Below are 144,179 nucleotides of genomic sequence, written 5' to 3'. Positions count from 1 at the left end.
GACAACTTCATGTCTTGCGTTTAAAAATCTTTCAGTTCTTACTAAAATGCTAGTATATTAACAGTTATGCAACTCTCATCACAATAAAATTTTAAAACATTTCCATCACCCAAAAAAGAAACCTCAAACTCGCTAGCAGTCATCCCCCATTCTCCTTCTCTCCATTATTTGGCAATCACTAGTCTACTTTTTGTCTGTAAAGATTTGCCTATTTGGGATTTTGGACATTTCATATAAATGCAATCATACAACATGTATTCTTTTGTGACTGGCTTTTTAGCATAATGTTTCCGAGGTTCATTCATATTGTAGAATGTATCAGTACTTCATTTCTCAGATAATAGTCTATTATATGAGCAAACTATTCACTCATTAGTTTATGGACATTTGGGTTGTTTCCATTTTTTTTTTCTGTTATGAATAATGCTGCTATGAATATTCATGTGCAAATTTTTGTGTGGATATATGTTTTCATTTTTCAGGCAAATATCCCACAGAAGCATTGCTGGGTTTTAGGGTAACTCTTTTATTTCTCTTATTTAAGTTTCTGAGGATCTTCCAGGTTGTTTCCAAAATGGCTTCACCATTTTACAATCCCAATAGCAATGTATGAGGAGTCCAATTTCTCCACCTCCTCTCCAACACCTGCTATTGTCTATCTTATTATTGCTCTCCTAGTGGGTATAAAGTGGTATTTCATAGTTTTGATTTTCATTTCCCTAATGACTAATGACTTTGAGCATATTTTCATGTGTTTATTGACCTACTGTATATCCTCTTAAGAAAACTATCTATTCAAACTTAGTGTCTGTCTTTTAATTGTGTTTTTGTCTGTTTATTATTGAGTTTCAAGGGTTCTTTACATAACCTAGATACAAGTCCCTTATCAGCTATATGACTTGCAAATATTTTTCCCCAATATGTGGGTTGTTCTTTTTCCCAACTTGAGCCATTTCACAATGTTGTTAACAAAATTAACATAACATTAGGCTGTGTTAATAACATTATATAATCCAGAACAAAATGTATCTCTTCTCTGCTAGTCTGGCCACTCTGGAATGTCAAAATCAGTTCAGAGAACCACAGTGTAGAAGGCATCCGCCCCCCCCAAAAAAAGAGGTGAAATCTTTCAGGGTTAAATAAGGATCTGAAAACCTTTCCATACCTCTTATGAGGAACAGAACAGGGAGCAGAGTATACTTATCAGAGAATATGGATTCTCCAGTTACTAGAGAATTCTCATGTACTCCTCTGGAAAACAAAAGTAAAATAAATGGATGCCAAAAAAGAGAGATACTATTTTGGGCTCTATGTCATGAAGAAATTACAACAGTCACACAAAGCCAAATATTTAATAAATAGTAAACTGATGAATGAAGAAATGAATTAGAACTACCCCAAAGTAGAATAAGCTGTTTCAACAAGGACGAGATTTCCATTAATAAAATGTTCAAGAAAGTAAAAGGCCATGTGCTGCTCTTGTAGGAAAAACATTGCCTGCATTTGTAACAGACTGGATGAGATAACCTCCAGAATCTCTTCTAAGTCTGATTCTATCACTTTAAAAACCAGGATATGGTAAGCTATTGATGGAAATTAAAATTTTTTAATTAATTTTTAATTAGTAATATACTTGCAATGTGAGGTGCAAAGGGAATATAAGGAAACTGTATCCCAGCCACCCAGTATCTTTCTCCAGAGGTAACCCCTGTTATTGTTCTCATCCAGGGATATTCTATGTTTATAAAAGTATTTATGAAAAAGTATTTTTGACAAATGGTACCTTGTTACACATAATGTTTTGCATCTTGCATATTTCACTTAAAATTTTTGTTGCAAATTGTAGATTATATCAGTACATAAAGACCAATTTTATTCTTATTAAGGGCTGCATAGTATCCCATAGTATAGAACTGCTACAATTTATTCAACTTGACCCCTATTAATCAATAGTTATGTTGTTTTCTATATTTTTCTATTAAAAACAATGTTACAGTTGATAACCATATGCATTCCTTATTTTGCACTTGCAAAAATAATTGTCTTTAGGATCAATCACTGGAATCAAAAAGGTTTGCATTTTTGCTTTTGATAGATTGCCACATTGCTTTCAACTGGAGTTGGGTCAATTTATCTTTTCACCAAAAATGTTTGAGAATATTTATTTCCCCTCACTACAACCCCTAACTCGACACAGTGTCATCAGTTTTTATCTTGGCCAATATGATGAGTGAAAAATAGTAACTGTCAATTTTTACATCTCATTCTAAATGAGGTTGAGTTTCTTTTAATGTTACAGCCACATGTATAATTAAAATATATATCCTTAGCTAGTTTGTTACTGTGTTATTAGCTTTTTTCTTAGTGATTAATTTGAGCTTTTTATGTATTAAGAAAATTAGCCATTTGTCTATGAGTTGCAAATTTTCTCCCAGATTCTAATTATATTTTGACTTTGTTTGTTTTACCTTTATGAGTTATTTTTTAAAATATATTTTTATTGATTTCAGAGAGGAAGGGAGAAGGAGAGAGAAATAGAAACATCAATAATGAGAATCATTGATCACCTGCCTCCTGTACATCCCCTACTGGGGATCAAGCCCACAACCCAGGCATGTGCCCTGACCTGAAATCAAACCATAACCTCTTAGTTCATGGGCTGACACTCAACAATGGAGCCACAGAGACTGGGCATGAGTTTGTGTGTTTTTTTTTTTTTTAATTTTATGTACCTGAATTAAATGTCAATATTTTCTTTTATGTTTTTTGAGATTTATTATAACTTAGAAAGACCTTCCCTATTCTAGAATCATATTTAAAATTATCCTATGTATGTTATGATATTGTTTTTTACATTTAAATCTTTGCACCCTCTGCCTTGGCTGGTGTAGCCCAGTTTATTGGAGTGTTGTCTTATATGTCAAAAGGTGGCAGGTTCAATCCCACCATAAGATATGTACAGGAGGCGGCCAATTCATGTTTCCCTCTCTCCCCCTCTCTCTTCCTCCCTAAATTCAATTCAAATAAATAAATAAATATTTGTACCCTCTGGAATTTATTTTAAGTGGAAGTAGGGATTCAAGTGTTTTGTGTTGGTTTTTTTTCCAAATGGTTACTTAATATGTTTTATTTAATATCAGGTAATAGGTAAATTTAATAATGCTGAGTATAATGCTCACAAATTATCACAGTGTCTACAAGAATAGAAAATACATAGTGGTAGAATAATAGCAATAATAAAAATAATAATAACAATAATAATAACTATAGTTGCATGGTGTTTACTATGTGCCAAACACCGTTCTAAGCATTTTACACAAATGCTACTGGATAATTACCTCTATTCCTAAGAATTGGCCAGATTCACTAACATGATTGATGCTAGAAGCCAGATCCTTCCTACACTCCAGGATGACCTGAATAAAAACAAAGAGAATGATATTCTCAACATTACAGTGGAGTTGGGGAGAGTTCAGAGAATTAAAATAATTTATTAATTTAGGCAAATGAATAACTAGTATTTCCATTGTTATTTGTTGAAGACAAGGCTTTGCAATAGGAAAATGGGATAAAGACTGGATCTGATCACTCAGGGTACCATAATTATAATTTGCATGTTCCAGGCATCACAGATATTCGGTCAGTACAGACCAGAACAACAGGATGAGCTGGCTTTATTCTCATGGCCATACATATATTCTGATTGGCTAATGACAGGACTATCTTAGTTGGTAATATTTCAAATAGCACCATAGTGTCAGATGTTGTGCAATTTTTTTTTTTTATTATTGATTTCAGAGAGGAAGGAAAAGGGAGAGATAGAAACATCAATGATGAGAGAGAATTATTGATTAGCTACCTCCTGCACGCTCCCTATTGGGGATCAGCCTACAACCTGGGCATATGCCCTTGACTGGAATCCAAGCCGGGACCCTTCAGTCTGTGGGCTGACTCTCTATCCACTGAGCCAAACTGGCTAGGGCAGCCTTGGGCAAACTACGGCCCGTGGGCCGGATCCGGCTGTTCTATCTGGTTCTCTTGCTCTCCCCTCCACTCCTTTACTTTGAATTTATATTAGTTCACACAAACACTCCATCCATGCTTTTGTTCCGGCCCTCCGGTCCAGTTTAAGAACCCATTGTGGCCCTCGAGTCAAAAAGTTTGCCCACCCCTGGGCTAGGGCGTGGTAATTCTTTACAGGCATTAAAAGTGCTCTAATATCTCCCTGTACATTTTCTTCATAGCATTTGCTATAATTATATACTTTTATATAATTAAACTAGAGGCCCAGTGCATGAAATTCATGCACTTGGGGGGTTACCTCAGACCAACCTGTGCCCTCTTGCAGTCCAGGAGCCCTCAGGGGATGTCCGACATGAGGCCCACTCCCCACATTAGCACTGCCGCGGAGCCAGGAGAGGCTCCTGCCACCACTGCTGTGCTTGCCAGCCGTGAGTCTGGCTATTGGCTGAGCAGCGCTTTCCCTGTGGGAGCGCACTGACCACCAGGGGGTAGCTCCTGCATTGAGCATCTGCCCCCTGGTGGTCAATGTGCATCATAGCGACCAGTCATTCTTCTGTTCAGTCAATTGGCATATTAGCCCTTCATTATATAGTACTAGAGGCCCATGCATGAAATTTGTGCACGGGAGGGGGAGAGTCCCCTCAGCCCAGCATGCACCCGCTCCAATCCAGGACCCCTCAGGGGATGTCTGACTGTCAGTTGTTTTTTTTTACACACACAAAAAAACCTTCCCACTCACAATCCTGGATCACTGGCTTGTAACCGCTCACCTGCCTGCCTGCCTGATGGCCCCTAACTGTCCCCCCGCCAGCCTGATCACCCCTAACCACCTCTGCCTGCTGGCCTGATCACCCCTCATTGCCCCCACCCCCTGCCAGCCTGATCACCCCTAACTGCCTCTGCCTGGCAGCCTGATTGCCAACTGTCCCTCCCACCGGCCTGGTTGCCCCTAACTGCCCCCCTCTGCCAGCTGGGTCACCCCTAACTGCCCCCCTGCTGGCCTGGTCGTCCCACGCAGCCTGCTGCTCAGTCATTTGGTCATCCCTCACTAACCCCCCTGCCGACCTGGTCTCCCCATGCAGCCTGTTCGGTTGTCCGTTTGGTTCTTTCAGTGGCTTAGGCTTTTATATATATAGATTGTCTTTCTGCTAGATTAGAGTGTAAATTCCCTGAAAGCTGGACCACATCTGTTTTGTTCAACATTTTAACTCAGTATCTAGCACTTAATAGGTGTTCATTAAATATTTGTAAAGTGCATAACTTAATAAATAGTTTTAGAAGCAAACAGATCTACTTCTTAATTCTTTTTCTACCTCTTCCTACCTGTGTGGCCTTAGATATGTTCCATAGTTCTCTATAATTTAGCTTCCTCACCTGTGAATGAACACAATTAAACTAAATAATACATTATTATCACCATCATATTGATTTTTTTATTATAAATCCAGGTCCTCTCAGCCCTAGAAAATCTACTTGCAAAGTGTAGTTCACACACACACTCATATTTGAAAAGCCAATTCTGAGATTCCATATCTGAATATTTCCTTTAATCCTGTGACTCAAACTCGGGTATCCAAAATCTACCAAGCACAGAGTCAGAAGAGATTAAGGGACCAATTATTTCTCTTACATGTGTTCTGATTTTTCCTGAGGTGTTTTGTCTGAGACTTTTAAAACCATGGTGACAGACAAATACTGTGTATAATAAAGAGGCAGAGCACCTGTCAAGCAAGTATGAACAATTTAACCAACAAACTGATGTACCTTCTTCCCTGAGGGTTTATAACCCAATAGTCTGTAAAACGAAATGAGCAATTCATGGGATATAATCTTGCATCTGCTCTTTCAATGCCCTAAGATTTATCATGCTGATTTGACAGACAGTTTACTTCTTTTTTTTTTTTAAATATATTTTATTAATTTTTTACAGAGAGGAAGAGAGAGGAGAGGGATAGAGAGCTAGAAATATTGATGAGAGAGAAACATCAATCAGCTGCCTCCTGCACACCTCCTACTGGGGATGTGCCCGCAACCATACGTGCCCTTGACCGGAATCGAACCTGGGACCTTTCAGTCTGCAGGCCGACGCTCTATCCACTGAGCCAAACCGGTTTCGGCGACAGTTTACTTCTATTATGAACTTGATGCCATCCTAATGTGAGTTAAAATCTACATAGAACATACATACTCTGTGATGATAATTTATCAGTAAACTTTAAAATGTCTTTGAATAAAGCTATAAAATATATTTTTGAGAAAATGCTTGAGGGAAATCATAAAACAATTGATCTGCTGGTATCTCTCCAGCTTGTCGTCACTATCTAGACCACTGTCTCACAGAGTTGTGCACATTAAAAGAGTAGTTTTCAAGTTTCCAACCAAAATGCCTTTTTTAAAAAACATATTTTTATTGATTTCAGAGAGGAAGGGAGATAGAAACATCAATGATAAGAGAGAATCATTGATCAGCTGCCTCCTGTACACCCCCAACTGGGGATCAAGCCCACAACCTGGGTATGTGCCCTGACTGTGAATCAAACCATGACCTCCTGGTTCATAGGTTGATGCTCAAAATGCATTTTTGAAAGTTAATCAGAAAATATATATTTTTAAAAAACTGTTGTTATCTGACTCACTTGAATGTCTTCATGCACTGCTTCAGTCCAAGAAGTTTCTTCCTACATTTTCTGATTAAACTTTATTTGTTCAATCATTCAATACATATTTATTGTGTGGGCATTTCTATTAAGAACTAATCCAGGCCCAGCTGGTGTGGTTCAGTGGTTATGGTTCGATTCTTAGTCAGGGCACATATCAGGTTGCAGACTCATTCCCCAATAAGGGGTGTGCAGGAGGCAGCTGATCAATGATTCTCTCTCATCATTGATGCTTCTATCCCCCTCTCCCTCTCTCTTCCTCTCTCTTAAATAAATGAAAACATAATTTAAAAAAAAAGAAGAAGAAAGAGAGAACTATTCCACGAACTGAGGATTTGATGAATAAGACATGGTCCTGAAACCAAGAATAAAAGGCCCCAGAAGCTCAAATACCTGCCGGTGCAAAAGCCAAATTCATGAAGCCAGTGCTGGTGGGAAGGAAAGAGGTTTATTCAAATGCCAGTGACTTAAGAAGATGGAAGACTCCTTTCTCAAAAATCCGTCTTAACACCTCAGTGTAAGGAGAGAGAAAATAGAACAAAGAGATCAAGGGAAGAAGGTTGGTGGAATTTCTGGTGACATGCAGTCCTTGCTCTTGCTCATTCTTTCTGTTCTGATGTTATTTTTCAACATGTGTCAACCAGACCTCTGCAGTTTAACTTCCAATGTTAGTCTTGCTTTAATAAGTTGTTAAACTATAATGATAAATTGACCAGAGATGACAGAATACATAATTTTGGGGGGAAAAATGGAAGACAGACATGTCCCGAGCCTTGTCCTGGAACAAAAAGAAAGAACAGCTGAGGGTCATGGGGGAGTGTTTGTTGGCAAGTTAAGGAAAGCTATACTCCAGGAGAAGGTGGGGGACTGCTGGACGGGGTTCCCATTACTGGGCAGCCCCCACTGCGGCTGGGTTCCCTCCCAGAGCCACCAGCTCAGACACAGAGACCGCGCCATCTTGAAGGGGAAAGTGGACGTTATCAGAAGACTGAAAATCTACAACTGTGGCACCCACCAAACAGCTATGAACCACAGAGCACCAGTCCCCAATTGGCACAAACATGCGGATTCAGAGGAGCTCTACACTCCACCACGGAAAGGTCAGATATCGCCTGGGATAAGGAGAGAGAGAACTACATAACCAGATATCTGGAGAAGAGAGACCATGGGGAGACAAAGAAACAGACCGCATATGAAAGAAAAGCAGGCATCACCAGAAAAGGAAGTAAACAAAATGGAGGTAAGCAACCTGTCAGAGAAAGAATTCAGAGAAATGGTCATAACGTGGCTGAAAAAAATGGACGACAAATTCGAAAATATGAGTAAGAACCAAGATGAAATGAAGAAGAACCAAGAAGAAATGAAAAATGACATTGCTGCTGTAAAGAACTCAATAGAAAGCATCAAGAGTAGACTAGAAGAAGCAGAGGACCGCATAAGTGAGATAGAAGACAAGGTGGGAAAAAATACCCAAGTAGAGCAGCTTCTAGAAAAAAAGAATTAAAAAGTAAGAGGAGAGCCTAAGGGAACTTTGGGACAATATGAAACAAAACAATATCTGCATAATAGGGGTTCCGGAAGGAAAGGAAACTGAGCAAGCAATAGAAAACCTCTTTGAAGAAATAATGACAGAAAACTTCCCTGATATAGGGAAGAAAAAAACCCACACAAATCCAAGAAACTCACAGACTCCCAAGCAAAATGAACCCCAAAAGACCAACGCCAAGGCACATTATAATTAAATTGGCAAACACCAACGACAAAGTAAGAATCTTAAAAATGGCAAGAGAGAGACAGAAAGTTACCTAAAAAGGAACCCCCATCAGACTAGCAACTGATTTCTCAACAGAAACTCATCAGGCCAGAAGGGAATGGAATGAAATATACAAAGTCATGCAAAGGAAGGGTCTGAATCCAAGAATACTGTACCCAGCAAGGCTATCAATCAAAATTGAAGGTGAAATCAGGAACTTCACAGACAAAAAACGACTAAGGGTATTTATTACCACCAAACCAGCGGTAAAAGAAATGCTAAAGGGTCTGCTGTAAAAAAAAGAAATAGGAAGTGAAGAAGGAACACAGGGGTAAAGAATAAAAATGGCCACAAATAAGTACCTATCAATAATAACTTTAAATGTAAATGGATTAAATGCCCCAATCAAAACATAGGGTAATGGATTGGATAAGTAAACAAGACCTATATATTTGCTGTCTACAAGAAACCCACCTCAGAAAAAAAGATGCACACAGACTGAGGGTGAAGGGATGGAAAAAAGTTTTTCAGGTGAATGGAAATAAAAAAAAAGGTGGGGTAGCAATACTTATATCTGACAAATTAGATCTCAAAGTGAAGGACATAACAAGAGATAAGGAAGGCCACTTCATAATACTAAAGGGAGCAATCCAACAACAAGAAATAACTCTGGTAAACATATACGCACCCAATACAGGAGCACCCAAATACATAAAAAATCACCTGGAGGATATCAAGGGAGAGATTGACAGCAATACAATCATAGTAGAAGACTTTAGTACCCCACTATCACTATTGGACAAATCCTCTAAACAAAAAATCAACAAAGAAACATCAATCCTAAATGACTCACTAGACCAGATGGAGTTAATTGACATCTTCAGAACATTTCACCCCAAAGCCACAGAATATACATTCTTCTCAAGTGCACATGGGTCATTTTCAAAGATAGACCATATGTTGGGTCATAGTCAAAGTCTCTTCAAATTCAAGAAGATAGAAATCATATCAAGCATCTTCTCAGATCACATTGCCATAAAACTGGAAATCAACTACAATAAAAACAATCCAAAAAAATCAAACACATGGAGACTAAACAGCATGCTATTAAACAATGACTGGTTTACCAGAGAGATCAAGGAAGAAATAAAAAACATCATGGCAACAAATGACAATGAAAACACAACAATCCAAAATCTATGGGACACAGCGAAAAAAGTCTTGAGAGGGAAGTTCATAGCTCTACAAGCCTACTGCAAAAAACAAGAAACAGGGGTAATAAATTACCTAACCCTACAACTCAAAGAGTTAGAAAGAGAGCAACAAGAAAAGCCCAGTGTAAGCAGAAGGAAGGAAATAATAAAGATTGGAGTGAAGATAAACGACATAGAGACCAAAGAAACAATACAAAGATCAACAAAACCAAGAGCTGGTTCTTTGAAAGGATAAACAAGATTGATGAACCTCTAGCCAGGCTCACCAAGAAGCAAAGAGAGAGGACCCAGATAAATAAAATCAGAAATGAAAGAGGTGAAATAACAACAGATCCCGCCAAAATACAAAGGATTGTTAAAAAATACTACGAACAACTCTATTCTAACAAACTGGACAACCTGGAGGAAATGGACATATTCCTAGAAAAATATAACCTTCCAAAACTCAATCAGGAAGAATCTAAACATCTCAATAGGCCAGTAACTATGGAAGAAATTGAAGCAGTCATTAAAAAGCTCCTGGCACTGAGGCCTAACGGTCCACTAGAGGAAATCCAAAAAAAATAGGCCTGAGGACCAGAAAAACAAATTTGCAAAAGAGGTAGGATGAGTTTGAAGTCTTATTATTGGATTAAAGGATCTTACAATCAGCTTGTATCCTATATGGCACTGGTGGAAGTGTCAATTGTCCAAACTTTTGGAAAACCATTTTGATAATGTGTATCAATAGCCTTAAAAATTCCCATACAGGAGAGAGAAAAATGGCGGCGGAATAGACAGACGTGTTCCGAGCCTTGTCCCGGAGCAGAAAGAAAGAACAGCTGAGGGTCGCACAAGGAGTGTTTGTTGGCTGGTTGGGAGACAGCTGAATTCCAGAAGGAGGTGGGGGACTGCTAAACGGGGTTCCCCTGACCTGGCAGCACCAACTGCGGCTGGGTTCCCTCCCGGAGCTGCGGGCTTGGACGCGGAGTCTGCGCCATCTTGATCCGGAAAGTAGAGCTTATCGGAAGCCTGAGAATCTACAACTGCGGCACCCAAGGAACGACTGTGAGCCCCAGAACAACGCTCCCCAATTGGCGCAAACACACGGGTTCAGAGGAGCTCTACACTCCACCACGGAAAGGTCAGATTTTGCCTGGGATAAGGTGAGGTCTCTGGTCCCGGCGGGAGAGAGGAACGCGCGTTTTGCGGGAGCTGGAGGACCAGGGAAGTCTGTGCCTAGAAAAATCCGTGGCTGTAGGGGCTGGCGTGATCTGTGATTGTGGAAAGGGGTCCTCAGAGCTGCTAAGAGAAGGGCACTCTAAAAAGCAACCCATTTTGATCTGAAGTGCAGGGACACCCTAAGAATTTCAGGCAGTCCAGACTTACACGCAGTCCCTGCGTTCCCTGGGTGCCTGGGCTTACGCGCAGTCCCAGAGTTCGCACAACTGGGCTTTTTCCTCTTGAAATTCTTGCTTCTGATTACTAAGCCCAATACATAGGATCACCCAGTTGGGGACACCCTGGGAGACTGCAGGGGAAAGTTGTTTTTCTGGAACCTGGGGATCGGAGCAGGGAGTGACCATCGGAGAGTCAGCTCTGAGGCAGCCCACTCCCACAAACCGGTAGTGAGTGCCACAGGGAAAGAAGGCTCTAACACTGCCTAGAGAGGCCATAGATAGGCCAGGAAGTCAATCCAGAAACACTGCCACCCAGGGGCTGAATCACAAATTGACTCTTGTGTAATCAAAAATAAAGGAATACGAGAAATTAAGACACACCGCCTGCTTAAAATCAGGACTGGCTTACAACACTGAAGAGCAGTGGATCGCAGGGAACTGCAATACTGTCTGGACTGAGAAACAGGCGTGCCAAACAGAAAAACAGAGGAAGTGAATGACCTTCACTACTTCACATTTTATTTTTACCTTTTATTTTTTTATTTTTTTATTTTTATTTTTATTTTTTTTATTTTCATTTTTTGCATCTTTTAATCAAGAAACTTTTTTTTTCTTTTTTCATCATTTGATTTTACCTTTTTAATTATTACATTTTTATTTTCAATCCGTATTATTACTACTGCTATTTTATCTTTTTTTTTTTTTTAAAGTGTCATTTTATTTTCTCTTCATTTTATTTTGGGATTAGGGTTCTACATTCTATTTTTATCTTTCCTTTAGCATCGTTTTACTCTATCTCAACTCTACCTTTAGGCCATCACTCTCTTCCTAACCTCCCCCTTTTCAGTGTCCTGTTTATCTTACCCTTTTACTGCTTTAGATTTTCCCTATTCTTTCTGTTTACCCCTTGTTAAAATTTCACCCTACTTACATATCTAATCTCCAATCCCCTGCTCCAAGTCCACATACACCTCTCCCTTCGCTGTCTGAGCTATCCATAAACTTGTCCTTCTCTCTGTCCTTTTGTTGTTGTTTGCTTGAATGTAGATTATATCGAATTTCTATGCTTTTTTGTGAGATTGTTTTGCTTATTCTTCTTTTGTTTATTTTTTTTGTTTGTTTTGTGCTTCAGCTTTCCCTTGCCTCACTCCATATTAGTTGGTGTTGTAGTTTGTACTAATCCCCAGGCACTTGTTGCTGGCATTTGCTGGGATTAGTGATTGTTCTATTGGAGTTTTATCCCCAATATATATAGTCTGTTCCCCTTTCTCTCTTAGTCACTTTCTTGTCTCTCTTACATTTTTTTTCTTTACTTTCCCTTTTCCCAATTTCATTTTCACACTCCTTTTTTCTTTTTTTCTTTCTTTCTTTCTTTTTTCCTCTTCTTCTTTCTCTCCTATCACCTAATTTGCCTTTCTCTGGTGGTCACCTTTATTGGAGGTTATTAATATCGTGAATACATTCCTGTTCAGTGCCTTGTGAGTTGTACCTGGTAGTGCTGTATTTGGTGCCTTTAAATCAACCCAGGAGAGAGAGAACTACATAACCAGACACCCAGAGAAGAGAGACCATGGGGAGACAAAGAAGCAGCCCGCATATGAAAGAAAAGCAGGCATCACCAGAAAAGGAAGTAAACGAAATGGAGGCAAGCAACCTTCCAGAAAAAGAATTCAGAGAAATGGTCATAAGGTGGCTGAAAAGAATGGAAGACAAATTCGACAATATGAGCAAGAACCAAGAGGAAATGAAAAAGAACCAAGAAGAAATGAAAAATGACATCGCTGCTGTAAAGAACTCAAGAGAAAGCATCAAGAGTAGACTAGAAGAAGCAGAGGACCGCATCAGTGAGCTAGAAGACAAGATGGAAAAAAATACCCAAGTAGAGCAACTTCTAGAAAAAAAAATTAAAAGGCAGGAGGAGAGTCTAAGGGAACTTTGGGACAACACGAAACAAAACAACATCCGCATAATAGGGGTTCCAGAAGGAAAGGAAGCTGAGCAAGCAATAGAAAACCTCTTTGAAGAAATAATGACAGAAAATTTCCCTGATATAGGGAAGAAACAACCCACAAAAATCCAAGAAGCTCACAGAGTCCCAAGCAAAATGAACCCCAAAAGACCGACACCAAGGCACATTATAATTAAATTGGCAAACACCAACGACAAAGTAAGAATCTTGAAAGCAGCAAGAGAGAGACAGAAAGTTACATACAAAGGAACCCCCATCAGACTAGCAACTGATTTCTCAACAGAAACTCATCAGGCCAGAAGGGAATGGAATGAAATATACAAAGTCATGCAAAGAAAGGGTCTGAATCCAAGAATACTGTACCCAGCAAGGCTGTCAATCAAAATTGAAGGTGAAATCAGGAGCTTCACAGACAAAAAAGGACTAAGGGAATTTATTACCACCAAACCAGCAATGCAAGAAATGCTAAAGGGTCTGCTGTAAAAAAAGAAAGAAAGAAAGAAAGAAAGAAAGAAAGAAAGAAAGAAAGAAAGAAAGAAAGAAAGAAAGAGGAAGCGAAGAAGTAACACAGGGGTAAAGAATAGGAATGGCGACAAATAAGTACCTATCAATAATAATTTTAAATGTAAATGGATTAAATGCCCCAATCAAAAGACATAGGGTAACGGATTGGATAAGAAAACACGACCCATATATCTGCTGTCTACAAGAAACCCACCTCAGAAAAAAAGACGCACACAGACTGAGGGTGAAGGGATGGAAAAAGGTTTTCCAGGCAAATGGAACTGAAAAAAAAGCTGGGGTAGCAATACTTATTTCTGACAAATTAGATCTCAAACTGAAGGACATAACAAGAGATAAGGAAGGCCATTTCATAATACTAAAGGGAGCAATCCAACAAGAAGAAATAACTCTGGTAAACATATATGCACCCAATACAGGAGCACCCAAATACATAAAAAAACTCCTGGAGGATATCAAGGGAGAGATTGACAGCAATACAATCATAGTAGGAGACTTTAATACCCCACTATCACCATTGGACAAATCCTCTAAACAAAACATCAGCAAAGAAACATCAATCCTAAATGACTCACTAGACCAGATGGAATTAATTGACATCTTCAGAACATTTCACCCCAAAGCCACAGAATATACATTCTTCTCAAGTGCACATGGGTCATTTTCAAAGATAGACCATATGTTGGGACATAGGCAAAGTCTCTTCAAATTCAAGAAGATAGAAATCATATCAAGCATCTTCTCAGATCACATTGCCATAAAACTGGAAATCAACTACAATAAAAACAACCCAAAGAAATCAAACACATGGAGACTAAACAGCATGCTATTAAACCATGACTGGGTTACCAGAGAGATCAAGGAAGAAATAAAAAACATCATGACAACAAATGACAATGAAAACACTACAATCCAAAATCTATGGGACACAGCGAAAGCAGTCTTGAGAGGGAAGTTCATAGCTCTACAAGCCTACTGCAAAAAACAAGAAACAGGGGTAATAAATTACCTAACCGAACAACTCAAAGAGTTAGAAAAAGAGCAACAAGAAAAGCCCAGTGTAAGCAGAAGGAAGGAAATAATAAAGATCAGAGCACAGATAAATGACATAGAGACCAAAGAAACAATACAAAGATCAACAAAACCAAGAGCTGGTTCTTTGAAAGGATAAACAAGATTGATGAACCTCTAGCCAGGCTCACCAAGAAGCAAAGAGAGAGGACCCAAATAAACAAGATCAGAAATGAAATAGGTGAAATAACAACAGATCCCGCCGAAATACAAAGGATTGTTAAAAAATACTATGAACAACTCTATTCCAACAAACTGGACAACCTGGAGGAAATGGACATATTCCTAGAAAAATATAACCTTCCAAAACTTAATCAGGAAGAATCTAAACATCTCAATAGGCCAGTAACTATGGAAGAAATTGAAGAAGTCATCAAAGAGCTTCCGGCAAACAAAAGCCCGGGGCCAGACGGCTTCACAGGAGAGTTTTACCAAACATTCAAGGAAGAACTAAAACCTATCCTCCTCAGACTATTCCAAAAAATTCAAGAGAAAGGAACACTTCCAAGCTCCTTCTGTGAAGCCAGCATCACCCTAATACCAAAACCAGATAAAGACAACACAATGAAGGAGAATTACAGGCCAATATCCTTCATGAACGTAGATGCCAAAATCCTCAACAAAATTCTAGCAAATCGGATCCAGCAGTACATCCGAAAGATCATACACCATGACCAAGTAGGGTTTATCCCAGGAATGCAAGGATGGTTCAATATCCGCAAATCAATAAATGTGATACATCACATAAACAAATTGAGAGATAAAAATCACATAGTCATATTAATTGATGCAGAAAAAGCATTTGACAAAATCCAACACCCTTTCTTGATAAAAACTCTCAACAAGGTGGGAATAGAAGGATCATACCTCAACATAATAAAAGCTATATATGATAAACCCACAGATAACATCATACTCAATGGGCAAAAACTAAAACCATTTCCCCTAAGAACAGGAACAAGACAGGGATGCCCACTCTCACCACTCCTGTTTGACATAGTACTGGAAATATTAGCCACTGCAATTAGACAAGAAGAAGAAATAAAAGGCATCCAAATTGGAAAAGAAGAAGTAAAGCTGTCCCTATTTGCAGATGACATGATATTGTACATAAAAAACCCGAAAGACTCCATCAAAAAACTAACAGACTTAATAAATGAATTCGGCAATGTAGCAGGATACAAAATTAACACCAAGAAATCTATGGCATTTCTATACACCAACAGTGAACTTACAGAAAGAGAGACTAAAAAAGCAATCCCATTTTCCATCGCACCAAAAAAATTAAGATACTTAGGAATAAACCTAACCAAGGAGGTAAAAGACCTATATGCGGAAAACTACAGGACACTGAAAAAAGAGATAGAGGAAGATGTAAACAGATGGAAGAACAAACCATGTTCATGGATTGGTAGAATCAACATCATTAAAATGTCCATACTACCCAAAGCAATCTATAGATTCAATGCACTCCCCATTAAAATACCAACGGCATATTTCACAGACCTAGAAAGAACTCTCCAAAAATTCATCTGGAATAAAAAAAGACCCCGAATAGCCACAGCAATCCTGAGAAAGAAGAATAAAGTAGGAGGGATCTCAATACCAGATTTCAAGCTGTATTACAAAGCCACTGTCCTCAAAACAGCCTGGTACTGGCACAAGAACAGACATATAGATCAATGGAACAGAATAGAGAATCCAGATATCGACCCAAACCAATATGCGCATTTAATATTTGACAAAGGAGGCATGAGCATACAATGGAGTCAAGACAGTCTCTTCAATAAATGGTGTTGGGAAAATTGAACAGATACATGCAAAAAAATGAAACTAGATCACCAACTTACACCATACACAAAAATAAACTCAAAATGGGTACAGGACTTAAATATAAGACGGGAAACCATAAAAATACTGGAGGAATCCACAGGCAGCAAAATCTCAGACATATGCCAAAAGAACTTTTTCACTGATACTGCCCCTAGGGCAATGGAAGCCAAAGAGAAAATAAACAAATGGGACTACATCAAAATAAAAAGCTTTTTCACAGCAAAAGAAACCATCAACAAAACAACAAGAAACCCCACTGTATGGGAGAACATATTTGCAAATGTTATCACTGATAAAGGTTTAATCTCCAACATCTACAGGCAGCTTATACAACTTAATAAAAGGAAGATAAATGATCCAATAAAAAAATGGGCAACAGACCTAAATAGAATCTTTTCGAAAGAAGACAGAAGGAAGGCCAAGAGACACATGAAAACATGCTCAAAGTCACTAATTATCCGAGAGATGCAAATCAAAACGACAATGCGATACCATCTCACACCTGTCAGAATGGCTATCATCAACAAATCAACAAACGACAAGTGTTGGCGAGGATGCGGAGAAAAAGGAACCCTCATGCACTGCTGGTGGGAATGCAGACTGGTGCAGCCACTGTGGAGAACAGTATGGAGTTTCCTCAAAAAACTGAAAATGGAACTCCCATTTGACCCTGTAATCCCACTCCTGGGAATATATCCTAAGAAACTAGAAACACCAATCAGAAAGGATATATGCACCCCTATGTTCATAGCAGCACAATTTACCATAGCTAAGATTTGGAAACAGCCTAAGTGCCCGTCAGCAGATGACTGGATCAGAAAACTATGGTACATCTACAGAATGGAATACTATGCTGCCATAAAAAAGAAGGAATTACTACCATTTGTAGGCACCTGGATGGAATTAGAGAACATTATGCTAAGTGAAATAAGCCAGTCAATGAAAGAAAAATACCACATGATCTCACTCATTTGGGGATAATGAAAAACATTATAAACTGATGAACAAAAAGATAGATTCAGAGGCAGTAAAGCATCAAACAGACAGTCAAATTACAGCAGTAAGGTTAGGGAGAGGTGGGGGAAATAAGAGATCAACTGAAGGAGCTATATGCATGTAAATAAGAGTAACCAACAGATGCAAAACATTGGGGGGTGAGGCATGTATGGGAGTGGGGTGGGGGGGGGCAATGGTAAGATGTGTACACATATAATACCTTAATAAAAATAAAATAAAATAAAATAAAATAATAAAAATAAAAAAAATAAAAAGCTCCTGGCAAACAAAATCCCTGGTCTGGATGGCTTCACAGGGGAGTTTTACCAAACGTTCAAGGAAAAACTAAAACCTATCCTCCTCAGACTATTCCAAAAAATTCAAGAGGAAGGAACACTTCCAAGCTCCTTCTATGAAGCCAGCATCACCCTAATACCAAAACCAGATAAAGACAACACAATGAAGGAGAATTACAGGCCAATATCCTTCATGAACGTAGATGCCAAAATCCTCAACAAAATTCTAGCAAATCGGATCCAGCAGTACATCCGAAAGATCATACACCATGACCAAGTAGGATTTATCCCAGGAATGCAAGGATGGTACAATATCCACAAATCAATAAACGTGATACATCACTTAAACAAATTAATTGAGAGATAAAAATCACATAGTCATATTAATTGATGCAGAAAAAGCATTTGACAAAATCCAACACCCTTTCTTGATAAAAACTCTCAACAAGTTGGGAATAGAAGGATCATACCTCAACATAATAAAAGCTATATATGATAAACCCACAGATAACATCATACTCAATGGGCAAAAACTAAAACCATTTCCCCTAAGAACAGGAACAAGACAGGGATGCCCACTCTCACCACTCCTGTTTGACATAGTACTGGAAGTATAAGCCATTGCAATGAGACAAGAAGAAGAAATAAAAGCATCCAAATTGGAAAAGAAGAAGTAAAGCTGTCCTTATTTGCAGATGACATGATATTGTACATAAAAACCCTGAAAGACTCCATCAAAAAACTAATAGACTAATAAATGAATTCGGCAATGTAGCAAGATACAAAATTAATGCCAAGAAATCTATGGCATTTCTTTACACCAATAGTGAACTTATAGAAAGAGAGATTAAAAAAGCAATCCCATTTACCATCGCACCAAAAAAATTAAGATACCTAGGAATAAACTTAACTAAGGAGGTAAAAGACCTATACATGGAAAACTACAGGACACTGAAAAAAGAGATAGAGGAAGACATAAACAGATGAAAGAACATACCATGTTTATGGATTGGAAGAATCAACATCATTAAAATGTCCATACTGGAGAAACCAAGATGGCAGGATAGGTAAACACCTAAACTGCTGCCTGGCACAACAATTTCAAAACTACAACTAAAAGACAGAACGGACACCATCCAGAACCACAGGAAAGCTGGCTGAGTGAAAATTCTACAACTAGAAGGAAAGAGAAAAGCTCACAGAGAATTGGAGGTACAGCAAAGGGTCTTTGTGCGCACAGAGAGGAAGGGCGGTTGAGAGCCTGGCTGACTTTCTCTGGCGGAAGGGGGAAGGAAGCCGCCGACCGCACTGAACCCCAGTTCTGACTGCACTGAACCCCAGTTCCGGGCGAGCCCCTGGGGACCCATGCTCTTACAGGGGGAGTCTGGACTATCGGGCGGAGACTCGAGAGCCGGGGAAGGCGGAGGACTGAAAGTGCGCGTGCGCCAGTGCGCACAAAGGCTGTGGAGGTTGCCACAGGCTTTCCCTAGTGGAAGGGAGTCAGAGGTTCCTGACTGCACTGGGCCCCAGTTCTGACTGCAGTGAACCCCAGTTCCAGGCGAGCCCCTGGGGACCCACGCTCTTGTGGGGGGAGTCTGGACTCTCGGGCGGAGACTCGGGAGCCGGGAAGGCAGAGGTCTGAAGGCACGCACGTGCTCGCAAGGGCAAGGCTGACGGGAAGCCAAGACTGAGACTCCACCCCATCCAAGCTGAGCACAGAGGCTATTGCAATTTGGCAAGTCTAATCCTATAAGGCTGTCTCCAGCACCGAACTTCTCCCAGCATAGACACAGCTGATCCTTACAGCCAACTGGCCTGGAGGTCAATTCTTCCCAGTGATACCAACAACAATAAAGACTTAATTACAACAAGGCTGTACACACAGTCCACAAAGGGGTGCACCAAGAGTGTCCACCTCAGGTTAACTGGGGAGGCAGACCCACTGGGCCATATTGGAAACCTAGCACACAAATCTACCTTACCAACTCAGGGAAGCAGTGAAAATGCGGCGTCAAAAATCAGATCACAAACGAAAGAAATGGAGGAAAACAAACGACTGGATATAGAATTCAAAACCACGGTTATAAGGCCTTTAAGAATATCCTAGAAAAGGCTGATAAATATAACGAGACCCTCAAAGATATGAAAAAGGACCAACTAGAAATTAAACATACACTGACTGAAATAAAAAATATTATACAGAGACCCAAAAACAGACAAGAGGAACACAAAAATCAAGTCAAAGAATTGAAATACAAAGAAGCAAAAAACACTCAACCGAAAAAGCAAAAAGCAAAAAAAAAAATCCAAAAAGTTGAAGATAGTGTAAGAAGACTCTGGGACAACTTCAAGCGTACCAACATCAGAATTATGGGGCTGCCAGAAGAAGAGAGAGAGCAAGATACTGAAAACCTATTTGAAGAAATAATGACCGAAAACTTCCCCCACCTGGTGAAAGAAATAGACTTACAAGTCCAGGAAGCGCACAGAACCCCAAACAAAAGGAATCCAAAGAGGACCACACCAAGACACATCATAATTAAAATGCCAAGAGCAAAAGACAAAGAGAGAATATTAAAAGCAGCAAGAGAAAAACAGTTAATTACCTACAAGGGAGCACCCATACGACTGTCAGCTGATTTCTCAACAGAAACTATGCAGGCCAGACGGGAGTGGCAAGAAATTTTCAATGTGATGAATAGCAAGAACCTACAACCAAGATTACTCTACCCAGCAAAGCTATCATTCAGAATTGAAGGGCAGATAAAGAGTTTCACAGACAAGAAAAAGCTAAAGGAGTTCATCACCACCAAACCAGTGTTATATGAAATGCTGAAAGGTATTCTTAAAGAAGAGGAAGAAGAAAAAAGTAAAGATAAAAATTGTGAACAACAAATACATATCTATCAACAAGTGAACCTAAAAATCAAGTGAATTAAAAACCTGAGGGACAGAATAATCTGGTGAATATAATAGAATCAGGGGCATAGAAAGGGAGTGGACTGATAATTCTCAGGGGGAAAGGGGTTTGGGGGGTTCATGAAGAGACTGGACAAAAATCATACACCTATGGATGAGGACAGTGGGGAGGAGGTAAGGGCAGAAGGTGGGGTGGGAAATGGGTGGAGGGGAGATATGGGAAGAAAAAGGAGAAATAATTGTAATAATCTGAATAAAGATTTATTTAAAAAAAAATGTCCATACTACCCAAAGCAATCTATAGATTCAATGCACTCCCCATTAAAATACCAATGGCATATTTCACAGACCTAGAAAGAACTCTCCAAAAATTCATCTGGAATAAAAAAAGACCCCGAATAGCCACAGCAATCCTGAGAAAGAAGAACAAAGTAGGTGCGATCTCAATACCAGATTTCAAGCTGTACTACAAAGCCACTGTTCTCAAAACAGCCTAGTACTGGCACAAGAATAGACATATAGACCAATGGAATAGAATATAGAATCCAGATATCGACCCAAACCACTATGCCCAATTAATATTTAACAAAGGAGGCATGAACATACAATGGAGTCAAGACAGTCTCTTCAATAAATGGTGTTGGGAAAATTGGACAGATACATGCAAAAAAATGAAACTAGATCACCAACTTACACCATACACAAAAATAAACTCAAAATGGATACAGGACTTAAATATAAGACGGGAAACCATAAAAATACTAGAGGAATCCACAGGCAGCAAATCTCAGACATATGCCGAAAGAACTTCTTCACTGATACTGCTCCTAGGGCAATGGAAGCTAAAGAGAAAATAAACAAATGGGACTACATCAAAATAAAAAGCTTTTTCACAGCAAAAGAAACCATCAACAAAACAACAAGAGAGAACGTATGAGAGAACATATTTGCAAGTGTTATCACTGATAAAGGTTTAATCCCAACATCTACAGGCAACTTATACAACTTAATAAAAGGAAGATAAATGATCCAATAAAAAAATGGGCAACAGACCTAAATAGAATCTTTTCGAAAGAAGACAGAAGGAAGGCCAAGAGATACATGAAAACATGCTCAAAGTCACTAATTATCTGAGAGATGCAAATAAAAACAACAATGCAGTACCGTCTCACACCTGTTAGAATGGCTATCATCAACAAATCATCAAATAACAAGTGCTGGTGAGGATGCGGAGAAAAAGGAACCCTCGTGCACTGCTGGTGGGAATGCAGACTGGTGCAGCCACTGTGGAGAGCAGTATGGAGTTTCCTCAAAAAACTAAAAATGGATCTCCCATTTGACCCAGTAATCCCACTCCTAGGAATATATCCTAAGAAACTAGAAACACCAATCAGAAAGGATATATGCACCCCTATGTTCAAAGCAGCACAATTTACAATAGCTAAGATTTGGAAACAGCCTAAGTGCCCGTCAGCAGATGCCTGGATCAGAAAACTATGGTACATCTACACAATGGAATACTACACTGCCTTAAAAAAGAAGGAATTCTTACCATTTGCAGCAACATGGATAGAACTGGAGAGCATTATGCTAAGTGAAATAAGCCAGTCAATGAAAGAAAAATACCGCATGATCTCACTCTTTTGTGGATAATAAAGAACATTATAAACTGATGAACAAAAAGATAGATACAGAGGCAATAAAGTATCAAACAAACTGTCAAAATACAGCTGGAATGTTAGGGAGGGGTGCGGGAGATAAGAGATCAACCAAAGGACTTGTATGCATGCATATAAGCATAACCAATGGGTGCAAAACATTGGGAGGGTGAGGGCATGTATGGGAGTGGGGTGGAGGAGAGCAATGGTAAGATATACACATATAACACCTTAATAAAAAAAATGGAAAATAAATAAAATCAATAAAAACGTAAAAAAAAGAATACATAATTTTGATCACTAGATTGGTCATATTAAATCATGGTTACAAGAGCAACAAACTGGCCTTAACATTTATGAAGATTAACATGATAGTTTTGTTATAAATTCTTTTCAAAGCTTATTTTATAGTACATTCTTATTTTAGTTCTATTCTATGGCTAGTCAGATTAATATAAGTAGTATAGCATATTCACTTCCCATTATAGTCCCTTCCTTTAAGAGGTTTATAATCTAATGAAGAAGATAGATGGGAAAATTCAGTGATAATAGTAGAGGTATTATTCTAACAAGTTTTTAAGTATTCATATGAGTCACTCTTAAATTTTCAATTTGATTCATTTATCATTTACCCCTTTATTTGATGTCTCCTATATATTCAAATCACTAAAAGGATACACTAGGAGCTCTATTAGAAGAAAGAATCAGTACTTCAGACCTCAGGGAAGCCTCTATACTTAACATCTATGTCTTAGTAACTCTTATGTGTCTATTTCTAGTCCAGATCTTCTTGCTCACTTCCAGATTCTTTTATTCAACAATGTACTGGACATCTTCATATAGCAGTCCAGAGGCTCATCAGCTGTGCAGGTTCCCAATGGAATTATCATTCACCCTAAGTGTGTTTATAGTATGGTTAATGGCTCCATATTCTGGTTAATGGCCCCAACACATGTTTCATTAACCAGAAACTTGGAATGGGACTTGGATTTTCATTCTCCTTAATTCACCACTGCTACTACCTTAATTCTTGTCCTCATTATCTCTAATCTAGACAACCATAAGAGTCTCCTCAGGTGGTCTCCCTGACTGCAGTCAACCCCTCCTCTAACTTAGCGATTTTCTACTGGTGTGCCACAAGAACTTTTAAAACATGCAATACCTGATTATTTAGTTAGGGACACTGACCTCTTTCCCCTTAGGTCAGGGATGGAGAACATCTGGCCCCATGGAACATATAAGGCCCACAAAATCATTTGGTTTTGCCCTGCCAAGGCATTAGGGGTTATTGGCAGAAAAAAAGGTTACCCATCCCTGTCTTAGATTGTCAAGAAAAATAATGTCAAGAAAAATAATGACAACAATAATAGCTGTCCAGTGTGAATGAATCAAAATTATACCTATTTTTGTTAGATTGGTAAAGAACATATATTTTGTTTTTTGTTAATCCACTGATTTTTAGGGAGAGTGGAAGAGAGATGGAAAGACAGAGAGAAGCATCGATTTGAGAGAAACACATAGATTGGTTAACTCCTGCATGAACACTGATCAGGGCCCAGGCAAGGGAGGAGCCTGCAACCAAGGTGCGTGCCCTTGACCGGAATTGAACCTGGGACCCTTTGGTCCATAAGCTGATGCTCTATCCACTGAGCCAAACTGACTAGGGCAAAGAAAATATAATTTGGTGTGCTGTAGAATTTTAGTAATTAGTTCTTGTATGTCCTAAGATGAAAAAGATTGAAAATCGTTGCTCTAACCCATTCTCTTCATTGCTACTGATGTAATGGCTCCAAATGCATATGTTATCATGCCCTCCAGTATCCCAAACCTTTAAATGATTCCCAATTCCATAAGATAAAGTCCAAGTCCCTTCATGATATAGCATCTATTGGCCATACCAGGGATTGAGCCCTCAACCCGGGTATGTGCCCTGACAAGGAATTGCACCAGTAACCTATTGGTGCGTGGGTCAACACTCAACCCCTGAGCAACACTGGCAGGCCTATCCTTCACTTCTTAACATATGTTAGTGGCTCCACGTTTTTCTTAAGATAAAGATCAGAATCTTTAGCACAGCCTTTACCACTCTCAAGACCCCTAGCCTTATCTTGAGTTTAGGCTCCATCCTCCTCTCTCTAATCCTGCCAAACTAACTATATTCAGTCCTTGTATCTTACCATTGACACACAGGGGATTTTAGATTATCTGCTGAAGGAAATAAAGTCAGTAAAGATATTTGATCAGGTGGTTACCATGATGCATAATTTCCTCTCTGAAATCAATAAAAATATATATAAAAATATATCTTAAAAGGAAGATGTCCAGATATAATGATTGAGTGTATGCATCCTGCATGGTCAGCCAGAAAATTAGTCAATAATGCAGGTGTGACTTGTGTGATTATGGTGCCCTGAAAAGAGGTAGGAAGAGATATGAGACATTTCAGAGAAAAAAAAAAATCTACAGGACTGTGTGCCTGGCTAGTTATGAAGAATAAAGGAAAAAATAAACCACATGAGACTGGTTCCCCTAATGGGAGGGAACAACTGGAATGAGGTGTTGGTTTAGACAATGAGTCAAGTTGAAGGAGAGCTGACTGAAGGACATGTTCCTAGGGAGGCACAGGCTGTGTAGTATACAGATCTGGGAGCATCCACTGAGCACAGAGGATGAGCAAAGGCTTAAGTGGATCCACTCTTTAGGGAAGACTGGAAAGGGAAGAGCCAGAAGGTCTAAAGTGAGCCTGAAGAAGTGCCTGGAGTAGAGGAAACAGATATGCTATCGAAGAGCTGGGCAGGGTCTGGAATGTGTGGTGTCTTATAAATCAGAACAGAGGAGGTTTCAAGAAGGAGCAGGTGGCCGGTGATATCAAATGGAGGTCATAGAAAGTCATGGAAAACAAAGACCAAGAGAGGGCTTTGAATTTGGTAAAACGTAATATTATTCTTGACTTTTGAGAGCATCTCTTTAGAAGAGCAAAAACCACAGAAGAGAATGCTAAGAAATAGGTTCATATTGCCCCCTAAAAACAAAAAAGAAGTTTCATGACCAGTTTAATTTACATATTTTTGAAAAGTTAGAAAGGGAAGCCACTGTTCACTCACTGGACATCCTGAAATACCTCTTTGTGTTCAAGAATAGGCTGCCAGATTTTGTAAGTAGAAACCAAAGACCACATGAAACAATTCTCTTAAAACCTCCAGGGTTGGGAAAGCTGTGAAAAATCCCAGTATGAAATGTTTTCAGAAGCTTTCCCCATTTTCCATTCCTGCTTAGTTAGTAGAATATTTGCAGCCAGTTGTTTTTCTCAAATAATGTCTGCATTCTGACATTGCAACATGCAAAAAGGCAGCTGGCTGCTTCCTGTTTGTGTTTTGCTCTTAAAGTCACTGAAACCTGAAATAGCCCAACTCTGCAGCCACATCTTCATAAGCTTATTAAGGTTTTAGAAAACATCTAAACTCTGATTTATTCATTCCAAACCTCTGTATAAACTATTCATCAGAAATACCCACCTCCTAGTTTTCACTCAAGGAAATGAAGTAGCTATAACCAAAAGCTCTTTTAAAAATTCCCTTTAATTCATCTTTTAGTGATTTCCATGTGTACCAAACATTATGCTAGCTTCTGATAAATGAGTTCGCCCTCAGAAGAATTTACACTTCAGTGGGGAATAACGGAATAGTGTGTGCTCTTTTTCTCTCACGGGAAAGGTCTGAATTCCAAACAGAGCAGATATGAAGATGTGTTAAGAGTCCCAGCTCAGCTTGTCACAGGAGAGTGAGTGAGTGAGGAGATGCTCAGCTTGTCACAGGAGAGTGAGTGAGTGAGGAGATGCCACTGGTTTCCTATTTCCTGCAGAGCATTGCTTTTCTCTGAAAATCACTTTGTCTTTACAATTGGCAGTTGGGGTGTGGACCAGAGTGGAGAGCCAGGGGCTCTGTAAAGATAAAAATTATTTCACCTGAATAGGGGCATGGCTTGTACTTCATTCTTTTCATTTTGGAGTGAACGTTAATGACCTTTCTCTACTGTTTCCTGGGAACTAATTACAATTTGCTCTAACCTACTGTAAAATTGTAAAATGAAGATTAGTAGAGGGAGTAGAGAGATTAGAATGACTTTATCTAAATGAGAAAATGCATTCCTGCTTTCAAATGAAAGAACTCCGCTCAGTTACAGCAATGACTTTATGTTCTCTACCTTCTGAAGGGAAATTTCAGGCTCAGGAAATCTGACAAATCAAGGAAACATTACTTCAACATATTTGATGTTTTCAATGACAAGTTCAAAAGGTCACCAGGAAATTAGTTCGGAATCTGAATTTACTGTGCATGTCACTTTATAAAATAATATTTAGAGGGGGTCATTTTGAGGTATCTATATTGTTTTTCTCTGACAGTTTCTTTTCCTCCTCAAACTATGAATCGGGCTATTCTTATTGAATATCAATGATCATAATGATACCATGGCAAATTTGTAACTTTATGCTTTGGTATTGGTAATGTTTTGTTTTGTTTTAAATATATTTTTATTGATTTCAGAGAGGAAGGGAAAGGGAGAGAGAGAAACATCAATGATGAGAAAACATCATTGATCTACTGCCTCCTGCACACCCCACACTGGAGATGGAGCCCGCAACCTGGGCATGTGTCCTGACTGGGAATTGAACCGTGACCTCCTGGTTTATAGGTCGACACTCAACCACTGAGCCATGCTGGCTGGGCAGTAATATTTTTTTAAAGTTAAATTTCATTCATCCACTATACATTTTAAATTTATTAGCATCATGTATCTTTATGCCTCTAAATTCTCTTATTTTTCTGCTCTCAATTAGGAGGCATTGTTCAAGCCAACAGCATTTATTTATTTATTTATTTATTTATTTATTTATTTATTTATATAAATTAACCCATTTATTATAGGCTAGCAATGTTTCAAACTGTGGAGCTTCTGTTGTCTTTCAATTCCTTCAGTCTTCTAATGGCAGATTTTAGTGTGACAGCAGAAGAGGTGCTGTAGGTCCAGTACCACCAGCTACTGTTTTCATGACGGAACCACAGTGCCAGATCCCCACAGCTCGTCTATTCATCTTGGTTTTGCCACAGAAGGAGCAAGTGTACTTGACATGCTGGCTGATTTCAATTTTCTTCACCATTTACATGAGGGAGGTGCCATAACGGGTCCTGTATTTACAGACATTTCAGACCTTCTAGGTGCATTTAGCCATGTCCCTGCAAACTGGATCGGACCAGCCAACAGCTTTTAGAGGTCAATAGCAGGAAAAGAAATGATGTCCTACCTCCTTGGTAGAAGAATGCTTAAAAATTCAAGGTACATTAGGAATTTCCCTAAAATGAAATATTGGGTTCATCTGTGGCTACCTTGCTTTTACTTACATCCTGTTAGTTTAAAAACAGATCAACCTTATTGTTTTCTAACTGTTCCATGCTTGTTTATTGAGCCAGATAGATCAGGTGCTAATGAGAAAGGTCAATTCAAGAACTTACTGACTTATAAGTTCAGCCTCTATAGTGAGAGTCTGAGCTTCATGAAGGCAAGAATTATTTTAAATGTTCTCTGAATTTTTTCCTCTCCTGAGTAATCAGCAGGGAATCAGTACTTAAAAGAATACCTAGGGTCATAGAATTGGGGAGGTAAGAGGAACCTCATACACCATCAAGGGCAGTGCTGTTCAATAGAAATATAACAAGATCCACAATGAGAATAACAAGTAATTCTAAGTTTTCCAATTTTCACATTTCAAAAAGCAAATAAAAGTGGCATTAGAGAGAAACCAAGATGGCGGCATAGGTAAGCACCTAAACTGCTGCCTCCCACAACAATTTCAAAACTACAACTAAAAGACAGAACGGACATCATTCAGAACCACAGGAAGGCTGGCTGAGTGGAAATTCTACAACTAGAAGGAAAGAGGAAAGCTCACGGAGAATCAGAGGAGTGGCAAAAGGCTGAGGTACAGAGACGCGTGCAGAGAGGAAGGGCGGCTAAGTCCCTGGCTGACTTTCTCTGGCGGGAGGGGGAAGGAAGCCCCCGACTGCACTGAACCCCAGTTCTGACTGCACTGAAACCCAGTTCCGGGTGAAACCCCGTGGACCCAGGCTCATACAGGGGGAGTCTGGACTGTCAGGTAGAGAGAAAGGCACACGGAGACTAGGAGACCCGGGGGAGCCGTGGCAGGTCTGGAGGTGTGCGTGTGCGCACACACGAGTGCTCGCAGAGAAAGCTGAATGCGGAGGTTGCCTCAGGCATTCCCTAGCAGAAGGGAGTTGGAAGCTCCTGACTGTACTGAACCCTAGTTCTGACTGCACTGAACCCCAGTTCTGGGCTAGCCCCTGGAGACCCACGCTCTTACAGGGGAAATCTGGACTGTCAGGCAGAAACTCAGGGGAGTCGCAGAAGGCGGAGGTCTGGGGGCGCGCGCACAAGGGCAGGGCTGACAGGAAGCCAAGACTGTCTGCTCTGCCCTGAGACTCTGCCCCATCCAAGCTGAGCACAGAGGCTTTTGCAATTTTGCAAGTCTAATCCTATAAGGCTGTCTCTAGCACCGAACTTCTCCCAGCGTAGACACAGCTGATCCTCACAGCCAACTGGCCTGGAGGTCTATTCCTCCCAGTGATACCAACAACAATCAAGACTTAACTACAACAAGGCTATACACACAGTCCATAAAGGGATGCACCAAGAGTGTCCACCTCAGGTTAACTGGGGAGGCCGACCCACTGGGCCCTATAGGACACCTAGCACACAAAGCTACCCTACCAACTCAGGGAAACAATGAAAATGCGGAGGCAAAGAAACAGATCACAAATGAAAGAAATGGAGGAAAACAAACGACTGGATATAGAATTCAAAACCACGGTTATAAAGCTTTTCAAGAATATCCTAGAAAAGGCTGATAAATTTAGGGAGACCCTCGAGGATATGAAAAAGGACCAACTAGAAATTAAACATACACTGACTGAAATAAAAAATATTTACAGAGACCCAACAGCAGACTAGAGGAACGCAAGAATCAAGTCAAAGATTTGAAAAACAAAGAAGCAAAAAACACTCAACTGGAAAAGCAAAAAGAAAAAAAAATCCAAAAAGTTGAAGATAGCCAAAACCGGTTTGGCTCAGTGGATAGAGCGTCGGCCTGCGGACTGAAGGGTCCCGGGTTCGATTCCGGTCAAGGGCATGTACATTGGTTGCGGGCACATCCCCGGTGGGAGGTGTGCAGGAGGCAGCTGATCGATGTTTCTCTCTCATCGATGTTTCTAGCTCTCTATCCCTCTCCCTTCCTCTCTGTAAAATATCAATAAAATATATTTAAAAAAAAAAAAAAAAAGTTGAAGATAGTGTAAGAAGCCTCTGGGACAACTTCAGGCATACCAACATCAGAATTCTGGGGGTGCCAGAAGAAGACAGAGAGCAAGATACTGAAAACCTATTTGAAGAAATAATGACTGAAAACTTCCCCTACCTGGTGAAAGAAATAGACTTACAAGTCCAAGAAGCACACAGAACCCCAAATAAGAGGAATCCAAAGAGGACCACACCAAGACACATCATAATTAAAATGCCAAGGGCAAAAGACAAAGAGAGAATATTAAAAGCAGCAAGAGAAAAACAGTTAATTACCAACATTGGAGCACCCATACGATTGTCAGCTGATTTCTCAACAGAAACTATGCAGGCCAGATGGAGTGGCAAGAAATATTCAAAGTGATGAAAAGCAGGAACCTATAACCAAGATTACTCTACCCAGAAAAGTTATCATTCAGAATGGAAGGTCAGATAAAGAGCTTCACAGATAAGAAAAAGCTAAAGGAGTTCATCACCACCAAACCAGTATTATATGAAATGCTGAAAGGTATTTTTGAAGAAGGAGAAGAAGAAGAAGAAGAAGAAGAAGAAGAAGAAGAAGAAGAAGAAGAAGAAGAAGAAGAAGAAGAAGAAGGTAAAGAGAAAAATTGTGAACAACAAATACATATCTATCAACAAGTGAACCTAAAAATCAAGTGAATTAAAAATCTGAGGAACAAAATAAACTGGTGAATATAATAGAATTAGGGGCATAGAAAGGGAGTGGACTGATAATTCTCAGGGGGAAAGGGTATGGGGGTGCAGGAAGAGACTGGACAAATATCGTACACCTATGGATGAGGACAGTGGGGGGAGGTAAGGGCAAAGGGTGGGGTAGGAACCAGGTGGAGGGGAGCTATGGGGGGGAAAAGGAGAAACAATTGTAATAATCGGAACAATAAAGATTTATTAAATTTAAAAAAAGTGGCATTAATTTTGATAACATATTTTATCCAAGCCAATAGATCCAAAATATTATCATTTCAATATATATTCAATAGCAATTATGAGTAAGATATTTTACATTATTATTTATACTAAATATTCAAAATTCAGCACCTATTTTGTACCTACAACCCCTCTCAGTTTAAGCTGGCCATATTTCAAATGCTCCATAGTCACATGTGGCTAGTGGATTTCATAGTGGACAGTATAGGTCTAGAGTCTAACCCCTGCACTTTACAGATGAGAAAACAGAGATTCAGAGAGGTGAAGTGACTGGCCAACTGATGAGATGAAAAACACTAGAGAGAAGGAGATTGCATAACATGAAATCACAGGGTTTCCCTACCGGGAAAGTTGTGATGACTTTTCTTACTTACTAAGCCCATGTAACACCTCTCTTTTCTCCTTCACCTTCAGATACCTTGACCCAGAAGTCTAGGTAATGATGATGATGTCTCTGCCTTCAAGTATAGGCAAGCAACTTGTTCCTAGGAACTGACTGTATTTGCTCTCCTCCACCCACAGATAAGTCAGGATCACTTTTTTCAATGATCAGCTTGCCCTGACCATTTACCAGATATGCATTCTTTGATATACTAATTGCATGTGTTGACTATAACCCACAAACAGGGAGGATGGGAAGTCCCTGGGTAATGCCGGTGGTCTTGATCCAGCATTTAGAAGGGTTCAGCAATCTGGAGAAGGCACTGTGCGTAAATTAAATAAGAGTCCAGAGACGAAACAATTTTGAAAGGCAGTTGGGTGTCAGAGGAAACTTAGCTAAAGGAACTAAGTTCTCGTGGTCTCAGGACCCCTTGCTTTTTATTAACACAATTTGTCCTAAGGCGAGGTAGATATACACATCAAAGGGTAGGGTTTCCTATACAGAGTTCATTGTCAGAATGGGGAATTGCCTTCAGCTGTTCAGGTGTTTGGCCAACAGGAGGCAATAACGTGTAGATTAAGATGCCCTTAGCTGTTCCCAGATGATTCAGCCCTGCTGACATGCTAGAATTGGCTTCTGGCACCTGGGGGTACAGTAGCTTGGACAGAGGATGTGGGGTACTTACCTGTACCCTGGGGAAGGTGGAGAGGCTTCCAAGAAAAGGCCCAGCCAGTGATGCTCAATGGTTGAGAATCAACCTATGAACCAGGAGGTCATGGTTCTATTCCTAATCAGGGCACATGCCTGGGTTGTGGGCTTGATCCCCAGTAGGGGGCATGCAGGAGGCAGCTGATCAATGATTCCTCTCATCATTGATGTTTCTATCGCTCTCTCTCTCTCTCTCTCTCTCTCTCTCTCTGAAATCAATAAAAAATATATTTTAAAAAAATAAAAGAAAAGAAGGGAACACTAAGGGGAGAAAATAGTAGCTAAAAAGCATACTAAAGTAAAATAAGGCTTTTTTCTTTTTTTTACTTGCAAGGGAAAAGAACTTATACATGATGCAGCCATTGTGGAAAGCAGTATAGAGTTACTTCAAAAAATTAAAAAGGGGTCCCTGGTTCTGGTCAGCTGGGGGTGGGGTTGAGGGTGGGGGATCCGCTCGTCAGACCGGCTAAAGATGTCCATTTGCTTACCAATGTCGGTGGTTTGGGCTTGTTATTTCTACGGGGTCCTTTGACAGGTGGTTACTCACCCTGCCGGACACTCGGCTGTCCGCCCAACAGATAGCTGTGGGGACCAAGCGATGTGGGTACAGGGTTCCTTTTATGCTAAGTACTGAATTTTTAAGAATTGTTTGATTGGTAGAGGCTTTTTTAGATTTGGATGTGGTAGCGTCGTGGGTAAGACAGCAGGCTTTGATGTTAGAGCTCTGATTCAAATCCTGCCTGGACCGCTGGCTCAGTGGGGTTGTGGGGGAGACATTCACCGGAGCCTGTTCCCCCTTTAAGATGGGATGGGAGCTCTTCCCTGGAGCCCAGGCCCTCAGAGGCCAGCAATGACTCAGCGTGCGGCCGTCCCTGGAAGGCAGGGACCTGATGGGTTCATTAAAAGACACTGGGATGAAGCAGAAATTCAGTGTTGGAATGAGCATCCTCTTACCTGGCCCCCTCCCAGCAGGTTCACCTTAAACCCGTTCTTCCGGCCACGTATCCCGCTGAAGAGCTCCCGTGAAGGACCCTTTCCTGGGAGTTTTTCCTAAACTACCGTTTAGTGCTTTTGAATGTGTATGAACAGTTCACTCATTTAGAAAACGATCGACTCCACCACCGCACGGCCAATCACTGTTAGTGCCATGATGCTGTCGCGTCTGGCATTTCTCTAAATTGTGTTTGTTTGTTCTACAACATTGGTGTCCTGCTGTATGTGTGGTTTTCTATCCAGCTCTTTCCACTTACCATCCTTTTTTGTATCATTAAATATTTTTGAGGACGTGAAAAAAAATTAAAAATGAAACTGATGACCCAGCCATTCCACTTCTGGGAGTTTATCCGAAAAAACCTGAAACACTAATTCAAAAGAATACATGCACCCCTATGTTCACTGAGGTGGTATTTACAATAGCCAAGATTTAGAAGCAGCCCAAGTGTCCACCAGTAGGTGAGTGGATAAAAATCTGTGGTACATTTACACAGTGGAATACTATTCTGCTGTAAAATGGAAATCTTACCCTTTGCAACAGCATGGATGGACCTGGAGAGCATTATGCTAAAAGAAATAATCTAGTCAGAGAAAGACAAGTACCATATGATTCCACTCATGTACAATCTAATAAAGAAAATGAACTAACAAGTAAAATAGAGACAGACTCAGAGAGCAGGCCTACAGCTGTCGTGGGAGGAGGGCAGCTGGATAGGGGAGATGGAGGAATAGAGGGAAAAAAGAATCTAAAAGAGAGAAAAAACTCATGGACACAGACACAGTGTGGTGATTGCTGGGGGGAGGAGAGGAAGAGGGAGCTGCAGAAGGGAATAGGGGGGATAAATGGTGATGAAAGGAGACTTGACTTGAGGTAGTGAACACACAGTACAGTGTACAGAGGATGTGTTGTAGAATTGTGCACCTGAAACCTGTATAATTTGGTTAACCAGTGTCACCCCAATAAATTCAATAAAAATGGCGGGGGGAGGGGGGAAGCCCTGCCCAGGTAGCTTAGTTGGTGAGAGCATCTTCCCAATATGACAAGATTGCAAGCTCAATCCCTCGTCAGGGCACTTACAGGAATCATCCAATGGGGTGCATGGATGGTTGGAACAACAAATCAATCATTCTCTCTCTCTCTCTCTCTCTCTCTCTCTCTCTCTCTCTCTCTCTGTCAATCAATAAAAATACAATATCAAAATATAATTATAGTATACTGTGGGACTCAGCTGTATGTGGTCCAAATGATTGATGTAAGCACTTTATGATGCTTTGACCATAACTGTGATGTCACTCTATTGCAGCAGATCACAATTTGGGCTGCACATTGGAACCATGTAGGAAACCTTTTATAAAAACACTGTTGCCTTCTTTTCAACCCAGACATTTTGATTTAAGTGGTTTGGGATACAGCCTGGGTATTGACAATTTTAAAGACCCCCCAGGTGATTCCAGTGTGCTCCATTAGGTGGATGGGAGTGGGGAGGTGTGGACGAAAGGAGCCACATGCTAACCTGACAAGCTCAGGGGAGGCCTGCGTGGCAGTCTTGCAAACTCAGAGACCTAAAATAACCACAAAAGATGGTTTGAAAATTAAATATTTAACTACAAACAGGTTATAGTGGGTAGTCATGTCCTAGGCCGATATTTTCCCTGACAAAGATCAACTTAGATCTTTACTGAGCCATTTGCCTTTTTGCCTCTAAGATAACATATCTGTGAGATGTCTGGGTAATTTGTAACTTCCTTTTTACCCCGGACCCCTCAGGGCACAACAAATGGCACCGGGACATTCCCTCATTGTTATTGTTATCAAGTTAATTGTCAACTGTTAATTACGTTAAAGTATCCTGTATCCATCTCTGTAAAAGGAGCACATGTCCATCATTTCACTTTTTACCCTATCCCAGAGGTTTCCCCGCTTTGCTTTATCCCACTTCCCTAATCTATCACCAATGAATTTCATGTAACTCACCTACATCCCTTTCCTTTGATTGCAATGTATAAATACAGATGTAACCCTCCATTCTCCGGAGCATTATCTCAATTCATTGAGGTTCTGCTTCCCAGCATAGTCGACAGTTTGGCTCAAATAAACTCACAAAAATTCTTTACAGGTTTCAATGTTTTTTTTTTCGTTAACAGAGGAAATGCGGGGAGCCAGTGCCTGGTCCAGGACAGCTCAATTATAATATGCATAGTAGGTATTCCTACAATCCCATATCAAAAGTTAAGTATAGATAGAATCCAACCCTACCTTTGTATAACTCAGCTGCACTCTCTAACAACTCATCTTAGCCCTCTCAGAGCCTGCCTTCACTGATATTTTGATTATCATAGATTTCTTGCAAAATTTTGATTTTTAAAACATTGCATTAAAATGTTATTTATTTTGACAACTGACTTTTTGGGGAACCCCTGTAAATCTGTGCCTGAAGTGAGTGCCTCACTGCCTAACGCTAATTAATTCCAGTCCTTGTAGGATTTAAAATTGAAAAGCTAAGAAATTATTGAATAAACATATTACTTAAAAAAAAAAAAAAAGATAGGACTACCAGGGGAAACTGTTAAAGGAATTAGAAGTTCTTACATCTTGGAAACAGGACTCAAGGTAGGGGGTGGGTAAAGCAGGGGACCACATTTTTGTTGCTATAAGCCTTGACATGTTATTTGACTTTTGAAACTGAATAGTTTTATTAAAGTATGCATTACTTTAACAAAAAAAATTACTTTAATAAAAAAATGACAGTGTGTCAGTCAATTATTTCTGTGGGCCACAGGCTGGCTGATTTTAGACCCGCCTTGCATTTGACAGAGAAGGAAACAGGCACAGAGATGTGAAGTGGTTTCCTGCCGTCCATGGTAGAACCTAAACCAGCACAGATAAACATTCCTGGTCTGCTTGCTTTCCGCCCTAACAAACTTTCTTCTTCAGCCAGGAACACCACACCAACACAGCTCTCCATCCTCCCTCACACCACTTCTACTCCAGCTCCTCTGCCTGAGGCGGGGACCCTTTAAAGACCTTGGAGATCCTGGGCATTGTGCTCTTAAAGGGGGCCCATCCCACACCCTATGAAACGGTCAAAATGCAACAGCAACTCCATTTTTTAAAATAAATTTCCTTTTTGAATTACTTGGCTTTGGGTTGAAGATGATTTCTCAGCAATAATTTTAGATTCTTTGCAACTCCTGCAGAGTGAAAAAACCTACCCCATTAATTGTTTTGAAAGCTATGAAATATTTGTCTCTGTTACATTAAATAATTTACTAACTAGACACAATGTACATTTTATAGAAATTTCAATTAAACAAATTTTTAATTTTGCAGGTTTTCTTATTTTAGAAAATCATACTTTTCTTTCCAATTCATTGTTCCTCAGATCACAGATCCTCAGCATCAAATAGATGGAGTCCCCCTGTAGATCTAGTCCTTCTGCGGATCGGGTCCTCCTGGGGACCAGGCACAGGAAGACCAGAAACCCTACAGTAACCTTCTCCTGGTCTCTGTCTTAGGGACTTCAGCTTCATCCCCCGACCTGGTTAGATGTTCTGTTTCCAATCCTTTAATGACATACCACACAAGTAACTTCCTTAAGGACCTGGTCTCTGCTGCCTCTTCATTGCCAGCTGTTACTGCCCCCTGTGGCACCCTGCCTGAATGGCATTTACTTCTGTTAAAATCTCAGGCTTTGTCTTGCCTGCATGTCTGTGTATGTGTAGTTTCTGCTGTTTGAAATGTACTCCCTCCTCTCCAGCTTTTGCTTCCTCAATCCAATTTTATTTATAGAACAAATCATTTTTCTTACTTTTAAAATATGGGTTTCCTTAGCTAATTTCTCTGTTATAGTACTTACATTAAAATATTGCTGTTTGTATTTCTTGGCATGTCTATCTTGTCTAATAATGCCAGCAAGGCAAGAATTATATTATAGCCCCAGCTCCTAGCGAAGTACTTGGCCCATAGACAGTACGTAATAAATTTGGTTGAATGAATGTCTGGAAAAGTACAATTGATATTGCAACTACCAATCAGCTCCAGCAACTGGCTTTTTCTGTCCACAGCATATCACAATTTCATTGCAACAGAAACAAAAACTGAGCGTGGAGTAAAAGCCCTTTATTTTGCCATTCTCTAGTTATGTGACTATAGACATCCCAAACCTTAGTGTTCTTGCCATTTCTATAAAACTAAGATGATATCACCCTGGCCTATATTACAGAGGTGCCCAGAAAATCAAACGATTCTTTGCGTGAATGCCGTCTGTAAACTCTCAAGCGCTCCACCAATCCAAGGCCCTGTAATGACCAAGTTGGTCATGTGGTCTCTGTTAGCGATGACAGCAGCGGGGGCTCACCCAGGCCCCTCAGCATGCTGTACTTGCATCTTTCCCTGGGCGGGCGGGGCAGCCCTCCTTTATGTGAGGGTGTGAGGGACAGGGCAGAGGAAAACTAGAAACCCTGAAAAGCACATCTCTCATTCCGGGCTAATGAAGAACTCACTTATAGGAGTAATACCTCCAAAGAAACAAAACTTATTTCTATAGATAGCAGATATATAAGCTGCAAAAAGAGATTAAAAATTAAGTTTCCAGTTTGAACAGAGGTATCATCGTTACTTAAGGGGGATAAAAGCACAAAACTGGTCACTGGCAGAACGCTGAACTAGTGTCAGCCACACTGCCCATAGGTGAGGAGACCTGTGCAACCCCGCTGCCTGTCCCCATCCGCAGGCTTCCCGATCCTCAGCTGTAAAACAGATTGTCTTGGGTAAGCCCCCGTTTCCTTCCAGCTTGTCAGTTCCACAATCCCAAAGGACCTGAGACCTAACAGTCCTGCCCAGGATTGCCTAAATTTCCCCAGGAACTAGCAGAGCATAAAGTGGTTTCATGTCTAGTTGAGAAATATAAACATGGGTCTGTTTAAGTGGCCAGAAAAACACATCACTCTGACACAGAAAGAAGACAGAGGGTGAGGAATCAGTGAGTGTAAATTGTCAAACCCAAACTGATTTTCCAATTCGAGGGTAGAAGCCAAGCTGTTTTGAGAAAGTTACATAATGGCTTGCCATTCACTCACTCTCTGGCTTTTGCTCTGTTACAGTGACTGCCTCTCCTAGACCACCTGGAAGGGAATGTGAAGAGCCCTGACTTGTACTTGAGGCTCTGTTGCCAAACCCTTCCATAACCCTAGGTAAGTCATTTAACCCCTCAAGGCCTCAGTTTCTTCTATTATAAAATGGTTGAGTTGAACACTGAATACATTTATTAATAAATTAGGTGAAAAGCGGGACAGAAATTAACAGCAGCAGTAAAGTATGCTCTGCAACATGTCACCAGGATGTAATTTTTATTCATCATTGAACAAACATTTATTTATTGTGTTAGGCGTAACACTAGGTGCTGTAGATAAGGCAGACATATACCCCTGCCTTCTTGGAGCTTAAATTCCTATCAGGATAATCCTATCTAATAAAAGAGTAATATGCAAATTAACCATCATTCCGCTACACACACAAGCCACGCCCACAAGCCAATCAGGAGCGAGTATGCAAATTAACCCAACAAAGATGGCTGCAGCCACGGAGAGAGCAGGAGGGAGGCTTGGGTTTCCCCGGCGATGGAGGAAGCCAAGCTTTCCGCACACCCTGGCCGCCCCAGGTCTCCACTTAAGGCTACAAAGTTTCAATTATAGAAGATAAATAAATCCCAACAGAAATGGCTGCCACCAAGGAGTGAGCAGAAGGCTTGGCTCCGCTCCAGACTACAAAGTTTCAATTGTAGAAGATAAATAAATCCCAGATACCAGGGCCTCCGCTTGGGTCGCCGGGGGGCGTGGCCGGCCTGCAAACCATCACAGGCCCCTCACCCAGGCTGCCCCACACCTCAAGGGAACCCCCACCCTGATCCGGGACACCCTTCAGGGTAAACCAGCTGGCCCCCACCCATGCACCAGGCCTTTATCCTATCTAATAAAAGAGTAATATGCAGATTGACCATCACTCCAACACACAAGATGGCTGCCCCCATGTGGTCAAAGATCCTCCCCCCATGTGGACACAAGATGGCTGCCACAAGATGGCCAGCAGGGGAGGGCAGTTGGGAGGAACCAGACCTGCAAGGGAGGGCAATTGGGGGCAATCAAGCCTGCAGGGGAGGGCAGTTAGGGGTGACCAGGCTGGCAGAGGAGGGAAGTTGGGGGCAAACAGGCTGGCAGGGGAACTGTTAGACATCAATCAGGCTGGCAGGGGAGTGGTTAGGGGGTGGTCAGGCTGGCAGGCAGAAGCGGTTAGGGGCAATCAGGAGGGCAGGCAGGCGAGCAGTTGGGCGCCAGCAGTCCTGGATTGTGAGAGGGATGTCCAACTGCCCGTTTAGGCCCGATCCCAGGGGTCCCAGATTGGAGAGGGTGCAGGCTGGGTTGAGGGACACCCCCCCCCCCAGCTGTGCATGAATATCATGCACCAGGCCTCTAGTAACAAATAAACAAATAAATGAAACATATGGGCTGACAGATGGTGATGAGTGCTGTGAAGGAAAAGGGCAGGGAAGGGACCTAGGAGTCCAGGCCTGGGTGCAGTTTGGTGCTGCAATGCCTGATGGAGGAGAAAGAACGAGCCAGGGTTGTCAGGGAGCAGAGCTTTCTGGCAGAGAGAGCAGTAAGCACCAAGGAAGCTGGGAACCATAGGAGCACTGGTATGGCTGTGGGCTAGGCAGAGAGTAGAGGAAATGGGGTCACAGACTCAACAGGGGACAGACTATGGCGCTTCGTAGGAGTTTGGTTTTTACTCAGTGCGAGAGAGGCGGAATTGGAGGATTTTGAGAGAGGAATGGCTACACCAACTTGTGTTTGGAAACAACACTCTGGTGCTGTGTGGAGAACAGACTCCAGGGAGATAGAAACTACAGTAGCCAGGACACTGGAGAGGTTGGCACAATAGGGCAGGATGATGGCGCTGGGATCAGGGTGGCAGCAGTGCAGGTGGGGCGAGGGTCAGGTTCTATGTACTTACAAGAGCCAACTGAATTTGTTAATGCAGTAGATGCAGGACTGAGAGAAAGAGAGGAGACGAGAACAACTTCAAGTTTTTTGGTCGAGTAACTGGACGGAAGGGGTTGACATTGACTGAAATGGGGAAGACCACAGGGAGAGGAGGGTTAAAAAGGAAGATTAGGAGTTTATGAAATTTGAGGTGTTTGATATACAAATAGAAATGCTGGAAAAGCAGTTGGGTATACAGTACTGGAGTTCAAAAAAGAGTAACTGAGAATTAGAAATATACATTTGGGAGTTCCTCTGTATATTTTACTTAGCATACATAGTTCCTCTGTGTCCATCAACAAATGAATAAATAAACAAAATGTGGCATGCTCATACACAGAATATTATTCAGCCATAAAAAGGAATGAAGGTCTAGTAAATGGATGAATGTTGAAAATGTTACGCTAAGTAAAATAAGTGAGGCACAAAAGGCCAAATGTTGTATGATTCATTTTTTATGAAACATCTAGAATGGATGTCAAATCCATAGAGACAGAAAGTAGATTAGAAGTTACCAGGGGTTAAATGTTGAAGAGAATGGAGAGTTATTGCTTCATGGTTACAGTTTCTGTTTGGGTTAATAAAAGTTACGGAAAAAGATAATGGTAATGGTTGTACAACATTGTGGATATAATTAATGTCACTGAATTGAATGGTTAACATGGCAAATATGGTTATATATATTTATCACAATTTAATTAGGGAAAATAGTTTATACTTTTGAAATATACACTGAGTGGCCAGATTATTATGATCTCTGAATGCATAATAATCTGGCCACTCAGTGTATATCTTATATAATAAAAGGCTAATATGCAAATTGTCCCCTCGACCAGGAGTTTGACCAGCAGACAGGCCGGCCAACCGCCCACGTCCCCTCCCCCTGGCCATGCGTTCAGAGATCATAATAATCTGACCACTCAGTGTATAATTACTGGAAAGTATTATTAAGTAAAAAGGGTATTGCATGTGGTGATATCAGATAATTCAACATGATTATCACACATATACTTTTTTTCTTTACTGAAGAGTCTCAGCCAACAGGAGATATGCCAGGCTCTCACCCGGTAAGGAGGTAGAGGGAATAAAAAGATGCATGAATCGCCAAAACCGGTTTGGCTCAGTGGATAGAGCGTCGGCCTGCGGACTAAAGGGTCCCAGGTTCGATTCCGGTCAAGGGCACGTACCTTGGTTGCGGGCACATCCCCAGTAGGAGGTGTACAGGAGGCAGCTGATCGATGTTTCTCTCTCATCGATGTTTCTAACTCTCTATCCCTCTCCCTTCCTCTCTGTAAAATATCAATAAAATATATTTAAAAAAAAAAAAAAGATGCATGAATCATTACTGCCTTAGAGGTGCCTGTAGTTCAATGGCAGAGCAACAATGACAAATAAGGAACATTTATCCCAGGCTGACAAAATAAATCCTACTCTTGAGGCGTCAGTACTGTGAGATCATAGCAAGAAAAATGAGTAATCCTGAGTGCATGGTGAAGGGAACTTCAAAGAGGAGTGGGCCTTGTTGCTGAGCTTTGGAGGATGAGCAGGGTTTTCACTAGGTGAAGCAGCAGGGAACGCATAGTCTGGACGTGAGCGAAGGGTGGAGATGCCGAAGGTCCCAGAACAGTCAGATGTGAATACTGCATGAGTGGAGAGCAGTGTGGGATAGGTGGTAGGAGAGGCCCTGGGGTCCTGATCTTGGAGGGAGGGCCCTGAGTGCCACCACACTGAAGCGTCAAACTTAATTTGGTCGGTAATGGGATTTGGCTTGTGTTTTGAGATTTACTGTGAGCTTTTTGAAAGCAAAAACAAGGTCCATGTCTTAATCATGTCTGAATCCCCAGCACTTCATACAAAATCTAGAACACAACACAACACACACACAATGGATGGATGGATGGATACATGAAACATCCAATAGAAGCCTTACAAGTAAAAATGAGCACGTGATGCTTAATTGGATAGTTGAGCCTCAGGAGAGAAATAGTTGAAGAGGTGAGAAATATTTTAATAAACCTGGCATCCTTCACTTAAAAGGGGTTGCGGGGGGGGGGGGGGGGGAACCACACAGTATAGAGGAGATAGGAAGGCATCAAAGTTGGTAAGCACAATTGGGAAGATCCTGTGTCTATAGGTGGGATCAGGAATATTCATCTCTCCTAGGCCCAGGCAAGCTTCTTCTAGGGTTTTGCTCAGGGATAGCAGATGAACCAATGTCTTTGGGCCCATGGGGAAGGGTGGGAGAGGGTAACTTTCTTTGAAGCTTTTTCCTATCCTAACCTCAGGTTTACCCAAGGTAGCCATCCTTGTCTCCCTTTTGACTCACCTCCTTTCCTTTAACATTACACACAACCACTGCTACCCCACAGGCCCACAGGCCTGGGGAAAGAATTAGGCAGGGCAGAAATGTCATTTTATGTTATACAACTTCTCATTAATCTTATTATATTCTGACTGTTTTTTCTGGCATTTTGAAAGTTTGCATAGATTACTGTACTCTTTGAAGGCAAAGGACCAAGTACATGAAAAAAAAAAAAAAAAAGGTGGAAGGAGCTTTGCCCAAGAGGAAGAGTAGAAAATAATACACCTATAGTAATACTTAGTTAAATTTAACTGTTTACCCAGGGTTAACATTCAAACCTGCAAGGAATGTTTGTGAGTTTATTTGAGCCAAACTGTCAACAATTGACAGGAAGCAGGATCTCAACGAATTAAGATAATGCTCCAGAGAATGGCGATTTTTTTTTTTTACCTAGTTTTATCAATTCCCATCAAAGGAGGAAATGTAAGTGAAGGAGACGTTACATGAAATCCACTGGTGACAGATTAGGGAGATGGGAGAAAGTAAAGTAGGAGGGGTAACTCTGGGATTGGATAAAAAGTGAAATGATAGACACATACTTCTTTTACTAGACTCTTAGGTACTCTGGTTCTCTTATAAATACTTTTTACAGACACAGCACTTAAAGAGCTCACAGTTAATCAGAAAATCCGGATAAATAAATGAAATTAATAAAGCTTCAGTGGTAGCCGAGAGGAAGTACTTAACATCTGCGGTGTGGTCAGGTCAGTACTAGCTGAGATTCTAAGAGTGTGCCTAGTAGTAGATGAAGTCTCTACATCACATGTTAATTTAATTCCTGATTAAGGCAGAACTGATAAGACTGCTTTTTTTTTAATTTTTGGAAAAAAAAATATTTCAGAGAGGAACTGGGAGGGAGGGAGAGAAAGAAACCTCAATGATAAGAGAGAATCATTGATTGGCTGCCTTCTGCACACCCCACACTGAGGATTGAGCCCACAACCTGGGCATGTGCCCTAACTGGGAATCGAACCATGACCTCCTGGTTCAGAGGTTGATGCTCAACCACCGAACCACACCCAGCTGGGCAAGACTGCATTTTAAGACTTCCTTTGCATTGCTTTCTGGGCTGTCTGATTCATGTATTTTTTCTAGAATTGAAGACTCAGAGATTACATATGATAACTTCCAGATGGGGTAAGCCAATATTCTAAGAGTAAATTCATACATTTCTTAAGTGAAAAATGAAAAGCAGCATTCAAAATAGATCAAATATAAAACATCATCATGGACAAACTTTCTGAAAAGCTGGCACGTGGATCAAAATTTAATATATTATTAATGGTACCCCTGGGATTCCCAGTAAAGACTATTAGCAAAATGTATGAATATATATAAAGAAATGCAGCTACTAATTACTTTCAGATTAAAATCACATTAAGCCTTTAAGAGAATGACATACTAGTATATTTTCCATCCCAGAAAATATCGCTATTTATCAAAAAACAGGAAATAGCAGAGGACTGTGTATCCAGTTTCAGTAAACAAAAGATTTCCTGAAGCTAAACAGGAATGCTGATCAATGGCCTCATTTAACTCTACTGCCAGACAACCAGCCTAAGGCAAACCTGCCTTCTCTTATGACAAAACCTAAACTGTGACTCAAGAGCTAAATGATGATGGTAAATAAAACAGAGTTCACCATGATTTAGCAGAATATTTTAGTCTTCTGAGGGAACAGAACTAGCCTTACACAATATCACAAATCATAATTATTCAGAAGGTTTCTCCTTGGATCTTTGTTGATCACCCAGATTGCAGTAAGTACTCTAGAAAGAAAAGGCTCTCTACCTGAGGACGACCCACTCATCTGTCCACAGATTTTAAACAAAATGTAATTGCATTTGTTGCAGATATTTTAGTTTTGTTTAGGTGAAGAGAAATATGATTCATCTTTTTATAAAAAATAAAATAGGGGGGGACACAAAATTTTATTTAATACTGTATTTATTCAGCTTTGGTCTAAAGAAGGAAAGAATCCATGTAGGAAAGGAGAGAGATAAAAATGAGAGAATTAAAGCTAAAAAGGAGCCTATTCTCAATAATGCATTTAAGGAAAACTGTTTAACTTGAAAAGATTGAGTTGAGAAAGGAGCAAAAATGGGGAGCAAGGAAGGTGTTAGAGAAGAAATACTTGCATGCATGTACATCTCACAGGGAGGTACACATGGTAATTGGGTAAGGAGAGGATGAAACAAAAGTCTAGAAACAGTAATTAAACAGAAGATATGTAAATAATTAGGAAATAAATAGGTGTTAACTATAAATAAGTATGGATGAGTTCACTAGAATCATTCCATTTTAGTGGATCTAATTTCCTTCTATAACAGGATGATTAAATCAACACATCAGGGGAATACTTCCATTGATTTGGGATGTATCTGACCAACTCTCTCCTAGTACTTTTATGAATTAAAAGACAAAAATTTAAGTTGGATGTTGGCCACAGTAGATGGGTGGATACATAGTTGAATAACCATACCCAAAGCATATTCCTTAACAGATTAATGTCAATTCATTCATCCATTCTCCAATTAGAAACTCTTATTGAGTAATCACTATGTTAAGCCTTAGAGATACTAAGAAGACTAAGCTGTGGTCTCACAATCTATGAAAGAAGAAGCAGTTCTATCACAAATAACAGCTCAGCAACTATGAGAGTAATCAGCATTAGAGGAAAATCTTTAGTGAGAAGACACAGTGTTCTTTGCAAGCCTTATTTTATTCAACATTTTTACCAGTAATATATCTAAAGCCAGAAGGGACTTTATCACTTTTGTAGATGTCATAAAAAAACTTAATAAAGATAACTGTACATTGGTAGATAAAAGTAAGAAGTTGAATAAAATTGCAATGGTTGGAATGAATGCCTAAAGCCATGATGAATTAAATATAAATAAATTCAGTGATCTACATTTAGTTTAAAAACTATAACCATTAAATACAGGACCTGGAAGACCCAACTTGACAGCAGCTCATGTGAAAGGAACATGACTCTTAGTCAAACACAAAGTCGACATAAACTTAGCTTCAAAATGTAATGGACGAAAACACTAGGCTGTATTATCAAAGCAGTGTAGCCAAGCCAAGGAGCATTATGATACTACATTCTGTGGTGGCAAAAATGATTCTACAGTGTGACATATTAGAGAGGATTCCACAGGAGGCAACTAGGAGGAGTTTTTATATGAAACCCACTCATTTTATATTTTTAAAAATATGTAAGGAAATGGAGCTCTCATGTCTACAGAAAAGAAGATGTAACTGTTTTCTTTAATAATAAATATAATGGTTCAATGAAATCCCAGAGGATGAAATGAAAACAACTAACTTTTCTGTTGGGATTTATTCTTTGCAAAGAACTGTTTATACATTACTAGAGGCCCGGTGCACAGGCCTGCGGAGATTGGGCTGAAACCGGCAGTCCAATGCCACTTGCCGCTCCTGCTCATCCTGGTCCTGCTGAGCCTGCCACCGCTGCTCAGTAGGCTTGCTGCTGCTCTGTTGCGGTCTCAGGCTGCAGCAGCCAGCCATGAGCCCTGTGTCTAGCGCCCATCAGTCAGCTGAGCCGGCTACCACTGTGGGAGTGCAATGACCACCAGGGGGCAGCTCCTGCATTGAGCATCTGCCCTCTGGTGGTTAGTGCACGTCATAGTGACCAGTCGACCAGTTGAATGGTTGACAGGTCAACAGGTCGCTTAGGCTTTTATATATATAGATAATTTGGTTCTCATTATGACCCAGAGAGTTAGGCCATGGAGGCACAACCAATTGCTATTTTATAAGTTCAGAAAGAGGTTCAGAAAGGTTGGGGCTTGCCTAAAGTGAGCATGTTGGGATCCAAATTCCAGTTTTCTAACCCCAGACCTGTGCTTTTCACATAATACCATAACGTCCTTCCACCCAGAAGCACATTTCTTCTCAGTATAAGGAAAGCCTTTCTAATAATATGGGCCACAGAATTAAAAAACAGACTATCTCACAAATTAATGATCTCCCTTTCCCAGAAAAAGACAAATAAGGGCTGGAGGACTTTGTGTCAAGGACATTTTGGAGGTGATTTCTATTCATAGGTGCCAGAGGCTAAAGCAAACAACAGTTAACACTGGAAGGCAAATGGACTTTGATATTCAGCAGGGATGAATCCTGCTGTGATTGCAATGACTCCAGGTGATTTCCCCAACCTGATAATCTTTACATTGTATACCAAACTATACGTTTGATCTGCCTATATGCATTGCTAAAGGGCAAATGTGTGTTCAAGTAAATAAAAAGCAGACCAGGCCAGAAGAAGTGTGTGCCTCTTCAGGAAAGAGGTCTCCACCTGGCCCCCAATGCCTTCTAAATTCATATTTCTTGTATAGCGTTTTCATTTGTGTGTCAGCCCCTCCTTCAGATTCTGAACCTTAGCCGCGAAGGCTGTGGCACATAGGGGAGGTAGTTCCCTAAATCCACTCCAATAAATGTTTACCATGGGGAAAGGCAGGAAGGAGGGAGGAAAGGAAGGAAAGCAGGAAGGAAGGAAGGAAGGAAGGAAGGAAGGAAGGAAGGAAGGAAGGAAGGAAGGAAGGAAGGAAGGAAAAAAGGAAGGAAGGAAGGAAGTGTGAGAGGGAGGGAGAGAGGAAGGGAGGGAGGGAAGGATGGAGGAAAGAAAGAAGTAAAGAAGGTTGGTTTTAAAAGATTCAACTCATCCATGGAATCTGTTCATTCAGCCAAGATTCACTGACCTCTCACTATGTGGTACTAGATCCTGAAATAGTGATAAGCATACAAGACTTGAAAATAGAAACCTTTGCATTAAGTACTAGTTCACTCAATTATTATCTGTATGCCTTTATTAGTATAAATTTTCCCATATGTCAACTGAGGGTTATAAAATCCACCTCAGGAATTGTAAGGATTGGATGAGATAATATTTCTAAAGTACTAAGCACATAGTAGGAGCTCAATAAATATTAGTTATTTCCCCCCTTTAAGTATAAGAGGTACCTGAAGTTCTGAGAAAGTGGAGGGCAAGCAGAATACCTCTTGGTGTTCACGTGACTTAGCTGGTCTGATGGTGACCATGCTGGCTCAACTGTGTAAGAATATAATGGTGTTTTAATTCATAAACCTAGAGTACAACATGCCCTGAAACTTTATCTGAGCTTGAATTCTCAATCTCAGATTTATGTCTTTTCATTGATTTTTGTACATTGTTGAGCAAATTTTACTAGGTATCTTATTCTTAGACAGTATTGGAGGAAATGAGATATCTGTCAGTTGGATATTCTTTTTTTCTTAAGTATATATATTTTTATTGATTTCAGAGAGGAAGGGAGAAGAGAAAGATAGAAACATCAATGTTGAGAGAGAATCACTGATCAGCTGCCTCCTGCATGCCCCCTGCTGGGGATCAAGCCCACAACCCTGGCATGTGCCCTTGACCAGAACCAAATCCAGGACCCTTCAGTCTGCAGGCTGATGCTCTATCCACTGAGCCAAACCAGCTAGGGCAGTTGGATACTCTTATAAATAAAATGGACAGAGGGGGTTTGCTTTATAATGATTTATGCATCCAAAACATTATGCACCTAAACATGCTTATAATAAAAGAAAAATAAATCATTTGCTAAAAAATGATGAATTTTCCACTTAGTAGATTAATCAGTTGCACATTTCTGTTTTGAAAATCAAGATTCTTGGCTATATCTAGAGTGGCTTAGGATGTAATGTTTTGGATAATTTTGCCACCATCATGTTCTGGCCAGAAATAAGAAGACATCAGAGGACAATGGCTCAGCTGGTTATGTAAGACTTTGGGTTGATACATAAGCTCACCCAGCTATGGAAACCAAGTTTGAAAACAAAGACTTGTTCAGCCTTGCTGAGCTATTCTTCCAGAAATAAGACCAAGTGAAGGCTTTATTTTTTTTCCTGTTTTGCTTTAATATATAAATTAAACATTTGCCCAGTTCTCATTAACAAAAAATTAATTCTTATTGAATACAGCCTGGTTTACTTACATTCATCTCCTACTATGTACCCAGAAGGGTAAAAGATACCAAAGAAATATAAGTAAATGCTTAGATGTTTTCCCATGGTAAAATATATATATTCAATATATACAATACTTCATATATATTAAATAGCAATATAAAATATATTTGATGTTTAAAACAATAAACATTTACTCTGTACCTCACCTGTTATATAACATAGACACCTATATTTGCTTGAGAAACTATAGCCTGGTGGAAGTGGAGGGTGTCAGAAATAGACAAACTTGTAGTTAACAGTATAATGTAAGATGGTTTTTGTTAAAGTTTAGGACTAGAGGACTATACAGACACACACACTCACAGAAATTTTTAGCTTTCAGAAAAAAAACTGTCTTACTGAGTCAAGCAATAATCTCTCCAGATAGCTTAAAAACCATATAATGCAAAGTTTAACAAAAAATGTAAAATAGGAATTCACTTTCTAACACATTAAGAATCAAAACAACAATTCTCAACTTTTAAATACCTAGGAGTTACCTGGGAACATACTTCTTCAATCACAGACTCCAAAGTCTTAAAACTCCTTGAACAAACAATATAAATTCTTATAAAAATCTCTATGAAACCCAGCCAGCATGGTTCAGTGGTTGAACATCGACCTATGAACCAGGAGGTCACGATTTGATTCCCAGTCAGGGCACATGCCCAGGTTTTGGGCTCGATCCCCAGTGTGGGGCGTGCAGCAGGCAGCCAATTAATGATTCTCTCTTATCACTGATGTTTCTCTCTGTCTCTCTCTGTCTCTCTCTCTCTCCATTCCTCTCTGCAATCAATAAAAATATATTTAAAAAATTTTTTAAATCTTTATGAAATAACTGTTTTTTTAAAAATCAAAATAATTAGCCATGATCATTATCACATTTCCTCCTTTCATTTTATCTAGATGCTAACATTAACTGCAAAAGTGGTGAATTGGGATAATTTCTAAGAGAAACTTTCTGACAAGAGTATAATTTGGATGGTAGAATAGATTATTAAAAAAGAATTTTTTTTCTGGTATAATTAGGTTATGACTACATGGTATCAAAACAACCATTTGAGTGAGATAAGGTGATTCTACTTATTGAGCATTTCCTAAGGAGAATCTATTATGTGTATAACCCTATGGTAGATACTTGATATGGGTGGGGAAAGGAGATGAGGTGATTGCCTGAGTGAGGTCTAAGGCATTGAGGAACCTCAATCATTGCCTTAGAGAAAACACATAAAACAGATGCATAGGAAACAATAAATGTATGCTATAAACAGTAGGCACTGGATTAGTTTAACAGACCTTAATGTGCTCTGGATTGATCTAGGAAAAGAGCAAGAGTTAGAACCTGAAGAATAGAATTTGCATGGTTAGAGACAAGAGCAAAACAGTATTAGGAAAAGCACAGCACACTATTTTGTCTCCCAGGCTGCTAAGTGGCCAGGTTGAATTGAATTGCTGTTTTGGGGGCATGAAACCACAGCTTTACTTTTTCAACAGTAAAAACAAGTAAACAAAGGAGGAGAGAGAGAGAGAGGAGAATAAGATATAAAAAAATAATAAAGGGAAAAATAAATTTCCATATAGAAAGAAGAATTTCTGTAGGTAGGCAGACAAAACATTTCCTCACTGAATACCCCTGAGTTTATTTAAATTAATAATCAGAAGAAAATAGGAAACATTTATTGAACACATATCACATATCAGACACCATATTATTCCAAGCACTTACATGCTCTGAAAACACTGTGAGGTAGGAACTCTTTCCACCATATCATCAGGGTTCATAATAGCCCACGACCCTCTAAAACTAGAGATTTTAAGTCACAGATTAATTTCATTTAGGCATTTTTCAATGCTTCCTATTTTTGTGTATCAAAGAAGTTTACTTTAGCAAAATAGACCCGAATGGATGGTAGAAGCTACGTGAAGTGTGGTGTGGCTGACTGAGCTGCCTGGTACAGCTTATCCTAGAGGCACCGGGGGCAATAAAACTACGGTGATTGCACAGGTGGCAGCTGAGAGACAAGAGGGGCACAGGTGGTGGCTGCAGGAGCCCGGGATACAGGTGCAATGAGACCTTCCATGCTGTGTTGTCCTTTTGGTGTTCAGGGTTGGGGGAGGGAGTTTCTCTGAAGCCAAGTTTGATGTTTTGAGGCTGAGGAACACGTACTTGAATATGATGATAGTGACTTTGCTGAACTTGAGGACATCACAGAAGATGCTGTCACTAAATCTCCTCAATGGGTGATTACCACTGAAGATGATGAAGCAAAAGCAGCTATGGAGTTGGAAAGGTCAGATGAAAACCAAAGAGATTTTGAAGATGCAGATACCCAGGAGGGAGGTACTGAGAGTGAGTCATCTGACAATGAAGAACTTGAAGGTTATGAAGACAAATAGAAACTTCTAGAAAAATAAAGACCCAATAACAATTATTGATGTTCCTACACACCTCCAGAACAGTTGGGAGAATATTATCTAGAAACTAGAGGCCCAGTGCACGAATTCGTGCATGGGTAGGGTCCCTCGGCCTGGCCAGCAATTAGGGCCGATGGGGACCATCTTGCCCAGTCCCAATCGGGGCAATGGGGGCCAGCTGGCCAGGGAGGGATCATGGGAGGTTAGTTGGCCAGCTGGGGAGGGACTGCAGGAGGTTAGCTGGCCGGGGAGGGACCAGGGGAGGGCTCCAGGGCATGTCTGGCCCTCTTGCCCAGTCCCCATCAGCTGGACCCCAGCAGCAAGATAACTTACCAGTCGGAGCGTCTGCCCTCTGGTGGTCAGTGTGCGTCATAGTGACTGGTCAAGTGGTTGACCAAACGGTCAACCAATTGGTTGACCTATCGGTGGGACACTTAGCATATTACGCTTTAATTATATAGGCTTTTGATGGTGACTGGTGTGTTTCATTGGGAAGAATAAAAGCAGTCCCCTTGCTCAGGCCTGGTTTGACACTCAGAGCTTTCAGAGAGGAGCTTTGCCTTGGTAGAAGCATCAAGCACAGGAAAGCTGAACCAGGCGACTGAGTATATCTACACCCTGGGGCCTTATGGTTGCGTGTGCTGTGAAGGGATGCCTGTCAGCTCAGGCTCCTCAGGAGACAGGACTTACTGAATGTCCTGGCCCAGATGGTGATGCCCGTGAGTGATCAAGTGCAAACAAAAGTGATCATGAATGATGAGGCTCTTGGATACCTAAGTGCTTGCTGTTGGCACTCAGAAAGCCTTGGTAAGACTGTGGAATGAGACGGGGTGGGTATTGTGACAAACCTACATCTGGAGCAAAGTATGGATTGCCAGACTCCTTGGCCATACTGTCAGGTTGGAGAAGTCATAGGGAATGCCAGACACAAAGGTTCACTTGCAAACACACTATGCTGACCAGATTGAATCCATTCATTTTTCATATCAGTTCTTGGGTCCAAAAATTATGCAAGAGGAAGGTCAGCCTTTAAAATTACCTGACACAAAGAGGATTACTGTTTCCATTTCATGTGCCTGGCTCAGGCGACATTTACCCAAAGGATATGGGGGCTTTGCTACCTCTGATGAACATGGCGATGTATTCCAGTGACAAAGCCAAAAAGTTCTGACTCAACAGAGAAGGCAAATAAAAATCAGATAAGAACAGAGCACAAGTCTAAGAGAACATCTAGAAGCTGAAGCAAGTGCAAAGACAAGAAGTGGCACAGTCTCAGTGTGATAAGAAAAGAGCAGAGAAAGCAAATCATAGATGAGAAATAGCTCAGGCTGGAGGAAGATATCTTGAGTGAGGTGTGAGCAAAAGAAATTGGAAAAGAAGCAAATGAAAATGAAACAAATTGAGGTGGAAGCCATGTAAAGTCTCCCCAGAGATCTGAGTCCTGATGCCACATGTAAGCTCTAAATTCACAGGAAACGTATAAAAAAATAAAAAAAAAAAAAGGCCAGTCCATTTCTCATCTTAAAGTTCAAACACTCACCCTGGCCAGTGTCGCTCAGTGGTTAGAGTGCCAGTCCCCATACTGAAGGGTCATGGGTTCAATTCTTGGTCAAGGGCACATACCAGGGTTGTAGGTTTGATCCAGGCCCTGGTTGGGGCACATGCGGGAGGCAACCAGTCTGTGTCTCCTTTACATCAAAGTTTCTTTCTCTCTCTCTCTCTCTCTCTCTCTCTTTTCCCTTTGCTCCTTCCCTCCCACACTCTCTAAAAGTCAATGAAAAAAATATTCTCTGGTGAGGATTAACAACAACAAAAATTCAAACACTCCCAGTGACTGAGGAACCCTATTTCCTCATCTGCTATTTTTTGTTTGAAGTTATTGGAAGGACACTGTTTCAGTAATTTTCTTCCAGGTAATAAAATTATTTGGATTATTTTGTGAAAGAAATGATATATGAATTATGAGTAATCTTAAAATATTTTTTAAATTACAATATGAATCATCAGTGCTTTTAATGTTTAAAACTAGGCAGTTGAAATGGCTGGCTATAAAAATAACTCTAAACAAAGATTCCACAAATAACTGTTGGAATTGCACAATAAACATTGCTTAGTGTTTCTTTTTTTTTTTTAAAAAAGGCAAGAAAATAACTTTTTCACGAACAGTGTATTCAATCAGTTGAAATGTAAATTTGAAGAGTTACAATTAGAAAATTCCCATTGAATGTCCAATACAAACTTCACATATATATGCCCTATGTATACATTTTAAAATTACTACTACTGATAAGAAGCAAAGTATGTAAACTTATATTTCAGTCTCAGAGAAAGAGAAGTCAAATAATGTGGAACAGAGGAAACACAGAGAGCAATATCAGAAGAAAGCCACTTAAGAAATGAACAAGCAAGGCCAAACATAGTAAACTAGTGACCTAATGCAAAAATCTATCTATTGCAATCATGCATTTATGGTAATAGACCATATCTATCAGTAACAAGCTAAGTGGGTTCAGGGGTTATAGCTTCTATTACTTAAACTTCCCAGCAGTTAAACACACACACATGCACACACACAAACACACACACCACCACCAACAGATTTTTGCAGTGGAGTTTTTGGGTGACTCTTTTGGATAATATTAACAACTAGAGGCCCGGTGCACGAAATTCGTGCACGGGGGAGGGGGGTGTCCCTCAGTCCAGCCTGCACCCTCTCCAATCTGAGAACCCTCGAGGGATGTCCGACTGCCCGTTTAAGCCCGATCCAGTGGGATCGGGCTTAAACGGGCAGTGGGACATCCCTCTCACAATCCAGGACTGCTGGCTCCTAACTGCTCGCCTGCCTGCCTTTCTGATTGCTCCTAACCGCTTCTGCCTGCCAGCATGATCACCTCCTAACCACTCCCCTGCCAGCCTGTTTGCCCCTAACTGCCCTCCCCTGCAGGCCCGGTCCCCCCCAACTGCTCCCCCCTGTAGGCCTGGGTCCCCCCCCATCTGCCCTCCCCTGCAGGCCTGGTCACCCCTAACTGCCCTCCCCTGCAGGCCTGGGTCCCTCCCAACTGCCTTTCCCTGCAGGCCTGGTCGTCCCCAACTTCCCTCCTCTGCTGGCTTGGTCACCCCTAACTGCCCTCCCCTGCAGGCTTGATCACCCCCAACTGCCCTCCCTTGCAGGCCTGGTCCCTCCCAACTGCCTTCCCTTGCTGGCCATCTTGTGGTGGCCATCTTGTGTCCACATGGGGGCAGCCATCTTTTGTGTTGGAGTGATGGTCAATCTGCATATTACTCTTTTATTAGATGGGATAGAGGCCTGGTGCACAGGTGGGGGCCAGCTGGTTTGCCCTGAAGGGTGTCCCGGATCAGGGTGGGGGTTCCCTTGGGGTGTGGGGCGGCCTGGGCGAGGGGCTTGTGGTGGTTTGCAGGCCGGCCACGACCCCTGGCGACCCAAGCGGAGGCCCTGGTATCGGGTTTATTTATCTTCTACAATTGAAACTTTGTAACCTGGAGTGGAGCCAAGCCTTCTGCTTGCTCCGTGGCGGCAGCCATTTCTATTGGGATTTATGTATCTTCTATAATTGAAACTTTGTAGCCTTAAGCAGAGGCCTGTGCCGGCCAGGGTGTGTGGAAAGCTTGGCTTCCTCCATCGCTGGGAGCAACCCTAGCCTCCTGCTCTTTCCAGCTCTGTGGCTGCCGCCATTTCTGTTTGGGTTTATGTATCTTCTTTCATTGAAACTTTTTAGCCTTGAGTGGAGGCCTAGGCCAGCAAGGGCAGGTGGAAAGCTTGGCTTCCTCCATTGCCGGGGAAACCCAAGCCTCCCTCCTGCTCTCTGTGGCCGTAGCCATCTTGGTTGGGTTTATTTGCATATTTGCTCCTGATTGGCTGGTTGCCGTGGCTTGTGGGCGTGGCTTGTGGGTGTAGCGGAGTGATGGTTAATTTGCATATTACTCTTTTATTAGATAGGATTCCAAACATCTCTAATCTTTCCCCAAATTTACTAAGCAAAAATTAATGACTTAAGTGCCAATTCCACACTTGTTTTGTAATTACAAGTTTCCCACTAACATTAGCAAGAATGTCTTCTTGGAACATTGGTTTCCCCACATATATACCAAGCCAGTTGTTTCTTCATTGACTGAAGAGGTTCAAACTACCAATTTGCTTTAAAAGTTTATTAAATAGTCAGTTATGTGTGAATCACAGTTGTAGAAATTTTAAGTTGACACATGCATTAGACTAGTTTCCAATCACGTCTAACAATCAATAAATTTGGAATTCTATGAATTCAGTTATGCATTTCACATAGTTAATCATTGCAGTATTGATGTTAATACCATTTAAAATTACTGAACCGCATTTTAGATTCTATGACATGCTTTGCCATGCCTTATCTTATTAGGACCTTACGGAATTCATGAAACCCTGGAATCCATCCAGGTAAATCATCTGGCTTCGAATCCAGAGCTCTTTCTACAGCTAATAAATAAGGGTTATGAGAAGGCAAAGAAAACAGTGGACTCTCAGTTACTAATGGACAGATCTTCTAGTTTATAGTGAACTGGTCTTCTCCAGCTTGACTTTTGGAAGGGTCAGACCCACAAATTGGACATACAAATTCCCCCTGATATATTTATCCCATCCAAGATAAAAACATGAACAGATCATCTTCTCAGAAGTATATAGAATTTAATATTTAAAAGAAGTTGTTGTTCATTGAAATATTGATTTCTGCTGATCTCTCATTTACTTTTAGATATTATGGGGATCCTCTTGACCATTTCTATTTTGTAAGTAGTTGAGTAATTTTCTAAATTTGGGTTTTAAGTTGAAGGCCATGGCATTGCTAGAATATTGTACTTTTCTCTTCCTAGTTGCTATTCTTTCCATTTAAGTATTCTCTGGAAACTGTAATGTAGAGTGTTAGGTCAGCACCAACAGAAGCCAGGCCAAGAAACGCTGTGAGAGCTTAAGCAATGTTATTGCATTCCCTCACAGTGGGCTGAGACCAGTGCATTGGTGTTAGCCTCAAGGGGGTGGTTAGGTTCTCATGTATAGAGTAAAAGTATTCAAGGTAGGGTCAGGATGTGGGTTGCACTAGTCAGTCAAGCAGAGGGGTGGACATGAATCAGTCAAAGAGGCCAGGGGAGGACAGAGGGATTCATTTTATCTTGCTGCTGCAGGTGCAGACCATCTACCTCAAGCTAAGGGAAAAGGCTTATAAGAATATATATTTCAGAAAACATGTCCAATCAGGAGAGATTAAGAGTAGGTCACCCTAACCTAGAGAATATATAATTTTCCAATAAAGTAAGGCAGTAAGTGCTTGTTTATACTTCTGAAGTATTTCTGGTTTTGTTTTTCCATTCTTTATATATATACTAGAGGCCCGGTGCACAAAATTCATGTAGGGGGGGGGAGGGGTGTCCCTCAGTCCAGACTGCACCCTCTCCAATCTGGGACCCCTTGAGGGATGTCCAGGATCGGGCCTAAACAGGCAGTCAGATATCCCTCTCGCAATCCAGGACTGCTGGCTCCCAACTGCTCACCTGCCTGCCCTCCTGATTGCCCCTAACCGCTTTTGCCTACCAGCCTGATAACCCCCTAACCACTCCCCTGCCAGCCTGATTGATGACTAACTGCTCCCCTGCCAGCCTGATTGCCCCTAACTGCCCTCCCCTGCAGGCCTGGTCACCCCTGACTGCCCTTCCTTGCAGGCCCGGTTTCCCCCAACATCCCTCCTCTGCTGGCCTGGTCCCTCCCAACTGCCCTCCCCTGCTGGCCTGATCACCCACAACTGCCCTCCCTTGCAGGCCTGGTCCCTCCCAACTGCCCTCCCCTGCTGGCCATCTTGTGTCCACATAGGGGCAGCCATCTTTGACCTCATGGGGGCAGCCATCTTGTGTGTTGGAGTGATGGTCAATTTGCATATTACTATTTTATTAGATAGGATATGCATATACAAAAAGTCTGAAGAATTTGCTTGTTTTCCCTTAGCCCTACTGTCTTTCTTTTCATGCCCTTTTCCCAATCAAATAAACAGGATAGACAGCTCATAGCACTGACAGCAATAATTGGTATCATTTCATTTTGCATTTTCCATTATTCCCACAATCAAACCTATACTCTGTCTTTGTTTCACCTGTAGATGAGCCATTCAGTGCCTGTATCTATAGGCATTTGCTTAGATAGATAAGATGTGGAAGTTATGGAAGGCATTTGTATTTTAATAATTGGAGGAAATAACATTCTAAGTAGTTCTGGGCAAATTGCACATAAATCTATACTGGGGCTGCATTAAATTATAGCTTTTATTTTTATTAAAGCTTACATCACTTTAAAACATAACAGAAGGTTTCTAAATAATCATTTTTCTGAAGTCTTGTAGGTAATTAACTTTTAAAAATTATTATTTTTTGATATATTTTTATTGATTTTAGAGAGAAAGGAAGAAGGAGAGAAACGTCAGTGATGAGAGAGAATCATTGATTGGCTGCCTCCTACATGGGCATCAAGCCTGAAGCCCAAGGAATGTGCTTTGACCAGAAATCAACCATGACCTCCAGGTTCATAGATCAACACTCAACTACTTGGCAACACTGGCCGGGCAGCAATTAACTTTTTTATGTTAAGGAAAGATATTTCATGATTGTTAGATGGACCTTGAAAATGAAGTTACCATACCATAAGCACAATAGTCATAATAATGACAAAAGAGGCAAGCCTGTTTACATAGATAAGCATGAAAGACTGGAGGAAGAAAGAAAGTGAAAAACAAAAGAATGTCTTAGAGAGCTAAGAGTAGGCCAGAAGGTAAAACAAAATAACAGGTCTTAACTTAGCTTCTCTCTTTTCTGTTCATGAGAATGTGAATCTGAAATTAAAAGAGGATAATTTAAAGAAAAAGGTGAATAGCCAATCCTCTACACCCTTTACTGACTGAATGACATTTGGAGTTTTATGTTTCTTTCTAGGTTCAATATTTTAAGAGGATTCAAAGGATAAAATATACCAAAGCAACAGTGTATTCATTTGTTCATCCATGTATTCATTAATTCTTCTATAAACACTTCCTGAGCACCTGCTTTATACTGTAACCCATAGTATATGTTAGATTCATTCATTCATTCACTCACTCATGCATGTCCATCATGTTCCAGGAATTGAACAAGTCAGTTAAGGTCCCTGCAATTCACAGAACACCTGTATATGTTAAAGAAAACTTAAAATACAGTATAAAAATCACTGTATTAAAGAGTATGTAAGACATAGTAAAGCGTTTATAAAGCACAGAGGACAGAGGACAGGATATGTCTGGAAGAGGAAAGGGTTTAACTTGGGCCTTGAAGAATGAGTAAATCAGTGTATGGAGAAAGGGCGGAAGGGTACCACCGCCAGCAAAGAATTGCATGTGCAAAGTCACTGAGGTGCAAACATACAATCAGGCTGCATCAGGAATAAGGAACAATTTGGTCATATGAGAAATTGTTAAAGAAACTAGGTTTTTAACCTGGAGAATAAGAGGCTCGTGGCTGGGGTATTATTATTGTCTTCAAATATCTGGAGGCATGTCATGTGTAAAAGAGCAAGTCCATTCCATAGGGCAAAACCAGAAGCAACCCATAGAAGCCTGAGAGAAATAAATACAAGAGTCAACATCAGAAAAACTTGCCATGAGAGTTGTGTCAAATGGAATGAGAGGCCTTTGGTGGAAGTTAAGATCAAACTACAGAAATTATTCAAGCAGAGCCTGAACAAATCATAGGTTACAGAGCCAACTCCCATACTGGGCAGAGCACTGACCTTTAACTCTAGTCCAATTGCTCAGTCCAAATGTTCAGTATCATTGAGAGCTAAGATCAGGTCTCAGTGTTCTGAGAGCACAGTAGAATCCTGGAGAGGAACGAGACCTTGATGAATGAAGCCAATGCTTTTATTTTACAGATGAGAAAATGGGAGGCTTGGAATGAAAAATGGCTAAGGTCGCTAAGCAAATCAGTAGCTACATTTAGATTAATCACCCCTTCAACTCCCTGTGTGGTAATCATGCCACCATATTACACTGTTGCTCTGATGTAAATCTAAATATCTGGAACCCAAATTCTCATGAATAGACCCACTTAATCACCAAAGCACACTCTGGAATGTTAAGGTAAAGATGCGGAACAAGAAGCTCAGTTATTAGAAAACCGGAGAAGGGGATACATTTTCCCTGATTTTTCAAAAATAAAAGGGTTTCTTGGAGATTTTTACTTCAACCCAGGAGAATATATATCAGATCAATGAATATAATAAAAAATTGTGATCACAAGGAACCAACGCAGAACAATTCATGCCAAACTAACCTTTCTTTACCTTTTAACATAGTAAGAAAATGTACCTGTGTATGCCATCATCTATTTCTTCATCTTCTCAACAAGGATATATTTGAGTACCTGCAATGGGTCTCACACTGAACTAAGCACATCAGGAAGATAAAAAGCCTCTTGTTTCAAGGAGCCAGAATAATACAATATGCTGCGACCAATGCTACTGAAGGTAAGAGAGGATGTTGGGGTTTTAAAGGATGAGTGAAGAGGTGAGGACTTTCAGGGTGGAGAGGGTAGCATGTAAAGAAGTGCATTTGGTAAACTACAGGTAGTATAGTGCTGTGCTGTTATTATACTGTATCTGTATTTCAGCAGTTGATAAAATCTGCATAATAATCTTCATACATAATGTAAATACATTAGGGTAGGATAAATTACTGACTGGCTAAAAGGCCCCTCCCTAAAAGTAAGAAGCAACAATTTGATGTACTAGTAGATGGGGAAGAGGTTCAATTGGTTTTGTCTATTTTTATTTGTAAGATTAAAATAAAGCAAATGTATAATTTGAGGACAAAATAGCTTAACAATGACTAATATAGTTAAAGATTGGTTGATATACTAGTAGTTTTCCTTAACTATAAATTCTATGAGGCAAAGTAAAACAAGGCTACTAATTAAAGATATTGTAGGAGATACAAGCATGAAGATTTCTTTTTACTTTGAGAATCTATAGTTGTATAGATGATAGTTTTACAAAATGAGTGGCTCAAGTGATCAGAAAAAGTACTGGACTAGAGAGTAAATTTCTGAATTCAGGTTTAGACATGTTATTTATTATCCACTTAATCTTGGGCTAATCTTTGGGATCCAGTTTCTCTGGCTCCAAAGAGAGAGGTTTGGACTAGATACTTAATATCTTAGTTTAAAAAATACAATTTGGCCTTCAAGAATTTGATGCTTATCCTTATATCTCAAGTTCTTAAGCCACAGTAGGGTCTCAGTACATACTTCCTGAATGAACAAATCAATGTTACTTCTAATGCTCCACTGTATCCTATGACTACCATAGGAACTAGTGTGGAACAGATTAGGGAAAAAGGTCTGCTGCACTGGGTCCAGGTGAAAATTCCTATTTGAAGGTTGGTTTTCCTCCTCCTCCTCCTCTCCCTCCCCTCCCCCTCCTCCTCCCCCTCCCCCCTTCTCCTTCTCCTCCTCCTCATTCCTATTTGAAGATTGGTTTTCCTCCTCCTCCTCCTCCCCCTACCCCTCCTCCTTTTCCTCCCCCTCCCCCCCTCCTCCTTCTCCTCCTCCAAATTCCTATTTGAAGGTTGGTTTTCCTCCTCCTCCCCCTCCCCCTCCTCCCCTCCCTCTCCCCCTCCCCCTCTGTTTTCTTTCTTCTTCCTTCCTTTCCTTTCCTTCCTTCCTTCCTTCCTTCCTTCCTTCCTTCCTTCCTTCCTTCCTTTCTTTCTTTCTTTCTTTCTTTCTTTCTTTCTTTCTTTCTTTCTTTCCTTCCTTTTTCTTTCTTTCTTTCTTTCTTTCTTTCTTTCTTTCTTTCTTTCTTTCTTTCTTTCTTCTTTCTCTCTCTCTCTCTCTCTCTTTCTTTCTTGTTAATCCTCACCCGAGGATATTTTTCTCATTGATTTTTAGAGACGGTGGAAGGTAGAGGGAGAGACAGAAAGAAACATCAGTGTGAGAGAGACACATTGATTGGTTGCCTCCTGCATGCACCCCAATCAGGGCTGGGGAACCTGCAACCAAGGTACATGCCCTTGGCCAGAATCAAACCCAGAACCCTTCAGTCTGCAAGCCAACATTCTATCCACTGAGCCAAACTAGCTAGGGCAAGGTTGGTCCTTTTTTCTTTACTGAGAGGATGTGTATAATCAGCAAAGGAGAAAATATGCTTCCTTATATAACCTTCATTTACTTTTTTAAATTATGAAAGTAATACTCATTGTATTACAGAAATAGGGAATGAAGTAAAAATCAAAACTGCTGGGTAATTCTATCAGCAAGAAGCTACCTTGTTTCCTATTTTGGGATAGAGCCTTTCAGTCTTTTTCCTATACATTTTTTTTTAAATAGTATTTATTTTTCAGTTACAGTTGAGATTCCTATACATTTACATATACACTGGAGTAACCAATTGTACATTCTGCTTTAAAACCTGTCCCTTCTTCCTTTGATAATATAGCATGAGTTTTTCAAGGCAGTGCACTCCATTGTATGAATATACATAGTATAGCTTATACAGCCAATTTCCTATGCTTAAGCATTTTTGTTATTTCCTTTTTTGCTCATCTATAAACTATGTTATGTTAAAATCTTTTGGAAATTTCTAATTTATGGTTTAGAATAATTTGTTAGGCATTGGATTGCTAAGAGAGAGGATATAAACATAATTAAGGCTTTTAAATATATCTTGGTAAATGCCTCCCAGAGAAGTGTCTGCCAATTTATATTCCCTTCAGAAAAATACAAAAATGCCTGTTTCCTTGCACTCTTATTGACAATGGGTATTATCAATTTAAAAAAATCTGCCTATTTGGGAGGCAAAAAGGTCATATTTATTTTAATATGCAGTTCTTGCTTTCATTTTTTAAATAACTTCAATAGTGGATCAACATTAAAAATAGGGCTGTGGAATGTTAGCCACCCAGTGGAAAAAATACACAAAAGACAGACATCTTACACAAGCAAAATCATTAACAGGTAAGTACCTGTTAATCTTCATTTATTCATGTACTCTAAGTATTAAGTGTTTTCCCTGTGGTACTGAATCCTGGAGAAATAAAAGGCAAAAATACTTAAGGAGATGACAGTTTAAAAAAAGTATGTAAATTATACATTACAATACAGTGTTATCAACACTAATAAAAGTATAAGCAAAATTGGTAATGCTCAAAGATGAGCAGGAAAGAATGTTTCTTGAAATTAATCAGATACAGAATAAGGAGGCCAACCCTCAATGACTATGGTAGGCAGCAGAGATACAGGGTATTTCAGAAGCAAAGAAAGGTGCTACGGCTTTGGATGTAAAGGAGAAGTGCCAATAAATACAATCTTAGATCATGATGTTAAAGACCAGGCTTACAACCAATTCATACATTAAAGTTCAAAAAGAATCATATTTCCCTTATTCAGCTGGTGGACTGTTGACTTTTTTGCAATTATTGTGTAACATATACAGTCAATGTAACAATCTTATGACCAAATTTAAAACAAATTACCAGTTAAGGGAAAAAAAGACTCATTTGTAAATAAAGATGCAAAGAATTTTAAACAAATGAAGCATCCATCCTTCAGGAAACTTTTTTTTAAGCTTTCCTGCATGGTTAATCATGTGGTTTGCCTTTTTCAATAAATAAGGCAGCACCATTAGACATAATGTCAGCATGAAGAGCTCATGACTTATTCATCTCTGACATAACTTCAGAATCTCATAGGATTTTCCAACTGATCCAAAAAGTCTTCCTTCTGATCATGAGATTCGGTGGCTTCATGTATTTACTTTTCTTCCCCTAAGAATTAACAAGTTTACTGGCAGATGTAAGAGCTGACATTCCAGTGACTCCATTCTTCTCATTAGCAAATATCATTTATTCTTTGCCATTCAGAAGACATTTGGAACCCACTTCATTCAAAGAATATCATTAGGTTTTTCTTAGCATTTTATGAACACTTTGAAGTATAGTAGCAATATGCACATCAGTCTTATCTCCACTTCATAGAAGAAAAAGGCAGCTATAGTAATCTCAAGGCCACATAGCCAGTAAGCAGCCACAAGAACTCAGAATAGAGATCTTTACACTACAAGCCCAGAGCTTTTTCTACACTGTGCCTTCCTTACTGGTCAGTCCATCTCCCGCTTCTTCCTCTGCTGTTGTGTAATTCATGTTTTTAAAACACCAAAGTGCCCTCCTCCTTCATCAAGTCTCACCAGCTCTGAGAGGCCACCTTGACCACTTCAGTCCACAGAATATGTTGCTCATGTTATTCAACTGGCACTAACTTAGAAAATGCTTAGTGGGATCTGTCATCAATCATGAAATAAATTTGTGTCTATTTAAAAGACACAGGCAGACTTTCTTCAAATCTCTTGAACAAGCAGCATCTCACTCAATGGCCCCACGCTAGCCTTAGTTCACAGCTTGGCCTCACCTGGATACTTCCAAGCTCAGCACAAGTAGCAGACATCTACAGATTGCTTTGTAGTTCATGCTGGGAGGCCCCAGGCAGAACACAGGCAGTGGCTGAACTTAGGATTGCACTTCCTGGGAGGCCTCAGATACAGCACACCCAGTGGACAGCTTCAGACCACGTGCAAGCATCACCCAATCTCCTCCACAAGCGACACACTCAAGGGGAAGAATCAGTGGGCAACAGAGCCCTGTAAATATAAGTCCCACACTATGTGCACAGCCAACCCTCCCTGGTTGGAGGTCAGTGGTCAGTGGTTGCAGCCAGTCCTTGAGGCTAATTGGCCTGGGGGTAAATCCCTCCCATTTAGGTGCCAACAGCAATCAAGGCTCAATGACAACAGGAGGGTGCACGCAGCCCTCACAAGGTCATACCTGGAGTGCCCAGCTGGGTTTATCAGGGAGACTTTGCCACTGGACCCCGCAGAACACCTACTACATTGGGCCACTCTACAAAACCCAGCAGCTGTACCTAATACATAGAAACAAACACAGAGAGGCAGCCAAAATGAGAAGACAAAGAAATGTGTCCCAAATGAAAGAACAGATCAAAACTCCAGAAAAAGTATTAAACAAAATGACGACAAGAAAACTACCCGATGCAAAGTTCAAAACACTGGTTATAAGGATGCTCAATGATCTCAGTGAGAACTTTAGCAGAGAGATAGGAAACATCAAAACAAAACTAGAAAACCTGAGAAAGAACTAGTCAGAAATGAAGATTATATAAACTGAAATGTAGATTACAGGGAATCAACAGTGGAGTAGATGAAGCAGAGAATCAAATCAGAGATTTGGAGGATAAGGAAGCAAAAAACATCCAATTATAACCACAAAAGGAAAAAGGAATCCATAAAAATGAAGATAAGTGTAAGGAGCCTCTGGGACAACTTCAAGTGTGCCAACGTTCACATCATGTGGGTGCCAGTGGAGAAGAGAGAAAGAAATTGAAAACCTATTTGAAAAAATAATGACAGAAAACTCCCCTAAACTGGTGAAGGAAATAGACATACAAGTCCAGGAAGCACAGAGTCCCAAACAAGATGAACCCAAAGAGGTCCAAACCAAGACTCACCATAATTAAAATGCCAAAAGTTAACGACAAAGAGAGAATCTTAAAAGCAGCAAGAGAAAAGCCGTTAGTTACCTACAAGAGAGCTCCCATAGACTATCAGCTGATTTTCAATAGAAACTGTGCAGGCCAGAGAGAGTGGCAAGAAATATTCAAAGATGATAAGCAAGGACCTGCAACCAAGATTACTCTACCTAGCAAAGCTATCACTTAGAATTGAAGGACTTATAAAGAGCTTTCCAGACAAGAAAAAGCTAAAGGAGTTCACCAACACCAAACCAATATTACAAGAAATGTTAAAGGGTCTTTAAGAAGAAGATTAAAAAAAAATAAACAATAACGTGGCAATAAATACATATATTAACAATTGAAACAAAATAAATAAGCAGAACAAAAAATATTACAGGAATAAACTGTTTTTGCATACTCACAACTGTAAATGTACTTTTTCCCACCCCTGTATGTCTCTATATTGGGATTGTACCTAGAATTGCATTTATCTTGGGACACTCCTTGGAACACTGCCATTTCATGAAGATTACCTATTGTTACAGAAGTACAAGAACATGGCCAATCTATTCTCCTTGGGTGTGTTGTTGATGTTAATCTTGTGTCCTCCCCTATTACATTTATATTACATAGTTATAATTATTGCAAATTTTAAAAAATAAAAAATAAAGACAACACTGTGCCAGGTTATATGAGACTACTCTGGTACTACTCAAACTTAAGTTCTATTCAGTCCCACAAACATTTCTGACAACCTACTATGAGTCAGGTACTATGCTAAGAGCTGAAGACATGGTTTCTTCCTTCACAAAACTTAGTCTAATGGGAATGTAGATACAGAGTGAGGGACAAGTAGGTTTATACTTCTTCACATGGAAAACAATATATTAATGAATAATAATATAAGGATAAACTCGTGTCTTGTGTACTCACAACTATAAACTTACTTTTGCCCCTCCCTGCATATACATTTTTGATGTAACTATGTGTTTTTTTTGTTTTGTTTGTTCATTTGTTGATTAATTCAGTAAGCAGACTCTAATTTACTGGCCATGTGTGCAACTGGGCACAAAAAGTAAGTGAAACATGTTCCCTGTCTTTCAAGTAACTTGCAGTTTAGGAGAGATGACAGATTTGTACAAGTTTTCATTCATTCAATAAACATGTTAAGCCCTTATTATGTAGTGGACACAGAGTAGGTAACACATAACTAACATGATCCCTGCTCACAGAGCTGCTTCCCCTTTCAGGATTATATCTCAAAGGTAGAGACTAGAAACTAGAGTAATTTTTATCCTTTGTAGTAAGTGAAGACTCCATCCATAGACTTCATTCATTCATTCATTAACTATTCCAAATCTTTCTTGGCAATTCTTTCATAGTACCCTTTTTAGACCAACTCTAGATAATAAACCCAAAACAGAACTACCATAAACTTCCTTTCTAATAAAAGAGTAATACACAAATTAACCATCACTCTGCTACACCCACCAGCCAATCAGGAGTGAGTATGCAAATTAACCCAACCAAGATGGCTGCAGCCATGGAGAGATCAGGAGGGAGGCTTGGGTTTCCCCGGCGATGGAGGAAGCCAAGCTTTCCGCACACCCTGGCCAGCCCAGGCCTCCACTTAAGGCTACAAAGTTTCAATTGTAGAAGATAAATAAACCCCAGATACCAGGGCCTCCGCTTGGGTCACTGAGGGGCGTGGCCGGCCTGCAAACCATCACAGGCCCCTCCCCCAGGCTGCCCCACACCCCAAGGGAACCCCCACCCTGATCCAGGACACCCTTCAGGGCAAACCAGCCGGCCCCCACCCATGCACCAGGACTCTATCCTATCTAATAAAAGAGTAATATGCAGATTGACCATCACTCCAACACACAAGATGGCTGCCCCCATGTGGTCAAAGCTCCTGCCCCCATGTGGACACAAGATACCCACCACAAGATGGCCAGCAGGGGAGGGCAGTTGTGGATGATCAGGCCAGCAGGGGGGTGCAGTTGGGAGGGACCAGGCCTGCAAGGGAGGGCAGTTGGGGGCGGGCAAGCCTGCAGGCGAGGGCAGTTAGGGGTGACCAGGCTGGCAGAAGAGGGAATTTGGGGGCGACCAGCCTGCAGGGGAGCAGTTAGACATCAATCAGGCTGGCAGGGGAGTGGTTAGGGGGTGATCAGGTTGGCAGGCAGAAGCGGTTAGGGGCAATCAGGAAAGCAGGCAGGCGAGCAGTTGGGAGCCAGCAGTCCTGGATTGTGAGAGGGAAGCCCGGTGGGATCGGGCCTAAACGGGCAGTCGGATATCCCTCGAGGGGCCCCAGATTGGAGAGGGTGCAGGCTGGGCTGAGAGCACCACCCCCCCCCCCCCCCGTGCACGAATTTTGTGCACTGGGCATCTAGTTCTAGTATAAAAACTTAGAATGATAATAGAAATCTTCATCTCATCTTTTTCCATACTAAAATGCCAGGGGTTTTTGGTTTGGCTTTTATAGAGTTAAATATATTTCTAAAGAGATTTATTTATACAGAGTTAAATATATTTCTAAAGAGATTTAGAATTTTCTCCCTCTATTACTTTGTCCACATGTTTGATAGGCCAAGGTGCAAATTTGGAAGCAGTAGTTTTCAAAATGTGCCAGTCAGAAAGCAAGGGGTTCCTTTGAGGATTCTCAGAAGTGACAGTAGCAGTGAGGATGGTGAGTAGGGAGGAATTAGAGCGTCCTACTTTAACCAGAGCGTGTCAGTTATCTTTCTGTGTTAAATATTGCACGTCTAAGTAAACCTCCTTTTGGAAAAAGAGTCCCGCTACTTAAAAAAAAAGTTAACAACTGGTTTAAGAGAATCAAACAATGTAATAAAACATTATAGTAATTTGGCTTTATAATTTTTAAAATATTTGTCTTTCTAAAACAATAGAAATCTTAGTACGAGGTCAAATTGACCCACTTTTAAAGACAGCTATAGCAGCAAATGTTATTGAGCAATTATTATTTAGCGCAAATGCACTCTAAATTGATCACCTCATTTATATTTAATATCCTTTTAAAGAACCATTTCATTATACTTCTCCATATTAATAGAGTGAATAAAACAAATCAGTTTATATAATTGACATTAGAGACTAATTTCCTAAGAGATTTGCAATTCTAAATGTATCTGATTTAGTGAGTCACTCTTTTGCCATTGGTTTGATTTTACTACGTAAGAACACTTAATGAACACAAATCCATCCTACAAAGCCCAATTGATGTTTTTCCAGACTGCAGTGTAGCTACTATTTACTGTATCCATTATTTCGTCTTCAATCTTACCATGTAAGGACCATTATTCTCATGTCATAGATAAGGAAACTAAAGAATTATCATGTAGAAGTAGGGACCCACCCGAGCTGGCTTGGCTCAGTGGATAAAGCATTGGCCTGTGGACTGAAGGGTCCCGGGTTCGATTCCAGCCAAGGGCACATGCCTGGGTTGCGGGCTTGATCCCCAGTGGGGGGCATGCAGGAGGAAGCCCATCAATGATTCTCTCTCATTATTGATGTTTCTATCTCTCTCTCCCTCTCCCTTCTTCTCTGAAATCAATAAAGAAATATAATAAAAGGCTAATAAGCAAATTGGCTGACGGGAGGAACAACCGGTCACTATGACGCACACTGACCACCAGGGGGCAGACACTCAATGCAGGAGCTGCCCCCTGGTGGTCAGTGTGCTCCCACAAGGGGAGCACTGCTCAGCCAGAAGCTGTAAGCCATCAGTCGGACATCCCCCGAGGGCTCCGGGACTGCCAGAGGGCACAGGCCCGGCTGAGGGACTCCTCCCCCTTCGAGTACACAAATTTCATGCACCGGGCCTCTAGTACATATATAAAAGAAGTAGGGACTCTAAAATGACTAAGGGAACAGAAGAACCATGTAGAACCATGTGTAGGCAAACTTTCTAGGTGAAGTGGGGAAAAAGAAGGGTGCCTTCATTCCAGAAAGCTCCATTTCACCTCAAACTTCTCAAATTGATACAAGCAAGACAGGAAAGGTGTCTGTCTTCTACATTTATCTTTCTTCTCCACTTAAGTGACCACAAAGGGTAGACCATCCAACATTTATGGATGCTAATAGGTTATCTCTACTAAATGCTCTTGTGTGGTATAAAGACTATTAAAAAAAGCAGTGGGAATGAAGATGGAGAGTTATAATCATCTCCATAACCACTTTTAAATTACTTTAAACTTTTTAAATGTTTTCATGTTTGTTAATAGAAGAACCTTCCTGCAAGGGGAAAAGTGTAAAAAGATGTTTGCAAAGGCCCCAATTCCCTGGTGTATAATTACATTTTTCCTCTCTTTTCTTTTTCAGTCGTTTATTCATACACTATAAACTAACTTAAGTACCAGGTGCTGTGATAGGCACTTAGAGGTACCAAAGATAAATGAGTTAGGATTTCTAATATTGAAGGAACAAAAGACCTTTAAATAGATATAGCACAAAATATTAAGTGCTGTAAGGTACTACACCAAAGCTTATTTAGGCAGGAACTATATTTTACTCATCTTTGTAACCCAATTCTTATTGTAATTGACAGTTCAAAGTTAACAACCCAATACATTTCCTAAATAAATGTTTTCATGTACAAGATTTCTTCTGACAGGCTTCAAATTTTATGTGCATATCTCTGTATCAGATCTTAATATAATTGTAATTACACTTGAGTTTCCCTGGAATTCATATGCAAATGTATATTAATATCAACCACCAGTTCTACATATACTAAAATACACCACTAGTCTTATTTTATGCTAGTCTAGCAATAGGAAAATACGATAGGAAACTTGTCATTTGAGAAACTGGGATTAAATGTAGGTGCTGTTTGGCTACAAATCCATTCACTGCTCTTGCTTCTAGAAGCAAGCCTGCCCTCTAGTGCTAAAACTGTGTAATGGAACCAGAATAGCAATTCCCAACTACTAAAAAAAAAAAAAAGACCTAGCACTTCAGATATATTTTGCCACCTCTTTAATTTACTTAAAAAATTATCTTTATTGTTGAAAGTATCTGAAATGTCCCCTTTTTGCACCCACTGACTCCCTCCAACCAGCACCCGTCTCCCTGCCCAAGGCCTTCACACTATTGTCTATGGGTTATGCATATATGCATATCAGATATATTCTTAAAATGTAAACTGTATGATCTCAAAACAAAATGGCATTCCACCTTTAAATTTGCCATATGCTTATATTATCAATCATGTTTTTTTAAAGCAATCATAACATTATAGAGAGCAATTTTTGTGTAGAGAATGTTAACATTGCATTTGTACTTGAAAAATCACATTAGTCCTAATTATACTAATAATATCTTTTCAATTTAGTCCTATCTCCTGACTTAAAATAGGGCTATACACCGATCACACACACACACACACACACACACACACACACACACACACACACACACACATATCCATCCATCTCCTCTGAACTCCAGACTCAAATATATCCAACTGCATACTCTACATTTCCTTGGGACATCTAATAGGCCTATTTACCATATATGTCCAAAACCAAGTTCTCAGTCTTCACCCCACAAATCTGCTCCATTGAGTCTTTCCCATCTTAATCAATGTCACCTCTTTCTTGGAGTTCAAACCAAAAATCTTGGAATCATTCTTGATCCTTCTTTCTCATGCCCCACATCCAATCCATGAACATATACTATTGGCTCTATCAAAATATATTAAGAATATGACTACCCATTTCCATTGCCCTCAGCCTCATTCAAACTAAACCATTTCTCATCTGGACTACTGTGCTACCTTAATAATACTATCAACATCTAGCCCTGCTTTGCTCAAAACCCTAACAGCTTCCCACCTCACTCAAAGTCTAAGCCTTTAGAGAGGCCTACAATGCCCTATATAATTACCTACAACCAGGCACAATCATTATCCCTTCTCTCTTTAACCTTTCTTTCTAATTCTGGCAATATTCTTCTTGTTCATTATAGTCACAGTGACTGCCTCGCTGTTTCTTGAGAACACCAAGCAACTACCAACTCAGGGCCCTAGCATGTAATAGTCCTTCTGCCTGCAAAGCTCTTCTTGCAGATATGTATATGGCTAATTGTTCACTTCATCAGATCTCTGCTCTGTGTCACTTTATCAGTGTTCACTCTACTTAAAATAGCAACACCACACCCCAGACAGCTTCCGACTTTTCGTAATAACCATGTTACATGATAAACTATGCATTTTACTTATCAATTAAAATGAAAATCCCATAAGGATTAGAATTACCTATTCTGTACCCTATATACTTAGACCTATAACACCTCCTGGCATATAATACATGCTTGAGACTTATTGAAATATTTAGTCCAAGAGGATTATGAATAAGTCTGGTTATAAAATTAAGTGGTAGAAAACAGGAAATGCAAGATATTTCAGTTTATATAAAAAGTTTTGTTGAAAAAAGAGAATTTTAGCTATTATTTTTATTCAAATATCGAGGTGCATTCATTTAACATTTACTAGGTGTTGTAGATACAGTTCTGTTTGAACTTCCTAACAAGTCGGGTAGGTATCACTATTTTACAGATGATGAAACTGGAAATGACAGCAGTCAAGTGACATATATGAAAGTCACACAGCAAGGATGCTGCAAAAAGGAAACCAACTCAGGTTTCTCTGATATTACTCCTATAAACTCCCAATATTCATAGTTTCAAGGAATGATATAAATCCAAAATAGGTAAGAGTTCTACATCTGTAGATAAAAAATATTATGTATGAATTTGCTATAAGCCATTTCATTTGCATGATAGGAAAATGCAGGTAAAGTACTAAGTAAATAAACTTCACTTAATTTAATATTCACAAAAATTCATTTCTAAGTTTAATAAGTTAAAATACTAAGTCTCAAATAACAAATTGTTCAAGTAGGTATTAGTCTTCCTTCATGGTTCAAATGCAATTGGTAGCAATAATATAAAAGCAAATTTTCTTCTCACCTTCAAAAATTTAGCCACAATCTATTTTCTACATGGAAAAATGTTATGGGTGATACTCAGTAATAGTCAATGTACACACACACACACACACACACAAGTTATGGGTAAATCTGGCTTGGCTTATTTTTGTTAGCTTTTAAAAACAATTATAAGATGGTTATTGAATATTTCATAATGTCCACTTTAACTTTTATTTTTTAAATATATTTTTATTGATTTCAGAGAGGAAGGAAGAGTGTGAGATAGAAACATCAATGATGAGAATCACTGATCAGCTGCCTCCTGCATGCCTTCAACTGGGAACTGAGCCCGCAACCCAGGCATGTACCCTGAGAATTGCACTGTGACCTCCTGGTTCACAGGACACACGACCACTGAGCCACATCGTCTGGGCTCCACTTTATCTTAATACTTAAAACAATCCATGAAGTATATATAATAATTTTCATATTTTAAAACTGTGAAAGCCAAAATGCAGAAGGATAAAACTTCTTTAAAATGAAAGAAGTGGTTTTTTTTTTTTAGAAAAAAAACCTAAAAAATGTTTAATAAAACTATTTTATTATAACTCAACCATTTATGGACCATATTTCCATAAAATACAGCAAAACTGCAATAATATTGGCATAAGACAGGATTCTGTATTCATATTAAAATCTAACATTATAAAACGTTCTAATAAATTTTAAACAAATTACACGAAAGTCTAAAAAATGGGGTGTGTGCTGTCTCTGAGCACAGTCTGCCTTTACCCCTCGCCTCCTTCCCCCAGGCATGTTCTCTTTGCCTTTGTTTTCCCTTGAGCTCCAAGGGTCCTTCTTTTGCCTCTGCCACTTGTCTCCTGAGTCCATGCAGCCCAGCTGGTTCACTTGTTCCACAGGCTCCCTTCTACCCCTGTGACTTTCTAAATAGACTTTTGCTTGCATTTGGAAAAAAGTCAAACCAGTAACAACAAGAAAAGGAACAAAGGAAGCACTATCTATATAGGATACAAAAGATTATAAGGTGGGAATAGCAAATGTATGATTTTTATTAAGATTGGCATTTGGAGCACAGCCAGTGTAGCTCAGTGGTTGAGCGACCACCTATCAGAACACATGGTTGGGTTTCTGGGCTCCATCCACAGTGCAGGAGCTGGCTGGAGGCAGCCAATCAAGATTTCTCTCATCATTGATGTTTCTCTCTCACCCCTTTCCCTTCCTCTCTGAAATCAATAAAAATGTATACATATTCATAGTTCAAACTAAACGTTTTATTGCTAATACACTTCATGTTCTGAATCCAAGCTATCTATAAAAATAAAAGTGTAATATGCTAATTAGACCGGACATCCTTCAGATGAAGCCGGGGCTGCAAGGGAAGCCCGGGTCCCAGGTGCCAGAAGGAAGCCGGTGCCAGCAGCTGGGGGAAGGAAGGCCGCCTCCTACACAAATATCGTGCATCGGGCCTCTAGTGCTATAAAATTTGTATGCTTTAAGAACTCTAGTTACCTTTAAATTCTACTTTCTTCCTCCCCTTACCACACAAATTGATGACAAATATTGTTAAAGATAAATTTTTGGTTTACTAGATGAAAAGGCATTTGTGCTTAAGAGAAATAATCCTCTGAGTCAATCTAACATCCCATGGAAGGCCCTCAAATTTCAGTTTAAGAAACACTAGTCCAGAGTACTTTAGAGTAAAACCCAAATCGATAAACTCTATCTGTACATTATTCACAAAAATACTGCTACTGTCAAAAATGTTTTATCAAGAATTTTACTGACAGCATTTTAAAAACAAGAAATCATTAGACAATAAAAGACAAACATTGTAACACGGACAGGTCAGCACACAATACACCATTTTTTTATGTCCGATTCAGGACATTAACACTATGTTACCTGTATTTCTTGCAACAACTTCTCCATCCTCACAGTTGAGAATCAACACCTGGTTCTACTTTCTTCAAGTAGTATTATTACATTTAAATGCTATTCTATAAGAAGCAAGTCGTTTCCAATATAAGCACCATTGAGTATTTCATCCCATACACAGGAAATAATTTTACAAGAGGATTTCTGGGAAGGCACTTAAAGCTAACTAAAGAACCACAACATTTAGACCTCTTTTATATAATGCAGGTTCCTTAACACTGTCCTCATATTTCCCGATAGATCAAATGCTGTTCAAATGTAAATTAAGAAAGCTTAAGACAGAAGGGACAGCCCACAGCCTGACTGATACATGAGGCAGAATAAATCTGCCTCCCAAGTAAGTGAATGTTAGGACTCTAAGGAGGTAAGAGAACTGGAAGGAGCAGAGAGTAAAGCAGGCATGGCCTGGGTAGGATTAGGCTCCTGACTTAATGGAACAAAGTTTCATTTTAGTTTTCAGATTCAAAAAGTTTTAAAGGTATCTTTGGATAAGTAAGCAAAGTAAACAGTTTCATATATATGTATTTTTTTAAAGGTCATCTATAAGTTTTAAGTGTTTCTTACTCAAAGAGTGAAGATGATAAAGACATTACCATTAGTTCAGGCTATAAAATGACAACTTGTATGATTTCACTTAAATTATATATTTTGGAACTCAGCAAAAATGGGCAATATTCTTCAAGTTCAGCAATTGTGCCTTGGAGATAACAGTCAAATTATAAAGACTCAAACGTCTAACAATCTAAATTATTTACTTATAATAAACCTGATATCAAAGTATCACTTATGTTAAATCGTAACACTGTTGGTATGCTCAGTTCTAGTGCGTGATTCTAATACTTAAAAAAATTGTTTTCCAGCCCTGGCCGGTGTGGCTCAGTCGATTTGGTACATGGTACATCCCATGTACCAAAAGGTTGTCAGTTTTATTCCCGGCCAGGGCACATGCCCAAGTTGCAGCCTCAATCCTGGGTAGGGGGTGTGCAGGAGGCAGCTGATTGATGTTTCACTCTCACGTCAGTGTTTCACTTTCTCTTTCCCTTCCTCTCTCTCTAAAAAAAAAAAAAAAAAAAAAAATCAAATTTTTTTTTAATTGTTTTCCACTATTACATCAGTGTTTGACAAAGTAATTTCATTAAGGCAAGTAAAACAGCAATTAGTTTCTCCCAGCTTATTACTGAAAATACAAACCAACCATAAAAATATTTAAAATGCTATTATTTTCCCTTAAGTAATCAATACTAAAAATCACTCATTAAATAAATTCACCACCAAAAATAAACCTTCAGCTTAAATCCCAATAGAAATGGCCTCATGAAAAAATACTGTTTACTTCTTTCCACTCATACAAAGAAACTAGAAATGTTATTGAAATTGTGACTGAACTGTGAATGTGAACAATTTTCATATCACCGAGATATTGGGATGGTTTGAAATGGAATGTATCTCTGTTCTGCTACTAGTACGAAACAATGCCTTTTATGTGAATTAGAAAAGACTGTCCTTTCATCAAGATACTGTATTGCCAACAGTCAGAAAACTGTGATTATTAGCAATACTGTGACTGTACTAATGTAAATGGCACCCTTGAGTTGTGCACAATTATGTTCTCTCATAATTCCTTACTCTGTTATCTTCTTTTCCTATATATGTCTTAATTAAATCTACAGCATCAGAGCTACGGTTCTCTTTAAGAGAAACAAAAAAGGCCCTCAATACAACTCCCAATAACACAAAATGACAGTTAAAGAGATCATACATATGCCATTAAAAGCAACAATAATTATGATGATAAAAATTTAATATTGATCTTAATTCTCTCATAAGGCTATCTCATTTGTCTGATTCTGAGACCATTAATATATGAGCCTTGCTCTTTCAAATATAAATGGTACTTTTAAAGCGACAGAATACAGAAAACTTAAAATTCACAGTAAGAATAGACAGGCAATGCTGATATGCTTATTGACAATACTAGCTAATGATTGGAAAACAAAATAACTGGACATCATCTTTCCAATTCCAAACCTTTCAGACAAAGTATGTGCATAGGACCATGGCAGCTTTCACAGAAAACCAGAGCTGAAAGTTGGAGCACTTCCAATATCCAAAAATGTATCAGCTGCATCAGAAAATCATTATCCCAGAAGTCAAGGCCAATAAATATTCTTCTTAATTGTGCAGAGATGAATACATTAAAGCCGTACCATCAGATTACATCGCCAAATATTAAGGTTATTTAAAATCTTTATAATTCCACAAATTCATGGTGAATAGAACCTCTAAAATTCAAGAATTAAAACTTACAAAAATAAATACCACTCTGACACTCAAAGGGACATCTTCACTTTAAGGCCTTTATCACAAATCTGAATCTTTATTGTTCTGAAATAAATGTTATCAACATAACTAAAAACAAAAACTCCAATATTCAGTCTCAGAAGAGGTGTGGCACAAAGGCCCAACACATGTAACAAGAAAACTTCCTTTAAAAAAAAAAAGAAAAAGTACTATGAGAAGTCTTTCATATGAATAAAAATGCACCCTTGGAGTTTTTTCCTTAGCTCATTAGCTTGTAGGAATCAAAAGGTTTACATTTTCTTCACAATAGTTCTTGCTATGATATTTGACGGACTTTTTGCCACTCAACAAATTCATCAAGAAGAACAGGCCCTAGAAACAAAGAAACAATTTTTGTTAGAATTCAGTGAACTCATCTCTCTTATAAAACAACTCCCCATGAGCTCTGTGATAACAAGGAACTGATCCTTCCCTTTTCAAGTGTTTTGCTTCCAACCTCCCTCTTCTACTTAATAGTGCTGCCTTAGCTTTTTCTTTTTTTACATAAGGGACTTTTTTCACAATTGGTATCTGTAGCACTTCCTTCTCAAGGATTGTGTTTCATGAACTCTAAAATAACTAAATCAGTGTTAACCTCGCCCTTTTTCCAACTGACCATAGAATTTGCCATTGAATTATTTAAAAATCTGGAAAGTGTTAAATGTAGTATTTCTATGCTACCTCACCAAGAAGTATGTAAGCTTGTTGAAGGGGTAGCCATACTACAGACTTATATGGTTCCAGTAACAGGAACTAGTATAAATCTGCATACAAAGTAAGTGCCTAATAAATACCCGATCTAAGAACTATTCTAAAAAGACATTTTTATAATACAGGGGGTTCAAACTCATTTACATTCAGAAGCCAACCAGGGAGGCAATGGAAACGAGCTCAGTGTTTATTAAATGTAGGAAAACTCACTGCCACAAAGGAACATGATTACCCTCTTTTTCTGAAAATGCACAACCCTATGGTAGTCTCTATTTTTCTCTTGCTTTTGAAAGATTATAAAATAAATAGCAAATAAACACAATCATAAATGGCAATTAAAAAGCACCCTAGTCGTTGGCATAGCAAGAAAACTGGAAAGCAAGTCCAACCTAAGCCACTACTTGGCTCCAACCACTAATTCCTATGAAAGTTTTGTCAGATTTTAGAAAAAGCTTTTAAGTAAATATCATAAGCTTTTTCTATTATAGCTGATGTTTTGCTTTCCTAGCTTTTTAAATCATGACTGTACTTTTCTTCCATAGAAAAATGCCAGGAAAGGCAGAAATGAAGCAGAATTTTAGCTTCTAGATACAAAAACTATAATTTAAATTAAACTTTATAATGCTGTTACTAAGAAATTAAAAATATTTCATTCATCAGTATAGGTTTTGTAATACTGCTCAATCTAAGCTCTCTGCCTACCTTCTACACCTGCCTCCTCCCACATGATTAAATACTAAAAATTACTGCTACAAAGTTAAAATCATTTATGGTAATGCTATGCAAATGCATATTCTCATTTAGTAGTTTAAAAATTTTATTTTCACAGGAAAACATTATACTTACAAGCACCATCTTCATCATAGTTACTAAGATCAGCATGGACTGTTCTGCTGAATTCTAATACATTGTACCACTGATCTTTATTCATAACACGATACTTTGATTGCTAAAGAAAATAATATAAATATTTGGATTATAGAACATGTATTATTTATTAGGTCTTGACTTCAATAAATCTAGTTATAATATATTTTGTAATTTGGCTTTTCTAAAACATTTATTGTGTTCTTTTAAATTGTGTTTTTAAATCCTCAGGGCCCTGGCTTGTGTTGCTAAGTGGTTAGGGCATCGGCCTGAGCACCACAGGGTTACAGGTTCGATTTCTAGTCAAGGACACGTACCTGGGTTTCAGGTTTGATCCCTGGCCCCAGTCAGGCATGTACAGGAGATAGCCAATCGATGTGTCCCTCTTACTCGATGTTTTTTCTCTCTCTCTCCTTCCCTTCATTCTTCCCTCCTTCCCTCCCTCCCACTCTCTCTAAAAATCAACGGGGAAAATATGCTTGGGTGAGGATTTATGAGAGAGAGAGAGAGAAGAGAGAGAGAGAGAGAGAGAGAGAGAGAGAGAGAGAGAGAGAGAGAGAGAGAGAAAGAGAGAGAGAGATGTCAAGTGAAAAGTTGTATTACTATACTTGGTTCTTATGTGGATTTCAGCCTAAGACCCTGTGTAACAGAAAGAAACCTGATTTAGAAGCTTGAGATTTATGCACTATTATCAATTTTTTCCTGCCAAAAGCCCAAGAAACTATTTTGTCTGAAGACTGCGATAAAATTATTTCTTGAAGGTTCATTTTTTAATGGAGGGCAGGAGTAAAATAACTATGTACAGAATATATTATTGAACATGAACTTGGTTCTAAAACTGACAGTAGATATATAAACATTTTAACAAATTTTCTACTAAAGCAGATATTTTTAAAAGTATGTTTTCAATCAGATTAAATTTTAAAATAATATTTTAAAAATTAAAAAAACATACATACCTCTAGGTACTGGTAAAATACTGAAAACAGTGGCCATGTCCTCCCAAGCAGAAGAGCTAACATAGATTTAGCAGTATCAATGTCAAGGCTTCTCTGATCTTTATCCTAAAATATATCAGTAAAAAAATTTTTCCTAAGTGTGGCGTCAAGATTGAAAAAATATTAAAATTACAAAACATGGATATTCCACTTACCCTTGCAAAGTCAAAGGCATATCTGTAGATATTCTTAAACGAAGAAATATCATTCAACTGTGAGCGCAAAAAGTCAAATTTGTTCTGTAATTTTTCTGTGCAGTCACACCTTAAATTTAAAAAAATCAAACAGATTATGTAATAAAGAAAAGTAAATTAAAAAGCATCTTTAGAAGGTCTAAAAGAATGCATTAAGTAAAAAAGCAAGAGCAATACAATATGAAGTTATTAATTTAGGTTTACAATTCTCTGATTCAAAATTTACTATAGCAAACAAACAACCCTGTTGCCTTGTATCTACCAATGCAATAAAAAAGAAAAAATACACACACACACACACCTGGAAACCAATAACAGTTCAATTCAAGTGACATTTCTTTAAAAAAAAACACACAACTCAATAAAATTACAATTGTCTCTTAAAGAGAGATGTATGAAAATGTGCTTTTACTACATAACGTTAGCAAATGGCAGAACAAATGAAATTAATCAGGCCTCTGTCACATATTTCACTGGTAAGTTCTTAGGCACCACTTGGTGAGAGATTAGCCATGCGTGGTTTCAAAAGTTGAAGATACTACACTGAGGAATTCAATACATTATGTTAGTGGGTCAGTCATAAATTCAGATTCCTAAAATTTTAGTCAACAAAAAATTGAGGAACATCAGTGGCAGCACCTGCAGTACGTAACAAATGTTAATTTGTTTTGATAACAAATGAACACCAAATGCAGTACATATATATGCAAAAGATGCAAAAAGTTATGTTATTTCTAAAAATAAGATATTAAATATAAGACGCTAAATAAATTTTTTGAATGCTCAAAAATCTTTATTGACTTTGATTTTTGCTGGGTTGATATATCCCACTATTTAGCAAGAAGCAAGGAGACAAAGCCTTTCACAATTGGCCCAAATTTCCTGTTACATCTCTCCTGGCAGGTCCCAATATCTATATTGTGCTCTAGATATATTTCTCTTATCATTCCCAAATGCCACTACTATGCTTCAGTACACATTATTTCCCTCTACTTGAAATACTGTTCCAACATTTTCACTAAATATTATTCATCAAAACCCCACTCACATTTTGCCATATCTGAGAGACCTGACTTCCTTCAATCAAATTAGTTGTGCCATCTATTGTGACCCACAGTTATTTCACTCAAAACTGAAATTTTAGTACTCATCATATAGGATAGACACGTAGCATTCTCAGATTTAACTGAGACTTTCACTATAGTAAATCAATAATGTGATATAGTAACTTATAATTCTGTTAAGGTATATATATTTTAAATAAACTTGTATGTTGCTTAAATCTTGCATTCCTAGAATAAGCCAAAGTTGGTCGTGTTACCACTTAATACATTGCTATTTTTTTTTTTTTTTTGCTATGTTCCCAAGTGAGACTGGCTTATAAATTTCATTTTATCACATTCTCCTTGATAGTTTTGATAACAAGCTTATAACTTAAGCCTCAGAAAATAAAATGAGTATTACCCTTTTTTTCTGTTTTCTGAAAAAGTTTATTGAACACTGGAAACAGCATTTGTTCAAACTCAGGTGAAAAACAACCTGGGACTTTTTACTGAAGGAAGAAAGGACTTTTAAACACTAAATCAGCATCTTTAATGGTTATAAGACCATTCAGATTTTCTATTTCTTTTTCAATCACTTTTGGCCATTTATATCTTTTTCTGATAACTTGTTTATTCCGCACAATTTTATTTAAATGTCAATTAAAATTATTTACAAAAATTTCTAATATATAATATAGTTTTGCCTTCTCTTTGATTTTCCTGACCATCTTGCAAGAATTTCTTAATTCTCTCAATTTTAGTGTTGCTTTTTATTTTACTAATGACTGGACATCTTCTATTCTCTTTTTGCCTCTTTCTTTGGGTTCTTTTTCTAAATTCTTAAATTAGATATGAGCTCATTTGGTTTCAGGCCTTTTCTCTCTTAAGGCTATAGATTTCCCTCTAAGTATAAATTTAGCTTCAGCCACAGTTTTGATAAGTATCAATGCTTTGATTATTCATTTGTAAATGACACCTTGCTGAGTGATTTCAGAAGAGTGGTATAAAAGTCTTACTAGAATAGGTTTAAGAGAGAATAAGAGAAGAACTGGAGAAAGTAAGTATAAACAAATGCTTTCAAAGAGTTTGGTCCTAAAAGGGGACTGAGAAAAGAAGAACTAACTAGAGTGTGATTGAGGGGTTGGGAGGAGGGGGGAAAGGGAAGCATAAGGTTTTGTTTAAAAAAAGATAAAAGAAATAACTTCAGCAAGGTGAAGTAAATATACCTTTCCCTACCTATCCTACAAATTTAATTAAAAGTAACAGATATTATATATAAAACAAGCATAAGAAGATTTTTTAGGAACATTACAATAGTGAGTTCCCTTTCTGCCTCATGTATCCCAGACTTGGAACTAGAGTCAGCAAAACAAAAATGTCAATGGGCAGACAAAAAATAACAAAAAATAAAAACAAACAAACAAACAAACAAACAAAAACACACATCAGCTTTCCCTCTAGCCCAGTGGTCAGCAAACTGCGGCTCACGAGCCGCGGTTTGCCACTCTGTTGACTAATGTGTTTGCCGACCACTGGGATAGGGGCTTAATCACAAGGAACAACAACAGCCTGTAATTATTGGAATCGAGAGTCTAGCCAAACAAAAAGGAGCCTAGCAAGGCATAAAACTTTTAGGGGAAAAAAACCCCACAAAACCAATACATTCTTTTTCAGCCAAACATCATAGTAAAGTGTGGTTCAAGCCCCACCAATGTCAGCAAAGACTGAATGGTCCACTCTCACCAGTATATAAAGGATGCCGTCCTCTCAACTCCTACAGTGCCAATGGAAACCACATGGGGAACATGAACTTCTACTCCTGCCAGGTAATAAGGAGCAGCCAATCCTCCTCTGCCCTTGGGTCAGAGTCAGGGCTTTCACCATCACTGCAGGAGCAAGGCCACCACCCTAGTAGTGTTACTGGGGACTTTGTGGGGTACAAGAAGGTATCAGTGAAGGTATCTAGTGGTGACCTGGAACTCTCGTGCCTGCCAACACTAATGAGGACCTCCCTCCTCAGATGTCAATGGAGCAAGAGTAGGGAACTTCAATTTCTATCTGCACCTGGAAGTAATGAGGCAGTGGTCCCCACTTCTGGCGAAGTGTGTTAAAGGAAGCTAGCTAAAACTGAGAGTTTAAATAAGATCCAGAGTTTCATGAGTATAATAGTCAAAATTTCCAAGTTTCAATAAAAAAAAATGCTTCAATAATCAATTGTGAACACAATAAGACAACTGAAAATAGAAAGCCTCAGCAAAGAAATATAGTCCAAAGAAAAAAATATGTAAAAAAGAAGCAAATGGTAATTTTTAAATTGTAAAATACAGGACAAGACTTAAGCCCTTTACATTAAATGTAAGTAGCCTAAATATTAAAATTACAAGACAGGGATGGACAAAGTGCATTAAAAAAACACACAAAGACCCAACTATATGCTATCGAGAAAAAAGAAACTGACTTCAAATATAACAACATAGGCAGATTGAAAGTGAAAGAATGGAAAATGAGCCCTGGCTGGTTTTTCTCAATGGTTAGAGAGCACTGGCCCTTGGACCAAAGGGTCTTGGGTTCTATTCCTAGTCAAGGGCACATACCTCGGTTGCAGGTTTGATCCCCATCCTTGGTGGAAGCCCATGCGGGAGGCAACCAGTCAATGTGTCTTTCTCACATTGATGTTTCTCTCTTTCTCCCCCTCCTTCCTCCTTTCCACTCTCTCTCTCTCTAAAGATCAATGGAAAAAAATATCCGCAGGTGAGGATTAAAAAAAAAAAAAAGAATAGAAAATGACATTGTGAAAACAATCAAAAGAAAGGAGGAGTGACTATATTAATACCAGCTAATGTAGAGTTCAGAACAACAAATTATCAAGAACAAGTGGAACATTACATAATGATTTAAAAAAGGTTAAGGCCTGGCCAATGTGGCTCAGCTGATGGAGTGTTGTCCAACACACCCAAGAAGTTGTGGGTTTGATTCTAGTCAGGGCACGTGCAGGAGGAGGCCCATCAATATTTCTCTCTCAAAAACTTAATTAAAAAAATTTAAAAGATAAATAAAAAGGGTTAATCTGTCAAGATATAACAATCTTAAATGTGTATGCACCAAACAAGAGTTGCAAAATATAAGAACCTTGAACTTTTAGAATGGTAAGGAGAAATAAACAAACCCATAATTATAGTTAGAGATTTCAATACTCTCTCAGCAACTGACAGAACATCAGCAAACATAAAGAAGAATTCAGCAACACTATCAACCAATAGGATCTAATTGACAATAACAAAACACTTCACTCAATGACAACAAAATACATATTCTTTTCAAGTATCCCAGAACATAAGCCAAGATAGATCATATCCTGAGACATAAAGCAAAAATAAACAGATAGGAAAGAATTGAATCATACAGAGTATATTCTCTGACCACAATGAAATCAAACTAGAAATAACAAAGATGAGAGCAAAATCTCTAAACACTTAGAAAATAAACAGCAAAGTTCCAAATAATCCAAAATGAGAGCATGTCTCAATGAAAACCAAAAAATATATTAAAGTGAATGAAAGTGAAAATACGACACATCAAATTTTGTGAGACACAGAGCAGTGCTGAGAGGAATATTTATAGTACTAAATGCAGACATTAGAAAAGAGAAAAAGTCTCAATTAATAATTAGCTGCCAACTTAGAACCTAAAAAAAGAAAGAGCAAAAAAAAAAAAAAACCTAAAGCAAGCAGGAGAAAGTAAATAATTAAGAGCAGAACTTGATGAAATTGAAACAGAAAAACGAGAAAAATCAATGAAACAAAGAATTGAGTTTTTTAGAAAAGATTAATATTATCTAGCAAGAATGACAAAAAAAAAGAGAAGACAAAAATTACCAACGTGAATGAAACAAAGAGTATCATTATAGACTTGCATTATCAAAAGAATATACACTTGACAACATAGATGAAATGGATCAATTCCTTAATAAACAAAAGTACCACAACATACACAATATGAAATAAATAATTTGAGCAGCACTATAATTACTAAAGAAATTTAATTCAAATTTTTAAAACTTCTAAAAAAGAAATCAATGTGAGAGAGACACATTGACTGATTGCCTCACACCCACCCCAGCTGGGGCCAGGGAACAGATTGAGCCTGCAACCAAAGTACATGCCCTTGACCGAAATCAAACCTGAGACTCTTCAATCCATGGGCCAATGCTGTAACTACTGAGCCAATAAAGCCAAAATTACCTTGACATCAAAACCAGACAAAGACAGTATTAAAAAAAAAAAAAAAGAAATTATCACAAGAAAAAAACCTATGTAATTATGTATGACTAGAGGTCTGGTGCACGAATTCATGCACCAGTGGGGTCCCTCAGCCTGGCCTGCAGGATCAGGCTGAAACCGGCTTTCTGACATCCCCTGAGGGGTCCCAGATTGCGAGAGGGCGCAGGCCAGGCTGAGGGACCCCACCAGTGCATGATCGGGGCTGGGGAGGGATGCAGGAGTTTGGCCAGCTGGGGAGGGACCGTAGGAGGGTTCCAGGGTGTGCCAGGACCATCTTGCTCAGTCCCGATCGGCCTGACCTCAGCAGCAACCTAATCTACTGGTCAGAGCATCTGCCCCTGATGTTCAATGCACGTCATAGCGAGCAGCTGAGTGGCCTTGGCATATCATTAGCATATTATGCTTTGATTGGTTGAACGGCCGACCAGACACAGCATATTAGATTTTTATTATATAGGATGATAGATGTTAATTAGACTTATTGTGGTGATCATCTATATATATGAAAGCCTAAGCAACCGTTCGACCGGTAGCTATGATGTGCACTGACCACCAGGGGGCAGACGCTCAATGCACAGGCATGGAAACATGGAAGACTAGTGAATCTCAGAGGGAAGGGAGGAGGGAAGAGGGAGAGGGTGGGAAGAGATTAACCAAAGATCTTATATGCATACTAGAGGCCCAGTGCATGGATCTGTGCACCGGTGGAGTCCCTCAGCCTGCCCTGCAGGGATTGATCTGAAAGAGGGCGCAGGCCAGGACGAGGGACCCCACCAGTACACTAATCCATGCACCGGGCCTCTAGTTTTGCAATATATACAAATATTGAATCTCTATGGTGTACACTGAAACTGATAGGTTACATGTCAATTATATCTAAATAAGTAAATAAATAGGAAAAATAAAGAAAAAGAACATTACAGACCCTTATCCCCTATGAATCCTTAACAAAATGTCAGCAAATAGAATTTAGCTATATAAAAATAATTATACATCATGGAAAAAGTGGGATTTATTCCAGGTATGCAAGACTGATTCAATATTCAAAATTCAATGTAACAACATATTAACAAGATAAAAAAGAAAAACATTTGATTAATGCAAAAAAAGTATTTAAAATATTTAGTATCCATTCAAGTTAAAACTCACAGAAAAATAGAAATCCTATCTAATAGAGACAGAATATGCAAATTGACCGTAACTCCGCAATAAATATGGCAGCGCCCACAGCCAGTAAGGAGGGAATATGCAAATTGATGTGATAAAGTGAGAGGTGGAAGGCGGCTATGGCTGGAGCGAAGGCGGAAAGGCAGCTCCAGCCAGAGCGAAAGCGGTTCCGGCAGCCAGGGGAAGGAAGGTCTATTCTTGCACGAATCTTCGTGCATCGGGCCTCTAGTAGAAGATAACTCCCTCAACTTGATAAAGAACATCTGCAAACAACCTGTAGCTAACACACTTAACAGTGATACACTAAATGTTTTCCCTCTAAGATGGGGAGCTCTCACCATACTACTCAACATAGAGGTAGAAGTTCTAGCCTATCCAATATGTAAAGGGAAGGAAAGAAAAGACATAGTCAAAAATAAATACATAAATAAAACTCTCTATTTCCCTATTTTATGTCATAACCATATGATATGATTGTGTAGAAAATCTAGGGAATACACACACACACACACACACACACACAAACTTAGAAAAAGTGAGTTCAGCAAGGTCACAGGATACAAGACAAACATACAAAAATCAATTGTACTTCTATATATCCTATATAATAAAACCCTAATATGCAAATCAACCAAAAGGCGGAACAACCGGTCGCTATGACCTGCACTGACCACCAGGGGGCAGACGCTCAACACAGGAGCTGCCCCCTGGTGGTCAGTACACTCCCACAGGGGGAGCGGAGCGCCACTTGGCCGGAAGCCAGGTTCACGGCTGGCGAGCACAGCAGCAGTGGCAGGAGCCTCTCCCCTCTCCACAGCAGCGCTAAGGACCCTGAGGGGGATGTCCGACTGCCGGCTTAAGGGAGCACGCCTAAGCTGGCAGTTGGACATCCCCATCAGGGTCCCAGACTGTGAGAGGGCATAGGCCAGGCTGAGGGACCCACCACTCCAGTGCACGAATGTCATGTACCAGGCCTCTATTAGTAATAAACATGTAAATGCTGAAATTAAAGAAATACTACTACTTACAATGGCTCAAAATACAAATAAAATATTTAGTTGTAATTCTAAGAAAACATGTATAGGACTTGAATGCTCTAAACTACACAAGACTGATGAAAAAAATCAAACACCTAAAATAATGAAATCATATCTATCTTCTATGCACTGGAAGATTCAAATAGTAAAGATGTCAATTCTCCCCAAATTCATATGCAGTTTAACCAAAATCTCAGTAAGATTTCTTTGTACATATAAAGGAGCTGGAATAGCTATAACAGTTTTGAAAAAAGATGAATTGATGTGATTTCAAGATTTAATATACACAAGAGTATACAATGGGAAAAGACAATCTCCTGAATAAATGCTGGGAAAACTGAAGAGACACATGCAAACCAAACAAACACAGCTTATTTGGCTCAGTGGTTGGCCTGTAGAGTGAAGGGTCTCAGGTTTGATTCTGGTCAGATATGTCTCTCTCACATCGATGTTTCTTTCTCTCTGTCTCTCCCCTCCCTTCCACTCTAAAACCTGAAAAACCATAAAACTCCTAAAAGAAAATGTTGACAGTCAACTCTATGACGTCAGTCTTAGCAATATATGTATTTTTGTTAATCCTCACCCGAGGACACTTTTCCACTGATTTTTAGACAGAGTGGAAGGGAGGGGGAGAGACAGAATATGTGATACATATATAAAATGGAATATTACTCAGCCATTAAGATGAAATTACTGCCATTTGTGACAACATGGATGAATCTTGAGAATATCACACTAAGTGAAAAAGTGATATATAAATCTGAAAGCAACAAATGAACAAGACACACAAAAAACAGAAAAGACAACAGTATGGTGATTACCAGAGGGAAAGGGAATTGTGGGGGGGACTAGTAAAGGGTAAAGCAGGTCAAATATATAGTGACTGAAAAAAATTTAACTTTGGGTGGTAAATATACAATGCAAGACACAGATTATGTATTATAGAATTATACACTTAAATAATTTTATTAACCAACTAGAGGCCCAGTGCACGAATTTCATGCATGGGGGGTTGTGTCCCTCAGCCCAGCCTGCACCCTCTCCATCTGGGACACCTCGAGGGATGTCCGACTGCCTGTTTAGGCCCGATCCCAGTTTGATTTTTTTCATCAGTCTAAATGGGCAGTCGGACATCCCTCTCACAATCCAGGGCTGCTGGCTCCCAACCGCTAGCCAGCCTGCCTGATTGCTCCTAACTGCTTCTGCCTGCCAGCCTGATCACCCCCGAAACACTCCCCTGCCAGCCTGATCAAAGCCTGCCCCTCTGCTGGCCCGATTGCCGCTAACTTCCCTCCCTTGCCAGCCTGGTTGCCCCTAACTGCCCTTCCCTGCAGGCCTGCCCCGTCCCCCCGCAACTGTCCTCCCCTGCTGGCTTGGGTCCCCCCAACTGTCCTCCCCTGCAGGCCTGGTTGCACCCAACTGCCCTCCCTTGTAGGCCTGGTCCCTCCCAACTGCCCTCCCCTGTTGGCCATCTTGTGGCGGTCATCATGTGCCCACATGGGGGCAGCCATCTTGTGTGTTGGAGTGATGGTCAATTTGCATATTACCTCTTTATTAGATAGGCTGTCATTCCAATAAATTTAATTTAAAAAAATTTTAAATCCTCATCCAAGTATATTTTTTCCTTTGATTTTTGGACTGAGTGAAAGGAAGGGAGGAGGGGGGCGGGGAGGGAGAGAAACACATGGAAGTGAGAGAGACACACAATTGGTTGCCTCCCACACGTGCCCTAACCAGGGCTGGGGATCGAACCAAATGGTCTCGGGTTCAATTATCAGTCAAGGGCACGTACCTTGGTTCAAAACAGAACTACCATATGACCCAGCACTTCCACTTCTGGGTATTTAACCAAAGAAAACACTAATTTGTTTAAAAGATTTATGCAACCCTATGATCACTGCAGCATTATTTACATAGCCAAGGTATAGAAGCAATCTATGTGTCTACTGATAACATGGTAAAGAAGGATACACACACACACACACACACACATACATATATATATATATAAAATGGAATATTATTCAGCAATAAAAAAACCCAAAAGAAAAAAATCTTGCTATTTGTGACAACATGGATGGGTCTAGAGCAGGGGTGGGCAAACTTTTTGACTCGAGGGCCACAATGGGTTCTTAAACTGGACCGGAGGGCCGGAACAAAAGCATGGATGGAGTGTTTGTGTGAACTAATATAAATTCAAAGTAAAGGAGCGGAGGGGAGAGCAAGAAAACCCTCTGTTCTTTCGGCTCCGCGGGCCGGACAGAACAGCTGAACGGGCTGGATCTGGCCCGCGGGCCGTAGTTTGCCCACGGCTGGTCTAGAGGATATTATACCAAGTAAAATAACTCAGACAGTGAAAGAGAAATACTGTATGACTTCACTTACATGTGGAATCTAGAAGACAAAACAAATAAACAAAACTAAACAGAGACTCACGGACACAGAGAACTGATGATGGCTGCCAGAGAAGAGAAGGGGTGAGGAGATAGGTGAAGGAGAGTAAGAGGCACAAAATTCCAATTATAAAATAAATAAGTCATGGGGATATAATGCATATAGGAAATATTTATACACATATACAGCATGGGGAATATAATCAATGATATGGAAATAACTATACAGTGACAGATGGTTACTAGACGTATTGTGGTAATCACATTGTGAAGTATATAAATGTTTATAATCACTACACTGTACACCTAAAACTAATAAAATATTATATGCTAACTATAACAAAAAACAAAAGTGAAGTCTCACACCTCTTAAAAAATTAACTCAAAAGGCACCATTAATTTAAATGTAAAATGTAAAAATATAAGCCTCCTAGAAAAAAAATAAGAGAAAATTCTCAGGTTCTGGGGCTCTAGGCAAAGAAATCTTAGACATGACACCAAAAACACAATCCATAAAAGAAAACTTATAGGTTGGACTTGACCAAAATTAAGACCATTTGCTTTGTAGAAGTCCTTGTAATAGGATCAAAACATAAGCTACAGAGTAGGAGAAATTATTTGCAAACCACATATTCAATGAAGAAATTGTATCTTGAATACAGAAAAAACTTCCAAAACTCATCAATAAAAGTTTATCCACAGTCTCTTAACCTCTAATTCCTCAGATACTGTAAGTTACTGATTCCTACTTCCTCTACATCTATTCCTTTGTAGCTCATCTACTGAGTTTTAAATCTTTTATATTTTACACTTTTACAAATGTACTAGAGGCCCGGTGCATGAAATTTGTGCAATCCGGTGGCGGGGGGGAGGGGTGTGTCCCTCAGCCTGACCTGCACCTTCTCGAAGTCCAGGAGCCCTCGGGGGATGTCTGACGGCTTAGGCCCGCTCCCCCAGCATCCTTAGTGCTGCTGCCAGCTCAGGGCTTCTGGCTGAGTGGTGCTCCTGCTGTGGGAGCGCACTGACCACCAGGCGTCAGCTCCTGCATTGAGCGTCTGCCCCCTGGTGGTCAGTGTGCATCATAGCGACCGGTCATTTCACCGTTCAGTCGATTTGCATATTTGCCTTTTATTATATAGGATTTGGTATCTGATCATCTGAGACCATTCCTCTTTTTACTTTAAACACATTAAACGTAGTTATTTTATACTGACATTGTGATAGTTTGAAATACTAGTCTTAAAGAGTCTGATTCTGAAGTTTAGATGTTTCCCAATATGTTTAGTGACTGTTTTATTGTTAAATAATAATCACTAAACCTTTTTCTGCAGAAACTGAGGCTTCTGTTTAAAATGAATTCTGGTACAGAATTGGTTCCATTACACCTATGGGAGCACTACTTACCTGAGACAATTCTAAAATACATCTTTACTTGTGTCATATAAATAATGAATTTCATCCCTAAATCTGTGAGACAAAAAGCTTTTGACTAGGAATTCTCTCAAGTGGAAGCCCTTCATCTCCAACTGTATGCAGAACCAACCCAAAGCAATCAAGTCTCCATCAATTGGGTAGGTTTGGCATCTAAGACCTAATTCCAACACAACTCTGATTGTGCAATTTGTCTCCTGTTCCCAACACCCATGACATGTTAATAGCCAGACCCTGACTAGGAATAGGTAGGCATCCTTAGGGAAAATGCCAGTTCTATAGATCTCTATGGAATCACCATCTCTGGTCATTTATGGCCTGATTATTTTCCTTCATTTATAGTCAAGTCCAGGTATGCTTTTTAAAAGATGTTTTTATATTTTTTCCAATATGTTAAGTGTTTTACATGAGAAAAGATCTCTTTGCACATTTAGCCTACCATACTACCAGAAACAGAAATCAAAATTTGGATTAGTTAACCTTTGTGAATGTATAGCAAGTTTCATGCAAAAACAAGAAAAATATTCTTATTTATTGAAAATATATATTTCATTAAGTGGCTTCTACTAGTGCAAAAATTAGGAAAAATAATTTAATGAAAGCTGAAAATGCAATTCACTTCTACCAGAAGGATATGCAAAAGAAACAAATTCTCAGACTATTTGCTACTATAACGCTGTTTGAGAAATTTCACATGAAATCTCCTAGATCTCCAGAGTTATCAGTTGAAAATGTATAGAGGATATTACTTTTAAGCAACTAGTAACATGTACTCCTTTCCCGTCATGATCCATCTTAAGTAGGAGTTTCGTTTTCTAAATCTTCAAAGCTCCTGGAAGCAGTGCCTTTCACAATTTTTAGTAATGTGATTCACAGTTTCACACAAAATCTCAAGCATAAACTTATTAGATTTGAAATTCAGGAGGGCAAAAAGATAAAGGACACCTCCCTCCATTTAGAAGTTCTTCCTCTCACTAGCATCAGCGTTTGAAAATCATTCTCCTAGCACAACATAGGGCTTAGCATTCAAAAAGTATTTGTTAAATAAAAATATGAATACCAAAAATAAAACACAAAGTAGATAATATATTTATTTGATTATAGGAAGTTTCAAAATGTCATATTTAGGAAAAGGTTAGTGAATTAACTGTAGTTCAAACAAAATTGTAAAGTTCATTAATAGTAGCTGACAAGTCACCAAGTAGTAGGTAAGAATCCAAGAAATTACCATCTTTATCAAATGTTTTATATTCCAGAGGTATACAAGAAAACAGTGATAGTTAGGAAGTGATTGCAATAAGCTTAAGACAGAGATAAAGTGAAGAACAAAGGTTCAAGTCAAAGAGAGTATGGTTAAAATTCCAAGTTCTCCCATGTGGCTTTAGGCAAGTTACTTAACCTTTTTCAGTCTGTTTCCTCATTTTAAAACAATAACACTAATAGACAATCCACAGATTAAATGAACATATATGTGTTAAATGCCTAACACAGTTCTGGGTACAATATGCTCCTTTTGAGGCAAAAATCACCTATACACGGTGGCTCTCTCTCTAAACTATTTCATACCATTCCTAATGGTATATCTAGTAAATCTTGAGCAGATAAAGAATCTAATATAATAACTGGCAATTAATGTTTTCTATTTGAAGAGTGAAAAGAATAAGAGCACAAACTTTCACATTTGTTATCAACATAGACACTGTAAACGAACCTAGCAATACCAATGAACATACTCAAGCAGTCACTAACACAACCCTTATATTTAATCTAGTCCAAAAACAGACTCAGTAGAGTTAATATCAATACCTCATAACTTGGAAAGTTTAGAAAAAATGTTTCTGAATTAAAAAGAAATAATGCATACTTAATTATGTCATGGAAAGCAAAAGGTAATTTTTTGAATAACAACAAAACAGATTTTAAGGAACACTAACACAATATGTTACCCCTCTCCAAAACTATTGCAGTTAGAATGAATGGAAATAGGTTTAAATTTCAACATTAGGACTTGAAAATTGACTTCCTTTCAAAAGTTTTCATATGCCACTTTGCTTTTTTGAGAGAACTACATAGTAATACCTGTTTTCAATAAAAGAAAGAAATCTAAAGAGAATTTTTGCTTTTAAGAATCAGCCAGTTTGCTTTGCAGAGATCCTTTATAGAGCAGCAGTGTCCACTGCATCCCAAACAGTTCTGCCAAGCTCCTCCCCCAGGAATTACACTTAGCTTCTCAGCATGAGAATACCACAGTTTAGAACTGTATATGTGAGCATCTGTGCTTTATATTGACTTAATTTGTACACCCATTAGGCAAGATGTGTCCTTAAGTATCAAGAAAAGCCTAAGAGAGCTTATAAGGGGGTTCATGCTTATCATAAAACTCGACATAAATAAGTGTATTTGGTATGGTTTGGTAGGTTATTTTGGGGAATTGGAAACCCTCAAAAAGTTTCCATATAAATTCATGGTTAATTCCTTCTTTGGCTTATGCCACTTCGGCTTACAAAAGTTTTCATAGGAATGCTCTACTTTTGGATAGTGGAGTAAACCTGTATTAACAAAGGAGGCTATCAAATTTCTGCTTCATTAAAGACCTTTGTATTAGACCTAAATGAGGTTCTCTTGCTTCGTCAGTGAGTCCCAATAAATATGCTATGACAGAGTGATATGGAACAGGAAAAATTTTATTCACAATGTTCTGGATTTAGAACTTTCTCTGAATCAGGTCTATTGACCAGAACAATATAATCCGCCTCTGGGGATATTTAGAAATATGGAGGAGAGCGTTTTAAAATTCTTATATGACTCTGGGGGAGAGTAGAAAGGTTAACCAATGGTGATTAGTAGTTAGCCCCAAAACGCTCAACAAATTATAGTCACACACCATACATGCCATAGCATTCCATATACCCCGCATTCTTTCAAACCCACCAAAAATTGTATAAATGCTCCCATACCTCTCTTCCCTGAAGAAAATCAAGTTAGACCATTGCCTTTGATCTTCAATTTCTAAATTCAATATGGGAGACCACGTGGTATACAACTTAAACCTACTGACAGGCAGCTTAGTCACTACTATTCTTGTCAGATGCTATCTTCTTGTCTCTTTTTTTCATTATCATAATATCAAGCAGTCTTTTCCAAGTTCTATGCTCAGTTTTCTCCATCATCATGGTATTTCACCCTTGCTCCAACACCAAAGCTAGCAAATATGTGAAAAGTTTTCCACTCTAGTAAGGTATGCCCAAAAATTTGCAAGTATCCTTGGAATATTGAATCCAAGAATGCAAGAAAGAGGAAGACCCATATGAATATTTTGGGTGTAGCAACATATGTGCATCTTAATGGGGAAAGGTACACAGTTTTCATAAAGTTCAAGAGTCTATGACCTTAAAACATTAAAACAACTGCTCTATTGAAAACTATCCCAAAAATCTCTGATTCCTGTGCTCAAAAATTTCTAATGGTTTCTTAATATCTATAACATATGCTTTAAACTCTCAACATATTAGCCGAAGCCCTCCAAAGTGTAGGCATTATTATCCCAACTATCTGGAATTTAAACCTATTCTATTTTCTTCATGTACCATTTGACTATAACTAACCAGACTACTTCCCCCTGAAACAAATACTTTGCTTACTCAAAGCTCTGATCACAATTTCCTCTTCAGAAACATTTTCCTAAATCCTTCACCATCAAAATCCTAGTAATTCTTCAGGATCCAGTTCAAATGCCACACCTATAAAGATTTTCCTGTCTATTCAGCTAAAATTAACCTTATGAGCAGCTGTACTTCCACAGTATTTTGTGTTTTTAATCTAGCACTTGTTACATTCCACCTAGATTTATCGTTACAGTATTATAATATCTTCTTTGCCCTATTAGAATGTAACTAGCAGGCAAGAGCCATGTCTTTTTTTTTAAAATATATTTTATTGCTTTTTTACAGAGAGGAAGGGAGAGGGATAGAGAGTTAAAAACATCGATGAGAGAGGAACATCGATCAGCTGCCTCCTACACACCTCCTACTGGGGATGTGCCCGCAACCAAGGTACATGCCCTTGACCGGAATCGAACCTGGGACCTTTCAGTCCGCAGGCCGATGCTCTATCCACTGAGCCAAACCAGTTAGGGCAAGAGCCATGTCTTATGCCTCACGGAAATCACCAGTAAGTGGTGCAGTACCTTACATAATATAGATGTTTAAACATCTACTAAATTAAATCCAATTTGGAGAAATTTAAATATTAGACAATGATGAAAACTACATAGAGCAAAATACCTAGAAAGAATATGGCAATTATATCCCCTAAAACTTAAAAATGGCCATTCTAATATCTACAATAATAAAAACATAATATGTTAAATAGACCAGACATCTTTCTGGACGACTTTCCAGATGAAGCCGGGGCTGCGAGGGAAGCCTGGATCCCGGGTGCCTGCTGGTGGCTGGAAGGTAGCCCGGGTCCCAGAGGGAAGCCAGTGCTGGCAGCCGGGGGAACGAATTTCATGCATCGGGCTTCTACTCTATACTAATAATAGCCTAGGTCAGTGGTTGGCAAACTCATTAGTCAACAGAGCGGCAAACTGCAGCTCGCGAGCCGCGGTTTGCTGACCACTGGCCTAGGTGGTCGTCACGCCCTGACGCCATGATGCCCTCAAGCTGTCACAAGATGGCTCCGTGTGCAGCCAAAGGCAGGGCCTGGCGGCCGCTACGCACAGCAAGGCCTAGGGGGGTCGCGTGGCTCTGAGCAGGGCAGAGGAGGCCGGTCCTGGTATCTCCACTGCCTCACACGCAGGCGGCGGGTCTTAGTGGAGAGTCCCTACCACCTCGCACAGAGGAGGCAGGTCCTGGCGGCTGCTCTGTGTGGCTTCCGCTGGGGTTCATGCGGCCCCACGCCCGCCGCAGAGGCAGGACCCCTGGATCCGGCCTACCTCTTTGGGTAATCTATTGAGGAGCCCTGAATGGGTGGGCGGAGCCTACCTCTTTGGAACGATCGACAGAGGGGCTCCTGCACTGTGAGAGGGCACAGGCCAGGCTGGGAGACCCCCCACACCGAAGTGCACGATTTCGTGCACCAGGCCTCTAGTTTAATAATAAAAGCATAATATGCAAATTGACCGAACAGCAGAACGACCTTCTGGATGGAGGCGGCTGGGGCTGGGAGGGTGGGAGGCAGCTGGAGGGAGGGGGGAGCCAGGAGGGTGGGAGGTTGGTGTGAGGCAGCCTGTGTTGGGAGGCTGCGAAGGCCTACTCTTGCAAAAATTTCATGCATCAGGCCTCTAGTTCTAACATAATCAAATACCAATTCCTACCCATAAATTCTTTTACACACAAAAAAAGACAATTTAGTTTTGAAAATTCTGCACAAATAAACAGCCTTAAAATAAATATAAAAAGTATTCTGAAAACTGTTAAGCATTATATAATTACAGATTTCAATTAATCAAGATTACTATAGTCCAGTGGTTGGCAAACTCATTAGTCAACAGAGCGGCAAACCGTGGCTCGCAAGCCACATGTGGTTCATGAGCCGCAGTTTGCTGACCACTGCTATAGTCCACTATCCTTGACCACTGTATATATTTTAACTACCAGACTATTTTATTCTTTAGCAGAGCTCTACTACAGTTTTCTAGGGTTAAAATTAATTAATTTTAAACAACTGATAACTATATTCAGATTATTTAGGAACCATGAAGTAACTATGCCCAGGTTAAATATTAAAAATATGAAATATCTACAGAGAAATCAAATATATGAAGTTTTACACTATGTGATTATCATATAAAACCAAATATACTAGACAACTACATACTGATAAACAATTCATTTGGTAAACTAATGACATAAGCATATGATATGGAGAAATAAAGTACAGTAAATGTATTTTCTCTTCCTTATAATTTTCATAGCATTTTCTTTTCTCTAGCTTACTTTATTCTAAGAATTATAAAATATAACTGACAAAATATGTATTAATTGTAAAATATTTATGTGATGAATAATGCTTCCAGTCAAAAAGTAGGCTATTAGTAAAGTTTTTGGGGAGTCAAAAGTTATACACAGATTTTTTACTGCACAGGGATTGATGCTCCTAACCCCTGTGTTGTTCAAGGGTCAATGGCAGAAATTTTCAGTCAAGTGTGCTTGCCTAATTGAATAGCTTCAAGACTATACAGCAAAGGGTTCTAGGCTAACGGACAGGAAATGAGTGAAACAGAAACATCTAATTCAATTTTAAGTGCTATATAATTGCTTTTATTTTGTAGTAGAGGCCTGGTGCACAAAATTCGTGAAGGGTAGGATCCTTAGGCCTGGCCTCCCCGCCTCCTCCTTTCCTCACTCCCTCATTGCCCCACCAACGCTGCTGGTCAACCACCATGTTCCGTGCCGCCCCTTGGTGGTCAGCGCACATCATAGCGAGCAATCAAACTACCGCTCTCCCGGTCGAACTCCCGAGCGGACAATTTGCATATTAGCCTTTTATATATATATAAAAGATAGCTTGTGAACTGCCTATAAGAAAGATGTGCTAATAAAAAAAAATATGTTCATGGGTTAGTCAATTTCTATCCTTGGACTCAAGGCCATATATTACTAATTATTCAAGAGTATATATTAGAAATACTTTGTGTTACACATTTGTTTTATACAAAGGCAATATATATCAAGCTATGCAAAAATAAATTAAAAACTCTTTGATTTAAAAATATAGAATATTCAAAGAAGCAGTATACAAAAAAGCAATGAGTAGTACAAAAAGCAGTTACAATGCTAAATAAAATGTGTTATAATTAATAAGCCATGTTTCAACTGATACATTTCAATAAAACAGACTGAATTATGTAAAAACTAGTTTATGTTCTTTGCATACTCTTTTGTATACATATTTTATCTTTCTCTACAAAGCTAATTAAAGGTGAGAAATAAGCCAAAGCATTTCAGATTTAACATTATTTTAATATGACACGTTATGACATCTAGATATATTGCAAAATTTAGTCTTGGTCGTAAATACTATGATTTAAAAAGTTAATAATGGCCTTCATTTTAAAAAGAATGCTAACACATATACAAAAGAATGTCCAAATGAAAGTACAGTATGGTAGACTGGTAATGCTGAAATTTAAATTCTAGGTCCTCACTCTGCCACAAATGAGCTATTTAAAGTTTAGCAAATATTTACTTCTCTGAGTCTCAGACTCTTGTTCTCACCTATACCTAATGGAAGTGAGAGGGTTGATTTTATGTTCTACTAGAGGCCCGGTGCACAAAAATTCGTGCGGGGGGGGCGGGGGGAGTCCCTCAGCCTGGCCTGCCCCCTCTTCACAGTCTGGGAGCCCTCAGGGGATGTTCTACTGACAGCTTAGGCCCGCTCCCCTAAGCCAAAGTCTGGCCTCCCCCTGCGGGAGGCAACCGGGTCGATCAAGGGAAGGCACTGCCCCATCACCCCACTGCGGCTGCCTACCCTCAGCCCTCACAGTGCCATGGTTTTGCCCAGAAGGATGTTTGGCTGTCCAGTCTAATTAGCATATTATGCTTTTATTATTATAGATTATTATAGATTCTAGCAATTAGGATTTGGTTCACATGAGCAAGGTTTACCTAAATATAATCTGTACTAGAGGCCCGGGGCACGAAATTCGTGCGGGGGGGGGGGGGGGGGTTGTCCCTCAGCCCAGCCTGCTCCTTCTCCAATCTGGGACCCCTTGAGGGATATCCAACCTCCCGTTTAGGCCCGATCCCAACGAGAGGTTGGGTGGGATCGGGCCTAAATGGGCTGTCAGACATCCCTCTCAAAATCCAGGACTGCTGGCTCCCAACCGCTCGCCTGTCTCTAACCGCTTCTGCCTGCCAGCCTGATCACCCCATAAACACTCCACTGCCAGCCTGATCGACGCCTAACAGCTTCCCAGCCGGCCCAATTGCCCCTAACTGCCTTCCCCTGCCAACCTGGTCACCCCTAACTGCCCTCCCCTGCCGGTCTGGTCGCCCCTAACTGCCCTCCCCTGCTGGCCTCGTTACCCCTAACTGTCCTCCCCTGCAGGCCTGGGTCCCTCCCAACTGCCCTCCCCTGCAGGCCTGGTCCCCCCCAACTGCTCTTCTCTGCAGGCCTGCCCCCCCCCAACTGCCCTCCCCTGCAGTCCTGTTCCCCCACAACTGCCCTCCCCTGCTGACTTGGTCCCCCCCCAACTGCTCTTCTCTGCAGGCCTGCCCCCCCCCCCAACTGCCCTCCCCTGCAGTCCTGTTCCCCACAACTGCCCTCCCCTGCTGACTTGGTCTCCCCCAACTGCCCTCCTCTGCCGGCCTGGTCACCCCTAACTGCCCTCCCTGCTTGCCTGACTGCTCACAACTGCCCTCCCCTGCAGGCCTGGGTCACCCCCAACTGCCCTGCCCTGCCAGCCATTTTGTGGTGGCCATCTTGAGTCCACATGGGGGCAGCCATCTTTGACCACATGGGGGTGGCCGGCCCTCTTGTCTTAGAGTGATGGTCGATTTGCATATTACTATTTTATTAGATAGGATATTAATACTGGTTAATTAAGAAAATTACAAAATATTAGATACTGAAAATTCAAATAGGAAAATTTAAGTTCTATCTGAACAAATACAATTAAAAAATAATCAGATATTTTGAAATTTAAAGACAGGCAAACAAGGAGTAAAGAATAGGTAAATGTGTTAAAAGCATAACTGGAACAGGAAACCATATGGCTAACAAGTACCCCAGTTTGTGGCTCAAAGATATTATAAATTAATGATTCCTCTATTTTAGAATGTTGATAATTAGTAACATCTGCATGAACATTAGAGGCATGATATAAAATTACCACATAATTGCTAATTGATTCTGAAACTAAGTCAACTTTACTTTCGAAAGACAAAATCAAATTATTTTTATAAGGAAGCAATTCTATAGCTTATGACAGTGTTCAAAGGCAGCATCCTAATACTACTGTATAATGGCTACAGGCTGTACGGGAGCCATAGAGCACTTCTACTTTTGTTCTTCATGAGATTCATTTGGTAAAAAAGAATTGAGAGTGCTATACAACTCTATCTTCAAATTTCATCTTTAGATCAAGTATAAAATTGAAGAGGAAAGAGAGGCCTCAGAGCTTACAACCGCCCAAAGAGCAAACTCTGTACACAGATTTCTATATTCAGAGAAGGAAATCATTTATTGCTCAAACAACCTGTGAGTAAATAACTTTCATCATGGACCTCTAATTCACCCACCAAGAGTCAGTGATTTTAAATAGGACTGTACTAAGGTTCTTTAAAAGACAATAGGAAAAATGGGGTAACTGTTCATTTTGCCAAACCATAGTATACATTTTGTCAATCCTAACCTGATTGTTATAGATCAAACCAATTTGATTACATAATGTGAAACTTTACTCCTGAAAATTGCAAAGCACAAAATATCAATTAAGATCTTCAAATAGCCCATCAAATTTGTTTTTTAAAAAAAATATCTTACTGTAATGAAGTCATGCCCTTTAACCATTCTTCCTTGGTAAAAAATCCCATGCTTTCAGCCTCCAATTTCCACGCTAAAACTAACATAATAATCTGGAAAGAACAGAACATAAAGGATAGGGGAAAAGTCAGCATAGAGATAATCATGTCTATATTTATAATGGAGAGCATTTTTATACAACTATTTCCTTCGTTCAAATATTAAAGACTACAACCTCTGGATTTATTATCTATAAAGAAACTTAGATGGGACCAATTTCTTAAAAGTAAAACGTTCTAACAGTTTCTGAAGTTAGAATCACCCTCACTCTATTACAAATGGCATTTGTATCAAGAAAGAGAACTTGGGCCCAATTTAAATTGATGAAAAATATCCTAAGTAAAAATTTACAATAAATATGAAGAAACAAAATCTTCACATAAGATTAAGGTGTCCAAATTTTTAGAAATTTATGAATATGCTATACCCCACTTATATTCCATTCTACTTAGAAATAAAACATACATTTTCAGGTTCAACACCAATGTCTTCACAAAATTTTTCCATTCCTTCTGGCCCTACAACTTCATCAGGACCTTCAAAGACAAAAATAATTTATATATTTTATTGTTATAATTTAATATCAACATAAAACATAAGCCATTATGCTAAAGGTATCTTATGAATATACTATAACATTTTTGGAAATAAATGATTTTGAATTCTGACATATCTTTGATAAAGTAGTATAAACATTTGATATAGAATTTAACATTTAAAATTTTTGAAATGCTCTTAAAATACATTACAAAATAAAATAAAAAAATTAAAAATGAAGCAGCATCAATATCAATCACTAGTTTGTACTATAACTTGAATCTATCCATTTAAAAAATATTTACTGAGAGAAAGAAAACTATTATGCATAGATATAAAGTAACATAAGAAGGTTTAAGCTTCTTACTTTACTAGAATGTGCCAGTACCAATCCACAAGTTAAGACAATCAGAAGAGAATGTCTGTTTAGTTACTAAAACAGAAGATCATTCACTATCCTTTTGAAATATTCCAAAATAAAATTTAACACTTTAATAAAAAGATATACATATTATAAAAATACGACTTAAGGGGATTACTACATTCCAACTCCAGAATATTTTCTTATCATCTTGGTTCTTGAATAGACAGTAAAGCATTAGCTATGTAGAAACAAAAGTTTAATCCTTCAATTAGTTTGTCTATCATTTGTTTAAAAATTACAATATATGTTTCTTATTTTTCTACCTTAGTAACACTAAATGTAAGTCAATACACCAATTCCCATTTTTCATGTTATCAGATTCTCAAAATATAATAATTATATCATTGTTATGTCTTTTTTTATTATTGGATAAAACAAATTTGTGACAACATGGTTGGACTGTGAGGGCTAAGTGAAATAAGTCACACAGAAAAAGATACCGTATGACTGATTAACTTATATGTGGACTATACACTAAAAAAAAAACAAAACACCAGACCAAAAAAACCCCCAAAAAACCAAACTCATAAATACAGAGAACAAATTGGTGGCTGTCAAAGGTAGGCAAAATGGGTGAAAGTAGCCAAAGGCACAAACTTCCAGTTATAAAAGAAGCCCTGGGATATAATGAACAGCATAGTGACTATAGTTAATATTACTGTATTGTAATAGCAATTAGGATTTGGTTCACATGAGCAAGGTTTACCTAAATATAATCTGTACTAGAGGCCCGGGGCACGAAATTCGTGCATGGGGGGGTGGGGTGTCCCTCAGCCCAGCCTGCTCCTTCTCCAATCTGGGACCCCTTGAGGGATGTCCAACCTCCCGTTTAGGCCCTTCAAAGTCACTAAAGTGTAGATCTAAAAGTTCTCACTACAAATAAATTTTTTGGTAACTACGTGGTGATAGATGTTAACTAGACTTATTTTGCAAAATATACATATATCCAATCATTATGTTGTACCTGAAAGTAATGTTGTATCTCAATTTTAAAAGACTAAAACAATATGAAATGTGATAAATATGTTTACCAAACTTGACTTTTGAAAATATAGTCTTGAAATATTAAATTAGTCAAGGGAAACTTGTTTTCCTTTCTTAAGGACTAAAAATACTCCAGCTTTATAAATCATAGACTAAACCAAGGCAGCTCAGGTGGCATTTTATATAGCCATCATTAGTTCACAAGCACAATGTGAAGCTCATGTCTTTAAATCTGTCTCTTAATAGAAGAATGTAGTCATCCATTATGTGGCCAATATATGCTTGCTGTTTCAGATGAGATCCATGCTTTTAAGATGATGTGATCTTAATCAAAACACTTTCAAATTTTTTGGTCTAAATTTTTTTTACTGCACAGCCCTAGCTGGTTTGGCTCAGCAGAGAGAGTGTTGGCTTGCTCACTGAAAGGTCCTGGGTTCGATTCTGGTCAAGGGCACATACTTCGGTTGCAGGCTCCCGGCCCTGGTTGGGGGCAGGCAGGAGGTAACCAATCAATGTGTCTCATACCTCTGTCTCTCCCTCTCCCTTCCACTCTCTCTAAAAATCAACAGGAAAAATATCCTCAGGTGAGGATTTTTAAAAAAGTAATGCACTTATTTATGCAGTAAAGTGTTAAAAGATGAAGAGGGTGACAATTATAGGACACTTTCACTTCCTAATATATACCTGGAGGATTTTTTTAACAAGATGTGTTAAGTAATTTAAAAAGCACACATCCTATATAATGAAAGGCAAATATGCAAATTGACTGAACCACCGAACAACCTGTCATTATGAGCCGCACTGACCACCAGAGGGCAGACGCTCAACGCAGCAGCTGCCCACTGGTGGTCAGTGCGCTCCCGCAGGGGCAGCACCGCTCAGCCAGAAGCTGGGCTCACGGCTGGCAAGTGCAGCAGCGGCGGCAGCACTAAGGATGTCCGACTAACAGCTTAGGCCTAAGCTGTCAGTCAGACATCCCCTGAAGGCTCCCGGACTGCAAGAGAGCTGAGGAACCTCCCCAAGAGCGCACAAATTTCATGCACCGGGCCTCTAGTATACAATAAAGCTATTAAAAATATATCTGACCCTAGCCAGTGGTTAGAGTGTCAGCCCTTGGACTAAAGGGTCACAGATTCAATTCTGGTCAAGAGCAGGTACCTCGGCTGCAGGCTTTATCCCTGGCCCAGTGGGGATGTGTGCGAGAGGCAACCAATTGATATGTCTCTCTCATAATCAATGTTTCTCTCTCTCCCACTCCCTTCCACTCTCTCTAGCAATCAATGAAAAAAATATCCTTGGGTGAAGATTTACAAAAATGTGACTCAGTGATTGAGCATCGAACTATGAACCAGGAGGTCGCAGTTGGATTCCTGGTCAGGACACATGCCGGGGTTGCAGGCTCAATCCCTAGTAGTGGGCATGCAGTAATTCTTTCTCATCATTGATGTTTTTATCTCTTTATATGTATAGTTTTAAATATAAACATATATTTAAAGACTAGAGACCCAATGCACAAAATTTGTGCAAGAGTAGGCATCAGCTTCCCTCTGGCACCCGGGACCTGGGCTTCCCTCACAGCCCCGGCTTCGTCCAGAAGGTCATCCGGAAGGATGTCTAGTCTAATTAGCATAATATGCTCTTATTATTATAGATATATATGTCTGAATATACATCCTTATATGTAGTTTGAAAGTAAACATCATATAAAAAATGCAATAGAAGAAAACAAAGGTATTTTTAAGGCATGATAGGAATATATTCTAAATTTTTCTATGCAGCAAGAAAGGTGACTTGCTCTTGAAGCTGCCATCATTAGTAACTAGAAGAGAAAGCTGAAGAGTTTGTCAAAAAATATCAGTTACTGTTATAAAATATAGCCTCCCTAGATACTGTGAAATTAGTTAGTGATTAAAATTCTATTAAAATCAAGTTAAATTATACCAAGATATATAAGATACATATAAGACCTTTCTACAAATGTATAAGACTTTCCCGAAGTAATACAAACAGTAACAGATCTAAATCTAAAATAAGGTCTATACCCAGATTCTTTTCCCAGATTGCAAATGTTAATTATTCTTCTTAAAACATACTCTTCCAATAAAACTACTTCCAGGGAGCTGAACTTAACTAACTTTCAAAAAAAACCAGATTTCTAATCAATTTTAAAAGCTATGGAAATGAGCCAGCTAAATATTTTATTAGGATTATGTAATCCTATCCCTAATTTTGATTCTTTATAAGACTTTAAACATGCCTTTCACTTTCCAAGCTTTTTGTTTTGTAACAGGACCAGTATATTACTGAATCCTTGCTAATTTAAATATCAGTCAAGATGAGAGGTCTTATGAAAGGGCAAAACCATCAGGCTTATCACATATGATGTACTGATATGTTAATAAGATTACTGGTGAAATATTTTAATAACCATAAAGAAATGTTTCTGGCTATGTATGTGGATATAAAACCATGTCAACCACAGCAGATCAGGAAAAACACTATGCTAAATGAATGGCACAGTATCTTCTATATGAGCTACATAGGAGCTATATTGGTAATTTTGGAACTGTATTGCAAACATACAACCAGTAAATCTGATGCTCTAATACTATTACTCTTTTAATAATAACTAACATTTATTGAATTCTAATTATGTACCAGTTACTGGACTAAGAGCTTTACATGTATTACCTCAGTAGGCAATTATTGTTTCTATTTTAATAAGCAACACTCCCATTTTATGATGGAATAGTAACTGTTTATTGGACTAATAACTGGTTCCTCCTTGTCAATTGGTTCTCTGCCCATTGTAACCTCTAGAGAGGCCTTCCTAATCACTCTATTTGAAAATCCAAACTTCCTACTTTCTATCCCTGAACCTCACCATATTACCTTTATAACCCTCCAAAATATGTAATTATCTTGCCTATTTACCTATTTACTGTCTGACTTCCCATTAGAAGGCAAGTCGCCCAAGGACAAGGGCCTATCTTTACTTGTTCACTATTATATTCCCAGCACTTAGAGAGGGCCTGATACACATGTGCTCAAAACATATTTATTGAATGAATCATTCCATGAGATAAGTTAACCTCAAATGTACTTACTAATAATTTCTTTGCAACAAGAAAATTAGTTGCCACATACATATTTAAAAAACAAACAAACATGAGATAGTAGTAGTTAAAAGCATAGGATCTACAATCAAAATGACCTAGGTTTGCATTTTGGCTCATCACTGCATGACCTTAAGCAAATTACTTAATCTAAGCATCAGTTTTCTCATCTATAAAACAGGGCTAACACAGCGTATTTAACAAAATGGTCACTAGGAAAAGCTACATAATTAGCATAATTTTTGAAATAAAGATAGCAATTATTATGCTATTACAAAAATGCTAGTATAGGAAATAAATGTTTAACTAGAGTCTTATGCTACCAGGAAAGTCCCTACAAGAGGTAAAACAAGGAAGCATAAAAGAAAAAAATGATCAAATAATTTTATAATATCTAGTAACCTTTGTAAGTAAAATGAGTGACCTTTTGATTCTATATCATACATAATAAAATGGCATTTTGAATAATGGGTCAACATTTTAAATGGAGGTCAGTAATAAAATGAATTTCCTTCACTTAATTTGGGTTAGTGGTTGTCTTGGGATGCCAGTAATAGCAGTTTTTCTGGTCTAGAAAGAATCTGTTCTGTTTCTAAACAATTTTTAAATTATGCTTTTGAAATCACTCAGCTGATCCCAAGAGTGAAGTTATTGTCCCCCACCCTCAGCCTAAACTTATATCTCAAGTTCAGAGTTCACTTGAAGCCTTAACTTGATTACACTACATATAATACAATGACTGCATATATACTGTTTTATTTTAAACAAACACTCTGAGAATGATAATGATAAAAGAGGAGGGGGGGAAACAGAGAGGCAGATAAGAGAAAGAAAAAAGGGGGGTGGGGCACTTTAAAACCAGTAATTTCAAAAGACGAAAAAATGCTAATGGGAAAAAATTTTCATATATGCTTATAAAGAATAGCTCAGCTGATATGGCTCAGTGGTTGAGTGTTGACCTATGAACCAGGTCACGGTTCGATACCCAGTCAGGGCACATGCTTGGGTTGCAGGCTCTATTCCTAGTAGTGGGCATGCAGGAGGCAGCTGATCAGTGATTCTCCCTCATCATTAACGTTTCTCTCTCTCTCCCTCTCCCTTCCTCTCTGAAATCAATTTTAAAAATGTATTTTTTTAAAAAAAAAAGTAGTAATAAATGGGAAACAAGTGCTGTTTTTTATATATTTGCTTAACTCTTCAGCTTCATCCCTGGCTTTGTCTTTCATGCCACCCTAGGCCACTGGTCGGCAAACTGCGGCTCCCGAGCCATATGCAGCTCCCGAGCTGCGGTTTGCCATTCTGTTGACTGAGTTTGCCGACCACTGTCATATACTACCCTTTACCTGTTTGCACACAATATGCCACAATTGCCTAGTCCTTACAATTTCCAACTACGCGGTAACATTTAGTCTAGTCCAGTGGTCATCAAACTCATTAGTCAACAGAGCGGCAAACTGCGGCTCGTGAGCTGCAGTTTGCCGACCACTGCCCTAGGCCAAAAGCTTTATATCTACCACTACAGGATTTAGTTTGAATTAGCTTCTCAAGAAGGCTTCCCTGATATTTCAAGGCTGGGTTACATATTCCTCCTATAAAATTTCACAGTGCATCTTCCTAATATGACATTTATCACACTGTATTAATAGCTTTGTTTATTTTTATTCATTTTTGCATCTTTCCTAGAAGTTAGTGGCTAAATAGCATTTATTAAAGGGTGTGTTGTGCGATGATATGTCTGAGTTTTAAATCTTTTACTATGTCTCCCAGAAGTTTCAGAAAATGTCAGTCTCTGGTTCAGAAAAATTTCAAAAGAATACTGAAAAGAAAAACAAAAACTATGTATAATATAAAATGTTTTATCACATACTTTGTTTTCCAGAATATCAACTCTATTTTCACTAATGGATGTAAACCAGTAAGTAAATCTGTCTGTTTACAAATTGTATTTATAGAAAATGAGTTTCACCCCACTCACTAAATATATACTGAAGTATATATTTAAAGACATAGCCTGAAATTCTTAGCCTACCCACAATCCTCAGTCTTGACCCTGATCCCAGCACACAGCACTAACACACACAGCAGGCCTGAAATAAATAGTTTGTTAAATGAATGAACACCCCCAAAAAAGTTTTAAAGCATGTGACTGATATCTTCTTATATTAATTTCATTACCTGCATACTCATAAAACCAAGCCAGGCACTTCTTGCTTGAAAAATGTTCCTCTCCACTTATTAGTCTAGCAGGGGGTTGGGATCTGCAATAGCTTAGAAAACACACAAATGCCTAAGAATTTTATAGTCTCAACTTTTAGTGAAAAGCTAAGTTCAATACCAACTATGTCAATTCAAACTAAACAAAGTATTTTTTTTTTTACAGCTGGTGTAATGGGGAAAAAGTAGAGTTAAGAATTTGCAATTTGATACAGTAGTCAATACGTAAAAATGTATGGCTAACAAAACCCAAATGCTACTTTGCTCACTATCAAATTCCAAAAATATCAACAAAAACTAATTCCCCAGATTTCAAGACCACACAGAAGTTCAACCTAATGGTCTCAATGCAGGACTAGTAGTTGGAAAGTATAAATCTTTATAATGATTCTTCTGAATTGCATGGAAACCATATTTTTGTATAATAGTTATACATTTGAAAACAAAATCTTATAAAGTATATTTTGATAGTTAATTTATCAATATTTCAAAATAAAACTATATATTTAGAGTTGTTTATCATCTACCAAGTTTAAGTAGATATTTAAAGATAGAAGATGATTTGGGACCTAAGGATATAATTAAATTCTACAGATTAAAAAACCACCAAAACCCCCTAAAGATAACATTAATACAAATAATTGGGCCAAAGCTATTTAATCTGATTCTGTTTTCTTTTTCCATAAAGTCATTTAAAGTTAGTAAGTTCATAAATGGCCTCTAGGATATAATGAACTTCAGAGAACCTTATCTTGAGGAGCTCAGATAGTTACACTACCACAACGACATGGAAATGCTATAATTTCTGCAACTGAGTAATGTAAAATAAGGGTACCATATTTAAAAGTTTAAGTTGATAGAGCAAAGTATCACTTGAGTTATAATGACTGCTTAGCTTTTTTAAGTACTTTAACTCATTTTGATACATTATAGACTTAAGGTACCTACAAGTTAAGAGTAATACAGAACTACTAGTAATTTGCATGTTCCATAAAAATTGAGCTAGTGGAGTAACCATGTCAAATTCTAGTATGAGTTACCAAGAGGTATAAAAAAAATCATCTTTCACAGTAATAGCCCAAGAAATATACTTAGGCTCTGTTTTCCCAAACAGCTTAATGAAGGAAAAAAACTGAACCAATCAGAAAAAGAAAGATGCGGACTAAATAAGTTACCTACCTCATATTTTAAGCATAACTAAGGAGAGTTCTATTATCATCTCTCGCCTTTATAATGCTGGCTACAGTCTTCTTTTAATGGTAGCATCTGAAGTTGTCACACCAAGTGCCAACCACAGATACAACCAGATACTCCATAAGAATTAAAAAACCCCACTCCTCACACCTAAATGTCAATAATCTTTTGCATTATATAATGTTGCGGTGATGCCTCAATGACATGTTACAATGGGATCAAAGAGCTACAACTACATCTCTGCTTTTTTTCTTCTTCAAGAGGACAGAGTACAATAGCTCTCAATTATTAATATTTACATTGAGAGCGAACAGCATCCTGGACGCTAGAAAACAAAACGCATGCAGGGGCTTCCCAATTTGGCACACAGGGACTTGGCGCAGGTGGAGGCACTATACTTCCGGAAAAGGGGGCTTCTGCTATTAAACGGCCTCCTGCTGGGGTCCTCCGGTTAGGCCACTAAATTTGGAGGCCAATTGCAACATGGGGAGTTTTCCTTCTTATCATTCCCATGGCAGTTGGCAGGTCAAGATTTTTCCTGTTTTGCTCCTTTCTTCATTCTACAAAGAAATTCTAGACGTTACCCAGCCGCGGATCTGTTTGGAAAGAAGGTGGAGGAGGGGTTAAGAACTTAGGGGTAAGAGAAAGAGCGCAATTTACGTGCGCACTTGTTTCCCCACCCTCCAGGGCACGTAGACTGCCGCGGGGCGACTCCGCCAGTCCCTCCACAGGCGCCGGAGCACACGCACCGAACATGAGGTGGGTCAGGCGCAGACTCGCGGCGTTCGGCGCCTACCACGAAGATTTATCGGGGTTGGGGGGGAGGGGGAGCGCCTCTCCCCAGCTCGAGCCTGGGAGACCCGACCCGCCTCCTTCCCCTCTGGCCGTCCAGCAGAGGAGGAAAGACTGAAGGGTGGGGGGAGGTGGTACCTGGAGATTTTACACTTTTTGAGGCCTCCGTCTTCCGCTACTGCCGCTGCCACGCCAGAGGATTTTCTTTTCTTCTTCACGGGCATCTTCCGCCCTCCCCGGCAGGGCGGGCAGGGGAGCCGGGGGAGGGGGTCGCTGTCCGCTGAAGGCTCCTCAGTGCTGGCCCCCGGTTCCCAGAGACAGCAGCAAGCGTAGTAGCAAAGTCTCCAGCCCGCACCGCAGCTTCCCAGCCCGGCCGCTGGCCGCTCCCACGTCTCCTCCTGGTCTTCCTCTGCTTGGGGCAGCGGGTCACTTCTCACCGGTGGACACTGCGGCTTGGTCACTCCGGGAAGGGAGAACACGGACTGCGCGGCACCGCCACCAGTCACAGACTCCCAAGAGCAAGAGGCTCAGTCTGACCCGGATGCGCCTCGCCGAGGGCCGGAAGTGACGCAACGCAGAGCTGGTCGCCGGGAGGGGCGTAGCTCCGGTTGCAAAGCTGTAGCGGCTTCACAGGCTGAATGACGCCAAGTACCGGCCCGGAGGGGAGAGATCCGGCCTTGGGGGCCCTTTGACCGCCTTGGTGGTCCAGGGACTTCCATCCCCCCTAATGCTGGTAAGTCACCTCCAAGAAATGTTTTATGAAATCACTGATACTTTGGCCTTAAAAATAACGTGGTAAAGTAAACCAAATTTCACTTCTGAACTCTTCCATTCGGTAACCTCACGTTCATTGTTACTTATTAAATGCACATCTTCTTTTTAGGCTGGCTCAGCCGCCCACTCTCAGACCCCTTCATTGTCCCTCACCTCTTTGCCTTGTTAAAACTTAGCTTTACCATTTCTCACCTGTCAGATATGAAACAGTAGGTAGTCGCTGACCTAGCAAAGAGGAATTTGGGGAGCATTTCTAAGGGGCCTTCCCTCAAACTTTTACCCCGAACACTTGTAATGACTCCACCTTCACTTCAGTGAAAATATTGTTTATAAATAAAGGTTGTTGCATATAAAGATTATATAGTAGTACAAAGTCGCTTTAGTCAATATATATGTAAAATAACATCTGTAAACCAGAGTGAGATTTTAGAGAAAGTGTCTTTAAATTCAGTAACAGCCCATGTGGTTCTAGTGAGATGACTTCCACCTGGACACTCTAATTTGGACAATCAGAATATCCTATTTCCTTAGTGCCATTAATTGGTTCAGAAGGACTATGATCCAAACCAGGCCGATCATTGCCAATGACACAAAATTGAACCATCAGGAATCAATTTATTTCCTATGGACTTGAACCTGAGAGGATGCAAGAATAAGCCAAAACTCAGAAAAGACCAGAATCAAGTAGAAAAACAAAAGAACAAAAACAAATGATTTTATGGTATAGGGCCTGAGTCCATGATACGCCCTGAAAATATCAGTTACAGGAGCCATTAAAACTCACCGTTTTGCTTATGCAGTTCTGTTACTTACAACCAAAAGAAGGTTGTTCCGAATGCTACTGTAATCCTTCAACTCAATTAAAAATGCATGAGACCAAAACTTCAAATCTGAATAAAATCAAGTTTCTAAAAAAAATACCATCTGTACGTAGGGACAGTGGAACATGTTAACACTCAATGCAATCAGCAAGATCTTTCTAGCCTGTCAGAAATTCTACAAGAAAAATGACCCAGATTCTGCAACAGGGTTTTAGAGAGAGAAGGAAAATTTCAAGGAAAATGAATCATTTTCCATATTTGAATCTTGAGTTAAAATTTTTTTTAATAGTATGACATTTATAGGACAATTGGAAATTTGAAAACTAGCTGAATATTTGATGAAATTCTAGAACAAGCAAAACTTACCTATAGGGCAGAATATTAGTAATGCTTAGGGACTGGGATAGGGTAGTGATTGAGGGAAAAGACTGACTGTAAAGAGGCAAAGGGAACTATATTGGTTAATAGACATTCTATGTCTTGTTGAGGTAGTGGTATATATACTTGTCAAAGCTCGTTGAACTGTACAATTAAAAATATATGCCCTTATTATATGAATATTATTCCTCAATAAGTTGATATAAAAAGTACAAGTAGCCCAGCCAGTGTGGCTCAGTGGCTGAGTGTTGACCCAGGAACCAAGAGGTCACAGGTTCAATTCCCGGTCAGGGCACATGCCCAGGTTGTGGGCTCAATCCCCAGTAGGGGGTGTGCAGGAAGCAGCTGATCGATGATTCTCTCTCATCAATGTTTCTATCTTCAAATTTCCAATCCTCCTATATAATAAAACCCTAATATGCAAATTGACCAAATGGCAGAATGACTGGTCGCTATGATGCGCACTGACCACCAAAGGGCAGATGTTCAGCGCAGGAGCTGCTCAACACAGGAGCTGTTTGGGGGCAGCTCCTGTGTTGAGTGTCTGCCCCCGCCCTCCCCCCCAAGAGGGAGGCAAGGGGAGGTGGGGGGGCGGGGCCAGCCAGGGGGCGGGGCTGGCCAGCAGGCAGCACCAGGCCACCAGCCAAGGTGGGTGCCAGTGGGGGCCCCCAGTCGCCCCGCCTGCTGGTCGCCCCACAGATCAGCCCTGATTGCCGACCAGGCCTAGGGACCCTACCCTATATATTGGGAACAGTCTCTTAGATTTAAAAATTAAAACCTGGCAAGGCTACTCTAACACTGAAAAAACAGGATGATGCAGTGATGACATGCATCGACTCTGGCTTGCACATTTTTGTGGTCAGTCCTGATTCTGACACTTATAGCTGTGTGACAAAGACAATTACTTAACTTCTCTCTGCTTCAGTTTTTCTACCCATAAGATGAGGAAAATGGTACTACTGCCTCAGAAGGATCATGTTATGTATTACTTTTTATAATCAGGGCAAAAAATGTAGTGGCCCATACAACAGCAAGATGCCTTTCACCTGTATGAAAATTATAATTACTGGTTCATGCAGCGTCCTGGATTGCAAGAGGGATGTCCGACTGCTGGTTGTTGGACATCCCCCTAGAGGTCCTGGATTGCAACAGGGTGCAGGCCGGGCTGAGGGACCACCCTTCCACCCCTGTGCAAGAATTTCGTGCATCAGGCCTCTAGTTGTCCTATAAATGTCATACTATTCAATGTTCTTCTCCCTTTAAAAATCAGTAAAAATATTTTTTTAAAGAGCAAACAAAAATACCCCAAATAATGACACTATTAGACATTAACAAAGCTTATTTCAAGAAGTGAGCTATAAAAACTAAATATCCCTTTTCACGAATAGAAAAAAGTGGAATAAAAATCTAAATGATGAAGACAAAGACCTGAGAGGACAATGTTCAAGGGACATCCTTCCAGAGAGCAGAATTAAGGTTGAATCAAGGGGTAAGGAACCTTTATAAAGCCTGTTTAGCAGGATACCAACATTGCTATGACCAATGACTATGTATATCCTCCACTCTTTTCTCAATAGGAATATTATGATTATTGTGTCCCTTCTCCACTGTTGTTTATTATATGAGAGTGGAGAGGCCACTTCTAGACTAGGAAGAAGACCCAACCACACCTGGAGACTCTGGAGATTCAACTGAACGCAATGACTGGATAGGAGCCTTCTTGCATCTATAGAATTCTCGGGAAAAAAGGTAAAAGACTGGTTCTGTGTATGGTATTCATTCTTTCAGTCTATTATCCAAACAGTATTTAATGATCACTTAAAATTAGAAACTGTTTTTGGTTTAGGGATATAAAAGACAGGTATGACGCTTGCATTCAAAAAGTTTATAGTCTGGAGAGGGAAGTATATGCAGCCCGTATGCATTTGAGAACAAAGAATAGAGTCAATAATCTATGCTTGTCAATGATTATAAAGGGATGGTGTTTTCAGTCATATAGATAATTTTCTTTATTGTTTTCCCTGATCAATACCTACTGTCACCACCATACCTTCATTCTCAAAATGGAGCATTCCGTTACTCTAATTACACTCACCAAAGGGACCTATTGATAGCATCACGGCCTGTGAACAGTATAGAAAAAATGCTTAATTATGTGGTTTTAATCTTATCTGGTGCTCATCAGCACACAAATAGGATATTATTTTTCACCAAGAAGGCACCTATAGATGGGGAAAGAAACTATGGCAGTACTGTAGTTCTTTGTTGTGTAGAATAATTTTTTAATGAAAGTAATGAGAAGGGAGGGATGAAGCATTTACTTTAAGCAGAAACTCAGGTGTTCTGGTTTCATATCCAAAGAAGATACTCAGTGATTTTAGGTAAGATACATAACTTCTTTTATCCCTCATTTTATCCTACAAGAAGGATGTGGGGGAAAAAAATATCCATCTTTAAGGGCAGTGGACATATATTTATGCCAGACAGGACAGGAGGTGGAAGAACTGAGACTGAACGTAGTTTTGTCATCTATTTGATATGTTGGTTATTCCTTAGCTTTTTTTTGGGTGGGGGGGTTATAGAATGAAGTTATGAAAAAGATCTTTTAAAATAGTTGTATCTGTATCAAAGCAGCCAAATACAGTGCCCTAAAATTTATTAACTTATATATTCTATACATAGTTTGTATTTTCTTAATACCTCTTTAAAATATGGCATTTCCACTTGCCAGAAAAACAGGCAACACAGAATTTCAGTGATTTATGGAATGCCATGTTATGTGGTCCTAAATTTATACAAATACTTTCCATATATTAACACTGATTTTCAAAATAACCCTGGTGAAAACTTTGTAAAATATTACCATACACATAAACCCTAAAAATGAAGACTAAGAGAACAGTAGAAATGGGATGTTTTGGAGCATTAGTAAAGTCCACAGGAATTCCTAGTGTTTTAGAGAAGCTCAGCAGTGCAGAACTATGTAGCAGTGCAGAACTATGCCATGTGCCCCTTACATTTATTGAAGCCTGACTGGCTGTGGTTCACACTGGGATCCAGACTGAGGGAGTGGCTACTCTCTGGAACACAGCTTGTTATCATGATGAAGGGCAAGGAAAACATGGTGAACCCCATGCTGGCTGTTAAAGGTTCTGTCCTGAAATGACACATATCACTTCTACATCCAATCAAGAGAGGAGAGACAGGCACCAAATAAAGATAAATACAGTCCACAAGAGTATGGGATTGGAATGCAATTTTATTGAAGATCCAGGGGAAGAATGAGTTCACAGAGCAGTTTTAAAGGGAAGTAGGGAAAATTATAAGATTGGTGTCTGCTTATACTTCACATTGACACATTGTATTTTCCAAAGATGGTCACAATGATCTTTCAATTGGATTGTTCTTCTAAAACTTTACCACTCCCTCTCAATAAATGGAGTCTTGTTAATAATAGTCTTCATCATCCTTTATCATCAATGTTGGTTCATGAATTGTGAGTACTGTACCATACATATGTAAGATGTTAAGAGGGGAAGCTGGGTGTGAAATATATGGCAACTTTGTGTATTATCATTGCATCTTTTCTGAAAACCTAAAAGTATTCTAAAATAGTTTATTTTTAAAAAGTCAAAGTGAATGGAAATAAATAAAAATTAAAAAGTAGTAGAGTGCAGGAAGAAAAAGTAGTAACTCAAGAAAGCCACCTCTGTTGGGTGCCTTTGGAAAGGTCAGAAGTCATAAAATTCTGGATGTGGGATCATAGGTAGGAAGCATTGTCTTGTATATCAAGTGCCCAACAACAAAGCTGACCCTTACCAGGAAGACTAAGAATTACTGCTGGACACCTGATTTGCCTTGCAGCATATGAATATATACCCCAAATGAAGAAAAGTAGTTCACAGAATCAAATTACTACTGGTAAAGAGTGCAGTGTATTGATGAATTGCTGCAGAGGAAAACTGTTTTTAGATGAGTGGTAGGACCAAGTGAGTGCAGACAGTTTGTGTTTAGGTGTTTTTGGGTTTTTTTGTGTTTTTATTTTCTTCTTAATATATTTTTATTGACTTCAGAGAGAAAGGAAGAGGGAGATAGAAACATCAATGATGAGAGGGAATCATTGGCTGCCTCCTGCACGCCCCCCACTGGGGATCGAGCCCACAACCCAGGCATGTGCCCTTGACCGGAATCGAACCTGGGACCCTTCAGTCCGCAAGCCGATGCTCTATCCACAGAGCCAAACTGGCTAGGGCAGGTGTGTTGTTATAAGCATTTTCATAGTCTTAGACTTACATGGGTGTTGTTTTTGTCACACTTTCCAAATAATATTGGAAAGATGGCACTGTGGAAAAGGTTTCTTAAAGTGAAAACTTTAAGATTGATTGATTTGCCTTTTAAAGTTTAGCAACCTTGAATAAAATATGTTTTACCATCTGTATAAGATAAAATATATGCCTTAGCTAGATATCACAGTACTGTATTGTTGAAAAAATAGTAAATGTGAATCTTATCAAAACTAACTGCTAAGGGGTATATAATTATGTATCAGCTGGAATCCCTGGGGTACACCCTACAAAAATCAAGTTCTTCTAGTCTAGAAAGAGTTTATTTAAGGTTGTTCACAGAATCAAAGGATGGAATTGCAAAGAAGGGGACATGTAAAAGAGGTGACTTACTCTGTTTTCCATTCCCACTCAAGTTCTGATAATGGGGCTTTCCTTTCCTATCACTACTACCTTTATTAAATGTCTATGGCCCTGTCTTTGTTTCCAGGGATCTTAACCAAGTTCTCAACCATTGAAAATAGGATTGTCTACACAGGCCAGTTTGAATGAGACTCAGCAAATTCTTAGGTCATAGTTAGACATTACTTCTTTGGAAAATCCAGAGGTGACATGTGGGCAGTTACTGAAGTCCCTCGCTATGCAGCACAAAGCAGATGAGTTCACCAGACTGTAGCAGAGGCAATGATTCCTAGAAAGACAGTAAATGATCTGCAAATGGTCTTATTTATTCAGCACCTATATGGCTTTGGTCAGTGGCAATAGCAATGTTGGCATTTATTAATGCTGAGTCTTCTCTTGTCCATGTGTTCTTTTGCAGATCTCCTCCCTCATCTATATCTTCACAGAGATCTCTGCCAAGTTTGAGCCCTATCCAACTCTTGAACCCCTTCCTAGCCAAGATAACATTCAGTTGTTAGGGCATAAAGGTATGCTCTGCTTCTTTCAGGGCCTGTACTTTTATTTAATTTTAACATATTTTTATTGATTTCAGAGAAGAAGCGAGTGGAAGAGAGATAGAAACATCAATGATGAGAGAGAATCACTCATCAGCTGCCTCCTGGCACACCTCCTATTGGCGATCCAGCCTGAAACCTGGGCATGTGCACTGACTAGGAATCGAACCATGACCTCCTGGTTCATAGGTCGACACTCAACCACTAAGCCCATGCCAGACAGGCTTAAGTTTTGTTTTTAGTTTTTTTGTCCTTACCAGAGGATATTTTTCCATTGATTTTTAGAGAGAGTGGAAGAGAAAGGGAAAGACAGAGGGAAACTGATGTGAGAGAAACAAATTGATTGGTTGTCTCCTACATGGGCCCTGACCAGGCCCGGGCCAGGGAGGAGCCTGAAATCGAGGTACGTGCCCTTGACCAGAATCGAACCTGGACCTTTTGGTCCACAGGCCGACGCTTTATCCACTGAGCCAAACTGGCTAGGGCAGGGCCTGTAATTTAACTTGCAAGAGCCTTTTGGTCTCCAAAGAAAATGTGGCTCCTGAGAATCAAACGTTTTGGCTTTCAATTGCATTTTTTAAATATTGTGGGGTTTCAAAGTATAGTTTTATAGTAAACAAAACAAAAAATTAACTTTTTCCTTTCTGATTTTACATTCAGTGCTTGAGGTAATGAAAATGGCACTGACTTTTTAAAGATCTTGAGTAAGAATGTGCAGAAAAGAAAACCACACGAATGTTTTTAAGTTATTTTCTCCCTATGGGCTAAACAACAAGAGAATTCTCAGACATTCTTCATTGAACTCTTCCACATTCTATACTATATAGCTAAAGCTTCCATCTGCACATCCTTCTGGTATAACCTACACCTACAACCAGTAACATAACTTGTAGGGCCCTGAGCAAAATGAAAATGCAGAATTTTGTTCAAAAATTGTTGAATGATCTGTGAGGGCAGACCATTAAACCCAGGGCAGGGACTTGCTCATGGAACCACCCCTGAACACACCTTAAAAGCAAGTCAAAGCCTGAGTGACCCAGTTTCATTCAATGGAGCTCTAGGTTTCTGTGTCAGAGAGTGCTATGCGTTCTAAACGCATTCTTTCTTATTTTAGAGACATTACATTTCCCACCCTATCTTGCAATCAGGAATTGCCATGAGAAGGTTCTATGTAAGCCTCACTCTTTATCTGCTAATCAGCCAGATTCAAAATACTTCAGGAGAGAATTCTGTCATTTCAGAGAATAGTGAAGCCACAAAATAGAAGAGGTCTAGATTCCTGAATCATCATATGGAAGACTGCCTGCCAAATACTACATTGAACTGTCAAATGAAGGAGAAATAAAACCATTGAAATTTTGGGGTTTATTGTAACGTTTGACATACCTTGACTATATGGCAGGAGTAGCCTATGTTAAAATAACAAATGACACCAAAATCCCAATATCTTTTAACAAAAAATTATTTCTTATTTATGATATGCCATCCAGAAGACTATACTCATAGCTACTCAGGGAACTAGGCTGATGAAACTTCACCATGACTTATGCTTCCATGATCATCACAGCAGTGGAAAAAAAAAATCGTGATTATACATTGTAAGGTTTTTGTAAATACTGGTATGTAATACATCATTTCTATTTACATATCAAAGACCTTAAGTCAAATGGCCATGCCTATCTTTAAAAAGAGTAAAGAAGCCCAGCCATTAGGGCTCAGTGGTTGAGCATTGACCTAGGAACCAAGAGGTCACAGTTCAATTCCTGGTCAGGGCACATGTAGGGGGGCATGCAGGAGGCAACCCATGGATGATTTTTCTCATCAATGTTTCTATCTCTCCCTCTCCCTTCCTCTCTTTCTAAAAATAAATGAAAACTTAAAAAAAAAAATAGCAAAGAAGTATAATCCCATGTGCCAAAAGGGAGAATCCAGACATATTTTGGAAATGACAGTCCTGAATACCACATGGTTATAGAAATTGGTTTTTGGAAGGAGAGTGCTGCCATACAGAAACTTAAAATATGTTGTATAGAATAAGTAGGCAGCAAAAAAAACATTAGTACAGGCTGGTTAGTTGGAGAGCTCTAGTGCACCCTGGTAAAATATTTAGTAAAACTGTCCTCCATGAGAAGTAGAAGGTAGACCATGAGCCTAATAAGACTCTTAACTGTATGGGAAGTAGATAGAGGGAGGGTAATGGTGTGAAGTGAAAATAATTTTGCAAAAATCAGATTAAGGGTTTTAACTTTGCTATCCAAGCCTATTGCTTCACATAGCCTCAAGAGCGGAATTTGTGTGAGGAAGCAAAGAAATAAATCATTATTGATAATTACATACAGAAAAGAACTAGAATGTGAAATTTAGAATATGAAACTAAAAGCAAATATATCAGAAAGTCTACCAAGTTTTTAAGGGAATTGTATTGTTCATGAAACCATGGGCCTGGACTGAAAAAGACTTGGAGTAATCATCAAGCTCCCAGGGTGTTCCCAGCAGAAAGCCCAGATAACTTATCTTTATGGTTTATAGATTGTATCCTGAGGACCCACATTTGAACCTGATGGAAAGGCCTGTGCATCACATGAAGCTGTGATTCATTGACTTCACAACCCTATTCCTGACAAGTACACTAGACCTGTGATAGGAATAACTTTAATTGGTTTCTTAAAGGTGTGAATATGTTTCTTAAAGGTGTAAATTTTCAAATTTCCTATTTGTTAGTCATCTTTAGGAATTAAAGGGGCCAAGTCAGTACTTGAAAAACGGGAATTGTAACTTGGCCTCTTTTCCTTTAAATTTATCCTGAGCTACCCTGTTAAATGAATTTATGCTGCCAATTTTTTAATGTTCTATTCTCATAGCAACAAGCTGTGATGTCAAAGGGTTAACACAAAACTGATTTAAAAAAACTGCTAGGCTATGAAGCAGAAAGCTCGATTTAAGTGCATGTTATTCAACAATCATCCTATCTAATAAAAGAGTAATATGCAAATTAACCATCACTCCACTACACCCACAAGCCACGCCCATAAGCCAATCAGGAACGAATATGCAAATAAACCCAGCCAAGATGGATACGGCCACAGAAAGCAGGAGGGCGGCTTGGGTATCCCCAGCGATGGAGGAAGCCAAGCTTTCCGCCTGCCCTTGCCAGCCTAGGCCTCCACTCAAGGCTACAAAGTTTCAATGATAGAAGATACATAAATCCAAACAGAAATGGCGGTAGCCACGGAGCTGGAAAGAGCAGGAGGCTAGGGTTGCCCGTGGTGATGGAGGAAGCCAAGCTTTCCACACACCATGGCCGGCCCAGGCCTCCGCTTAAGGCGACAAAGTTTCAATTGTAGAATATAAATAAACCCCAGATAACAGGGCCTCTGCTTGGATCGTCAGGGGCGTGGCCAGCCTGCAAACCACCACAGGCCACCCCATGCCCCAAGGGAACCCCCACCCTGATCGGGGACACCCTTCAGGGCAAACTAGCTGTTCCTCACCCGAGCACCAGGCCTCTATCCTAATAAAAGAGTAATATGCAGATTGACCATCACTCCAACACACAAGATGGCTGCCCCCATGTGGTCAAAGATCCTGGCCCCATGTGGACACAGATGGCCACCACAAGATGGCCAGCAGGGGAGGGCAGTTGGGAGGGACCAGGCCTGCAAGGGAGGGCAGTTGGGGGCGATCAAGCCTGCAGGGGAGGGCAGTTAGGGGTGACCAGGCCTGCAGGGGAGGAGAGTTAGGGGCAAACAGGCTGGCAGGGGAGCAGTTAGGCATCAATCAGGCTGGTAGGGGAGTGGTTAGGGGTGATCAGGCTGGCAGGCAGAAGCGGTTAGGGAAAATCAGGAAGGCAGGCAGGCGAGCAGTTGGGAGCCAGCAGTCCTGGATTGTGATAGGGATGTCTGACTGAATGGGCAGTCACACATCCCTCTAGGGGTCCCAGATTGGAGAGGGTGCAGGCTGGGCTGAGGGGAACCCCCCTTCCCCCATGCACGAATTTTGTGCACCGGGCCTCTAGTCCTATCTAATAAGAGATTAATTTGCAAATTGACCATACCTCTGCTACACCCACAAGCCACGCCCACCAGCCAATCAGGAGTGAATATGCAAATAAAACCAACCAAGATGGCTGTGGCCACAGAGAGCAGGAGGGATACTTGGGTTTCCCTGGCAATGGAGGAAGCCAAGCTTTCTGCCTGCCCTGGCCGGCCCAGGCCTCCACTCCAGGCTACAAAGTTTCAATTATAGAAGATAAATAAATCCCAACAAAAATGGCGGCAGCCACGGAGCTGGAGAGAGCAGGAGGCTAGGGTTGCCCCTGGCGATGGAGGAAGCCAAGCTTCTGCAGCCCTGGCCTGCTTTGGCCTCTGCTTAAGGCTACAAAGTTTCAATTATAGAAGATAAATAAATCCCAACAGAAATGGCTGCCACCATGGAGCAAGCAAAAGGCTTGGCTCCGCTCCAGGCTACAAAGTTTCAATTGTAGAAGATAGATAAATCCCAGATACCAGGGCCTCTGGGAACTCTGCTTGGGTTGCCAGGGGGCGTTGCCGGCCTGCAAACCACCAAAAGCCGCTCGCCCAGGCCACCCCACACCCCTAGGGAACCCCCACCATGATCCAGGACACCCTTCAGGGCAAACCAGCTGGCCCCCTCCCGTGCACCAGTCCTCTATCCTATCTAATAAAAGAGTAATATGCAGATTGACCACCACTCCAACACACAAGATGGCTGCCCCCATGTGGTCAAAGATCCTGCCCCCATGTGGACACAAGATAGCCACCACAAGATGGCCAGCAGGGGAGGGCAGTTGGGAGGGACCAGGCCTGCAAGGGAGGGCAGTTGGGGGCAATCAAGCCTGCAGGGGAGGGCAGTTAGGGGTGACCAGGCTGGCAGAGGAGGGAAGTTGGGGGCGACCGGACCTGCAGGGAAAGGCAGTTGAGAGGAACCCAGGCCTGCAGGGGAGACCAGTTGGGGGGTACCAGGCCTACAGAGGAGGGCAGTTAGGGGTGACTAGACCTGCAAGGGAGGGCAGTTAGCGGTGACCAGGCTTGCAGGGGAGGGCAGTTAGGGGCAAATAGGCTGGCAGGGGAGCAGTTAGGCATCAATCAGGCTGGCTGGCAGGAAGAAGCGGTTAGGGGCAATCAGGAAGGCAGGCAGGCGAGCTGTTGGGAGCCAACAGTCCTGGATTGTGAGAGCGATGTCCAACTGCCCGTTTAAACGGGCAGTCGGACTTCCCTCGAGGGGTCCCAGATTGGAGACGGTGCATGCTGGGCTGAGGGACACCCACCCCTGGTGCACAAATTTTGTGCACCAGGTCTTTAGTCCTATCTAATTAAGAGGGACTATGCAAATTGACCCTCACACCTCGCAAAGATGGCGGCACCCACAGCCAATAAGGAAGGAATATGCTAATTGACTGCCCTGCCCTCAAAGATGGCGATTACCAGGCCCCTCAGCCACGCCGCGCACCTGCCTTCAGAGTCCCCAGTCCCCTCAGGCCCTCAGCCGCCCAGGGCCGGCCCAAGGCGCAGGCAAGCCTCAGATGGCGGCTGCCCAGCCACCCAGGGCAACCCGAGGCTCAGGTAACCAGGGCCAGCTGAGGATTGCGCTGCCGGCAGTGGCAGCAGCAGAGGTGTGATGGAGAGTCGCCTTTCCTTGATCGCTGGGTCGCTTCCCACTCCTGAGGGCTCCCGGACTGTGAGAAGGGGCAGTCTGGGCTGAGGGACCCCCGCTCCAGTGCATGAATTTTCATCCACTGGGCCTCTAGTGTTATGCAAGTAAAAATGGAAACAGATAAAAAATAAAAGACTCAAAATAACAAGTTTATGTGAACATTTTTATTAATAGTTGCCCTGGTATAAAAAAAGCTTTCCCTTTAGCACTTTTTAACAGTGCTTATGTATTTTTTTTAAATACTATTAAAAAGCATTCAGTTACAAGTCTAAGCATTATTTCCTGCAAATTAAAGGTAAGCTAGATCATGCACACAGTAAAGAAAGCATCAAAGCATCTAAAAGAATTACTATTCAGGAAAAGATTACCTATTAATTTTTTTCTACTAAAAACCTAGCATACTTCATTACACTGAAAGGCATAATTAAAAGCAGTATATCAGACAAATGATTATCACATAAATTGGTATAGGTGCAATAAACTTCATTAAGACAGCATTCTGTAAAGCACCTTTACAAAGTTACATGCCCACAGGGTCTGGTAGTTTATGTCAATTAGTGAAATGACCTGGGTGTGAGACAGTGGGGTGGGTGACTACATCTCCTATCTATAGCAGTCTAGATGGGCTAGGTTAGGCCAGAACAACAAAGAAGACAATAGCTTAGTTGTTGAAGACAAAATTTGTTCACTTGCTCAAGCTACATGTGGTCAAGGATAAGCTGGGAACTCTGCTCTTTATCATTAGAGCAGCCACTATGTAGAACATTACTGGTTACCATGGCAGAGGAAAAAGAGATTCCACTCTCTCACACTGCACAACTCCTGTAGCAGCTTTATAGGGCATTTTACAAACTGTTATTTGCATTAAAAGTGGCCTATTCAAAATAATGAATTAAATAGGAAGCAGTTACCACCTTATATTAATAAACTCTTATACTCATCTACACTAATAAAAGAGAAAGATGCTAATTGACTGTACCTCCGCTATGCCCACAGCCAATCAGCACTAACATGCAAATTAACCGAACAAAGATGGTGGGTAAATTTGCATACGCAGTTGACGCAGGCAGTGTCTGACGCCACTGGCCGGTGGAGGGAGCAATCGTGGCTTGGACCTGGGCAGGCGGCGGGGGCGATTGCACCTTGGACCCAGGCAGGCGGTGGGGGCGATCGCGGCTTGGACTCAGACAGGTGGCGGGGACGATGGTGGCTTGGATCTGCTGGGCCGGCGGCGTCCAGGTCCAAGCCATGGGGACCCGGGCAGCTCCTGCCAAGGCCTGCCTGTGGGGTCCAGCAGAGCGAGAAAGATGGTGGCTTAGAGGGCATTGCTCCCTCTGGAGCCCCAGCTTCCTCATCCCAGCTGTGGAAACTGACAAAAGGTAGGAGGAAGTCCCACCCCCACATAATCAGCCGTTAGTCACACAGCTCTCAAAGGCCTGACAGCCAGGACTCTCATGCACCTGTATCTCAGACCGTGGCCGTAGAGAGGTGGGACTATGTCCAAAGAAAAACTGTTGATACAACGTAGCTCTGCAGCAGAAAGATGCTGACGTTATCGACAGAAAATGTCTGAAGAGCAACGTGTGTCTGATCTTGAAAGAAGGTGAAACCTGCGACAGAATGTATTTGAAGAGCAGCTATTGGAAAAAGGTCGCTCTGAAGCCAAAAAACACTGGCATCATCGACAGAAAATGTCTGAAGACCAACGTGCTTTTGAAGTTGAAAGAAGGCGGTGGTGACGACAGAATATGTCTAAAGAACAGTCATCAACATGTACTAGCAATACTGGTAGGAACTGCCTTCTCAGCGAAAATGGAGTGCATGAGGATGCAATTCTCGAACATAGTTGTGGTTGGAATGACTGTTAGATGTGAATTTTGCCTATCACTAAATTTCTCTGATGAAAAACCATCCGATGGGAAATTTACTCGATGTTGTAGCAAAGGGAAAGTCTGTCCAAATTATATACATTTTCCAGGTTACCCGGCATATTTAAAAAGATTAATGACAAACGAAGAGTCTGACAGTAAAAATTTCGTGGAAAATATTCGATCCATAAATAGTTCTTTTGCTTTTGCTTCCATGGGTGCAAATTTTGCATCGCCATCAGGGTATGGGCCATACTGTTTTAGAATACACGGACAAGTTTATCACTGTACTGGAACTTTACATCCTTCGGATGGTGTTTCTCGGAAGTTTGCTCAACTCTCTATTTTGGATACAGCCGAAGCTAAAAGTAAGATTAGCAGTCCCAGAAAACCAAGGCTGCTCAGAAAGACTTATGATCAACATCAACAACCTCATGCATGAAATAAATGAATTAACAAAATCGTACAAGATGTTACATGAGGTAGAAAAGGAAGCCCAATCTGAAGCAGTAGCAAAAGGTGTAGCTCCCACGGAAGTAACAATGGCGATTAAATACAATCGTAACAGTGATCCGGGTAGATACAATTCTCCCCGTGTAACCGAGGTTGCTGTCATATTCAGAAACGAAGATGGAGGACCTCCTTTTGAAAGTCAACTTGCTCATTCATTGTAAGTCAGAGCCCAATAATCTGAATGCCACTAAAATGAAACAAAACAGTATCCTGTTTCCTACATTAGATGCAATGACATATCCTGTTCTTTTTCCAAATGGTGAAAAAGGCTGGGGAACGGATATTGCATTAAGACTCAGAGACCACAGTGTAATTGACAATAATACTAGACAAAATGCAAGGGCACAAGTCACACAAATGCAGTATTATGGATTTCATCTTTCCGCCTGGGACACTTTCAATCCTATTCTAAATGCAGGAAATAAGTTTAATCACTTTATCAGTCATTATTTGCATCCATGTTGTTTTTGTATCATGAGTTTGTTATTGTTGTTTTATGATTTTGTTATTGTTTGTTCGTAAAATTATGTATTTTCATATACATTGTACTCATTTCCTTTTATCTCTCACACTTTCATTATAAAGAAAGGGCAAATAGCAATATTAAAACATTTCCTCTAATTAATTCCCTTTCAATGTGCACGAATTTCATGCACCGGGCCACTAGTTCTCCATAAAATATAAAATTTGATCTTTGTAAACAGGCTATGAGATAAATGCATATCTTCACCTTCATTATACAGAAAGGGAAACTGAGACGTGGAGAGTTTAAATAACTCAACCAAGATTGCACAGTTGTCAGGGTGTAAATGAAGAGTTAATACAAACTAGTGCACTCTCCTGCAGAATGCACTCCTTTCAGTCATCTGAAATAAAAGGGGATTCATATAGCACCATTCTTCAAAAATATAAGTGTATTTTTCTATTCTGTTGGTGGACATCTAGGTGTTTTCGGTTTTGAACAACTAAAAACAATACTATTATGAGCATTCTTTTAGGTGCATCTTAGTACATCTATCTATATAAAAGCCTAATATCCTAAGTGTCTGACCATTCAACCAGTCGCTATGACGCGCACTGAACACCAGCAGGCAGACACTCCAACTGGCCCAGATCACCCCTAAGGGCTTCTCCACCTCCCCCTGCTCCTGAGAGGCGATCGGGGCAGCAGCCGTTGCTTGTACCCGCTGCTGGCGCTGGCCCCAATCGCTCCACTCCATCAGCACATGGGAGTGGCGGTGAAGGGAGCAGGGCTGCCGGGCAGGGCCAGGCAGGGTGTGGAGGATGGGCAGAGACCTGCCCCCATGCCCACCACAGCCTTGTGGCCCACAGTTCCTTTCAAAGTGCACTAATTCATGCACTGGGCCCCTAGTATATACTAATAGCCTAGGTCAGGGGTGGGCAAACTTTTTGACTCGAGGGCCACAATGGGTTCTTAAACTGGACCGGAGGGCCGGAACAAAAGCATGGATGGAGTGTTTGTGTGAACTAATATAAATTCAAAGTAAAGGAGCGGAGGGGAGAGCAAGAGAACCGGATAGAACAGCCGGATCCGGCCCGCGGGCCGTAGTTTGCCCACGGCTGGCCTAGGTGGTCGTCATGCCATGATGCCCTCACGCCGTCACAATCCCATCAGCAGGAGGCTGCATGCGCAACAGGCCCGCGCTGGTGGGCAGGGCTGCATGCATGACGAAGCAGAATAGGCCTTGACATGTGGGAGGGGTGGGACCTGAGCACTTGGCGTGGAGGGAATAGGACAGGCTCTATGGGAGGGAATGCAGAGCAGAGCTGTGAGTGGCGCTGGTCATGTTCTGGCATGGTGGCTCCTCTTCAGGTGTGACAGGCTGCAGCGGCCTGGCTGAGAAGGAAGGGGACAGTGCGGTGCTCTCAGCACAGTCACCATGGACCACCAGGATGAGAGGCCTCCTGCCAAGGCCCGCTGCCTGAGCAGTTTGGAGCCCTCTCAAGATGACGTGCCGCCACCACCTCTGCTCATGTGACTGCCCCTGCCTCCACCGGAGCAGCACCCAAGTCTCCGGGAGGAAACGGAGGTGGCACAGGTCCTGCTGACATGAGCGGGGTGGGATTGGGCCCCACTCTGCCCCTGCCATCTCCCTGTCATTCTCGAGGAGGGGGGAGTGCACGCGTACTTCACCCTGGGTACCGGGTGTTCCTACTGGGAACCTGATTTCGAGTCTGGGTATGGGGAGGGGCCCCCTTTCACGGAGAGCCTAGAAACATTTTCTCCTGAGGAGGTGGCTGGGGAAGCCTGGAGATCGACATTCAGGTTACCGAGCTAGAGCCACAGCTGGAGCTGGAGCCAGAGCCGAGCGGCTTTGGTGGAGAGGCCCTAGATACCTGTAGCATAGGGGGACGAGAGTACCAGGTATTAGCCGATCTATAGGGGAGGGAAGAGGCCATTATCATAGTGGAAGATGACGAGGAGGAGGTGAAGGAGAATGTGAGCAAGAAGAGGAGGAGGAGGAATCGGAGGAAGAGGCCTAGGGCCCATGGCTCAGGCCTACCTCTTTGGGGCAACCCATCAAGGAGCACCAGTGTCCCGGGTCTCACACAATTTCGCTTGCCAGGTCATTAGTCCTATCTAATAAAAGAGTAATATGCAAATTGACCGTACCTACGCTACACCCACAAGCCACGCCCACCGGCCAATCAGGAGTGAATATGCAAATAAAACCAACCAAGATGGCTATGGCCACAGAGAGCAGGAGGGAGGCTTGGGTTTCCCTGGCAATGGAGGAAGCCAAGCTTTCCGCCTGCACTGGCCGGCCTAGGCCTCCACTCAAGGCTACAAAGTTTCAATGATAGAAGATACATAAAACCAAACAGAAATGGCAGCAGCCACAGAGCTGGAAAGAGCAGGAGGCTAGGGTTGCCTGTGGTGATGGAGGAAGCCAAGCTTCTGCAGCCCTGGCCTGCTTTGGCCTCTGCTTAAGGCTACAAAGTTTCAATTATAGAATATACATAAATCCCAACAGAAATGGCTGCCACCATGGAGCAAGCAGAAGGCTTGGCTCCGCTCCAGGCTACAAAGTTTCAATTGTAGAAGATAAATAAACCCCAGATACCAGGCCTCCGCTTGGGTCGCCAGGGGGCGTGGCCTGCCTGCAAACCACCACAGGCCCCTCGCCCAGGCCGCCCCATGCCCCAAGGGAACCCCCACCCTGATCCGGGACACCCTTCAGGGCAAACCAGCTGGCCCCCACCTGTGTACTAGGCCTCTATCCTATCTAATAAAAGAGTAATATGCAGATTGACCATCACTCCAACACACAAGATGGCTGGCCCAATGTGGTCAAAGATCCTGCCCCCATGTGGACACAAGATAGCCACCACAAGATGGCCAGCAAGGGAGGGCAGTTGGGAGGGACCAGGCCTGCAAGAGAGGGCAGTTGGGGGCGATCAAGCTTGCAGGGGAGGGCAGTTAGGGGTGACCAAGCTGGCAGAGGAGGGATGTTGGGGGTGACCAGGCCTGCAGGGAAAGGCAGTTGGGAGGGACCCAGACCTGCAGGGGAGAGCAGTTCGGAGGGACCAGGCCTGCAGGGGAGGGCAGTTAGGGGTGACCAGGCCTGCAGGGGTGGGCAGTTAAGGATGACCAGGCCTGCAGGGGAGGGCAGTTAGGGGTGACCAGGCCTGCAGGGGAGGGCAGTTAAGGGTGACCAGGCCTGCAGGTGAGGGAAGTTAGGGGCAAACAGGCTGGCAGGGGAGCAGTTAGGCATCAATCAGGATGGCAGGGGAGTGGTTAGGGGGTGATCAGGCTGGCAGGCAGAAGCGGTTAGGGGCAATCAGGCAGGCAGGCAGGCGAGCAGTTGGGAGCCAGCAGTCCTGGATTGTGATAGGGCTGTCCGACTAAACGGGCAGTCGGACATCCCTCGAGGGGTCCCAGATTGGAGAGGGTGCAGGCTGGGCTGAGGGACAACCCCTCCCTGTGCAAGAATTTCGTGCACCGGGCCTGTAGTATATAATAAAAGCCCAGGGACCGTTACCGTATAATGACCAGAACAAGCAAGGACCAAACAACCAGAACAAGCAAGGACCAAACAACCAGTGAGGAGCACTGACCCAGACCTTGCTGTCAGCATTCTGACAGCCCCTAATCCCATTCACCCGCAACCCGGACTCTGATATGAGGGAGGAGGGAGCCGGATACCCACACCCCAGACTCTGACAGCAGGGTGGCGGGAACCCCATTCCTCGCGGAATCAGCCATTGATCAGCTTGCTGTCCACTCCCAGACAGCCCAGAATGCCGTTCACCCACATCCCAGACCCTGATAGCAGGGAGGTGAGACCCAGATACCCGCATCCCGGACCCTGATAGCAGGGAGGCAGGAGAAGCATTCCTTGTGTAATCAGCCATTGGTCAGCTTGCTGTCCGTGCCCTGACAGCCCAGAATCCCATTCACCCGCACCCCAGACCCCGACAGCAGGTATTAACAGGATCTGCAGAAGCAGAGGTTGTTCTGATTCCAAGAAGTTATTTGTCCCTGTCTGACACTGGCCTCCCATTTAAATTAATTAGTTTCCCGTGATGCCAGCATTTGCGATGACAATAAATCACAGGGACAAACTCTAGACAGAGTAGGAATATTCCTAACTGAACCTGTTTTCAGCCATGGTCAGTTATATGTTGCTTTCTCTTAAGTTTGAAGAGTGTGTGACGTTAAAGTTAAAGTTGTAAATGCTTCATCACAAGGGAAATTAGTCAAGCACTCTGAAAGTGTTTTCACTCTAAATATGGTATACAGGGAGATATTAGAATAAGTTTAATCAATTTATCAGTCATTGTTTGCATCAATGTTGTTTTTATATCATGTTTTTGTTGTTGTTATATCATGTTGTTATTGTTTATATAATAAAGAGGTAATATGCTAATTGGTCCTAATGGTGTCCCAGTCACAACCGGTCAACAGGCTGCTCATGCACAGGAGCTGGTGGGCAGGGATGGGGGTGGGGACTTCCACCCCCAGTGGAGGCACGTGCAGGCCTGCCCAGCGCTAACGTCATGCTGTCTTGGAGGCGGAAGCCGCTCCCGACGGATGCACACGCAGGTAGGAGCTGGTAGGCAGGAATGGGGGATTCTGCTGAGGTGAAGCTGCCGGCCTGCTTCCCTGGCCAGGGACGTGACGCTGCCTGCCTGTGTTCCTGACCTGGGATGTGGCACTGCATGCGTGCATCCCCACCCAGCGCTGAGGTGAACCTGCCTGCGTGCGTCCCTGGCCAGGGACGTGAAGCTGCCTGCATCTGTGTCCGGCCTGGAATGTGACACTGCCTGTGAGCGTCCCTGCCCAGTGCTGAGGTGAAGCTGCCTGTGTGCGTCCCTGGTCAGGGACGTGCAGCTGCCTGCCTATGTCCCCAGCCTGGAATGTGACGCTGCCTGCGTGCGTCCCTGCCCAGCACTGACATGAAGCTGCCTGCCTGTGTCCCCGGCCTGGGACATGATGCTGTCTGCATGTGTCCCTGCCAAGCACTGATGTGACGCTGCCTGCATGTGTCCCTGGCCTGGGACATGGCACTACCTGTTCGTGTCCCCGCACAGCACTCAGGTGAAGCTGCCTGCCTGTGTACCCGGCTGGGGACATGACACTGTCTGCATGTGTCCCCGGCTTGGGATGTGACGCTGCCTGCGTGCATCCCTGTTCAGCACTGACGTGACACTGCGGGGGGGTCTGGGCATGATGGGTGTGCAGCTGGCCGAGTCTGGGTCTTGCCCAGTGGGGGTGGGGATGGCTGGGTCTGGGTCTTGCCCAGTGGGGGTGGGGCCAGCCGGGTCTGGGTCTCAAGTGATTTTGAGGCCTGCACAGGTGTGCAGGGACTTGACTTTGGGTACTGCGGCACACCCCAGAGTCTGACATAAGGGAGGAGAGAGCCTGATACCCACACCCAGGACCCACACAGCAGGGCGGCAGGAGCCCCATCCTTCAGAGAATCGGCCATTGGTCAGCTTGCTGTCGGCAGCCTGACAGCCAGGAATCCCATTCACCTGCACCCAGGACCCACACAGCAGAGTGGCGGGAGCCCCATCTCTCACGGAATTCCCTTTTAATGTGCATGAATTTTGTGCAAGGGCCACTGGTTTATTAATAAATTTATATATTATTTTAATATACATTTTACTAATTTTCTTTAATCTCTGCCACTTCTATTATAAAAAGGGCAAATATCGATATTAAAATATTTCTTCTAATTCCCTTTCAATGTGCATGAATTTGTGTACCAGACCACTAGCCTATACTAGTATATATAAAAGGCTAACATGCTAAGTGTCCAACCGGTCTCTATGACACGCACTGACCACCAGGGGGTGATGCTCAATGCAGGAGCTGCTGTGACACGTACTGGCCATTTACAGAGAAACGGCACTGCAGACCTGGCACCCACAAAGCAACACTCAGCTTCCCCCAAGTGGGACACAGGCCCCGCCATCACCCCAGAGCGACACCCCACCAAATCGCAGCCAACGCTGCCAAGACCCCATGGTTCAAAATGCAGCCCACAGCCCAGCCTGGAAACAGTCGCTATGGGCGCCGGTTAATGACATCACGTAGCAGCGCCCAGCTTCCTCTCCCTAGCGACTAGCCTCCTTGGAGTTTCTTCAGCCCAGGAACATGACTTGCTTCATAGCCAGGTGGAAACACTTTGCACTTTAACCAAATGTCTGTAAAGTATTTTCCCATGCCTCATATCATTTGATCCTCACAGAAGTCCTGGCATAGGTAGATTAGAGTCTCGGTGGAATCCTATTTTATTTACATTAGCCGTAAAACAGAGATTTAGAAAGTTTAGAAACTTGACCCGCCTGAAAAGAAGTAAGAAATGGTGGACCTTGAAAATGACTTCAGATTTTCTCACTGTGCAGAATATAGTCAAAGACTGCTGCAGTTAAATATTTTCCCTGCATGATCTACAATAATCATCTGCTTCGTGTTGATATTTACTGCTGTGTTGCTGACAGTTACCTGAAAGAGAAGTTGGGGTGCTTCACTGGGCTGGAAAAAGTTTAGCTAAATCAGAAAGCAGGTCTAATTAAGCAAGTATATTCTATATATATGTATAAAAAAGACTAAGTTGACTCACGCATGCACATTTATATATATAAAAGCCCAGCGACTGAACAGCGGAACGACTAGAACAACCGGTCAACCGTCGCTATGATGTGCACTGATCACCAGGGGGCAGATGCTCAATGCAGGAGCTGCCCCCTGGTGGTCAATGCGCTCCCACAGTGGGAGTGCCGCTCGGCTGACCGGGATAAGCAGCACTTCCAAAGCAGGAACAGCCCCTCCAAGGGTGGGTCCACAGCCTCTCGGCTGACAGGAATGAGCTGCGCTCCCATTGTGCACGAATCCATGCACCGGGCCTCTAGTTACATGTAAAACTCACGCTGGCACCAATTGTGTATTTTCATCTGTCACTGTCGATCGTGAATTTGGTTAACACTTCTATTATAGAGAAAGGGCGAATAGCGATATTAAAATATTTCTTCTAATTAATTTCCTTTCAATGTGCATGGATTCGTGCACCAGGCCACTAGTGCAGCCATAAAAAGGAAGGAACTCTTACCTTTTGTGACAGTATGGATGGACCTGGAGATTATTGTGCTAAGTGAAATAAGCCAGTCAGAGAAAGACAAATACCATAAGATCTCACTTATATGTAGAATATAATAAACAAAATAAACTGATGAACAAAATAGAAACAGAGGCATGGATACATGGAACAGACTATGCACCTGTCAGACAGGAAGAGGTTGGGGGGGACTGGATGAAAGAAGTTGAAGACATTAGCCAGAGAACATATATGCATAACCCACAGACACAGACAACAGTGTGGTGACAGCCAGAGGGGAAGCAGAGACGGGGGTTGGGTGGAGGTGGGCAAAGAAGGGGAAAATGGGGACATCTATAATAGTGTTGTCAATAATAAAGCTAAAAAACTAACATAAAAAAACCCCACAATGGATGCCCTTGAAATGGTTTTAATCAGATTTTGTTTTTAAAATATTGCTTAGTACTTCTTATAAGAAACCCTAAAGGAAAAATTTACTACCAAGGAAAGTTTGGCTTTCTTTGAGAGATACTCACCTTTCTTTTAGAAATTATGTAAATGACTACATACTCTTCACTGTGACAGCCAGAAAGCTTAAAGTCGTATCTGAAGCTCTTGGGCTCTTACTGCCTGCACATTTGTGTTCCCTTCCCCTACCTCTCATGATTGTGTTCTACTGGTCTATGTATTTTCTGAATCACTTCTTTATTCTTATTTATATTTTAGAATTATTGTTTTTGTAGTATTGTCCTTTAAAGCTACCTCAGCCATTTATGGAATAAGATACAATCTAATTAACCAAACAAAAATAAACAGCATAAACACCACAGCCTCCTAATGAATGAATCATGCAGATGCAGTCCCAGCATGCCACCCAAATCACTCTTTTGCTGTAAACCTAGTCAGATGCGGCAAGAAAACCAGATGGCACAGGAAACCTCTCTATGCAAAGAAAGAGCAGCTGAAGAGCATGGAAGGCCCTTCCTGAACGAGTGGGACAGTTGGGGCAGCCAGTGCCAGCAGCACCAGAGAACTAGAAAGTGTCAAGCTGCTGGGAAGTTATGTACTGGATCGAGGCTAGAGGCAAGCCAACTAACTATATTCCCTGAAATACTATTAGAAAATAATTGAATTTACTACAAATTATTTTTTCAAAACTACAGAAGTGTATTTATAATTCCTCCTTTTAAAAAATAACTAAAATTAAAGATAATTTTGAAAGGACTGGAGACCTCTGCTTTTAATCAAGATGAAGTAACAGGAACTGAACTTACCTTCCTGCCTAAAGCAACCCTCTCCTTCCAACAAACAAAAAAGAGAAAAATATGCAAGACACTGGTTTATGAAACTGTACATCAATCAAACAAGGAGAGTGATTGTTGGAAAAAGTGAGTAGGCCACAACATAATGAGGGGAAATCCAGGCTGAGCCCAGCAAAGACCTTGAGTTGAAGAAACAGAGCTGAGCCCTGGCCACTGTGCCTAAGTGGTTAGAACATCAGCCTGCACACCTAAAGGTTGCAGGTTTGATCCCCGGACACGGGTGTGCGAGAGGGCACAAATAGATGGATGTGTCTCTCTCACATCGATGTCTCTGTTTCTTTCCCCCTCCCTCCCTCCCTCCTTCCTTCTCTCTCTTCCTTCCACTCTCTCTAAAGAAAATATCAATGAAAAAAGTATCCTTAGGTGAGGATAACAAAAACAACAACAAAAAAAGAGACAGAGCTGATAGTCTAGAAAGAACAAGACAAATAGAGGTTCTTATGTTATATGTGAAGTGTTAAATATTACTTGAAGGTAGATTATAAGTTAAAGACTTCCATATGGGTATTCATTGCAATTCATGTGAAATAGCCAAATACTGAAGCAAACTCACTCTATCAACACATAAATGGATAAGCAAATTGGGATATACATATATATATATATATATATATATATACACACACACACACACACACACACACACACATATATATATATATATATATATATATATATATATATATACAAAAGACCTACTAATAGAAAGAAATGATATGTTCATACATACAACAAAAAGAAAAATCTTAAGCCCCGCCAGCGTGGCTCAGTGGTTGAGCGTCGACCTATGAATCAGGAGGTCACGGTTCGATTCCCGTTCCGGGCACATGCCTGGCTTGAGGGCTCGATCCTCAGTGTGGGGTGTGCAGGAGGCAGCGATCGATGATTCTCTCTCATTATTGATGTTTCTATCTCTCTCCTCTCCCTTCCTCTCTGAAATCAATAAAAAAAACATATGTGAAGAATCTTAAAAAAAAAATCATACTGAGAGAAAGAAACCAGACAAACAGCACATATGGCATTACATTTAAATAAAACTCTATAAGATACAAATTAACCTATAGAGTCAAAAAACAGATTGATGGTTGCCTGGTGGTGATGTGGAACAAGACAGATTACAAAGGGCACTAAGAAACTTTTGAGAGTGATAGATTGCAGTGATTGTTTTTACATATGTAAAACTTTAAAAATTGTACACATTAAAATATGTGCAATTTATTGTATATAAACTGTTCCTCAATAAATCTGTTTAAAAAACAATCCTGGACTTAAATTAGGTTAAAGACCAAAAATATTTAGACTACCTATAGTGCTCTGGCTCCACAGAGTAAAAATAAAAAAGATGAAAGCTAGAATAAAATATCTACAGTTTTTAAGGGTTAGAATAGAGAAACTAACTACTCAAATACTTTCTTATTAGAAATAAAAGAAGTCCCAGAAAAGTATAGTGACTTGCCCAAGGTGTAAGAGCTAGAGTTAAGGGCTTACTAAACTGTTTAAGATCCATAATGATAGGGATTATGTTACTTAGGTCACCACTGTATCCCTTCATACCTAGCATAATGCCTGGGACATAGTAAAAGCTCAATAAATATTTATTAAAAAGGAGAGTAAAAAGAAAGATAAAAGGAAAGAAAATCTCCCTTGCAATATGACTGAACATTTCTCCCTAACTTCAATTCTCCAATTTCTAACACAGATGAGAAAATTAAGCAGTGCCTTTAATATCATATATATAAGAGAATGTATTATATTCTATATTTTTAGCTTACTGGATATTTTATTATATTCTAATGCTTAAAAATTTCAAATTCATGTTACCAACTTTTAAACAGGCAGAATAATAGAAAATACTCCATTCTGAAGATTAGTGACATTTCAAATTTATGAAAATTAAGAAAAAGTACTTACCAAAAAATTTCTCAAGTTTTGGCATATTCTGTCAAAAGGTACATGTTTTTGGTCCCCATTACCTAGTGAAAAATAATTCCATATTAGTCTGACAGGAAAGAATTGTATTTTGCCACAACATTCTAGAGTAAAAATTACTAATAAAAACATCAAAGTTATGAACAATTCAGAAGCTGGCAAAGTTTACTAAAGACAATATCTTTATGCTAACACTTTGGTGAAAAATCTAGATCCCTTGCTCTTTAAAGTGTGGTCCACGGACCAGCATCAGTAGCACTGCCCAGGTGTCTGTTAGAAATGTAGGATCTCAGGCTCCACCCAGACCTACTGACACAGATCTATTTTTTAACAAACTCCCCAGGTAATTATTATGCACATTCAAGTTTGAAAAATGCAAATGTAGGTAACAGGAGTTTTGAAGATCAAGTGTTTACCACCTCCTCACTGACTTTTCTAGCCCTGTGTTATATGGTATACTCTGATCAAGGGAAAGAGAATAAAATACAGCTCAGTTATACCTGTAGCCTAGCAAACCTGGCACAATGTGATATTCCTCCTACAATACTTCAATACTGTAACATAGTATTATTATTTTAAAACATTGCTCAAAAGCTCTTCATAACTCCACTGCTATATACATTTTTATTTAAATCAGTTTTTCTAGGTTCAGAAAAGCCTGTCATTGTCATAAACTTGATTTTTCAAACTATACTGAACCAAAAGGAAATGAATTTATAGATTCAAAAGGAGTGAGTTTTAGATTGCTTCTCTGTAACTATCTGTAGAGAGTGCCTGGGAGAGTAGCTAAGCAAAGGTCTTCAGCTGAGTCCAGTGGGGTCAGCAAAGCCAGGTCCTGGAAACATACCTTGCCAAAGGCAAGAATGTTGTCAGTCCTGATCTATAGCTCACTCAGGCCTGACAATTACGAAACGCAACAAGAATGAAGAACTGCAGCTTGATCTTTAAACATGATTTCACATAATTTCCTTTGTCTTAAACTCTAGTAAAACTTCCTGGTATCATGCTCTATATAATAAACTAGCTCTGAGTCACTGTCTCTCCATCCAAGAACAGTGTCCCACCTGGTCCCAGCTTTACTTACTGTCTCTGTGTCTGTCTGTTTCTTTTCCTCAATGCCCAGTCGCCCCTACTCAGGACTTGTTCGCTCTCTAGCCATGCTGGTCACGGCTGGAGAACCCCCATAACTATCTATCGTTTTATAGACTGGCACATGCTAATAGCATAAAATTGAACTGCTATCTATTGAAAGGCTAAAGCAAATTTGCTCTAACATGTAGGAATAGGACTTCATAGGCCAGAAGACTAAAAGCTACCTACAATTTGGGTCTAAACAAATCAAACAGCAAATCATTTAGTTCAAATAAACATAGAATTACCATGAGAAGCCTCATGTTTTAACCTCAGTTTGGCTTATGGTTCATAAGAGACTTCTAAGAATGTGATTATTTTCTTATAAGAATCCTCTTTAGGAATTTTTGTTTTTAAAGCAAAGAGAGAAATATTCTGGTATACATTTGACCTAAAAGTTCCTCTACAGTTTTAGAACTTTAGGAATTGTTTTGAATGGCACACCACAGTCTCTCATTTTTAGCTAATGATAATGCTAATGGTTCCCACACCTCTTTAACTGCAAATTTCTACCAATAAAAAGTTGTTTTGCCAAATACAGATATGTATGTACATATGCCTGTACATGTTTATATACATAAAATTTGTATGTGTATTTATGAATATACTAGAGGCCCGATGCACGAAATTCATGCAAGGGGCTCGAACCCCACTGCCACCGCCGCCACAGCTGCCTCTGCCTCAGCCCCTGCAGCTTAGTCCGGAAGGTCGTCTGATCTAATTAGCATATTAAGCTTTTATTATTATAGATACATAAAGAGACACAAATTACATACTCATGCCACTGTCTAAATACATTAGGTGCATTAAAAAATGCACAGAAGATAAAACTACAAAATAAACATAATTAGAAGTTCTGATATTTTCTTAAACCCCAATGGATACTTATGCTAACCCATTTCACTGCATACAGTTGTATGTTAAGACCAGGTTTCTGAGGGGGGAATAAAAGCCCTGACTATTTCTGTGGTGTATATATTCCTACCATTGTTGATTTTGAGCTACTAACATGATAATTTGCAAAATTTCTGAAATTTTAACAATCAGCTCTCACCAGCCAGTACAGCTGAGCCTAGCATACTAGTAAGTACACACATCAGACTTGGGAGATCAAAGCCATAGTCCAGCATACTGTAACATTTTAGTTTGAAACTAGTTTTCCAATATAAAAAAATTCTACAAATTAATAAATAAAAATATTACAAGCATTTGGTATTACATTACTATTCCTAAATGTGAATTACTGTTTAAAAATCTGAGAAAAATTTTAAAAAAACAGAGCTTATACTTAAAATGGGTGCAGTTTCATTTTATGAAGAATTATATCTTAAGGTGTTTTTTTAAAAAATGTTTCATTGAATTTATCTGATTCTAAACAAAATAAGATTTGGCTCTAGGTATCACCAAGTATGCCACTAATACACGATTTTCAGCCTTTGTATTTCATAAAACAGTAACAGTATATTTTTTTAAATAAGCAAAACTCCAATGTCTTCATTAATGGTACCACCATCAAAATCCAGCAGGTTTAAGCACACAATCACAAATGCATAACTATAAGCTTTTTAAATAAATAACTTACAGTCTGAGAGACAACTCAGACAATTAAGCTACTAGTTTTTACTTTCTTAATTTTTTATTTGAATATAGAAAGATGCATGTACTCAGCTTAATAAAGGCATAACATTATATTTTTTATTTACATTGAAAAACTAACATAAAAGAGAAAAATGATGATGCAAAATAGAGAACTGAATGTGAGAAGCATGGAGAGTTGTAAGGTTAAGTCATACCTGATAAAGTCTGATTATGTGAGGATGGTCTAACATTTTCATTATTTGTGCTTCTCAGTAGGTTTTCTCAAGGTTCACTGCATCCAGCTGAGATTTATCTATAATTCTTATCGCCACCTGCATCCCATATAAAAATAAATACAATTAGTATAGAATGGTTAACATTTTCCAGTTAGAATCTTTTATTTTTATTGATTTTAGAGAGGAAGGGAGAGGGGGAGAGAGATAGAAACATCAATGATGAAAGCGAATCATTGATCGGCTGCCTCCTGCACACCCCCTACTGGGGATCAAGCCTGCAACCGCAACCCCGGCATATGCCCTTGACCAGAATAGAACCTGGGACCCTTCAGTCTGCAGGCTGACACTATCCACTGAGCCAAACCAGCTAGGGCTCCAATTAGAATCTTTTTAATAAATGACATCTGAGACTTTGCCTGTAGGTTTGTTCCTATGACAATGATGATAGCTAAATTAAATTCAGTGCTCATTCGTTCATTCAACCAATATTTCTTAAACATCTACCACATGTAAGACACTGTGGTAGATTTTGTTTGGGAGTGTCTTCAGTGTGCTATGAAGAATAACCCAGCAAAATTACTTTAATAAAACGTATTTCTCTTTCAATACAAATGTAGTGCCTTTATACTCCTTTTATAAATTAAAGAAATAAAATCTCTGCAATTTCAGCTAGTTATCATTCCACCACAAAGCACTTATAAATGGTCAGCCAAGTAGAAGACAATTTCTATTGTACTGAAATAAAAATTTTCTAGAAAAGCAAGTGATATGTTCCAAAGACTATAGACCTAGCTTTCTAGCAAAAAGCTAAATATAAAGTATCAGAATCCATCTCCATGAAAACATGCTAATTGGATTAAGTTTTGTTTTGAAAATCAAAGTGCAAAAACTCAAATGTTACTAAATTTTGACTTTCTTAAAATCTGACCTCTTCCTGTTATAACTAGATAGGAACCCAAACCACTCCAAGGTTGATAATTTGAAGGAGCTGCATTTGAAGGTGAATAGCTAAGTAATCAGAAGTCAACAATCATGTACTTTTTTTTCCATGTAACCAAAAACACCTGTTTTTAAAAATTAGTAGATATTTGATTAGGAAATAAGCCATTCTGATTTAAATAAAATTTTCTGATAATTAGCACCCACATGTAATTATAATAAGTTCTGAAGAAACTCTAAAATGTACTTCATAATTCTATGTACGTATTCTGAACATGATTCAGTTTTACGTTGTTTCAGGGTAATTTTTAATATCAATTATTAAAAGTATGTGAGTGCTATAATGTTTCAAGACCCTTAAAAGGTATCCAAGAAAATAGGTCTCAGCTTGTCAATTCCCTCACACTCGTGTTTATACAATGAGTTGTTTATCTTTTCCTTACAGCTACTCTGTCCTTTGCTATTATCTCTACTGTAAGGTTTACTTCTTACCTTTCTTTATTTCTAATTTACTGTCATAGCTTGTTTCCTGATTTGAATTACTTGTAACCCATAGAAGAACTCAAGTTCCCAAGGGAAATCAGATTACCAAACTTCCCCTTCCCTCCTTCCTTCCACTCTCTCAAAATCAATGGGAAAAAAAATATCCTTACTCCTCTGGTAAGGATTTTTAAAAAAAGAAAAAAGCTAGGATTAGATTAAGCAATCTCACTATAGTCACATTATTTATCATTACAAATTTCATCTAAATTGCTAACAGAAAATTTTTTTAATGTATTTTTATTGATTTCAGAGAGGAAGGGAGAGGGAGAAAGAGGTAAACATCAATGATGAGAATCATTGATTGGCGGCCTTCTGCACGCCCCCTACTGGGGAAGGAGCCCGCAATCTGGGCATGTGTCGCTGACAGGAATCAAACCTGGAACACCTCAGTCCGCAGGCCGAGGCTCTATCCACTAAGCCAAACCAGCTAAGGCGTAACAGAAATTTTAAGAGGGAAATCTGTGACCTTGGTCCATATGCTAAAAATTGTCATATTTGGGTTACTTCAGGATCCATAAGGGAGGGCAAAAAATAATGATGATGCAATGACATATACCCCTTCTTTTTGGAAATGGACTCCATACAAGGAAAAAAAAAAAAGCAAAAAGCAAAGTTAAGCAAATTTCCAAGAAAAATCACTCAGGTTTTCAAATGCCCTTTACCTTACACTTACATTCTGAAAAATAAAAAAGGTCCTATGTTATTCCATATTCAAACTCTAGTACATCCATCCTAATATGGTGAAAAACTTAAATGGATGGAAACTGGAAAAAAACTGAAAAAAGATGCGATTCCAGAATACAATGGGCAAAAACACCAGGTTTTATTCTAAAGAATAGTTCTGTTACCACCGTTTTTCTAACGTATTTAATTTGCGTGCCTTAAAATTGAGACTCTGAGGCCGTGGAAGGAAGGGGGCCGGTTAGGTAAGAACAGAGACTTTGTGCGGTGCATTAGAATGTGCAATGGGGGGCGGGGGGTGGTGCTGAATCCACCGCTGGGAAGCAGGGGAGGCTTTGAAGTGCAGAGCGGAGTCTGCTGCGGCTCAGGGAACGCATGTGCACAGCCAGGAGGCACACCTGGTAAAGCGACAGCCCAGGATAAGAAAGGCCAACCCACCAACCCTACAAATGCAGAGATGGCCATTGTAACCAGTTCCACTGTCTGGAGTGCTAGATCAAAGCTAGCCTGCCACCAAATCAGACACACTATTGGGCAAAAGGAGGGAGAGATGACAGTGGCCATCCGGGCATTCTGGGCCACGGGGGTCCCTTCCTCGCGGGGCCGTGGGGGCGCCGAGGTCACGGGGACGCGCGATGCCCCGTCTCCGGAGTCCGAATGCAGGCGTCCCCTCCTCGGGGCTGGCAGCGTCCCTCTCCTCTGGACGAAGTTCCGCGAGGCCACCAGGGGGCGCATAAGGAAGGCAAGGCCCCGCTGGTCGGGTTTCCAATTGGACGGCACTGGGGGGGGACCCGGCCCCGACCCCCTCGGCGCTCACCGACCGCCTGCACCTCCTGGGCTCTCAGTCCCAGGCCCACTCGCCTCAGCTAGTGACCCGGCCTCGGGGGTCTCCCCAGGCCCCGCTGCAGTCGCCCCTCTCGCTAAACAGCTCTTCTCCCGAACCCTTGCCTCGGACGCCCCCCCCCCCCCCCCAGCCCGGGCCGCACCTGCGTCTTGGTGATGCGGTGCCGCCCCAGCTTCACCACGGTGAAGTTGCCCTTGCCCAGCGTGCCCTGCATGCCCGGACCGGACCGGCTGCAAGTGCCTCGGGCCATCCGCCACGACCTGCTGGACCCCTCTGCTCGACACGGCGGACCGCAGCGCGGGCGTCGCGCCTGAGCTCGGGCGACGGCCGCTCAGCTCGCTCCTCCATTTGGTCCCTCCAGCTCCGCAGGGCCCAGCCAAGCGCGCGCCGCCGCTTACGTACGGCGACGTCAGGGGTTGGGGGCGGGGCCTGGACTGGAGTGGTCCTCCCGGTGACCAGGACAGCGCGGACTTGGGTAGCAGGAGGGAGGGAGGGAGAGAGAGGAGATGGGCGGCGCTTGGGCAGAGTTTTCCTTCCCTGCTGGGCGCTCTCCGCTCTCTCGCTGCCAGGGGCGGGGATGCCTCTTAGGTCCCCCAGTTCCTCAGCCTCCCAGAGGAAGGCCAAGAGCGAGTCCTGATGGGCGGAGCGGAGGGGTGCCGGGACCTGGACCGGGCCTGCGGTCTCCTACCCCAGCTCCCGGGTTCTCCATCCACGCCGGACCTTCCCTCCTAAAGCTGTCACCTGTGACTATGCTGTGTCCCAAATTTGGCTAGGGCAGAGACCTGTGGCTGCGCAATGCATTCCTCACAGGCTTGTGTTGTTTTTTTTTTGGTAACCTTTTCTCATTTTGTTATAAATCCGTCCACATTTTGATGTCTCCGAGGAGTTACTCTGACAGCAGCGCGTTCGCTTGTAGATTAACGGAATGTTAGCATTGAAGAGACCCTAGAGATCTCTTAATGCAGGGATCTGTAACCTCAACTGGACTTCTGAGCCTCAACCTCCCCCTAAAACGTATGCACATTTTTGCTTATTTGAGTTTGTCTCAGGCATTGGGACTATAGCTTTTATCAGATTCCCAAAAGTGTTGGCAACCCGGAAAAGATCAAGAAATCAAGCTCCAAGGAATGAAGGTAGCTGCCAAGGTCACTCAGGCAATGCTAGAGTTAGGGTTTCAAATCATACCAGTCTCCCATATGCTGACCCCAGGAAAAGGTACAGTGTTATTTTAATACTAGAGGCCCAGTGCACGAAATTCGTGAAGGCAGGGGTGGGGGGGATGGGGGGGGTGGGGGAGGGTGTCCCTCTCCAATCTGGAACCCCTCAGGGGAAGTTGGATATACCTCTTACAATCTGGGACCTCTGGCTCCTAACCGCTTGCCTGCCTGCCTGCCTGATTGCCCCTAACTGCTTTTGCCTGTCAGACTGATTGATGCCTAACTCCTCCCCTGCTAGCCTGATCGCCCACAACTGCCCTCCCCTGCTGCAACCAGCCTCTTTGGTCGACTGCCTTCTCGCCTTGCAGAGGGACCCCCTGGCCTCACCATGTGGAGCAGCCACCGGGCCCTGCCTCCGCTGTGTGCGCTGCCATCTTGTGGTGGCCATCTTGTGGTGGCCATCTTGTTACAGCATCACATCAGGGCGTTGCGCGAGGGCGTGATGCCACCTAGGCTTTTATTATATATGATGATTCCCCTCTTCCCAAAATATTTCATTAGTTAATCATAATTATGGTAAATGTTCTAAAAGAAAAGTACAGTGTGCTTTGAGGTTGTATAACATGGGGTCCTGATCTAGTCTGGAGGGTGGGGGCTAAGAAATTTTCCCAAGGAAGTAACATTTAAGGTGAGAGCTGATAAGTCAGTGGGAATAAGCCAGGGCATGATATGTGGGGAGAGCCTTACCAGTGAAAGTAAAAAGATATTTTAATATCTTGAGGTGGGAAGAAGCTGGAAATGTTCCAACTGAACAGTAACAATGGAGGTACAAGGATGGGTTGAAGGGGTTATATGCTAGGACCGTATTACATAAGGTCCCATATGTACTAAATCATGAAGTGCATTTTAACTCATTAGACTTGAAACGGGCAAAGTTGACTTAGAACTGTTGCTGTTAGCCAATAAGCATTAATAGGAATTATAGTATCATATGGATGTTTGATTCTGTACAGTGAATATTTGAAAATTGAAAAACTTTATTTGTCTAAAATGTTTCTTCCCGCAGCCTCCTACTTCTTTTCTACAAAGTCTTATTCCTTTGGATTAAATAAAGAAACATGACAGCCTTCCAAGATCCACTATAAAAATGCACTTTGGTTACCTGAAGAGACTCTAGGCTTCATGCTTGGGCTAATTAGGTATTTGTATAGGGAAAAGCATCAAGAAGGCAAGGAATAGCACAGAGACCTTTGGCTGATGATAGGGAAGGGAGGCTCAGGTAGCTAAGCATTGTAATGGAGATCTGGAATCTTGGTTTGTCCTGGTAAACTATAGTCCCAGGAGATACCTGTATCACAGTTTTTTCTAATGTCACACCTCCAATTTTGCCAAGATAGAGAATTACCATGGAATGGCTGCTGACCCCAATATCAATCTAGGAGAAACTATACAGGAAAACGATCATGAAACTAGGAAATAATGGGAAAGAAAAAAAAACAGGGAAATCCCTAGGCTACAGTGAAGGCTGTTTTGAACTGCTGTGTGTGTGTGTGTGTCTGTGTGTGTGTGTGTCTGTGTGTGTGTATTTAGCTCATTACTATTTTATCAGACATGTAGGTTTGTGTGTCATCAGCACAGTCAATATAGTGAATATTATTGGTGCTATGAGGATCCTCGTGCTTCCCACTCACCCCTGTCCCCAATTCCTGGAAAGCACTAATGTATTCCCCATTTCTATTATTTTGTCATTTCAAGAATATTGTATCAATGGAATCAGACAGTATATAACCTTTAGGGATTGACTTTTTTTCACGCAGCGTAATTCTCTGGCAATCCATCCAAGTTGTTGTGGGTATTAGCAGTTGATTCTTTTTATGGCTGAGTAGTATTCCATGGTATGGTGCCCCACAGTGTGCTTACGCCTCCTCCTCTTGATGGATAGGGGTTTGTTTCCAGGTTTTTTGGCTATTACAAATAAAGGTGCAATGAACATTCCTGCACAGGTTTTTATGCAAGCATAAATTGTCATTTCTTTGGGATAAATGCTCAAGAGTGTACTTGCTGGGTCCTATGGTTAGTTTTATAAGAAACTTATGAATGCTTAGCTTTATAAGAAACTGCCAAACTATTGCAGTCACTGTACCATTTTATATTCCCACCAGTAATGTACTGTGATCCATACCTGCATCCTCACCAGGGTTTGGTGTTGTCACTATATTTATCCACTCAGACTCGTGTGTAAATGGCATTTCATTGTGGTTTTCATCTGAATTTCCCAAATGGCTAGTGACATTGAACATCTTTGCACTTTTACTTGTAATCTGTGTATCTTCAGTAAAATGTCAGCTAATGCCTCTATTTTCTTTTTCTTTTTTAAACATCAAGAACAAAGCTCTAATATTAAAAACAATTGCAAACAATGCCAATGCAAAAACCAAACTACATACATGTTATCATTTTAAAACTTGAACATCAAGAGCAAAATTCTGGCTATTAAATAATAACAAAACAATGCCAATGAAAAACAGCAATAAGAGAGAAGTCAAAACTACAAGACATGTTAACATTTTTAGCTACTAAATGAAAAAAGTTTCTTTTGCTGCTGGTGTATATTTACTCAGAGTCCTCGGACTTGACTGCGCAAGACTTTGCAGAAGACTGACAGTAACAGATGCTAGCATGAGCAGGAACATGGTCGAAGAAGTAGCTTCCATTTCTTGCTTTTCCAC

General features: G+C 40.5%; 1 protein-coding gene, 2 long non-coding RNA genes and 1 pseudogene across 10 annotated transcripts; 3 read left to right on the top strand and 1 right to left on the bottom strand.

The window, feature by feature from the left end:
- Positions 1-50,009: 50,009 nt before the first annotated feature.
- LOC308233584 (PAT complex subunit CCDC47-like) lies at positions 50,010-51,941 on the top strand (annotated as a pseudogene). The gene is made up of 3 exons: positions 50,010-50,037; positions 50,180-50,595; positions 51,005-51,941. The product of its transcript is annotated as a PAT complex subunit CCDC47-like (transcript).
- A 20,894-nt stretch (positions 51,942-72,835) lies between these two features.
- On the bottom strand, positions 72,836-140,690 carry DCUN1D5 (defective in cullin neddylation 1 domain containing 5). Of its 7 annotated transcripts, XM_080641686.1 has the most exons (9): positions 140,436-140,690; positions 137,266-137,382; positions 134,324-134,385; positions 99,464-99,534; positions 98,960-99,051; positions 78,081-78,189; positions 77,887-77,991; positions 76,907-77,009; positions 72,836-75,682 (listed from the first exon to the last, which is right to left on the bottom strand). In XM_080641686.1, the coding sequence occupies exons 3-9, from the start codon at positions 134,346-134,348 to the stop codon at positions 75,627-75,629; spliced, it is 561 nt and encodes a 186-aa protein (XP_080497812.1). In that variant the 5' UTR covers positions 134,349-134,385; positions 137,266-137,382; positions 140,436-140,690; the 3' UTR covers positions 72,836-75,626. The 7 variants fall into 7 exon arrangements, with proteins under 7 accessions (XP_080497812.1, XP_080497815.1, XP_080497811.1 ...); XM_080641689.1 differs by lacking the exon at positions 98,960-99,051; XM_080641685.1 differs by lacking the exons at positions 134,324-134,385; positions 137,266-137,382; positions 140,436-140,690 and adding exons at positions 106,235-106,326; positions 108,398-108,794.
- Positions 108,817-130,501, top strand: LOC308234239. The gene is made up of 4 exons (XR_013959035.1): positions 108,817-108,992; positions 111,810-111,981; positions 115,336-115,444; positions 118,001-130,501. It is a non-coding gene; the product is annotated as an uncharacterized lncRNA (long non-coding RNA).
- An 85-nt stretch (positions 140,691-140,775) lies between the features above and the next one.
- LOC308234424 lies at positions 140,776-143,808 on the top strand. Its single transcript, XR_013959057.1, has 2 exons — positions 140,776-141,508; positions 141,749-143,808. It is a non-coding gene; the product is annotated as an uncharacterized lncRNA (long non-coding RNA).
- Positions 143,809-144,179: the final 371 nt, after the last annotated feature.

Source organism: Plecotus auritus (genome assembly GCF_963455305.1).
Source record: "Plecotus auritus genome assembly, chromosome: 9".
Classification (NCBI taxonomy): domain Eukaryota; kingdom Metazoa; phylum Chordata; class Mammalia; order Chiroptera; family Vespertilionidae; genus Plecotus; species Plecotus auritus.
Note: the sequence above shows the minus strand (reverse complement) of the source record. Positions and strands in the feature narration are given on the sequence as shown.

Excerpts from the sequence above, each read along its gene's own strand:
- DCUN1D5 (XM_080641685.1), bottom strand. The coding sequence starts at position 108,483 with ATGCCCGTGAAGAAGAAAAGAAAATCCTCTGGCGTGGCAGCGGCAGTA. Across the intron at positions 99,535-106,234 it reads TTGGTTTTATGAGTATGCAG|GTCCTGATGAAGTTGTAGGG; the intron begins GTAATGAAATTA and ends TTGTCTTTGAAG. Across the intron at positions 99,052-99,463 it reads TTGGTGTTGAACCTGAAAAT|ATTATTATGTTAGTTTTAGC; the intron begins GTATGTTTTATT and ends TGTTCTTTCCAG.